Source organism: Oncorhynchus nerka, linkage group LG2, assembly GCF_034236695.1.
Source record: "Oncorhynchus nerka isolate Pitt River linkage group LG2, Oner_Uvic_2.0, whole genome shotgun sequence".
In the NCBI taxonomy this organism is placed as follows: Eukaryota; Metazoa; Chordata; class Actinopteri; order Salmoniformes; family Salmonidae; genus Oncorhynchus; species Oncorhynchus nerka.
This window is the reverse complement of record NC_088397.1, coordinates 69394099-69538277: the sequence shown is the minus strand read 5'-3', so window position 1 is coordinate 69538277 and position 144179 is coordinate 69394099. Positions and strand designations below refer to the sequence as shown.

Here is a 144179-nt window from a genome sequence, read left to right as displayed (position 1 = left end):
TGGACAGTAGCCTACACTGTCCCCATCATAAAACCAGGGGAATAGGAAACTCCTCATCAGAGGGAAGAAGAGTGCCCTGTATACTCCCTCCAAACCACTAACAGTAGGAGCCTGATTTTGTCCTGACCACATGACCTGAACAGGAGAAACTAGAGTTGTGTTCGTATACCCATACTAACATACTGTATACTACATACTTGATGAGTCTATACTATATACTATTAGTTAATTTTAGTATACTGTAAACAAATGTTATCCTTTCAGTTGAGTGTATTAGTGCTTTGCCTGTGTACAGGAAGTTGATGCTGTTGCTATGCAACTTCTTGCTAACTTGTTAGCATAACAAATTACTAGCTAGACATCTTACGACATCATTAACAATGTCGATTGATAACACACGACGACTATACCATTTAGCTAAGCTAAGAATGACATGAATAATCAAGTCACTAAACGTTGCGTAGTTAGTTTGATAGCATATAGTTAATACACTGGCAAGGTCGATGTATTAGTAGCCAACTAACATTAAATAGCTCACTAACATACAAGCAACTGCTGTAATGATATGCTATGTGGGTCGTAAGGCTAGCGTAGCTAACAAAATGTGAAAAGTCCTTACTTTATTACATTGTCATAATTAGCTAAAGCAATGAATTTATACCTGCTCCTGTCAGACTTCAGCTGCATATTTTCCACCATTTTTTCTTCAAATCTGAAAATGTTGTGAAGCCATGCCCGTTTTCTGAAGAACTGGAAAAAAAGCACAGAAATTGCTTGTATATCTTGTATTTGGTTAATTCAGCGTGACATATGGGAACTTTTGGCATACTAACTGCAGTACATTTGGAGAGTATTCCGACCCCTTGACTTTTTCCAAATGTTGTTACTTGACAGCGTTCTTCTGAAATGGTTTAAATAGTTTTTTTCCTCATCAATCTACACACAATAACCAATAATGACACATTCATTACAAATAAAAACTGAAATATAACATTTACATAAGTATTCAGACCCTTTCATCAGTACTTTGTTGAAACACCTTTTACAGTGATTACAGCCTCGAGTCTTCTTGGGTATGACACTACAAGCTTGGCACACCTGTACAGTCCTATTCTTTAACTTAGATTTTTGCTTGAGCTGGAGACGTGAATCCAACATAGCAATTATTAATTTGCAGACAAATTGGAATTAAAAGGCAGACTAAATCAGTGGAACAGATGGAACTATCCAAGCAGAAGATAAGTCGCTTTAGATAAAAGCGTCTGCTAAATGGCAAATATTAATATTATAATTACTACATCTCCTTAAAATTTTGATATTTGGTTGCATCGACTAAATATCATTACATTTGAAATCAACCAGAGTTTGAAACCCTAGGCCTATTGTCTTTTTTAACACTGAACAAAAATATAAATGCAACATGCAACAATTAAAAATATTTTACTGGGATACTGTTCATAGAAGGAAATCAGTAATTGAAAATAATTTCATTGCAGCGCCAGCTGTGCCATCAGAGTCCCTGGGTTCGCGCCCAGGCTCTGTCGTAACCGGCCGCGATCGGGAGGTCCGTGGGGCGACGCACAATTGGCCTAGCGTCGCCCGGGTTAGGGAGAGCTTGGTCGGTAGGGGTGTCCTTGTCTCATCGCGCACCAGCGACTCCTGTGGCGGGCTGGGCGCAGTGTGCGCTAGCCAAGGTGGCCAGGTGCACGGTGTTTCCTCCGGCGCATTGGTGCGGCTGGCTTCCGGGTTGGATGCGCACTGTGTTAAGAAGCAGTGCGGCTTGGTTGGGTTGTGTATCGGAGGACGCATGACTTTCAACCTTCGTCTCCCCCGAGCCCGTACGGGAGTTGTAGCGATGAGACAAGATAGTAGCGACTACAACAATTGGATACCACGAAATTGGGGAGAAAAAGGGGTACATTTTTAAAAAAAAAATATATATATATATATTAAAAAATAACTTCATTAGGCCCTCATCTCTGGATTTCATATGACGGGGCAGGGGCGCAGCCATGGGTAGACCTGGGAGGTCATTGGCCCACCCACTTTTTAATTTATTTTATTTAACCTTTATTTAACAAGGCAAGTCAGTTAAGAACAAATTATTATTTACTTTGGAGCCAGGTCCAGCAATTTGTATTTTTTTCACCTTTATTTAACCAGGTAGGCAAGTTGAGAACAAGTTCTCATTTACAATTGCGACCTGGCCAAGATAAAGCAAAGCAGTTCGACACATACAACGACACAGAGTTACACATGGAGTAAAACAAACATACAGTCAATAATACAGTATAAACAAGTCTATATACGATGTGAGCAAATGAGGTGAGATAAGGGAAGTAAAGGCAAAAAAGGCCACGGTGGCAAAGTAAATACAATATAGCAAGTAAAACACCTGGAATGGTAGATTTACAGTGGAAGAAAGTGCAAAGTAGAAATAAAAATAATGGGGTGCAAAGGAGCAAAATAAATAAATAAATAAAATAAATACAGTAGGGAAAGAGGTAGTTGTTTGGGCTAAATTATAGGTGGGCTATGTACAGGTGCAGTAATCTGTGAGCTGCTCTGACAGTTGGTGCTTAAAGCTAGTGAGGGAGATAAGTGTTTCCAGTTTCAGAGATTTTTGAAGTTCGTTCCAGTCATTGGCAGCAGAGAACTGGAAGGAGAGGCGGCCAAAGAAATAATTGGTTTTAGGGGTGACTAGAGAGATATACCTGCTGGAGCGTGTGCTACAGGTGGGAGATGCTATGGTGACCAGCGAGCTGAGATAAGGGGGGACTTTACCTAGCAGGGTCTTGTAGATGACATGGAGCCAGTGGGTTTGGCGATGAGTATGAAGCGAGGGCCAGCCAACGAGAGCGTACAGGTCGCAATGGTGTGTAGTATATGGGGCTTTGGTGACAAAACGGATTGCACTGTAATAGACTGCATCCAATTAGTTGAGTAGGGTATTGGAGGCTATTTTGTAAATGACATCGCCGAAGTCGAGGATTGGTAGGATGGTCAGTTTTACAAGGGTATATTTGGCAGCATGAGTGAAGGATGCTTTGTTGCGAAATAGGAAGCCAATTCTAGATTTAACTTTGGATTGGAGATGTTTGATATGGGTCTGGAAGGAGAGTTTACAGTCTAACCAGACACCTAAGTATTTGTAGTTGTCCACGTGTTCTAAGTCAGAGCCGTCCAGAGTAGTGATGTTGGACAGGCGGGCAGGTGCAGGTAGCGATCGGTTGAAGAGCATGCATTTAGTTTTACTTGTATTTAAGAGGAATTGGAGGCCACGGAAGGAGAGTTGTATGGTATTGAAGCTTGCCTGGAGGGTTGTTAACACAGTGTCCAAAGAATGGTGTCGTCTGCGTAGAGGTGGATCAGAGACTCACCAGCAGAAAGAGCGACATCATTGATGTATACAGAGAAGAGAGTCGGTCCAAGAATTGAACCCTGTGGCACCCCCATAGAGACTGCCAGAGGTCCAGAAAGCAGACCCTCCGATTTGACACACTGAACTCTATCAGAGAAGTTGTTGGTGAACCAGGCGAGGCAATCATTTGAGAAACCAAGGCTGTCGAGTCTGCCGATGAGGATGTGGTGATTGACAGAGTCGAAAGCCTTGGCCAGATCAATGAATACGGCTGCACAGTAATGTTTCTTATCGATGGCGGTTAAGATATCGTTTAGGACCTTGAGCGTGGCTGAGGTGCACCCATGACCAGCTCTGAAACCAGATTGCATAGCAGAGAAGGTATGATGAGATTCGAAATGGTCGGTAATCTGTTTGTTGACTTGGCTTTCGAAGACCTTAGAAAGGCATGGTAGGATAGATATAGGTCTGTAGCAGTTTGGGTCAAGAGTGTACCCCAGTTTGAAGAGGGGGATGACCGCAGCTGCTTTCCAATCTTTGGGAATCTCAGACGACACGAAAGAGAGGTTGAACAGGCTAGTATAGGGGTGGCAACAATTTCGGCAGATAATTTTAGAAAGAAAGGGTCCAGATTGTCTAGCCTGGCTGATTTGTAGGGGTCCAGATTTTGCAGCTCTTTCAGAACATCAGCTGACTGGATTTGGGAGAAGGAGAAATGGGGAAGGCTTAGGCGAGTTGCTGTGGGGGGTGCAGTGCTGTTGACCGGGGTAGGAGTAGCCAGGTGGAAAGCATGGCCAGACGTAGAAAAATGCTTATTGAAATTCTCAATTATGGTGGATTTATCAGTGGTGACAGTGTTTCCTATCTTCAGTGCAGTGGGCAGCTGGGAGGAGGTGTTCTTATTCTCCATGGACTTTACAGTGTCCCAGAACGTTTTTGAGTTAGTGTTGCAGGAAGCAAATTTCTGCTTGAAAAAGCTAGCCTTGGCTTTTCTAACTGCCTGTGTATTATGGTTTCTAGCTTCCCTGAACAGCTGCATATCACGGGGGCTGTTCGATGCTAATGCAGAACGCCATAGGATGTTTTTGTGTTGGTTAAGGGCAGTCAGGTCTGGGGAGAACCAAGGGCTATATCTGTTCCTGGTTCTAAATTTCTTGAATGGGGCATGCTTATTTAAGATGGTTAGGAAGGCATTTAAAAAAATATATATCCAGGCATCCTCTACTGACGGGATGAGATCAATATCCTTCCAGGATACCCCGGCCAGGTCGATTAGAAAGGCCTGCTCGCTGAAGTGTTTCAGGGAGCGTTTGACAGTGATGAGTGGAGGTCGTTTGACCGCTGACCCATTACGGATGCAGGCAATGAGGCAGTGATCGCTGAGATCTTGGTTGAAGACAGCAGAGGTGTATTTAGAGGGCAAATTGGTTAGGATGATATCTATGAGGGTGCCCGTGTTTAAGGCTTTGGGGAGGTACCTGGTAGGTTCATTGATAATTTGTGTGAGATTGAGGGCATCAAGCTTTGATTGTAGGATGGCTGGGGTGTTAAGCATGTTCCAGTTTAGGTCGCCTAGCAGCACGAGCTCTGAAGATAGATGGGGGGCAATCAGTTCACATATGGTGTCCAGAGCACAGCTGGGGGCAAAGGGTGGTCTATAGCAGGCGGCAACGGTGAGAGACTTGTTTTTAGAGAGGTGGATTTTTTAAAGTAGAAGTTCAAATTGTTTGGGTACAGACCTGGATAGTAGGACAGAACTCTGCAGGCTATCTTTGCAGTAGATTGCAACACCGCCCCCTTTGGCAGTTCTATCTTGTCTGAAAATGTTGTAGTTTGGGATGAAAATTTCAGAATTTTTGGTGGTCTTCCTAAGCCAGGATTCAGACACAGCTAGAACATCTGGGTTGGCAGAGTGTGCTAAAGCAGTGAATAGAACAAACTTAGGGAGGAGGCTTCTAATGTTAACATGCATGAAACCAAGGCTATTACGGTTACAGAAGTCATCAAAAGAGAGCGCCTGGGGAATAGGAGTGGAGCTAGGCACTGTAGGGCCTGGATTCAGCTCTACATCGCCAGAGGAACAGAGGAGGAGTAGGATAAGGGTACGGCTAAAAGCAATAAGAATTGGTCGTCTAGAACGTCTGGAACAGAGAGTAAAAGGAGGTTTCTGGGGGCGATAAAATAGCTTCAAGGTATAATGTACAGACAAAGGTATGGTAGGATGTGAATACAGTGGAGGTAAACCTAGGTATTGAGTGATGAAGAGAGAGATATTGTCTCTAGAAACATCATTGAAACCAGGAGATGTCATCGCATGTGTGGGTGGTGGAACTAATAGGTTGGATAAGGTATAGTGAGCAGGACTAGAGGCTCTACAGTGAAATAAGCCAATAAACACTAACCAGAACAGCAATGGACAGGCATATTGACATTAAGGAGAGGCATGCTTAGTCGAGTGATCAAAAGGGTCCAGTGAGTAGAGAGGTTGGTTGGGGTCACGGCGATTTAGACAGCTAGCCGGGCCATCGGTAGCAAGCTAGCATAGGATGGAGGTCTGTTATTAGCCACCTTGTGCGTTTCCGTCGGTAGGATTAGTGGGGTTCCGTGTGGCAGAGGGGATGAATCCAAATCACACAAAAAAAACAATAGATAGAGTTATAGAGGCCCAAGAAAAAATTAAATAAAATAAATAAATAAAATAAATTGTCCGATAGGTCTATTCAGATAGACCGATAAGACAGCTAACGGTTAGCGGACCGCAGATGGGCGTTCAGGTAACGTCGCGACGGAGGAGACAGCCGGATAACTCCTTCGGGTAGATAACGTCGGTAGTCCAGTTGTGAAGGCCCGGTGGGGCTCCGCGTTGGCAGTAAAATGGGTCCGGATAGGTGATTGTAGCCCAGGAGTGATTGATGGAACTCTTCAGCTGGCTAGCTCCGGAATAATTTATGTTTGCTCCGGAATTGACGATACACACGGATAGCAGCTAGCTAGCTGCGAGATCCAGGTATGAATGTCCAGAGTTAGCGGTTGAAATCCAGGGACATGGAGAGAAAAATAGGTCTGGTATTTTCTGTTCCGAGCCGCGCCGTACAAAACTGGCGATAGATTTTCGAGCTAAAGGATAGCTGATGACCACAAACCGTGGTTAGCTGAATTTTAACGATTAGCCAGTAAAGAAGCTAACTAGCTTCTGATTAGCTTCTGGCTAGCTTCTGGATTAGCTTCTGGCTAGCTTCTGGTTAGCTTCTATGGCGGATTACAGATTTCAGGTAAATAAGACCTTTTTTTTATAAATATAAATTGGTGAGGTGGGTTGCAGGACAGTGTTTTGAAATGAGTTTATGGAAAATAAAAAATATATATAAAATGGTATGCCCAAAAAAGTTGTGTATATATATATATATGGGACACGACAAGACGAGGACAAAAGACCTCTGAACTGCTGTACCATCTTGGAACGAAGATTGGGGAGCCAGGCCCGGGTGGCAGAGTAGCCTAGTGGTACCCTAACCCTAACTAGTAACCGGAAGGTTGCAAGTTCAAATCCTCGAGCTGACAAGGTACAAATCTGTCATTCTGCCCCTGAACAGGCAGTTAACCCACTGTTCCTAGGCCATCATTGAAAATAAGAAATTGTTCTTAACTGACTTGCCTAGTTAAATAAAGATAAAAATCAAAATGAATTTTTCACAACAAAAAGGCTTTATTACAGACACACAACAGCTCTGTTGGACATTCTTGCAGTCAGCATGCCAATTGCACGCTCCCTCAAAACTTGAGACATCTGTGGCATTGTGTTGTGTGACAAAACTGCATGTTATAGAGTAGCATTTCATTGTCCCCAGCACAAGGTGCACCTATGTAATGTTTAAGCTGTTTAATCATCTTCTTAATATGCCATACCTGTCAGGTGGATGGATTATCTTGGCAAAGGAGAAATGCTCATTAACAGGGATGTAAACAAATTTGTGCATCAAATTTCAGAGAAAAAGTTTTTTGTGCGTATGGAACATTTCTGGGATCTTCTATTTCAGCTCATGAAAAATGGGACCATCATTTTATATTTAGATTTTTGTTCAGTAATAGTTGGATTATGGGTTGAATTCAAACCATTACTAATGACTTTGCAAATTATATATAGGCCTAAATGGCATTGTTGAGGATTGATAAAGTATGGCCACATTTCATTTGCTCTGTTAAACCTACCCTTGGAATGACTTCGATAGCAACAGTGAATCTATTTTTTAGGTTTTTAGGTGAAGATCTCTGAACAATCATTCTCACAATACCACATTGGTAATAGCCCACCACAGTGGATGCGTTCTAATACTCATAAAACCTAGTGGTCAAACACGGAAATGGTTCCAATCGTCTTTCCACCGTTCATTGAATTAAATATGTGTTTGGTCTAGACTTACCTTAGTGTAACGTTTTGATGTGTAATTCTCTCAATATATTTGCCTCAATTTACTCAAAAAAATTATAAATGCTAACTAGCAACAGAGAAGACCTCAGGAAGCTCCTGCATGTCATCTCTAGCCGACACTGTCCGCTACCGTTCACCAACAAGATCAGAGACCTGTGCCCAATCCATGATGAATCCATGTGCTGTATTGAAATACATTGAATAAAGTGTTGTACTTCTTCAATCCCCTTTCTCTGTCTTAGGTACCACCTGACTACTCTTTAGCTAGCAGAGCAGTAGATCTAAACATCATTTTCTATTACGTAGCTTAGATAACTGTTTGTACAGTATGTTGACTTTGGTGTCTACTTCAGCTCTTATTGCATTTGTCAAGGATCAGCATAAGACCATTAAAAGGGAAGAAGACCACTATAAAGTCTGGCCATGTGGAGAAGTGCAGTTATAGTGAGGAACAACTTACCAGTTTGGTCAGGGCCAGCATGAAGGATAGTATATCCTGTGTCGGTGAGTGTAGCTATTAAGTTTGTGCACCTTAGCAATACAATGTGTTTATACAGCTGTCAACATTCTACAAGGAAAGAGCCTTGTAGAATGTTAAATTATACAATCATTAACCATATATAAGCGCACAAAGCAAGACCCAGATGCAGACACGGGAGGCGGATGGTTTGAATCTTGATATTTATTAAACAATCCAAAAGGGGTAGGCAAGAGAATAGTTGTGGACAGGCAAGAGGTCAAAACCAGTTCAGAGTCCATGAGGTACAGAGTGGCAGGCAGGCTCGAGGTCAGGTAGGCAGGTACGGAGTCCAGAAAACAGGCAAGGGTCAAAAACTAGGAGGACTTGCAAATGATAATAGAAGCAGGAGTACGGGAAAACCGCTGGTTGACTTGAAAAGCATACAAGACAAACTGGCAGAAGAGACACGAAACACAGGGATAAATACACCAGGGATAATAAGTGACATCTGGAGGGGGTGGAGACAATCACAAGACAGGTGAACCAGATCAGGTAGGGACACCAGATTACTGCGCATTTCAGACTGCGATGAGCAATAACTCAGCTCTAGAACGTTGTCATTGATGAGAATGAATCTAAAAATCTATTGACATTCAGAATAGACTTCGTTTAGACATCCAGACTGTACTGTAGTTGCATGACAAGAGACAAATCTTCAAAGGCACAGTATTTATTCAGAGTGGTACATGCATTCACACAGTCTTGATTTATAGAATCCTTCCAACTATGTGATTGATACAGTGCCTTGCGAAAGTATTCGGCCCCCTTGAACTTTGCGACCTTTTGCCACATTTCAGGCTTCAAACATAAAGATATAAAACTGTATTTTTTTGTGAAGAATCAACAACAAGTGGGACACAATCATGAAGTGGAACGACATTTATTGGATATTTCAAACTTTTTTAACAAATCAAAAACTGAAAAATGGGGCGTGCAAAATTATTCAGCCCCTTTACTTTCAGTGCAGCGAACTCTCTCCAGAAGTTCAGTGAGGATCTCTGAATGATCCAATGTTGACCTAAATGACTAATGATGACAAATACAATCCACCTGTGTGTAATCAAGTCTCCGTATAAATGCACCTGCACTGTGATAGTCTCAGAGGTCCGTTAAAAGCCCAGAGAGCATCATGAAGAACAAGGAACACACCAGGCAGGTCCGAGATACTGTTGTGAAGAAGTTTAAAGCCGGATTTGGATACAAAAAGATTTCCCAAGCTTTAAACATCCCAAGGAGCACTGTGCAAGCGATAATATTGAAATGGAAGGAGTATCAGACCACTGCAAATCTACCAAGACCTGGCCGTCCCTCTAAACTTTCAGCTCATACAAGGAGAAGACTGATCAGAGATGCAGCCAAGAGGCCCATGATCACTCTGGATGAACTGCAGAGATCTACAGCTGAGGTGGGAGACTCTGTCCATAGGACAACAATCAGTTGTATATTGCACAAATCTGGCCTTTATGGAAGAGTGGCAAGAAGAAAGCCATTTCTTAAAGATATCCATAAAAAGTGTCGTTTAAAGTTTGCCACAAGCCACCTGGGAGACACACTAAACATGTGGAAGAAGGTGCTCTGGTCAGATGAAACCAAAATTGAACTTTTTGGCAACAATGCAAAACATTATGTTTGGCGTAAAAGCAACACAGCTCATCACCCTGAACACACCATCCCAACTGTCAAACATGGTGGTGGCAGCATCATGGTTTGGGCCTGCTTTTCTTCAGCAGGGACAGGGAAGATGGGAAGATGGATGGAGCCAAATACAGGACCATTCTGGAAGAAAACCTGATGGAGTCTGCAATAGACCTGAGACTGGGACGGAGATTTGTCTTCCAACAAGACAATGATCCAAAACATAAAGCAAAATCTACAATGGAATGGTTCAAAAATAAACATATCCAGGTGTTAGAATGGCCAAGTCAAAGTCCAGACCTGAATCCAATCGAGAATCTGTGGAAAGAACTGAAAACTGCTGTTCACAAATGCTCTCCATCCAACCTCACTGAGCTCGAGCTGTTTTGCAAGGAGGAATGGGAAAAAATGTCAGTCTCTCGATGTGCAAAACTGATAGAGACATACCCCAAGCGACTTACAGCTGTAATCGCAGCAAAAGGTGGCGCTACAAAGTATTAACTTAAGGGGGCTGAATAATTTTGCACGCCCAATTTTTCAGTTTTTGATTTGTTAAAAAAGTTTGAAATATCCAATAAATGTCGTTCCACTTCATGATTGTGTCCCACTTGTTGTTGATTCTTCACAAAAAAATACAGTTTTATATCTTTATGTTTGAAGCCTGAAATGTGGCAAAAGGTCGCAAAGTTCAAGGGGGCCGAATACTTTCGCAAGGCACTGTATGTCAAGTCATAAAATCCGAAGTTAACAATTAAAAGTTTATAGACAAACTGCACTTGTCCTTATGTGAAAATGTCAGTTTACTAAATATTCTACAACTGTAATGTTATCAATCAAATCAAACTATTTACACTACCGTTCAAAAGTTTGGGGTCATTTAGAAATGTCCTTGTTTTTGAAAGAAAAGCTAATTTTTTGTCCATTAAAATAACATCAAATTGATCAGAAATACAGTGTAGACATTATTAATGTTGTAAATTACTATTGTAGCTGGAAACGGCAGATTTGTTATGGAATATCTACATAGCAGTACAGAGGCCCATTATCAGCAACCTTCACTCCTGTGTTCCAATGACACGTTGTGTTAATCCCGCAAAACACTAGTCTCAAGGTCAACAGTGAAGAGGTGACTCTGGGATGCTGGCCTTCTAGGCAGAGTTTCTCTGTCCAGTGTCTGTATTCTTTTGCCAATCTTTTATTTTTATTGGCCAGTCTGAAATATGGCTTTTTCTTTGCAATTCTGCCTAGAAGGCCAGCATCCAGGAGTTGCCTCTTCACTGTTGACGTTGAGACTGGTGTTTTGCGGATACTATTCAATGAAGCTGCCAGTTGAGGACTTGTGAGGCGTCTGTTTCTCAAATGAGACAGTCTAATGTACTTGTCCTCTTGCTCAGTTGTGCACTGAGGCCTCCCACTCCTCTTTCTATTCTGGTTAGGATAGGATAAAGTAATCCCTCTCACCCCCCCTCCCCCTGAAAAGATTTAGATGCACTACTGTTCCACTGGAGGTCATAAGGTGAATGCACCAATTTGTAAGTCGCTCTGGATAAGAGCGTCTGCTAAATGACTTAAATGTAAATGTAATGTAAATGGTTAGAGACAGTTTGCGCTGTTCTGTGAAGGGAGTAGTACACAGCATTGTACGAGATCTTCGGTTTCTTGGCAATTTCTTGCATGGAATAGCCTTCATTTCTCAGAACAAGAATAGACTGACGAGTTTCAGAAGAACGTTATTTGTTTCTGGCCATTTTGAGCCTGTAATTGAACCCACAAATGCTGATGCTCCAGATACTCAGCTAGTCTAAAGAATGCCAGTTTTATTGCTTCTTTAATCAGAACAACAGTTTTCAGCTGTGCAACATAATTGCAAAAAGGTTTTCTAATTATCAAATAGCTTTTTAAAATGACAAACTTGGATTAGTTAACACAACATGCCATTGGAACACAGGAGTGATGGTTACTGATAATGGGCCTCTGTACGCCTATGTAGATATTCCATAAACAATCTGCCGTTTCCAGCTACAATAATCATTTACAACATTAACAATGTCTACACTGTATTTCTGATCAATCTGATGTTATTTTAAATGGACAAAAAAAAGGATTTTCTTATAAAATAATTACATTTCTAAGTGGCCTCAAACTTTTGAACGGTGGTGTATATAGCACATTTCTTACAGCATAAACATTTCAAGGTGTTCAAAGTCATGCATTGAAAGGAATGTGGCACTTAACATCCTTCCTCTTTGCAGGTCTCTGTAGGTGACCAGGGGATTCTCTATACCATATGCAAATGCCTCCGTGGAGCTCATAAGTGTAGCCATACAGCCTATTTTGGCGGTTCACAATACAATCTGTCCTGAAAGCAACTGAAGAGGATCTTCAGTCACTAAGGAACCATTTCCGGGACAGGTTAAGTGGAATGGCATGTCTCCTTGAACCTGAGCCAGAACAACCGCCACCCTCCCTGTCATCACCAGACATTGTTAAAGTACAAGGGCACCCGGGGAATGCAGGCATCCTGGCTGGCATGGCGCTGTTGGTGGAGCAGCAACAGGCAGCAGGGATTAAACGTGTTCCAAGCATTTCATGGATGTAGCAAAGCAGTGGAACATTGAAAACACTTTACACAGAACATGATTGTAGCTGCGAGATATTTGCCTTTTGAACACCCTGCACCGCTCACCGTCTCCAAAGGTCCATCACAGTGTCCCTACAGAACAGCAGGTTTGAAAATGCCCTAGCCAAATGCTGAAGAATTGTTGGGCATTTCAAACACAGCACACCAAACGCTGCAGAGCTAGGACAACAGCAAGTTGCAAATGGGCAAAAGAATGAGTAACTCGTTCAAGATGTCACAAAAAGATGGAATTCCACACAGGAATTGGTAAAGTGTGTCCACAGAAACCAACAACCACAGAGATGCTCTGGCCCAACAGAAAACCAACTTCGCCATGCAAACCACAGCTGAATTGGAGAAACTGCAGAAGTTGTAGGCGCTGCTGGAGCCCTGAAGGTAAGCTTCTTTATCATACTATTAGTGTTATAATACGATGTGTTGTGTGTGTGTGTGTGTGTGTGTGTGTGTGTGTGTGTGTGTGTGTGTGTGTGTGTGTGTGTGTGTGTGTGTGTGTGTGTGTGTGTGTGTGAAAATATGTGTCTGCGTATAACAAGTCTCTCACAATTGACTTAAATTATTTAGAATTATATTATTTTCCACTGCAGGTACTTGACTGAACTTCTGGGAGAGAAGTACATTTCCTGCTCAGTGTTGTTGCCTGCTTTGTGCCATCTCCTTTGGGTGATGGAGAGCTCCGATGATGACCCTGCCTACGTGGAAAGTTTCAAGCAAATATTCACAACAAACTTGAAGAAATGCAAGGAAAACACCAACCTCACATGGCTGAAGATCGCCACAGCACTCGACCCAAGGTTTAAGGACCTGAAGTGCCTTCCCAGACCTGAGAGGGGTGAGGTGTGGGCTTTTGTCAGCAACTTGCTGAAGGAAGAGAGGTCTGTACAGCAACCTGATAAAGCAACAGAGTCAGAGCCACCAAATAAGAAAGCTGCCCTCTTGTTGAGTTCTTCTGAGTCTGTTGAAGAATAGGAGTCCATTGAGAAATGTGTGGAGCGTTACAAAGCAGAGCCCAGCATCTACATGGAGGACTGTCCACGACAGTGGTTGTCACAGCATGCAGGGGCACACACCAGGCTGGGCTGCATTGCACGAAGGTACTGTGCATTCGGAAAGTATTCAGACCCTTTCACTTTTTCCACATTTTGTTACGTTTCAGCCGTATTCGAAAATGGATTGAATAGTTTTTTTCCTCAATCTACACATAATACCCAATAATTTTTGGCAAATGTATTAAATATAAAAACAGAAATACCTTATTTACATACAGTTCCTGGCAATGACTTCCACATCAGCAACTTGTGGGAGGTTGTTTTCACTCTCTGGGCATATCGTACAGAAGAGAGCAGCTTTATCATCTGAAAATGTCGACATGATTTTTGTCTTTGCAACTGGTTCAGTGAAAAGAAAAAGGAGGACGACTGAAGTGTATGGTCACAGGTTTATGTTCTGTGGAATTCATGACATTGTTGGATAAGTTTATGCTCTTTGTTCTTTGCATCCATAGAGCCAGTTATTTTTTTATTATAGCCAACCCTCCTCCAATCAGTAATTGGGAGAACAATCATTTGTAATGGCTGAAGCTTTAACTGTGTGTGTGTGTGTGTGTGTGTGTGTGTGTGTGTGTGTGTGTGTGTGTGTGTGTGTGTGCATGAATGGTTGTATAGTGGGAAAAGAGTTACCTGACTAACTCTTCCTCATCTATCTCCACCCCTAATTCTTCTCACTGCGGCTCCTTCCAGTTTCCACATTTCTCTTTGACAACTTCAAGAAAATGTATGAGGGAGTAGACCTACTGGGAGCATTAGTAAGTTACAGGACTTTTGTATTGCTTAACTTGTTTATGGTGAATATGCCATTAAAAACATTCTGATATAGAATATTTTTTGTGTTTCAGTCCCTACATGCCTATAACTCAATACACTGTTTATTTAGGAACAAATTTGAAAAAATTATAAATGAGTGATTAATTGCAATTAACTACAGAATTGAATGCAATTAATCCAGTTTTTTTATTTTATTGTATGACAGCCCTAGTTATATTACATACAAGTGTTGTTCAAAGTAGCCAGCTACAGTAATGTAGTTAACCTTTATCATGGGCACAGTGGGAATATATATCTGTGATGTACAAATTATTTTGTACCCCTTGTGTCTTACTTGCTGAAGGCCCTAGTGCTTGGACCTAACATGGTTGAAAACAAGTGAACAATGAATAAATATCATACACAAACAATAGGTTATATTACATTCAAGTTTTGCTCAAAGCAGCCAACTAAAGTAATGTAGTCAACGTAAGTTAAATTTTGAGTGCATCTCCTAACAGTTTCATTCAGTAGTACAACACCATTCACATTGCATTTTATCATGGGTACAGTGGGAATTTATAAGTCTTACCCCCAGAGTGAGAGAGAGAGTACATCACTTCCAGCAGATTGCCTTGCTGAGGGTGGCGTTGATCATGCACTGCTTTTCGTGGGGTGAGCCTGATGTTCCGCATGTCACGCCTCTTGTCTAAAACATGGGGAAGAGGGGACATAAAGTCAAAATGTCTATGCATATACAAATGCATTGTTTTACTCAATATGGTATCATATGTGATGAGTTACTGACCTGTCCGTTCACGGGCTTGATCTGCTGTAGTCTCGGACCACACTGGCACAGGATGTCCATGCACCGGATTGTCTGAGGGATGCACTCCTATTGGACTGGTAATCAATGAGACATTTGGTCAGTGGTGGGTCTTTTTCAATTCTGTATCAACATCTTTATCTGGACAGATAACACAAACCCACATTGGACAATTTTATTTATTTATTTAATTTATTTCACCTTTATTTAACCAGGTAGGCTAGTTGAGAACAAGTTCTCATTTGCAACTGCGACCTGGCCAAGATAAAGCATAGCAGTGTGAACAGACAACACAGAGTTATACATGGAGTAAACAATTAACAAGTCAATAACACAGTAGAAAAAAAGGGGAGTCTATATACATTGTGTGCAAAAGGCATGAGGAGGTAGGCGAATAATTACAATTTTGCAGATTAACACTGGAGTGATAAATGATCAGATGGTCATGTACAGGTAGAGATATTGGTGTGCAAAAGAGCAGAAAAGTAAATAAATAAAAACAGTATGGGGATGAGGTAGGTAAAAATGGGTGGGCTATTTGCCGATAGACTATGTACAGCTGTAGCGATCGGTTAGCTGCTCAGATAGCAGATGTTTGAAGTTGGTGAGGGAGATAAAAGTCTCCAACTTCAGCGATTTTTGCAATTCGTTCCAGTCACAGGCAGCAGAGAACTGGAACGAAAGGCGGCCAAATGAGGTGTTGGCTTTAGGGATGATCAGTGAGATACACCTGCTGGAGCGCGTGCTACGGATGGGTGTTGCCATCGTGACCAGTGAACTGAGATAAGGCGGAGCTTTACCTAGCATGGACTTGTAGATGACCTGGAGCCAGTGGGTCTGGCGACGAATATGTAGCGAGGGCCAGCCGACTAGAGCATACAAGTCGCAGTGGTGGGTGGTATAAGGTGCTTTAGTGACAAAACGGATGGCACTGTGATAAACTGCATCCAGTTTGCTGAGTAGAGTGTTGGAAGCAATTTTGTAGATGACATCGCCGAAGTCGAGGATCGGTAGGATAGTCAGTTTTACTAGGGTAAGTTTGGCGGCGTGAGTGAAGGAGGCTTTGTTGCGGAATAGAAAGCCGACTCTTGATTTGATTTTCGATTGGAGATTTTTTATTTTACCTTTATTTTACTAGGCAAGTCAGTTAAGAACAAATTCTTATTTTCAATGACGGCCTAGGAACAGTGGGTTAACTGCCTGTTCAGGGGCAGAACGACAGATTTGTACCTTGTCAGCTTGGAACCTTGTCAGCTTGGAAGCTTGCAACCTTTCGGTTACTAGTCCAACGCTTAAATAAAGGTGAAATAAAAAAAAGTATATAGAATGGTGTCGTCTGCGTAGAGGTGGATCAGGGAATCGCCCGCAGCAAGAACGACATCATTGATATATACAGAGAAAAGAGTCGGCCCGAGAATTGAACCCTGTGGCACCCCCATAGAGACTGCCAGAGGACCGGACAGCATGCCCTCCAATTTGACACACTGAACTCTGTCTGCAAAGTAATTGGTGAACCAGGCAAGGCAGTCATCCGAAAAACCGAGGCTACTGAGTCTGCCGATAAGAATATGGTGATTGACAGAGTCGAAAGCCTTGGCAAGGTCGATGAAGACGGCTGTACAGTACTGTCTTTTATCGATGGCGGTTATGATGTCGTTTAGTACCTTGAGCGTGGCTGAGGTGCACCCGTGACCGGCTCGGAAACCAGATTGCACAGCGGTGAAGGTACGGTGGGATTCGAGATGGTCAGTGACCTGTTTGTTGACTTGGCTTTCGAAGACCTTAGATAGGCAGGGCAGGATGGATATAGGTCTGTAACAGTTTGGCTCCAGGGTGTCTCCCCCTTTGAAGAGGGGGATGACTGCGGCAGCTTTCCAATCCTTGGGGATCTCAGACGATATGAAAGAGAGGTTGAACAGGCTGGTAATAGGGGTTGCGACAATGGCGGCGGATAGTTTCAGAAATAGAGGGTCCAGATTGTCAAGCCCAGCTGATTTGTACGGGTCCAGGTTTTGCAGCTCTTTCTGAACATCTGCTATCTGGATTTCGGTAAAGGAGAACCTGGAGAGGCTTGGGCGAGTAGCTGCGGGGGGGGGAGCTGTTGGCCGAGGTTGGAGTAGCCAGGCGGAAGGCATGGCCAGCCGTTGAGAAATGTGACAAGTGGTCCCCCAACACCCAATCCTCATGCCTCATTGTTTGTTCTTGTTTCCCAGTCAACAGTCTGGATCTTCCTCTTACCTTTTCTTGGAAATACAGGGCCATTTCTCTTTCCACCGGAAAATGGAAGCTGCAGACCAAAGTGTTGTCACTGTGTTTTTGGTCCATCCATCTGAAAGACAAAAAAAAGTTACTTTTACTAGGTAGCCAAGTTGATAACTAAAATGGTGACATCTATATTAAAATACCATAACCCACAGACTATAGTAATGGTAAATAGGCTGGGCTTTGGTCTATCTGCACATCTAAAATCCTACTATGTGGATGGAACATTTCTGCTGGGATGGAGGAATTATCTGGAATGCTCAACTAGATGATCAGGACAGTGTAGGGTACTATTTGCCCAAAGAGGTAAAGTATTGTGATGAGCTATATGACTGTACTTCTGATTCTCAAGAGGAAAGTTAAAACCCTCAGCCTTAAGGTCACTGAGGAGGACCAACAGTGGTAGGGGGATCATCTGAAAGGGACTGACATGCAGCGATGGAACATAAGGATTTCGGGCACTGGCCAGCAGACCACGATTTCAACTAGCCATGGTAACATTCAGGTCCTAAATCTGTGGCATGCGATGTTTGTAAAGGCAAAATGTCACTGCTGTGACAGGCTACTTTGGCACCTTTTCTACTAGCTATTTCACTACTGTCAGGCAAGTTTGGCACATTGTCTACTAGCCCAGTCTGAAAAGTACTAGCCTCGGACTAGCTTAATTTCCATCCCTGCTGACATGTATAGCTAACTGACTTCACATATCATTTGATGTACAACAGAAGTACTTGTGGAACAAAACCGTTTATGTTTTGTATGGGAAAACATTGGGCCCACAAGTCCTATGTGATGTAGCTAGCCAGCTAGTTAATTAACGTTAGCTCACCGTTCGTGTAGTCACACATTTCCATGTGGTGACATGCTAGCTAATGTTAGCTCACCAGGGCAGGGCTATTTAGCTAACGTTTAGCTTGCTAGTTATGTTAGTTCATCGTTTGTGTAGTCAGACATTTCCCCAGACCCCACAGATGGTGACATGCTAGCTAGTCCACCACGGCAGGAATATTTAACATTAGCTAGTTAGCGCTAATCGCTAACGTTAGGCACATTCGCTACCATGTCACCTCCTTCGACTACACCACGGTGATATATGGTGCAACGTTAGCTACCAAAGTGCCTAACTAGCTAGCCCCACCAGGGAATATTTAACTAGCTATATCCCTGCCCTGGCTGGAGGGCTAACATTAGCTAGCATGTCACCACGTGAAAAAGTGTGAGCTAACAGATTATCTGGCAAGCTCACAAAGAACTTGTCAATAATAAAGGTCACAACAGTCAATATGCTAGCCTACACTGGTTCTTGTAAGGAAGGCAAAGTGCATTGTACAAGTAAGTACAGTCGGTGGATATCTAGCTTATTTTCAAAAGCATCTAGCTAACCACAGATCATTGACCGAAACAAAATAGCTTGTTAGCAGCTAGCAAACAGGGTTTAACTTGTTATTATTTATTTAACCTTTATTCAACTAGTCAAGTCAGTTAAGAACAAATTCTTATTTACAATGATGGCATACCCCTGCCAAACCCTAACCTGAACGACGCTGGGCCAATTGTGTGCCGCACTATGGGCTCCCAATCACGGCCTGTTGTGATACAGCCTGGAATCGAACCAGGGTCTGTAGTGACACCTCTAGAACATAGACGCAGTGCCTTAGACCGCTCCGCCACTCGCTAATACAGGTCAGAAAACAATCAAATGCACATGTGGTTATTGTAGTAGCGGTTACAATCCGGTACATAGCATAGAACCATCCTTGCTTCTGATTGACGGAGAGACCTAAGGTTGGGCAGTTAGCTACAAAGGGCAGGGTAATTAAAAAAATGTTAAATAAGAATACACACGAGAAATACGCAATAGTAATTATTTACACAAGAAACAAGAATCTACTTTCTAGGTTACTTGCTACTTGTTGATGAGTTTGCATCGAAAAATGTGGAAGTTTTTTCCACCCTGCCTTGAGTGATTACAGTATGTCAAATTTTGCGTCAGGATGTGCAGTTCTGTATGATAGCAACATTAATGGCTAATTAGCATTTCATTTTTAAGGGGTCATTACAGGTGAATATATTGATAAAAGTTACCTTGTCCGAGAGAGATTTGCACAGTTATGAAAACGTCATGCCAGGGTAAGCCTACACGAAACGCTAGATTTTATGGGTATTATGACTCATACAGTGGTACTCAATAGTCAGTGACAAGTATCCTAGCTATGCAGGGCTGGGCTCGGTTAAAAACATTTATGGGAGACCAAAAGGTAGCTGTAGATCGATCAATTCTCCAGTAGGAGGTGCTCAGCCTATTGTTTTTTTCTTCTAATAACGGACATAACATTGAAAATTTGGGGCCTTCTGATTGACGCAGTGGTCTAAGACACTGCATCGCAGTGCTAGCTGTGCCACTAGAGATCCTGTTTTGAGTCCAGGCTCTGTTGCAGCCGGCCGTGACCGGGAGACCCACGGGGTGGCGCACAATTGGCCCAGCATCATCCGGGTTAGGGGAGGGTTTGGTCAGCAGGGATGTTCTTGTCCCATCGCGCCCGAGCGACTCTTGTGGCGTGCCGGGCGCAATGCACGCTGACACGTTCTTCGCCAGGTGTACGGTATTTCCTCTGACACACTGGTGCGGTTAAGCAGGCATTGTGTCAAGAAGTAGTGCAGCTTGGCTGGGTTGTGTTTCGGAGGACGCACGGCTCTTGACCTTCGCCTCTCCCGAGTCCGTACGGGAGTTGCAGCGATGAGACAAGACTGTAATTGGATACCACAAAATTGGGGAGAAAAAGGGATAAAAGTATGACGTTGTTTTAAAGGTACAAATTCAACATATTTTATACAATATTTGTCTATGTTGAAATTTGGTTACCATGATGACATTATCCTGTGGTTGAAATTTCACCCTCAAAACAACAATCCGTACAGGAGCCCTGAGTTAATTCACTCACACATGCATATACACGCATGTTCATAACATGTCAGCCAAGTCGTTCTGCTATGAAGAGCACAAGCAAACACATCAAACACAAACACACGGTACAGACAGAGTGGTGGTATGTCAGACTGCACCAGCTTGCGGCTCTGTCAGCGTTGCTGATGGATGAAGTCTTACTGCTTCCCCTGGATTATCAGAGGAGTTCAACGGGAGGGGAAGGTGATCCATCAGACAGAGAGGAGAGAGGGAGTATATGAGAGAGAGGTGTGGTAGGGAGATAGAGATGGAGAGATGAGGAAGAAAGAGCAAAAGAGAAAGAGCGGAAGGAAAGGGGAAAAGAAAGGATGGAGAGAAAAAGAAAAAGCAAAACAGGAGAGAGAGGGAGATAAAGAATGAAAGAGAGCGGAGGAGGCAGGGTAGGGAAGCCGAGAGATAAACAGAGATGGAGGGCGAGATTATTTTTTCTGGTTCAGCTTTGTATGCACCCTGAGGTGAGGGAAAAGAAGGATGAAGAGGTGAAGGTATGGAACAGCTGTGCACAGAGACTGGGAAGGAAGAACCAGACGTGCACACGCACGCACGCAAATATTCACTCCCAAAGTAATCACACACACGCCGAGGGTACTCGCAGCCCGGCGCGGGCAGCGGAGACACTTGAAGATGAAACAGAGGCTCGATGGTGCAGGAGTTGAGTGGTGTGGCAGACAGGGTAATCATCATCAGATAGAGCATGTGGTTCACATCCTGTACTCACAGCACCAGGCACCAGGCAGGATCTGCATTAGTTTAGTCTGCATGGCCTGGAAATCACATCAGACCTCACTGATGCTCTTATTGTATATTTATTAATTTAGCTGTTGCTCTTATCTATTGTCAGTGCACATAAAATGATAGTATAATAGCAGATAATGGCTTAATGCGTATGATAGCTTAGGTAGAAAGGGAAATACTTTTGAGAAAAGCTTAGAAATCACTCTTGAAAGCTCAAGGGAAAACCTAGTTCCTGTTACCCAAGTCTTGACTTTAAAAGACATACACAGGGGGAAATCAACAATAAAGCATTATAGTACTTCAATCAGATTACACATTACCACATCCCAGTAACATATACACCTGCTTTTCAAAACCGTATATTACAATACAGTGAGTAAAAGTATTGGTTTACCACTTCTGACCATAAGACAATCGATATTGGAAAACAGATTTGACTGGGATGCAGAGAGAGGGAAAGTTGTCTGGGGTAATGTGTGTGTCTGTGTGGAGGTTGGAGTCATGGCATGGTAACGAGGAGGCAGAACGGATGATGACCCTCACCGACCCTGATCCAGCCTCTAGCCATAGAGAATATAGAGCTCAGTGTTGGCATGTGGTTGAGCACCATTTTGCACTTGCTAGATGCCTTGGAATGAGTCATACCTGTATGTGTGTGTGTGTATATGTGTGTATATATTCTATGAATGTGTGGTTGCTTTGGGTCATTGTACATTTCGGTGTACACCAATCCCAGCCGGACCCAGGGAGCCCTGCTAAAGCCATTGGCTGTGTTCTGATGGATGGAGAGGCTCCTGTAGATGTCTGCCTGTACCTCCCTAATATGTTTACAGGCTGTGACCGAGGATCAGGTGGCTGGGCGGGCATCGAGTTCATGAGAAAGAGAGAGAGAGACAGAGCGTCAGAGAGAATATTATGTGAGAACATGACATCTTCTATGACACTTGCATGCATTGCAATAACATTATACCACTTAACAATCAGCCCTTGTAGGTAATAATGAGATATCAGCAGGCCACTAGAGGGCACTCTGTGATTCATTTTCTATGGAGGGTCCAGTATACTATCCTCTTCTCTCTGTTTCCTAAAAATGTCTGTAATGTTTGTTTTTACAGCAGCTATTAGTAATCAAGAACTGACTAAATAACACTCCTATTATTGCTACTAATGATAATGAAACAATATGATATTATTATTAATAGTATCAATATTGTTTTTAATGCCAATATTGTCAACAGTGATAACAATGATAATTCGATATTTTATTTTATGATGAGCATTTAATTTTTGTCAAAAAAGTAGTGTATTCTAATGTACAAATCCATGGTAACATTGTATGTCTAAATATTAGGACACTTCACAAACAGATCTGCAGCCATGACCTCAACTGTTTGACCCCTTAGTAAGGTGAGGGGTCAACGGGGAACTCATTTGACCCCACTGTTTCCAAGTCACTCTTGGATAAGATCCTATCAAGACCTCTAGAACGGTTAGAAACCCTGACAGAGACCGTTACTCCATTATACTACACTACCATTCAAACGTTTGGTCTCATTTAGAAATGTCCTTGCTTTTGAAAGAAAAGCACATTTTTTGTCCAGTAAAAAAACATCAAATTGATCAGAAATACAGTGTAGACATTGTTACTGTTGTAAATGACTATTGTAGCTGGAAATGGCTGATTATTTTAATGGAATATCTACATAGGTGTACAGAGGCCCATTATCAGCAAACATCACTCCTGTGTTCCAATGGCAACTGAGCAAGAGAACATGTACATTAGAGTGTAGTTTGAGAAACAGATGCCTCACAAGTCCTCAACTGGCAGCTTCATTAAATAGTACCCTTAAAACACCAGTCTCAACATCAACAGTGAACAGGTGACTCCGGTATGCTGGCCTTCTAGGAAGAGCTGCAAAGAAAAAGCCATATCTCAGACTGGCCAATAAAAAGAAAAGATTAAGATGGGCAAAAGAACACAGGCACTGGACAGAGGAACTCTGCCTAGAAGGCCAGCATCCCGGAGTCACCTCTTCAATGTTGACGTTGAGACTGGTGTTTTGCTGGTACTATTTAATGAAGCTGCCAGTAACCTTGACCATCAAATACCAGAAACCAAGACACGTCACGATCTGTGTTTACAGTACCTGACTATGCTTGTACTTCATGGAAATTGAGAATATACATAAACCAGGATTGTGGCACCAGGTTACACAAAACCATGCATGCACCCACACACAGTCACCCAGCGCACACACACGCCCTGATCATGATGTGGGAAATTACAGGGGGATGTGTAAATACCATCCATCAAGTGAGTTCATCTATCAGATATGCAAACACACTTACAATACACACTCACACATGCACACACAGAGTGTGTACAAAGGCAGGCAGGACAGGTAGAGTGAACAACACACAGCTCAAACACGTGTTGTGTCTAACACCATTGTGAGGCATTGCACAAAGACAAATGCATGCAGAATGCACACAGACATGCAGGCAAACTCATTTTGCCAACAGAAACAAGTTCCACACACACTCCTCAAACCTCACTCATCTTCAACAAGAAGACGCCAACACACACTCATAGAGATACATGCACACAGGAGTGAAATGATTAGAGGTCAACCGATTAATCGGAATGGCCGATTAATTAGTTCCGATTTCAAGTTTTCATAACAATCGGACATTTTGGACGCCATTTTTTATTTTATTTAACTAGGCAAGTCAGTTAAGAACACATTCTTATTTTCAATTACAGCCTAGGAACGGTGGGTTAACTGCCTTTTTCAGGGGCAGAACGACAGATCTTTACTTGTCAGTTCAGGGATTCAATCTTGCAACCTTATGGTAAACTAGTCCAACACACAAACCACCTGCCTCACGAAGAGCCCGCCTGTTACGCGAATGCAGTAAGAAGCCAAGGTAAGTTGCTAGCTAGCATTAAACTTAATCAATCATAATCACCAGTTATAACTACACATGGTTGATAATATTACCAGTTTATCTAGCTTGTCCTGCGTTGCATATAATCGATGCAGTGCGCATTCGCGAAAAAGGACTCGTTGCTCCAACATGTACCTAACCATAAACACCGATGCCTCTCTTAAAATTAATACACAGAAGTGTATATTTTTAAACCTGCATATTTAGCTAAAAGAAATTCAGGTTAGCAGGCAATATTAACCAGGTGAAATTGTGTCACTTCTCTTGCGTTCATTACACGCAGAGTCAGGGTATATGCAACAGTTTGGGCCGCCTGGCTCATTGCGAACTAATTTGCCAGAATTTTACGTAATTATGACATAACATTGAAGGTTGTGCAATGTAACAGGAATATTTAGACTGATGGATGCCACCTGTTAGATAAAATACTGAACGGTTCCGTATATTTCACTGAAAGAATAAACGTCTTGTTTTCGAGATGATAGTTTCCGGATTTGACTATATTAATGACCTACTGTGTGTAGGTCATATGTAATGACCTATTTCTGTGTGTTATTATATTATATTTAAGTCTATGATTTGATAGAGCAGTCTGACTGAGCGATGGTAGGCACCAGTAGGCTCATAAGCATTCATTCAAACAGCACTTTCGTGCGTTTTGCCAGCAGCTCTGCTGTTTATGACTTCAAGCCTATCAACTCCTGAGATTAGGCTGGTGTAACGATGTGATGTGAAATGGCTAGCTAGTTAGCGGGGTGCGCGCTAACAGCGTTTCAAACATCACTCGCTCTGAGACTTGGAGTAGTTGTTCCCCTTGCTCTGCATGGGTAATGCTGCTTCGAGGGTGGCTGTTGTCGTTGCGTTCCTGGTTCGAGCCCAGGTAGGAGCGAGGAGAGGTACAGAAGCTATACTGTTACACTGACAATACTAAAGTGCCTATAAGAACATCCAATAGTCAAAGGTATCTGAAATACAAATGGTATAGAGAGAAATAGTCCTATAATTCCTATTATAACTACAACCTAAAACTTTTTACCTGGGAATATTGAAGACTCATGTTAAAAGGAACCACCAGCTTTCATATGTTATCATGTTCTGAGCAAGGAACTTAAACGTTAGCTTTCTTACATGGCACATATTGCACTTTTACTTTCTTCTCCAACACTTGGTTTTTGCATTATTTAAACCAAATTGAACATGTTTCATTATTTATTTGAGGCTAAATAGATTTTTATTGATGTATTATATTAAGTTAAAATAAGTGTTCATTCAGTTTTGTTGTAATTGTCATTATTACAAATACATTTTACAAATCGGCCGATTAATCGGTAGCGGCTTTTTTTTGTCCCCCAATAATCGGTATCAGTATCGGCGTTGAAAAATCATAATAGGTCGACTTCTAGAAATGATCCATGGTGAAATGTATGAAGCGTTTGTATTTGATATCCTTTGTTAAAGCCACATTTCCATGCAAAATACAGAATAAGCAAAAGTAGCGGTCCCCCACCCAGAAGAATAATAAAAAACCAAGGAGATAGGAACCCTCATTTTTAATGGCAAAACAAGCAGAAACCCTTCCGCTGTCAATAATATATTTTCCCCCTGTATGATAATTAGATCCTGTTCAGTCCCCCCTCGCCCCATCTGTGTGGCACATCCTCCTCTTTCTCTCTCTCTCTTTTCCTCACTTGCGCCTTCTTTTTCTCTATCCCCTACTCATCGCTCACTGTCACCTATATGCTCCCAGCCGTCCAACCTATAACCTCACTCAGGTTCAGCTGCAGTTCAGGCGTGGGAGGGGTGTGTGAGTGTGTTGTTGCGGACTGTAGGCTCTCTGCCTGCGCTGCAGATACAGGGCTGCTGCTGCCATGGCAACAGCACTAGACTGGCTGCACAGAGGAGCTGGAGTCCCGGTCTCAAATGTAACACTCCTGTCATCTCTCCCACTCCATCCTTACCACATTCTCTCCCCCTCTCTCTTTCTGTTTGTAAATGTCCCCAATTTCCTACTCTTCCTCCAGGTGTATCTCTTTCTCTCTTTCATTTTATCTTCAGCATTCTTTCTCCAGTTTGTTGAGCTCTGCAGTGAAGGGAGAACCATGACAAATATACACGCACAAGGAAACTCTATGGTAAATCATCAATACGGAAAATAAATACGTCACCCTTGAACATATGCCATTAGTGTTAAGTGTTTGTTGTTCTTTAATTACGGTTCAATTATTGTTCAATAACTGTGGACCAATGAGATGAATAAAGGTGCTAATTAAGTGCTGTAGAAGCATTTATCAAATTTCACCTAGGATTGCCACGGATAGCCAAGAAGGCCTATGAAATGGTAAGCAGATGTTGTAGACAAATATTGAATCAAGTGGGAGGTCAGCTTGTGCAATATAGCCGTGCTACGAACCTTTGAAGGAAGCTTTTAATGCAAACAGTAATTACATAAATGTCGCTAATTAAAAATCAACTGTAGCAGCGGGTTAAATCTTTGACCTGAGGTCTCAGAGGACAGGAGATAACACTGGCACACGTCAGTGATAACCAATTACCCATTAGTAACATCAAAGATCGGTGGCAGTGTTTGTATGATATGAGGGTCAAAGCTTTGCTAATTATACTTTCTCCATGTTCGATGTCATGCAAAGGACAAGGAGAGAGGGAGACGATGGTATGGCTCTAAGTAAACCGACTACCTTATACACTAGCCACTTGTGTGTATGTAATGTTACCCATTTAAATGTGTGTGCGAGTGCGTGCAGGGTTGGGTAGGTTGCTTTCTAAATGTAATCTGTTACAGTTACTAGTTACCTTTCCAAAATTGTAATCAGTAATGTAACTTTAAGATTACCCAAACTCGGTAACAGAATTACTTTCGGTTACTTTTGTATTACGTTTCCCTTAAGAGTCTTTAGAAGAAGACATATATTATCCATCAAATGCATTTGGTGTGACATCATAGTAGTCTCTGACTTGTGGTCAGGCTCGCTCAGGTAGAAGAAACTTAAACGTGCACCTTTTTTCAATGCTGAATTGAATGTCATTGAGAAAACAGAAAGGTGTCACAAAACATCCTTTCTGAATTTAAAAGTAATCCAATAAGTAATTATTTTGTTTTTCTGTATCTGTAATCTTATTACAATATTTTTGCTGGTAAAGTAACTGATTACAGGTAGTACCGTTTTTAGTAATCAGATTTCATGTAACTGATTACATGTAGACTAATCAGTTACTCCCCAACCCTGTGCAAGTGCATGATATGTGTTTATTTTTGTCAAATCCCTCGCGGTGCAGATCATAGGAGACTCTTATCACAGAGACGGAAAGGGGGGGGGCAAAATAAATTTATGCACGATGGGGCACGCGCGCAGCCGGTTTGTGTTCAGTAAAACATAAGCTATCACCTTCGTTGGTTGGTAGCACTGCGCTACTGTATAATAAGAAGGGTAGGTCGCCTATCTGCGTGGAACTACTATTCCCAGAATGCAATTGCTGGTCTATCTTTCCGGAAAACATCCGCTCAGGATGGACACACATGAACTCAAAAGGTACAGTGCAACTACAGCGACAAAATGTGCTGTTTTAAGGACATTAATGCAGCCGTTCTGTTATAAGGGGACATGTGCATTATATTATGCCTACTTTAAAATAACTCTGTGGCTAAGCAATTTAATATCCGCTGACGTTGATGGCTAACCGGGTTAGCGTTCCTATTGATAATCAAAGTACCGGGATTGTTTTATTTATCTGTCCGCAGGGTTGGAGAGGGAGATGCGGAGAATCACGAACCGGATGAGAACAACGTTTGTTCACTTACTCTGGGTCCGGGGTTGATGTTGGATGGTTCCACGGTAGCCTCTCGTTTTCTGCACGTAGAGTTGGAGCTGAACGTTCACCTTCGCCGGCTCTCGTTCAGTGAGCCCGTGCACTACATCTACAACCCGCTGGAGTATGCCTGGGAACCGCACCGCTGCTTCGTTGAGACTTACTGTCGTGGCGGACAGAGTATTCTCTTCCTGGGGATGAACCCGGGACCCTTCGGCATGGCTCAGACCGGGGTAAGGATGTGCAGGCAGGCCAAAGAGAGAGACCAACAACTCTCACTTGATAGCTACATTGTTAAGTTAGCCTACTTCAATTCAAGGCAAAAGGTTAATAGTAGCCTCCTAGAACTTTTGGTTGATAGAGGACAATATAAACGTTTATTAGCACTTTCTCATATTCACCATTGCAGAATGGAAATGTCTGGAATAAGGTGTACACATAAGTCAATATCGCCCACTCTGTTTAAATCAAAGTCAGGGTAGAATAGAGTTGTATCATTATCCACCTAATCATCAGTCCTCTGCTCTCAGGTACCCTTTGGTGAGGTAAACTATGTCCGTGATTGGCTGAAAATCACTGGGGAGGTTGGACATCCCCCTTCGGAGCACCCAAAGCGACTAATCAAAGGCCTGGCCTGCATTCAGAGCGAAGTGAGTGGCTCCCGTTTCTGGGGCTTCTTCCGCAAGCTGTGTGGTGAGCCAGATGTGTTCTTCCGCCATTTTTTTGTACATAACCTGTGCCCACTTATGTTCATGGGTACCACCGGCAAGAACTTAACACCCCCTGAGCTAGTCATTGGGGAACGTGAGGCCCTCCTGGCTCTCTGTGACATGGCACTGTGCCAGGCTGTGGCTGCCCTTGGTGTCACCATGGTGATTGGGGTTGGCAGAGTGGCAGAGCAGCGAGCGCGGCGAGCCCTCACTGCGGCAGGCATGGAGGTACGGGTGGAGGGCATCATGCACCCATCCCCCAGGAACCCGTTGGCCAATAAGGGCTGGGAGGCAGTAGCTAAGGCCAAGCTGGAGGAACTGGGTGTCCTATCCCTGCTGACCATGTGACCTCTAGCTAATCAGCCTCCATGAGCGAATACTGTATTTGCTGTATGCTGGCCTGGGGGTATAAGTTGCCCGCTGGCACAGATCTAGGGTCAGCTTTCCCTTCCCAAATCTTAACCTTCATCTTTAGGGGGAAGAACACATCACCCAGGCCCTCTCACACAGCAGTCCCTGTTGAGCAGCAGTTCCCCTCCAGAGCTCTCATGTTTATAGGCCATGCGGAGAAATACTGCATCACAATGACTCTCCTCAGATGCTGTTATATCCATTACAGAAAAGATACATTATGTCTATATGTACTTTACTGTGGTGTGTACTGCCTCACAGCATGTCGACAGGTACTCATCTCTGACCTTTGTGAGGACATTCTGTAGCATATTACCTGGAAATAGTTCCAGAGACTGTAATGAATAAATTAAAAGTTTTTAAAATGATATCATTTACAACAATTATAAGATTAAAGATTTTCAGGATTACAGTAGATACTGTATACAGGTTTAGGAGGAGCTTGCCTTAGGTCTTTTAACAGCTCTGTTGCTATAAGACTCTGGTGATGTAACTGACCAGTTAGTCTAGAATAGGTTTTAGTTTGTTCTTCAGAGTTATTTCCACTGTTAAATGACAATGTGTTGTAATTTGTTAACAAGAAAAACAAGTCATGTTGCAGTATTTTCTTCTCTGTCTCGACAGTGGTTTGCAAATTTGGAGTGAATGTGGGCTAGTTTTCTGTCCCATTGTAACAACATTGCTAAAGCAATGTTTCTCATTTGGTCAATTTAGTACATGTTCAAGCCAACCATTGTTGCTTGGCTGATGCTTTATGCATGCGCATGCCCTGTCCTTACCTGTTACTTCCTAGCAGGTCTTAACGTGTTGACATCTTATCATTACTACTAAGCAAAATTCTGACCTTCAAGGTCCTAAACCCACATTACTGCATAGCTAGGTATAAAGCCATCTCTATAATGTTTGTACTGGGACGAAGCCCCAATAGGTCATGCATAATTAGAAGAAGCCCTTGACATACATGACACTCAAATGGTCTTGCACCGTGCTGTTATACCACTCAGCTCTGCAGGAGGTTAAGCTTGTAATGGAAAAGGGCAGGTTTCCCTCCGATGATTTCTTCTCTGTCTCGACAGTGGTTTGCAAATTTGGAGTGAATGTGGGCTAGTTTTCTGTCCCTTACACAACATTCTGTACACCTCAGGCAAAATTCCACAGGTCAGGTGATCAAGCTTTCTGTGTGCCACTCTCCATTTTTAATTTAACCTTTATTTTACTAGGCAAGTCAGTTAAGAACAAATTCTTATTTTCAATGACGGCCTAGGAACAGTGGGTTAACTGCCTGTTCAGGGGCAGAACGACAGATTTGTACCTTGTCAGCTCGGGGATTTGAACTTGCAACCTTTCGGTTACTAGTCCAACGCTCTAACCACTAGGCTACCCTGCTGCGAACCTAAATCAGGTGGTCCCTTAATAAGAATGATCGTTTTAGAAATGCATGGAATTAATCTTATGCTATTGCCTTGTAATGCACTTTAGTGTGTACCTGATGTTAATGTTTAAAAAAATAAACAAATTAAACAAAAGAAATGTCCTCTCACTGTCAACTGTGTTTATTTTAGCAAACTTAACATGTGTAAATATTTGTATGAACATAAGATTCAACAACTGAGACAAACTGGACAAGTTCCACAGACATGTGACTAACAGAAATTGAATAATGTGTCCCTGAACAAAGGGGGGTCAAAATCAAAAGTAATCTGGTATGGCCACCAGCTGCATTAAGTACTGCAGTGCATCTCTTCCTCATGGACTGCACCAGATTTGCCAGTTCTAGCTGTGAGATGTTACCCCACTCTTCCACCAAGGCACCTGAAAGTTCCCAGACATTTATGGGGGGAATGGCCCTAGCCCTCACCCTCAGATCCAACAGGTCCCAGATGTGCTCAATGGGATTGAGATCTGGGCTCTTCACTGGCCATGGCAGAACACTGACATTCCTGTCTTGCAGGAAATCACGCACAGAACGAGCAGTATGGCTGGTGGCATTGTCATGCTGGTGAGTCATGTCAGGATGAGTCTGCAGGAAGGGTACCACATGAGGGAGGAGGATGTCTTCCCTGTTATGCCTACAATGACAACAAGCTCAGCCTGATGATGCTGTGACACACCGCCCCAGACCATGACGGACCCTCCACCTCCAAATTGATCCCGCTCCAGAGTACAGGCCTCGGTGTAACGCTAATTTCTTCGATGTTAAATGTGAATCCGATCATCACCCCTGGTGAGACAAAACCGTGACTCGTTAGTGAAGAGCACCTTTTGCCAGTCCTGTCTGGTCCAGCAACGGTGAGTTTGTGCCCATAGGCAACGTTGTTGCTGGTGATGTCTGGTGAGGACCTGCCTTACCACAGGCCTACAAGCCCTCAGTCCAGCCTCTCTCAGCCTATTGCAGACAGTCTGAGCACTGATGGAGGGATTGTGCGTTCCTGGTGTAACTCGGGCAGTTGTTGTTGCCATCCTGCATCTTTCTTTTGGTGTTTTTCAGAGTCAGTAGAACGGCCTCTTTATAGTGTCCTAAGTTTTCATAACTGTGACCTTAATTGCCTACAGTCTGTCTTAACGACCGTTCCACAGGTGCATGTAAATTAATTGTTTATGGTTCATTGGACAAGCATGGGAAACCGTGTTTAAACCCTTTACAATGAAGATCTGTGAAGTTATTTGGATTTTTACGAATTATCTTTGAAAGACAGGGTCCTGAAAAAGGGACTTTTCATTTTTTGCTGAGGTTAAATATTTAATTGCCACGACTTTGCTCTGGCATTATTATAATGTTTTTGTACATTAACTCATTTCCACTATGTAGCATTTCTTTTGTATTGCGTAAGGCAAGGAATGGACTGTATACTTCATTCTCATTATTATACTAAATCAGCCAGTTATTTGTATTATACGCTATGGTTTAGTGGAACATTACACAGGAGTGCTATGTAACATGCTTAGTGGAAAGTACTTCCATGAATTCTCTCTGTTCCTCTTTTAACTCTGATCACAATGGCTCCCAGTCATCAGGAGCTAGCAGGTAGAGAGGGCTGCTGCAGTACGGTGGTTTGATGTTGTTTGTCTTGATCCTGGATAATGCATAAATCCTAAAGTCACCAGCTACGGGCCTCACCATTACAGGGTGCAGATGTGTGTCTGAGAGAGAGAGGAGGGGCCGCCATCTTAAATGGGTTTGTCTGGGGGGAGCTTGATGAGGCAGGACGTGGTGTCTGTATAATGGCCATTCGCTCTCTCTCACACAAAAACTCTGACTTCAGAGCACCTGCACACTCAAAATCAAATCAAATTTTCACATGGTTAGCAGATGTTAATGCGAGTGTAGCGAAATGCTTGTGCTTCTGGTTCCGACAGTGTCGTAATATCTAACAAGTAATCTAACAATTCCCCAACAACTACCTAATAAACTCACATCTACAAGGGGTGAATGAGAATATGTACATATAAATATATGGATGAGCGATGGCCGAGCAGCATAGGCACACCCACAAGCAAAATCACACGTATTCAAATGCACACACACTATCTGAACTCTGGTCTTTGCCGTGACACATGTAGCGAGAGTCACATATTCCTTCTCACCCCCCCCCACTCTCTCTCTCACACTTCTGCAAACAAGCACAAAAGCTCCCTTGCGTTCTTTATCTCTCTCATACATGCAAACACACACACAGAATGGCGCTCCACCGCAGGGCTGAGAGCATAGCTGCAGTTCCCTAATGACTCCCATCCCTCTCTGTTCTGTGCCACATTATTAATTAGCTCAATGAGCCTTGCCAATAGGACCCGCTCTGTGGATTAGAGTCCTGCGGTACAACACGCACACTCCTCTGCAAGTACCCTCCTGTGTACTGTCATGGGCCATGGATGTGGGTCTAGGTGAAATTCAGCTGCTGTCCTGTCTCTCTGCCACAAACCCAAGCTGTGCTGCGATGAGCAAACTGCCTGGCATGATGGAGGCTGACAATAGAGGGGTTTGTTTTTGTGTCACGGTGTTCCATCCACCCATTTTGACACACAAATGTTGCTCATAGGTAAGACGAACATATTATGTACAGTGTATTCAGCATATAGTAAATGGGGTAAGACAATAACCCCTCAAGATAGTCCAGTTTGATGCTTCAATCGATTCTGATGTTCCTCAGGTGCATCATTTTCAATTTTGAGACTGATCCTTTCAATGTGTGTTTGACTTGGTATTTGTGTCTGGCTTGTTGCTTTTCAAACATGACAGTCCACTTGACTGATGATGTGTGGGTGTTTGTATGTGCATTTCAGCATCTTACGCCAAGGAACAATGGCGCAGGACATACTTCTTGGCAGCCTGACCTCCGAGTGACCCCACGTCCATGCGCGAGGAAAGGACAGGGGAGCTAACGTTAGCCGGCGTGGGCCTGTCAGAGCCATCGATTCTGTGATGAATGGAGGTGGCGGTTATTAAACCAGAATTAGAGCGAGGGTGGAAGGAGGGGGAGGCAAGGAGGAGGGGGAGAGGTGATAAATGAAGGGGCGAAATGTTCTGCAAGAGAGGATAGAGGAGGTGGGGGGGATGTTGAGGGAGGTGGATGGCACAACATCAGCATCATCCCTCTTTATTATCCTCCAGGGCCGCCCGTCATACGGAGAGAGCGAGGGCACGAGAGGGGCACACCTAACTGATAACCTCCACACTGTCCACACACACTGGAGGAAAGGGGGTTGGGGGAGTGTAGGCGGGGGTACACATTACTGATACCCCCCTTATGGAACCTTAAATTCTGCCCCCCTCTGCTTGGGCTGTTTCCTCCCCATTCCCATCACTCCGTTTGGCCTTCAGTGTTGAGATGACTGGGGTTTCTATTGGAATATTAACATTTTTAAATGTGCAGTTTTATCCAGCCTCATGTTTTTGGAAAATCTAGAAAATATAAATAGATGATTAAAAAAACGTCCTGCTTATAAGAAAAGGTTACTGTGAAATGAATTGGATAGATTCTCGTAAGATGAATGTTCTCATTAAAAAATAATTTTATGAAAATTTGAATGTATAAGTTTAATTTTCCTAACTGTTTTGCTTATCATAAGAATTGTTGTTTAAAGTCTTGTGTGACTCCCATTTTGCTTGAACTCTTCTTTTTTTCTGTGGCTGCAAAGCCCATCAATCATGGCGTGCTCTCGAGAGTGGGACGGTGCTCACGCGGTACACACAGATAAGTCATACAGGCGCAGGATATTAGTCGGATCAGCAGGGGGGAAAGAACAGTGAGGGTTCACCGTGCGGCTACGACACGGACGTACATGCACACGGTCATATGGGGGATTGATTTTTCTAGGCAAATCCATTTACCATCGGCCATTGCTGTTTTCAGTGTGTTTCGAGAAAATACGAGACGAGACAGATAAATTGTCACATTTCTGCACCATGCACTGTACTAATCACTTCCCTTCTCCTCTCTCTACCCCCTCCATCGCCCCCACTGCTCTTTTTTAGTAGTGGTTTATTTATCAATGTTTTAGTTACTGTCGATGCTAATTTCTGCCCGGGTTTGTCTTCATTACACCTCTGGAGTCGTTAGGAGAGAGCGTGCTGTTGGGTTATGTAGAGGCACCACACTGCTTCTCACTCACTTACTATGGTAATTATCTGGCTTGGTAATGGCCTACCTCCCTCTACAAATTTAAACCACCCCCCACATTTTATCAGCTACAAGTTATTTGTTTTCCAGTCTAACCCAGTTTGTCTCCTTCAGTAAATGTGGATTTTGTCGATGTTAAGGTTGGGTTGGCCTGAAAAACTAGTTCCCTCACCACCGGACCTAAACTGTCCTCAACTGTCCACATAGAGGCCAAGAGACTATTGGCTAATGCTGGTTGTGTCATCATTATGAGCAGGTGAAGGTTCAGCGGAGTCTTACCCAGAGGCTTATAGAGAAAGGGATGCTTCAGTTCTCAACCATTCTCCAGTCATTACTGAGAGGAATAGAATGTCTTGAATAAATTAGACGCTGGGCCGACTGTGTGTGTGTGTGTGTGCTTGTGTGTGTGTGTGTAGTGTACGTGTGTGTAAGGCAGCAGGTTGAAACATTTGATAGTATGGCCATTGTATGCAAAGGAAACTGCTCCACATTATCAAGGTGTATAATTGCAGTACTTTTAGAAAAAAGGGTTCCAAAAGGGTGGCTGTCCCTATAGGAGAACCCTTTATGGTTCCAGGTACAACCCTCTGTGGAAAAGGTTCTACATGGAACCCAAAATAGTTCTTCCTGGAACCAAAAGGGTTCTACCAGGAACCAAAAAGGGTTCTTCAAAGTGTGGGGACAGCCAAAGAACCCTTTTAGGTTCTAGATAGCACCTATTTTTCTAAGAGTGTATACTTGAAGATATACTGTATATTGGGAAAAAGCAGCCTTGATAAAAGCACACCAGCAGAGAAGAGTTTATTGACTAAATGTTAAGCTGGCATTATCAAAAGAAGGCAGACTTATTTATGGGGCGGGGGAAGCGGGAGAAGCTCCGTGAGTTATGTGTGAACAAGCCTTAGGACTGTATACAGCAGACAGATATCCTGCTGCCTTGTCTCAAGTCTCTATGGGTTGAGAGCAATGTGCATTGTGGTGCGGCCAGTACTCTTTGTGGTATTTCAGAGGCTGTGGTACTGGCTGTGGTAAGCGACGAAGACAGATTCTGTTCTCTGAGTTTACAGATGGTATTCCTGAAGTAGTCTGCTCCTCTTTTATTTCAGCTTAAAATTATTCATTTGTTCTGAGCAATGAGCTGTCTAGCTGCCCTGCTCAGGTGATACTTGTGATTGGGTTGATGGATGAGAAATGGCGGTGGCACGTAGATGGCAGAGGGCGAACCAATCCCTCAGTTAATTAGAAATGCTGTGATTCCACTGTGAGTGCAGCTTTTAAAAACACATTCAGATCTGAATATGAGACCTGCCTCCGCCTAATGTGACAACCTTCATATGTGTGTTGCCAGATGTTGAGGATGCTGTGAAAAAGGTACATTTTAATTCATATGAATAACTTCAAAGGCATATTCATGACTCTGGAAAATACTGTATGTCGAATCAACCTACGGTCCACCACTACATCCTTCTCATATACCTTAAGATCTGAAAATACCTTCTGGATAGGTGTAAGCAATATGGAGGTAAATTGAATAGAATAGTACTTTGTTAGTCCATCCATTACTACAATCCATTACTAAAGAAATGTGTCTCTTGATCTGCTCCTATTCTCCTTCGACAACACATATCAGCTGCAGTGGGTTTCCCCTGGAGGGTGGATGGTTAATGCGTTTCTCAAGGGCACAATGACAGTGGATGGTAGCTATCATCTGAAGCCAGTAGCGCTCTGGTTTCACCCACCTTTATCATCCGGCCCAAGATTTGAACCAGCAAACTTTCAGCTACTGGTCTGCCTCTCAGTGTTCTGGGCTTAACATCCTACCAATACCAATTAAAACCTTTCAGATCAGACAGGGACAATAAAGAAGTGTAATGGCCGGTAGGGGCTATAGGTCTTTCTATTTTTTTCTCTCTTACCGATCCATCTAAGAGCTCAACTAGGTCAACAAACAAAAAGCAATTAAGTGGGGCAGCAGCCTCCTTCAGGGAGTTGGTAATTAGAGAGCGGTGGGGACAGCTTCATTCTAAATAGGTACTAAAAGCCCCATCCATCATCTCCACTGTGAAGGCTCCCTCTCAGGTCATGTGATGCACAAACGAAAAATGCATGTGTTTATGTTCAGCGATTTAAATTGTGCTGCCACATTTGCATTGCAGAAAGGGGCAAACATATCACATTCCCTTGTGATTGGTTGGATGCAAGGCGGTGAGGTTAAGGATTCAAAGTTTATGGACTGGGCACTACCATTGTGAGCTGAAAGTGGGGAAGGTTAAACACAAAGGACACAGCATCCTTGACCTGTGCTGTTCCCCCCACCTCCAACTGCCTGCCCCTTCTCTTCCTCCATATGGTTGGGAACCTGTTAATATGGCAATATGGGGAGACTTTAACTGGTAAAGAAGAGAAGAATCCTAATTCAGTGAAGAAAAACAGTGTTAGGAACTGTTCAATCTGTTGGAGGCCATTCATGCATTCATTTGGATATTTCCATACAATTACGCATTTAATATAGCTTCTAATCAGCATCAACTTATTTGAGATACACTGAGCGAAATATCTTACTCATTTACTAAACGATCAGGCAATGGGTAGAAAAACATTTGACAAATTTACCACTTACCATTATTTGGGCAACAATTTAGAAGCTTAAAACCACTGGAACAGTGGTAAACTTGCCTGGTATTGGACGCAGGTTTATCTTGTCACTACCAGGAAGATGGTTCGGGAGGCAAAGGAAAATTGAAGGGCCAAAGTTGCCGAACATCTGTCATGACTTCCGCCGAGGTCGGTCCCTCTCCCTGTTCGGGCGGCATTCGGCGGTCGACGTCACCTGTCTTCTAGCCATCGCCGATCCACCTTTCATTTTCCATTTGTTTTGTCTTGTTTTCCACACACCTGGTTTGCATTCCCTCATTACTCATCTTGCATATAACCCTCTGTTTCCCCCCATGTCTGTGTGTGGAATTGTTATGTGTAATGTATGTGTACTCCAGGCTGGTTTGCGCTGGGTTATTATAACCTGTGTGTGTTCAGTTTTCTGAGTAACGTGTTTTGTTTGCCTCAATAAAGGGCTCAGTTTGCTACCCATTTCTGCTCTCCTGCGCCTGACTTCCCTGCAGGCAGTTACACACTCCTTTACAACATCTTTGGTCACCAAGTCTCCAAATCTACAATTAAATGCCACCTCCATTCCAATAGTCTTTTGGGAATGGTCTGTTATGAAACCAAAAATAATAAAAGCATTTGATATTTTCTGAGACACTTGGTATTTTAATTCAAATCGTGTGCTGCATATTTAATAACCACCCTAAACTCTACACCCCCAGTGGCTCTGTGACGCCCCCTTGACAACTGTGAGTCGAGGAAATGTCTGGTTGCGGCAACCAATCATATCGCCGTCTGTAACCAAGACTTAACAAAGAATTGCACTCGCCAACCAATCCGAGACCCCAGTGCAACCAGGAAGTAACCAAGAACAATGAGAACAGAGCTATAGAATTGGCTGTTGAATTGGAATTTCCTCTTCATCTCTACCATGAACATTTCATTCAACAGTAAAGTTTTTTCGGCTTACGTTATCTTTTTTTAAATCAGAAGTTTGGTTGTCTGCTGTTTTCAATTAGAATATCTAGCACTAGCAGGTAAGATCAGTGCATTAGGCACATCTAACAATTTAGCTAGCTAGTGAGCTAACTAGCTACAGTACTTGCAGTACGAGTGTATTTTGACAGATTGTCAAAATAGTCTAATGTCAGCCCCAATACTTCCACACTAAGCTAAAATCATAAAGTGTGTGATTTAATAGTAGGCCTATGTTTTGTCACACCCAGTTAGCTAATGTTAGATACTAATCCTTAACCAATTTTACTGTGTGATATTGAATAAACATGCACTTTTTTTCCCTAATGTGTTGAGATGTTAAGTAAAGGTTAGGCACTATTCATTGTTCCATCTATACATCCAATCTACACACTGATTACATTTTACATCTTATACTCACCATTACAATCTTTTCCCGTTATTTCCATAACACACATGGAGCAACACATCTTCAAAAAGTTGCCACATGGGAGCCTTGTCCTGAAAGACACCCGTTTCTACAGATGCACCATAGAGAGCATCCTGTCTTGTTACATCCCCATCTGTAAAAGCAGCTTCACCGTCCCCTGGAAGATCACAAAGGACTTCAGCCACGGCCTGTTCTCTCCGCTTCCATCTGGCAGATGGTAAGAGCATCCACCTCCAGGCCATAAGACTGTTGAAAAGCCCAGTTGTCCACCTGCACAACCTGCTGTTCACCTGCACCTTAAGAGACTGACTCTCTGTAACACTGACCCACTGACTCTCTGACTCTCTGTAACAGTATTGCTTCCGTCCCTGTCCTTGCCTCAACCTGGGCTCAAATCAGGGATCCTCTGAACACTTTTGCAACTTGTCACCCACAAAGCATCGTTAACTATCGCTCCACGAAAGCCGCGTCTCTTGCACATGCACGCATGCATGCACACTCACTCACTCACTCACTACCATCACTGCTGCTATTATTTATTACTGTTTATATGTACTGCTCACTTTATCTACATGTTGATATAACATTTCATACTACATACTGTTACTGCTAGTTTTATTCCTACTTTTGAGAGATAGCCAAATAATAGACTAAAGGAGCCTAACATTACTCCTTTATAGTCCAAGTATCTTGGATGTTCTGTTTAAAGGTGAATTGGCTCTGGAAGCCAAAAGAACCAAACACTCCATCTAAACGTGAATCGATTCTCAGTTGTGATACGGCTGACTGACTTACTTAAACAAATGCGGTTTCTGCTGACAATTGAGATGTACAAACTATGGCATAAGGGGACTACGAGCGGATAAGAGGCAGTCTGTAATTTTGATTAAGACATTAATGATCGAGCTAGGATGTACGTAGTCAATATAACTATTTGTTCAGCACTTTTGAAATGTACAGCAACAGAATTTAGAACATGGGCCGTTCTTACAGTGTTCTTCCTGTACACCCAGTCAGAAACGTAGGATAAATAAAGGGGGCATATAAGCAGACAATGGAAGCTCTTACAATATTCGATGATTACATTTCCAAAAACAGGTTATAAGCTACATGTGCACCACCAAGTCAGAACAGTAGGCGAAATTAAGTGGTGAAAATAGCCCAAATTATTAGGGTGAGGCACATGGGCTACTAACAGCTTACTACACAACATATACTTAGTATTACTTTCTTAGCTACAGTATACATATCTCCCTGGCATATTACATAGTTTATGCAGCAGCATACAGTACAATACATTTTTGGACTCACGTTGTTGTGCTGTGCTCACTTGAACAGGAAGGTGGTGCGGCGGTCCTTTGTGGGCAAATTTTGTCATCAAAGTCTGGCATTCTCTGGATTCATGGTGCTTTCAAGACAACTGGGAACTTGAATTTAAAAAAAAAGGTTGAATCATGATGACGTCAGTGATCTTCAAGTCGTAGCTCTAGAAAGAGGCCCGAGTTCCCGATTTACAATTCCCGAGTTGGATTAAAGTTCAAACGTATTTTCCCAGTCGTAGCTCGTTTTTCCCAAGTTCCCAGTTGTTTTTAACTCACTAAAGTCAGGTTTTGCAGTTCCGAGTTGTTTTGAGCGCGGCACAAATCATGCTTCATTGACAGCATGGCCAATGTGGAATGTCAATCATTTTAAACAAGGAAAAGATACCCTTAATCTTAGATTTGGGACCACACAGCCACTCAACTGAATAGCAGGCTAATGATTGCTTTGCAATGCTTGCAGTTAGCCACTGATTCCTTTCAAACCACTGATTGTTGAATTTGCGATATCCAACTTGTTGTGTAATGTTTATGGCCGATGAGCACCGATACGTTTTATTTATAATTTCACTTAATTATTTATCTTCATATGACAAGGATTAAAAAGGATTTGCCAGTAGATTGTCGACTTGATTCATGATGACAACTGCTAGCTAAGATTTTGAAAGTAAGAAAGCTACTGTAGATATAACGTGATTTGATGTCATTTTATCTTTGGCCAATGACCTTAAGCTTTCTTGGATGGGCACTTCTCATGTAACTCTATGGCAGCACCCAAGGGGTTGAAATTTTCGAGCTCTACCCTTTGACTTGGTGGAGATGTAGTGTCCCCATGATTGACAGAACACTGAGCCAGTCACGGCGCAATGCTCCATATTTTCTGCTGGCTTGCCCCACCACCACAGAAAGCACTTCTTAAATGTTTTTATTTGCTCTGCCCCACCTGCCCTGAATGACGGGTCGCCACTGGCAAACACATGCTGTAACATGGAGATATGGCCCTGTGGTAAGACTAACCCCATAAAGATGTGTATCAATTTAACCTTTTGTTTTTTATTTTGTATTTGAAAGATAAGGTCCTTATGCTTACAAAACCGTACTGCAAGCGGTGCATGTTAATGTTCAGACCGAACTTCGGGGCTCTTAACAACTTCCCGTACAGAATACGCCTTCGTCCAATGACTCTTACGTGTAATGGAATTGAACTGAGAGTTTATGACCTCCACACCTGTGCCTGGCTGGGTCTCTGTCTGTGACCTCCACACCTGTGCCCGACTGGGCCTCTGTCCATTCTCCACATCTATGCTTGGCTGTCCTTCAGTCAGCTCCTTGTCCTCTGTTCCTTACGGGCTGGGCATTCTGATTGGAGCCACCAATCAGTCTCTCTCCATTTTAAGGTAATTATACAAAATTGTAATTATTTGTGTTCAATTGTTTGTCCCTCTGTGGTGTTTATGACCTCCACACCTGTCCCCGGCTGATCCTCTATTTTTCAAGCTTATACAGCATCATTTTTCATTGATGTATTAGTCAACAGTATTCTCCCCTTCCTCTTAATTTACTCTGAACACAAAACCCCTTAGCTGAATGCTGTAATTACATTCTGATCAGTTAATGTCAGTCTTTGAATGCGCCATTGTATAAACTATTTAATTTTCCTGAGTGTGTGCTGTGCACTGATTAAAAAACAAATTAGAGTACATTTGTCATTCTCACATCTTCCTCCAATTATGTTGTCTTCAATTACTTCCTTGATTTACAATCAAAATAACTTAGCCAACATTACGTTTTCGATGGGATCATGGTATTACATTTATAGATCAAGCCCTTTCTCTAAAACTGGGATAAACAAGATTTAACTCCTGCGGTGTTTAGGCCTACTAAATGTACCCTTCTTCATAGCTCAGTATTTGAATTGTTTATTTCATAGTCTTTTTTTGCTCATCTTTATCAAGGGTGCCAATTATTTTTACCTGACTGTATGTAGCCTGGGTATGTATGTATACAAGTATAGCACAGGTGAGAGGAGAGCATACGGTTCTTTCCGCCTCACTAGAACAACATGGAATACACGTCTCTGCATCCTTTCTATGGTAATATTTTGCAGGGAAACTATGTATGTTATATCATTCAATAAATGGGAACCTCACTCAACCAAATATCTATCTACTTTTACTCTGATAAGCCAATTTTATGTGGAAGCGTCATGAACCGCGCCAAGGACAGCGGTCATTAGTAGTGTTCAACAGCTCTGTTCTCATTGGCCAATTAATGGTAACGTCTTGGTAGCGGTGCGGTCTCTGTTTGGTTGGTGAGGGCAATTCTTCGTAACTTCTTGGTAGGATCAGGGATATGATTGGTTTTCGCTACCAGAAATGTCCTCGACTGACTCTCTAACCGCCAGTACAATATTGTACCGAAATACCATCAATTTTCTAATATGTAAGAGATGGTACTGTGACTGTGCTGGAGTGATGTGACGGTTGTGTTGAGTTTATAATGGGCCTATGTAGCCTATTTTTATTTTTTTATTTTACGTTTATTTAATAATATGTGACCAAAAAACTTGAGTTATTGTAGGCTACAGCTTGGGTCATCTATTTTGAAACCTCCCAAAATAAAAGCGTTTGATGTATTTTTGAAAGATTTTTCTTCAAACCGTGTGCAGCCGATTTCAAAACTTCCCTAACATTGACAAAATAACGTGTAGTTGAAAAGATGGGCATGTTTTAAGGCGAATGGTCGTATTTGAAACTACTTGTGTAGAACGTCAGCGGCTCCGTGGCGCAATGGATAGCGCATTGGACTTCTAGGTTAAAGATCGTAGTGATTCAAAGGTTGTGGGTTCGAGTCCCACCGGAGTCGACTTTTTTTAATCTGTTGATAGTGAAACATGAGTATAGACTGACAATGGAACATGAGCATTTGCGAATACGCAAAATGTGTTTAACCTCAACTATAATAATAGCCAGAATATTCACCTCCATTGATAAGCCAAAAGGCTCTATCTACACACAAGGTAGCATAATCTATCGCCGAAATTAAAAGAAGATTCACCAAAAATGGCATACTTTTATTAACGTCAGATGTCGGGTAGCTGTCATAGTCAATAACCAAATAGGCGACCCTTTACTATCCATACAATCTTGAAACATGTTAAAATACTGTGCTGGCAAAAGTTGCTTGCGAACTGCTTGTTGCTCTCGACGTGCTCGTTCAAGATTACGCAGCCTGAAGGCCTGCGTAACAGTGCACGTGGCGTAGTGGGTGTGGACTCGGAGTTGGCGGCTGGTGCTGGAAAGGCTTCCAGGCATACAGTGTCGGAACAGAGAAGTGCAACGAAAACCCATCATTCACCATGAAACATAGAACTTCTTTAGTAGGTTGATGAAAAAACACACCATCAACAGAATAATTCCGCTATGAACAGCAGACATTGAACACACGCAATGATGCCCCCAATTTCGGATAGAATCTCCATAAATAGAAAGCATTGGCTGGATAGCCTATATCCCACTAGGAATTCCCAGTGTAGTTCATCCAGTATTACGTTTAACAGAGGTTTACTACTGAGTAGTATCAATACCAGAACATAAACAGGTATGCCGTCATGTATTAACAAATACTGACCGCATTGTTCTTGAGGTGACATTTGGTTATATTCTTATTTCCTATTGAATTTTGTGGTTATAACAAGGCAAAACACTTAAATACGGATTAGGCAATTATGCGTTTGAATGCTGATATTTTATACTGCAGAGACGTTAACTTCTGGCAGAGAGAAGCTGCATGTTTGCGTTCAATCAGACTGAAAACAATGTTTCACTCTCCCACAGACTTGCAACATCAGCTCGCTCTAGAATGAAGCCTCTGTACGCTGGCTGTGGTCTCACAACTAAACATAGGCTATTATATTTTACTAAAATCCGTCCCACTCCATTTAGTATGATATGTTACTTTACATTAGGTAGTATTATATGCTACAATATGGTAGACAAAGAACGAGAGTTTGAATAGCCCAGTATTATGGGCCCTTTGTTTCTGCATAGGCTGTTCAGATGGAAAGAATCATTCATTTGAATTTGTCGTCTATACGAATCAGGCATGCAGGCCTGTTATATCTACTATGTTACACAACATTGAGGATAAATTGTAAGGGAGCTCTCTTACCTTTATTTCGGCAGCCTTGTGTTATGACGGCCACGTTAAAATAACGGATCTCTCCAAGTTGATATTTTGAAGTGCCCTCCCTAAACGATAAATACAAAGTATAGACCTATATCATCCATGATCTTAATGTAACCGGGTGCTCATTATTCTTCTATTTCGCTAACATCGATTGTTTCAGACCCAAGCTCATGGTTCTGTAAATAACGGGACCAGCCCTTGTACAAAGTGATTTGTCCATTAACAAACTAAAGTTCGAGTCAATTCATTAAAAGTATATTGATATGTGTCCCTGCACTTAATGCCAAGGAAAACCAGGTGAACTAAGGCTAATAAAATGAATATGAATAATATACCTGCTCATATTAATTACACATTACAACAACATACAATTGTCATGATAATAATATAGTTTAATTTATAAACGTTATTTTATGAATATGTTAATAATAATCATCTTTATGATTTATCATGTTTTCAATCTTATACAAAAATAAATGAACACCCTGAATTTCAAAGTCAGTAAAAAAAAGGGACACGCATCATTGTTAAATGTGCATGTTCCTATTCTACAAAAAAACATAACTTATTCAACTTCACGCCAGGCCGATTTCAATTTGCAGTATATCCTGTGACAGATAAGTGGAGTTGGAGTGGTTTGTTGGTAATCGATTGAAAGAATTTTTTGAATATTTAGTGTTGCCTCTCCAACCCGGTGACCGAGTCAGCCCAAGGCGAGTCAGGGGTTAAAAGGTCGAAGTTGAAATGGGGAGCAAGTTCCAATCACCCAAGGAAAGCAATGTAGTCGAGGAGTAAGTGAAGAGCTGTAAACATCAGTAAACATGCAATTTGATGTTTCTAGTGAAAGTGAATTTGCAACGAGTGAAAAAAATAATCTTTGAAATGGTCTGTAAAACTGTTAATAACATAATCCCCACTTTTGCCTGAATTTAATCTAATTCATTCCGATGCAGCAGAAACCTATGTTCTTACATTTGTCTTTTCTTAACGTTTTTTTTAAACGTGCAGGCTATACTTCAGCGTTCTGATATCGTTGTTTTGCCCTTTAATTGTTTATTTTTCAAGCAATATCTGACAAATGTTAGCCACTTTCAGATTCTGAACGTACCAGATGTCTCCCCACTCACTACCGTTCTCACTTTTCTCCCATGTTTCCCCCAAAACATGTCAGCATAATGCGGAAATCAATAGTGACTAGTCAATTGTTGTTTTCCACCATAATCCACATTTTTATGGCCGACATTAACTTGCCAGCAGTCATTTACCGTGTTTACCTTCATTTAAGAGACGGAAAAATATTGCACGGTTGCACAAATTAATATAGATCTAGCCCAACTTTAAAACATGCTTTGTTGGCTGCACTTAAACCTCGAAAGTAGTTAATTTTGAATTGAATTAGGCTAATTGCTTTTTTCCTTTAATCATGATGCTCACTGAATTCTGTAGCAGAAGGACTGCTGATAAAAGTGATGAAACCTACCGAGAAATGATCGGAAATTAATTTCAAGACCAGAACTTGCTGTGTCAATTTTTTTTTTATTTTTTTTATTTCACCTTTATTTAACCAGGTAAGCAAGTTGAGAACAAGTTCTCATTTACAATTGCGACCTGGCCAAGATAAAGCAAAGCAGTTCGACACATACAACTACACAGAGTTACACATGGAGTAAAACAAACATACAGTCAATAATACAGTAAAAAAAAAAAAAAAAAAAAAGTCTATATACAATGTGAGCAAATTAGGTGAGAAGGGAGGTAAAGGCAAAAAAGGCCATGGTGGCAAAGTAAATACAATATAGCAAGTAAAACACTGGAATGGTAGTATTGCAATGGAAGAATGTGCAAAGTAGAAATAAAAATAATGGGGTGCAAAGGAGCAAAATAAATAAATAAATTAAATACAGTTGGGAAAGAGGTAGTTGTTTGGGCTAAATTATAGGTGGGCTATGTACAGGTGCAGTAATCTGTAAGATGCTCTGACAGTTGGTGCTTAAAGCTAGTGAGGGAGATAAGTGTTTCCAATTTAAGAGATTTTTGTAGTTCGTTCCAGTCATTGGCAGCAGAGAACTGGAAGGAGAGGCGGCCAAAGAAAGAATTGGTTTTGGGGGTGACTAGAGAGATATACCTGCTGGAGCGTGTGCTTAAATGTGTAATTAAATGTAGCCTACTTCTTTGTAGGCAGTTATAGAACTGGCTACAAAGATGATGTGTTATCCTTTTTGGTGTGTTATTAAAGTGGGATAATTTTTGTTTTTTTGAATGGCCAGTTTCATAATTACGTTATTTAGATGTTAGTCATTATATAGGCTCTGAGATTGTAAGGAGTTGATATGCTAATTTTACCAAATTATATCTCTCAAGTTGCACTAGCCTAATATATTTTATTATTTTCTCACAGAACCGCCTGTAGGCCTACTCACGTACATGTAGGCATATTTATTACCAGAACGTCGAGGTCAGTAATCAGACAATAATCATCGTATGCCATTCTGCATGCATTTCGATTGCATTGAACTTGTACAGTGTCGAACACATTTTTCCATGGGATTTAATTGAAAGGGTTTACCATGTAGCCTATTATCCTGTCCAAGTATTGTGCCAATAGCTTATCTGCTTAGCTGCTTAGCTAGTTTAGCTGCTTTTAGATCTTTTTCAAGATGTTACTCGCAAGACATCTGTAATAGAGAACACATTGGGAATATGAAGGAAACGCCTATATCTTTGTTCAGCTTGAAATTAACATTTCCATTGTATCGAAATGTATTATAAAGGATCGTTTAAATGAATGTTTAACTTCTTGGGCTTAATGAAACCACCATAACCCATCATGCGACCTACATAGATGCTTCACAAACTATGTATAAGAAAAGTGATGATGGGTGATATAAAACGTCCATACATCTTGTGCTTGGCCAAATGTGGCATAACCATTTTGACACCCTTTACCTAATGTTACATTTGCTTTTGAGTGCTTTGAAGGTGTACATCCTTATTTAGCCTACATAATGAAATCTGTATTCTAATAATTCCTTGCTGACTGACGACCAAAGTTGTTGAAATGTTAATGTTACTGGCCTGTTACTGCGCTTTCTATTAGCCTACATGGGGATCAAGTCCCCCCTCTTATTTATTATGATCTAAAAGGTACAACTGACCCTAGATCAGCACTCCGAGATGCTTTATGAAAATTGACCCAGCTCGTGAAACTGCAGTCATAGCCCACTGAGGTTTGGTATGATGGAGGCGGAGGCAAGTGAGCAACATCACTCAGAGGTGCTCTGATGGTAGATCTTCCAGGGCTCTGATAAATGATAGGATTGGCCCGTGCACACAGAGCCATCTCTCTTTCTAAGTCCATCTCGCTCTTCTTTATCTTCTCCTTTTTTTCTTTCCCTCTATCACCTGTGGTCTCTTTTTTTCTCTCAATTGTCTCTCCAACTCTTTATTTTATCTCCCCTTTCTTTGCTACCTCAACCTCACGCTTTATCTCTTCCTCCATCCATTTATTCTGTCCATTGTGACCCCTATCTCTCTCTACTATAGCTCTTACGATTTTCTCTAAATTCATTTCTAAAATGTAATGTCATTTATAGGCTATTGAAGAACATATTTTTACAACACCAAGCCTTCAAATTTTATCACTGTTTAGACAAACATGTCACACTACTTGAAAGCATGTACCTCGGTCCTCTCTCTTTATATATTTTGGCTCCTGAGTGGCGCAGCGATCTAAGGCACTGCACCTCAGTGCTAAAGACCTCCCTACAAACCCTGGTTCAATTTCACGCTGTATCACAACCGGCCGTGATTAGGAGTCACAATTGGCCCAGCGTCTTCCATCATTGTAATTAAGACTGTTCTTAACTGACTTGCCTAGTTAAATAAAATACAAATATACCTCTGCCAATTGTTTCTTGAAGACCTTTACAATGACCCTTAAACCATCTTAGAACTGGGTTTAGCCTGTAGTTGGACAACATGGCTCCAAAATGTGATTTCTATCGAGATTGCTCTGACCAAGTGTCTTATTACAGCAGCTCATTTGATAGTAATGGGGCACAGTTGACCCAATTAGTTAGCCTATACGAGACCACTATGTTAGAGAACTTAGAGCACGTACGTGTGTAACTCGAATTTTCACACATTAGGCTACCCATTGACGTCAATGCATGATTTAGAGCTCCTCGTTTAAAATATACTTTTAAACATAAAAAACAACCAGAGCTGTTGGTTTCTTATCACCTCCATAGGTTTACCTGAAACAGGCTGGCCTGTGAAGCGCCTGACTTCAATCACAACCTCAGCCTACATTTCAGAAGGTTTAAAAAAAAAAAAATGTTATTATTATTTTTCTCCTACATTTCAGAAGTAATTTGATCCACCGACCTGTGATGACGTAGCCTGCTTAGATGGGTCCCTAGGTTTGTCCTTGCAATGGCACCCTACCATAGTTGAGGATCGAATCGATTTTTAAATTTTTAATTTAACCTTCATTTAACTAGGCAAGTCAGTTAAAGAATAAATTATTTTTTACAATGACGGCCTAAGTTAGTAAAAACTTTTGTGGAAGTTTTTCATGATCTGGAAAACAACAGGATTCAACTTTGTATTTGCTCTGTTAGAATATATAATATTGAAAGGAAGTATATCATCTCGGAAAAATCCATTTGCCGAATAACTGAGGTGATCTAAAGCCATTTATAATCCATAGTGGACCAGTGACTTCATTATGGACTAATGATAATTGCGCAAGCTGCATGATGCGGGTGGGCTCGAATGGTAAGGAAAAGGAAGATCAAAATTATATTTTGGTGGGGTTTATATTTTTTTGTGAGGTGCACATTCATAAAACATTTAAAATATACCCTGCACATCTAGGATTTATACCATTTATGTTTTCAAAGTTAGTTTTGAGAACCATTCGAATGTGCCTTGTGCCACTGTGCCATTTACTGTATATTGCAGTACAAGACTCGGCACATATTTATTATGTCATGCTTGCCAACAATATTTCTTAGTTAACATTTCTAATATAGGTCTACCTTTCCAAACTGTAATCACAAAAATAAAGAACATTTTATCGGAGGAAAAAACAGCAATCAAAATCTCAGTTTTTACTGAAAACACTAGATCCATCCTCAAATCGAAGGAGACCTAGCAACACAATTACATGAAGGTAGCTATATTAACAAACTAATTAGCAAAAGAGATTAAACATTCTCAGTTTTGCAGAACGTTGTCAACACGTTTTGATAATAGGAATTCCTGACTTCCATACATTCTAACAGAAACCTTGAAAATTCATCATGAGCACACATTTCTGTAGCCTAAATCTGAAATTGGATTAATTTGGTAATACGTGGACAGATTAATGTGGTCAATTGTAGCTGTTGTTCGTTTGCTATGTCGTTTAGAGACAAATTAAAACAAAAAATAGAGATAAAGCATGCTACTACTATGCTTAACCTTTAAAAAATCATCTCAAAATATATGGTTAATCATTATTTGTCTTCTTAGGTTTTGAGAAACTTGTTTTTTTTCTGAATGTTTGATCTTTTTCAAATAATATGTCATGCTCCGACAGGATGGATGCATTTATAACAGTCATTCATTTGTAAATATCCAGCACAGTCTATTCATACTCATAATAATTCACAAATATACAGAGCTTCTTTATGTAAGCCACTTACCTTAATTATGTCTGTCTTCACTCACATAGAGCAGGTATCAGGCGTTGTAGTAGGCTAGAGACAGGGGCATTCGGTATATGCCATTGACACTTGAGTGTTTCTAATGTGTCTATTCACTAGCATCAGTGTTAATTGATCTCTGAATTTGTACTTGGGAAAGTTAGATTTTGGGTTGAAATGACATGGAAACAATATGGATTCAACAAGTTTTTGTCCAGTCGGAAAGCTTAGAATTCAACCAACAATGTATGAAGAAATAATGTATCTTATATATACATATCTTTTGTCACCATTCTTCCTTTAGTTTTCTTTGGCTACTGTTAGTTTTTCATCAAGGCAGTACCACAGTATACTCTCATTATTGATTGATGTGATTGGGTGATATGGAAAATGGTAGCTAGATAAAGATGGATAGAGAACGTGTGCAAATAGAGATAAGTCTTCATAATAAACAGATCAGGGTCTGTTTCCGACTATGATTGATAGCTGAATTGCTGTAACCCTTTGATGTGTGTGTTTTCCGAAGGGATCAAGTGCAAGAGCAACTCTGGAAGATGTGGTTCAGTTGTGGAGCGGCCTGGATGGTGAAAAATGATCAGGCAAGTGTAAATGAATTGCCATGCCTGTGCTCCTCTTCATCCAGCTGTGTTGTCTCCTCTGTAAACTTATTTGAGTGTGTTAGCATTTGTGTTCTGCTTGTGGTCAAATCCTGTGTGTTTGACTGCTAGAGAGAATACAATAAATATCTGTAGAGAACCCAATTAAGATACAGTATGTAGCCTACTTAATTTTTAAAATATATTCTTATATATAACACTTGATCCCTATTCCTGATTACCATTGCAGAAACGGAAATTAATCATCAATAAACATGATTAAAATGTGTTTACTGCTTGGAAAATTGTTATTGTAGAATTACAATCATTATCAATATCCTCATCGCCATTATCATCATCATCTTCATCATCATCACCCCTACTCCCATTGTCACCATCATGGGATATGGTCTGTTTGCATTGAGTGTCTGGAGGCTGTTTCATGCAGATTTGATATACATTTGCAAATGATCAGCAATATGCAGTGTGCATGGGTACAACACTGAGACATATCCCTGGTCCCAGCTGGGCGGGCTAATGGTATCCTACAGGCTGGGATCAATAGCTCACTCCTTACATTTGCATAATAAGCAGATATGTCTGTGTGACAGCTCCTGGGGTCGTCCAGGGTTCACCTGCCTCCCCGCTACTGTTTCTCCCACCCGGAGCTCGATTAATACATCTACGGGTAGCTTTTTTTTAACCGTCTGAATATTAATTTACTCACAGTCGATAGTGGAGCTGCCTCACAGAGACACACAGGAAACAGCATGTATTTGTAATAGCCTGCATCTGGAGTAGGGGACAAAAAAGTGTCCTTCCTTCCTCATCCTTCCCTTTCTGTTTAATTAACTCAGCACTGCATACTTCTAAAACTGACCTGCATCTGGAGTAGGGGACAAAAAAGTGTCCTTCCTTCCTCATCCTTCCCTTTCTGTTTAATTAACTCAGCACTGCATACCTCTAAAACTGACCTGCATCTGGAGTAGGGGACAAAAAAGTGTCCTTCCTTCCTCATCCTTCCCTTTCTGTTTAATTAACTCAGCACTGCATACCTCTAAAACTGACCTGCATCTGGAGTAGGGGACAAAAAGTGTCCTTCCTTCCTCATCCTTCCCTTTCTGTTTAATTAACTCAGCACTGCATACCTCTAAAACTGACCTGCATCTTGAGTAGGGGACAAAAAGTGTCCTTCCTTCCTCATCCTTCCCTTTCTGTTTAATTAACTCAGCACTGCATACCTCTAAAACTGACCTGCATCTGGAGTAGGGGACAAAAAGTGTCCTTCCTTCCTCATCCTTCCCTTTCTGTTTAATTAACTCAGCACTGCATACCTCTAAAACTGACCTGCATCTCGAGTAGGGGACAAAAAGTGTCCTTCCTTCCTCATCCTTCCCTTTCTGTTTAATTAACTCAGCACTGCATACCTCTAAAACTGACCTGCATCTTGCCAACATACACAACTCCCTAGGTTGGAGGATAATACCTTTTTTTTTTTTACTCGTTTTCAGCTCATTGTAATTCATGAAATAATTAATTACTAGTCATTAACTTTGTTTAAAATTGGATCATAAATGTGCATGATGTCTCAGTGATTCCATGCACCTCATCCAGCAGTCCATAGCCTACTCATGCAGTTGAGTTTACTGGGAAATTGGTGTTCCCGTTTTTGGTTTATCTTCTTTGATAGCCTTTTCCCTTGTCTGTCTAATAAACATATAAGATCATATAAGTCTGGTGTCTTGATAAACCTGCTAAGTGCATTGGTGAGCCTTGGCGCAGTGGTGAACTATGGGTCTTGGTGAGCCTGTTCAACCTTGGCACTCAGGTGAAGTGACCCATAGGTCAAGTGATAATACTGTCATGTAATGAATCAATGCATGCTGAAACCCCTTCAAACACTGTGGAGACAAGCACAGCCAGACAACTGAACCAAACACCCTAACTGCTTGGTGAGCTGATACAAGTAGTAGCATTTCGAAGCAGTGGACACGCCTCTCTGACTCTGACCTCAACATTTTCTCTCTCTCTCTCTCTCTCTCTCTCTCTCTCTCTCTCTCACACACAAATATTTTAGAGTTCAGGTTAAAACGTGTTAACCCATTGTCTTTAAAGGTCTTGAACAGTTTCTTAACAATTTGTTATCCTTCCTCTTGACTGTGTTCTTGTACCTTCTACACATAATAACATGATTTTACTGTAGCGGTTGTTCTCTCCTCTCAAACATTAGGGGAGGATGGAATTCAGTGATTTCTGAATTACAGTGTTGAAATATAAAATCATGTTTGACACATTACGTTGTATGTAAAGTGAATCCCTGAATTCAGGCCCTCAGAAAACATCAGGTCATAGGTTCATGTGTTTTCCTGTGTTTGCTACATGAAGAGTTATAACCACGTCCCGGGCCTTCATCTGCATCATATCTGCCCACCTCATGATGAACTACATACCAATCACCTTGGTATTTAAGAAGGAACGATCACATGGGGAGGTCAGGGCTGTTATGTACTGAACCCCACTTGACAGGGATGCATCTCCCCATAGCGCATTACCTCCTCACTACCCCTGACAATGCCTTAGGTAATTATGCAGCGCCTGGTGGCCTCTCATTTTACCGCAGAGGAGCGGAAGGCGTTGTTATTTGTTCATCTCTCGACACTGGAAGCGCCGGAGGGATGAATTGGTGCTGGCAGATGACTGTCACCGCCAGGAGAGGAGAGAGGAGAGGTCAGTGAGCACCGCTGAAGTTGAGCTAGTGCTGCCGTGGCTGTTGCCTGGGCTGTGGAGAGAGGATGATTGGTGCAAGCTTGCTTCATTCAAACATGCCAACCTGTGTGAGAGTATGGAGTGGTGCTGAGAGAGTGGGAGAGAGAGCAAGAGGGAGAGAGGGATCTTTTACTCCATCTAAATGGACAGTGCCGTGGACAACACCTGCCTGGAAGCATAGTATGGTGCTGAGTGAGAGTGAGCCATGTCATAATCTAACACACTGACAGGGATTTCATATCACTAGTTAAAATCCAAGGGATATTTTATCGAGGCATTGATTTCAAGAATAAATTCAGCTACTTGAATCAGAGAAAAAAAAAAAATTATTTAGAGGATATTCCAAATGATTCTCTATTACCAAACACACACTCTTAGAAAGGAAGGTTCTGGATATAACCAAAAACAGTTCTATGCCTGCTTCATATGACACCCCTAAACCCAAAATTGGCTCCATATAGAATCCTATATTAAACCCAAGGAACCAATTTTGGTTCAGTGAAGAATAACCCCTGGGGTTCTGATCAAATAACCATACAAAAGGGTTCTACATAGAACCTTCAGGGGTGCCATATATGAAGCAAACAATATAACCTTTTTGGATATATCCAGAACCGTTTTTCTAAGTGTATGGCATCTTACAATTTATTTTTATTGATTTAGGTGACAGTTTTATTAACAATGACAATCAAGTGACCCTTAAGTTGTGTGTTTGGAGTTGTTGTTTGTGTTTACCCGTAGCCTCCTCGTACCTCTTTGCTTTAAATGGCACCAATCACCTGCTTAACTGGAGTGCAGTTAAATCCTCATTGATTTTGATAATGTGCTGCTTTAGTATGACAGTAACAGTTGTAAGCAATACAGGGAGTCAACTTACCCAGATTGATGGTCCCTTGGTGAGTTACGAGTTACGACCCATTTACCTTACTGATGCCTCTGTCCCCAACACCATTATAATAAAGCAGACAAATAAATAAGAGCTGTAAAGGTGACAAAGGAAAGGGGATATTTAACATTCCCCAGTGAACAGGCTCTGGTGGATGTCTCACCAAGCCAGAGAATATCTGACCAAGAGAATGTGTTGCTCTCAGGGACATTTAAAAAAAACTTTGATGTAACTGTTGGTTTTCAGTATGAGTAAAAATAAGTGAAAATGTTTCTTGATATTTCCAATTTGATACTACTAGGATATATAAACTGTCTGTGTCTTTGAAAGAAAAGCAATTTTTTTTGTCCATTAAAATAACATCAAATTGATCAGAAATACAATGTTGTAAATGACTATTGTAGCTGGAAACGGCTGATTTTAAAGAAAAAATGTAATATCTACATAGGAGTACAGAGGCCCATGATCAGCAACCATCACTCCTGTGTTCCAATGGCACATAGTTTTAGCTAATCAAAGTTTATAATTTTAAAAGGTTAATTGATCATTAGAAAACCCTTTTGAAATTATGTTAGCACAGCTGAAAACTGTTGTTCTGATTTTTTTAACTAGGCAAGTCAGTGAAGAACAAATTCATATTTTCAATGACAGGCTAGGAACAGTGGGTTAACTGCCTGTTCAGGGGCAGAACAACAGATTTGTACCTTGTCAGTTCAGTGGTTTGAACTTGCAACCTTCTGGTTACTAGTCCAATGCTCTAACCACCAGGCTACCACAGATTAAAGAAGCAATACAACTGGCATTCTTTAGACTAGTTGAGGTTCTGGAGCATCAGCATTTGTGGGTTCGATTACAGGCTCAAAATGGCAAGAAACAAAGAACTTTCTTCTGAAACTTGTCAGTCTATTCTTGTTCTGAGAAATGAAGGCTATTTCATGCGAGAAATTGCCAAGAAACTGAAGATCTCATACAACGCTGTGTACTACTCCCTTAACAGAAGAGCGCCAATTGGCTCTAACCAGAATAGAAAGGGGAGTGGGAGGCCCCGGTGCACTACTGAACAAGAGGATAAGTACATTAGAGTGTCTAGTTTGAGCAACTGATGCCTCACAAGTCCTCAACTGGAAGCTTCATTAAATAGTACCCGCAAAACACCAGTCTCAACGTCAACAGTGAAGAGGCGAGGCTGGCCTTCTAGGCAGAGTTCCTCTGTCCAGTCTCTGTGTTCTTTTGCCCATCTTAATCCTTTCCTTTTATTGGCCAGTCTGAGATATGGCTTTTTCTTTGCAACTCTGCCTAGATCAGCCGTTTCCCTGCTCCAATAGCTATTTACAACATTAACAATGTCTTCACTGTATTCCTGATCAATTTGATGCTATTTTAATGGACAAAAAATGTGCTTTTCTTTAAAAAACAAGGACATTTCTAAGTGAACCCAAACTTTTGAATGGTAGTGTATATATAAAGTTGAATTCGGAAGTTTACATACACTTAGGTTGGAGTCATTAAAACTAATTTTTCAACAACTCCACAAATTTCCTGTTAACAAACTGGAGTTCTGGCAAGTAGATTATTTCACTTAGAATTCACTGTATCACAATTCCAGTTGGTCAGAAGTTTACATACACTAAGTTGACTGTGCCTTTAAACAGCTTGGAAAATTCCAGAAAATGATGTCATGGCTATAGAAGCTTCTGATAGGCTAATTGAAATAATTTGAGTCAATTGCAGGTGTACCTGTGGATGTATTTCAAGGCCGACATTCCAACTCAGTGTCTCTTTGCTTGACATTATGGGAAAATCAAAAGAAATCAGCCAAGACCTCAGAAAAAAATTGTAGACCTCCACAAGTCTGGTTCGTCCTTGGGGTCAATTTCCAAACTTCCGAAGGTACCACGTTCATCTGTACAAACAATAGTACGCAAGTATTAACACCATGGGACCGCTCAGCCGTCATACCGCTCAGGAAGGAGACGCGTTCTGTCTCCTAGAGATGAACGTACTTTGGTGTGAAAAGTGCAAATCAATCCCAACAACAGCAAAGGACCTAAAATCAAATCAAATCAAAATGTATTTGTCACATACACATGGTTAGCAGATATTAATGCGAGTGTAGCGAAATACTTGTGTTTCTAGTTCCGACAGTGCAGTAATATCCAACGAGTAATCTAACCTAACAATTTCACAACAACTACCTTATACACACAAGTGTAAAGGAATGAATAAGAATATGTACATCAAAAAATATATGAATGAGTGATGGTATAGAACGGCATGGGCAAGATGCAGTAGATGATATAGAGTACAGTATATACATATAAGATGAGTAATCTAGTGTATGTAAACATATGAAAGTGGCATTGTTTAAAGTGGCTAGTGATACATTTATTACGTCAAGATGGCAAGATGCAGTAGATGGTATAGAGTACAGTACCTTGGGAAGATGCTGGAGGAAACAGGTACAAAAGTATCTATATCCACAGTAAAACAAGTCCTATGTCGACATAACCTGAAAGGCCGCTCAGCAAGGAAGAAGCCACTGCTCCAAAACCGCCATAAAAAATCCAGACTAGGGGTTGCCACTGCACATGGGAACAAAGATCGTACTTTTTGGAGAAATATCCTTTGGTCTGATGAAACAAAAATAGAACTGTTTGACCATAATGACCATCGTTATGTTTATGTTATGTTATGGTCCTTTGCTGTTGTTCTGGGATTGATTTGCACTTTTCGCAACAAAGTACATTCATCTTAAGGACGTTCATCTTCCTTCCTGAGCGATAAAGAAGCTTCTAAAGCCATGACCTAATTTTCTGGAATTTTTCAATCTGTTTGAAGGCACAGTCAAGTTAGTGTATGTAAACTTCTGACCCACTGGAATTGTGATACAGTGAGTTATAAGTGAAATAATCTGTCTGTAAACAATTGTTGGAAAAATTACTTGTGTCATGCACTAAGTAGATGTCCTAACCGACTTGCCAAAACTCTAGTTTGTTAACAAGAAATTTGCGGAGTGGTTGAAAAACGAGTTTTAATGACTCCAACCTAAGTGTATGTAAACTTCCGACTTTTAATTTTTAAATTTTTTATTTTACCTTTATTTAACCAGGTAGGCTAGTTGAGAACAAGTTCTCATTTACAACTGTGACCTGGCCAAGATAAAGCATAGCAGTGTGAACAGGCAGCAACACAGAGTTACACATGGAGTAAACAATAAACAAGTCAATAACACAGTAGGAAAAAAAATTACATAAAAAATAAATAAATAAAAGTCTATATACATTGTGTGCAAAAGGCATGAGGAGGTAGGCGAATAATTACAATTCAGCAGATTAACACGTGATAAATGATAAATGATCAGATGGTCATGTGATAAATGATAAATGATAAATGATCAGATGGTCATGTGATAAATGATAAATGATCAGATGGTCATGTGCAGGTAGAGATGCTGGTGTATGTGTGTGTGTGTGTGTGTGTGTGTGTGTGTGTGTGTGTGTGTGTGTGTGTGTGTGTGTGTGTGTGTGTGTGTGTGTGTGTGTGTGTGTTTGTCAAGTGCACACAAGGAGATTGAATTTCAAGGGGATTCTTTTGCAAGACACTACTTGATTTAATGTCAACATATTCCATGTAAACAGCTGTTGTTCAATCACAGAGAGATTTCCACATCTTTTGAAGGCTCTTGACAACATCTGGGAGGCATAAAATAGAGCTAATGATAATATGTATACGCCTTCAGAAGTCACACACCCACACAGACACACAGTATTATTAAATCACTAAGTGTATTCACACTCTACATTTCTTAACCACAGCATTACTTGATGCAGGGAAGAATAGAAAAACGGAAGAACAAAGTGAGAAGTTTGAACAGCAGGCTTGGTTGGACCACCAGAGGCAATAACAAATAAACACAATCAAAAACAGGCAAGCAGAGAAACCACTTGTTTGTTGTGGGTCATTGAGTCTTTCCTCCAGCATTGCTGCCAGTACTTGGAGTTCCTCCTTTGAGTAATAGCCGTGGGATTTGGAGCCATGTGTCGCCGAAATGCTCTCTCATCTACATCTGTTCCCACATTTACATAATTTCAATCTGAGTGTGATTAGACCAAAATGTCATTATTCAGCAATGACGTGGGCCGCCAGCATGACCCCTTCAGGTAATGTAACACAGAACATAGGGTAAGCTGTTTCCCTGGTGTCTGGATGAGGCTTCTGGAGTCATTGGGTTATGCTGTTTGCTCCATCTTGTAACTCCAGTACTGCAGTGCAGGGCCTTCAGGGGAATACTAAATGATGAAGGGAAAAACAAACATAATTGTCATTCACAATAGTAGGCTAGTTTTAATTTCTTTTTTACTATAGGGTTATGAAAAACCTTCAATGAATAATAATGAGTAATTTCAACACAATTTCTAGAATTCTCTATTCGCTAAGACCTCAATTGAAGTTCTCAAGTTCCATATGTGAAATCTGCATAAAGAGAGGGTCTCCATGTGTTGGGTTCTTGTAGATTGAGTTGCATTAATTGTGCTGGTGTATTTCTCCCCCTCCTCTTGTTCTCCTGTGGCTGTGATTAATAGTCATATGACAGTAATAACAGAATTAGAATGGCAGAGCGCGAGGCGTGTAGCACAGAGTTGGCATTTGCTACTGTCACAAACAGGGGCCATTGGCAGGCCAACTTAACCATTAAGCCCACTGCTCTGACTTTGTGGGTGACAGATGATAATGCAGTGGCATCTTTACAATAACAGCATCCGCGTACACAGCATACAGCCAGCAACTGCAAACACCATCAGAGAAGCAGACAGAGAGACAGATAGGGCGGGTGGGAGGGAGGCTGGGAGGGAGGTTGAGGGGAAAAGGAACAGAAAAAGAGAGGGGTAGGAAGAATGAGAGAGAGTAATATGGATGAGAAAAAAAGAAACACTTCAAATATCAAATACACTTCACTGTAATTTTTTGATAATAATTATTTACATATTCTGAGAAATGTTATTATTATAATCTGTAGTCATTATTTGGCAAAAACCTTTTCACCTCAAAGCGTAACAGACTAAGCTAGGAAGAAAACAGAAGGACAAAGCAGGATTTGATTGCAATGCAGAGATAATGTTACTATGCACTGATGCAGGAGCTAACATTGTGTTCTATAGGGAGGAGGTCAGAGACCTGGCAGTGTGGTGCAAAGACAACAACCTATTCCTCAATGTCAGCAAGACAAAGGTGCTAATCGTGGACTACAGGAAACTGAGGGCTGAGTGCGCCCCCATTCACATCGACGGTCTGTAGTGGAGCGGGTCGAGAGCTCAAGTTCCTCAGTGTCCACATCACTAAGGATCTATCATGGTCCACACAACACAGTCGTAAAGAGGGCACGACAACACCTCTTCCCCGTCAGGAGACTGAAGAAATGTGGCATGGGCCCTCAGATCCTATAAAAGTTCTACAGCTGCACCATTGAGAGCATCTTTTAAAAATATATATATTTTACCCCCTTTTTCTCCCCAATTTCGTACTATCTTGTCTCATCGCTACAACTCCCGTACCGGCTCGGGAGAGACGAAGATTGAAAGTCATGTGTCCTCTGATACACAACCCAACCAAGCTGCACTGCTTCTTTACACAGCGCGCATCCAACCCGGAAACCAGCCACACCAATGTGTCGGAGGAAACACTGTGCACCTGGCAACCCTGGCTAGCGTGCACTGCGCCCGGCCCGCCACAGGAGTCGCTGGTGAGCGATGAGACAAGGATATCCCTACCGGCCAAGCCCTCCCTAACCCGGACGACGCTATGACAATTGTGCGTCGCCCCACGGACCTCCAGGTCGCGGCCGGTTACGACAGAGCCTGGACGTGAACCCAGGGTCTCTGGTGGCACAGCTGGCGCTGCAGTACATTCTCCCTTAGAGAATCATATCAAGGTGGAGCCCAAGAGCCAGGTTCCTCACAGCATCCATCCCTGTGGCCGTCCAAGAGGAACAGGTGAACTAGGCTCATCTGCTGTCTTTGTCATTGAACAGGATCCACCTCACTTTGCCTCTCAGGTGACATTCCTAGGGAGATAGAAAGCAGGGGAGAAAAACACATAGGGTTGAGGTTACATATACAAAACCAGAAATTATGGACTATCAGTCAATTTTGGTGACATGATGCAACGCAATGCTTCGCACACAATTTCTGTAAAAATTGTATTACAGAAGAAAATAACATTTGTATTTTCAGACATTTTCACATTTTACAAAGCATTCTAGTTAGGTTATTTAGAAATACTTTTTTCCATCCAGGGCCTTGAACCAACACCACAGTTAGAGGACAAGCTACCCTGCTTTGCCACTTTCATACAACTATTGTGTACATATTTGGGAGACTTCATGCCCCATATAGCTTGCCTTCCACCCCCTGAGTCACAATGTTAGGTAAATGGAAACACCTATAGACCCCACACTGAAGAAAACGCCTGAAGCCTCCACACTGAAGAGAATGTCTGTAGCCTCCACACTGAAGAGAATGTCTGTAGCCTCCACACTGAATATAATGTCTGTAGGTAGTCTCCACACTGAAGAGAATGTCTGTAGCCTCCACACTGAAGAGAATGCCTGTAGCCTCCACACTGAAGAGAATGCCTGTAGCCTCCACACTGAAGAGAATGCCTGTATCCTCCACACTGAAAAGAATGTCTGTAGCCTCCACACTGAAGAGAATGAATGTATCCTCCACACTGAAGAGAATGTCTGTAGCCTCCACACTGAAGAGAATGCCTGTAGCCTCCACACGGAAGAGAATGTCTGTATCCTCCACACTGAAGAGAATGCCTGTATCCTCCACACTGAAGAGAATGCCTGTAGCCTCCAAACTGAAGAGAATGTCTGTAGCCTCCACACTGAAGAGAATGTCTGTAGCCTCCACACTGAAGAGAATGTATGTAGCCTCCACACTGAAGAGAATGTCTGTATCCTCCACACTGAAGATAATGTCTGTATCCTCCACACTGATGAGAATGCCTGTAGCCTCCACACTGAAAAGAATGTCTGTATCCTCCACACTGAAGATAATGTCTGTATCCTCTACACTGATGAGAATGTCTGTAGCCTCCACACTGAAGAGAATGTCTGTAGCCTCCAGACTGAAGAGACTGTCTGTAGCCTCCACACTGAAGAGAATGTCTGTAGCCTCCACACTGAAGAGAATGTCTGTATCCTCCACACTAATGAGAATGCCTGTATCCTCCACACTGAAGATCATGTCTGTATCCTCCACACTGATGAGAATGTCTGTAGCCTCCACACTGAGGAGAATGTCTGTAGCCTCCACACTGAAGAGAATGTCTGTATCCTCCACACTGAAGAGAATGCCTGTAGCCTCCACACTGAAGAGAATGTCTGTAGCCTCCACACTGAAGAGAATGCCTGTAGCCTCCACACTGAAGAGAATGTCTGTAGGTAGCCTCCACACTGAAGAGAATGCCTGTAGCCTCCACACTGAAGAGAATGCCTGTAGCCTCCACACTGAAGAGAATGTCTGTAGGTAGCCTCCACACTGAAGAGAATGCCTGTAGCCTCCACAATGAAGATAATGCCTGTAGCCTCCACACTGAAGAGAATGCCTGTATCCTCCACACGGAAGAGAATGTCTGTATCATCCACACTGAAGAGAATGCCTGTAGCCTCCATACTGAAGAGAATGCCTGTAGCCTCCACACTGAAAATAATGTCTGTAGCCTCCACACTGAAGAGAATGCCTGTAGCCTACACGCGGAAGAGAATGTCTGTAACCTCCACACTGAAGAGAATGCCTGTATCCTCCACACTGAAGAGAATGCCTGTATCCTCCACACTGAAGAGAATGCCTGTAGCCTCCAAACTGAAGAGAATGTCTGTAGCCTCCACACTGAAGAGAATGTCTGTAGCCTCCACACTGAAGAGAATGTCTGTAGCCTCCACACTGAAGAGAATGTCTGTATCCTCCACAGTGAAGATAATGTCTGTATCCTCCACACTGATGAGAATGCCTGTAGCCTCCACACTGAAGAGAATGTCTGTATCCTCCACACTGAAGAGAATGTCTGTATCCTCCACACTGACGATAATGTCTGTATCCTCCACACTGATGAGAATGTCTGTAGCCTCCACACTGAAGATAATGTCTGTATCCTCCACACTGAAGAGAATGCCTGTAGCCCCCACACTGAAGAGAATGTCTGTAGCCTCCATACTGAAGAGACTGTCTGTAGCCTCCACACTGAAGAGAATGTCTGTAGCCTCCAAGCTGAAGAGAATGTCTGTAGCCTCCACACTGAAGAGAATGTCTGTATCCTCCACACTGAAGATAATGTCTGTATCCTCCACACTGACGAGAATGCCTGTAGCCTCCACACTGAAGAGAATGTCTGTATCCTCCACACTGAAGAGAATGTCTGTATCCTCCACACTGAAGAGAATGCCTGTATCCTCCACACTGAAGAGAATGCCTGTAGCCTCCAAACTGAAGAGAATGTCTGTAGCCTCCACACTGAAGAGAATGTCTGTAGCCTCCACACTGAAGAGAATGTCTGTATCCTCCACACTGAAGATAATGTCTGTATCCTCCACACTGATGAGAATGCCTGTAGCCTCCACACTGAAGAGAATGTCTGTATCCTCCACACTGAAGAGAATGTCTGTATCCTCCACACTGAAGATAATGTCTGTATCCTCCACACTGAAGAGAATGCCTGTAGCCTCCACACTGAAGAGAATGTCTGTATCCTCCACACTGAAGAGAATGCCTGTAGCCCCCACACTGAAGATAATGTCTGTAGCCTCCATACTGAAGAGACTGTCTGTAGCCTCCACACTGAAGAGAATGTCTGTAGCCTCCAAGCTGAAGAGAATGTCTGTAGCCTCCACACTGAAGAGAATGTCTGTATCCTCCACACTGAAGATAATGTCTGTATCCTCCACACTGACGAGAATGCCTGTAGCCTCCACACTGAAGAGAATGTCTGTATCCTCCACACTGAAGAGAATGTCTGTAGCCTCCACACTGAAGAGAATGCCTGTAGCCTCCACACTGAAGAGAATGTCTGTAGCCTCCACACTGAAGAGAATGCCTGTAGCCTCCACACTGAATATAATGTCTGTAGGTAGTCTTCACACTGAAGAGAATGTCTGTAGCCTCCACACTGAAGATAATGTCTGTATCCTCTACACTGATGAGAATGTCTGTAGCCTCCAGACTGAAGAGAATGTCTATATCCTCCACACTGAAGAGAATGCCTGTAGCCTCCAAACTGAAGATAATGTCTGTAGCCTCCACACTGAAGAGAATGTCTGTAGCCTCCACACTGAAGAGAATGTCTGTATCCTCCACACTGAAGATAATGTCTGTATCCTCCACACTGATGAGAATGCCTGTAGCCTCCACACTGAAGAGAATGTCTGTATCCTCCACACTGAAGAGAATGTCTGTATCCTCCACACTGAAGATAATGTCTGTATCCTCCACACTGAAGAGAATGCCTGTAGCCTCCACACTGAAGAGAATGTCTGTATCCTCCACACTGAAGAGAATGCCTGTAGCCCCCACACTGAAGATAATGTCTGTAGCCTCCATACTGAAGAGACTGTCTGTAGCCTCCACACTGAAGAGAATGTCTGTAGCCTCCAAGCTGAAGAGAATGTCTGTAGCCTCCACACTGAAGAGAATGTCTGTATCCTCCACACTGAAGATAATGTCTGTATCCTCCACACTGACGAGAATGCCTGTAGCCTCCACACTGAAGAGAATGTCTGTATCCTCCACACTGAAGAGAATGTCTGTATCCTCCACACTGAAGATAATGTCTGTATCCTCCACACTGAAGAGAATGTCTGTAGCCTCCACACTGAAGAGAATGCCTGTAGCCTCCACACTGAAGAGAATGTCTGTAGCCTCCACACTGAAGAGAATGCCTGTAGCCTCCACACTGAATATAATGTCTGTAGCCTTCACACTGAAGAGAATGTCTGTAGCCTCCACACTGAAGAGAATGTCTGTATCCTCCACACTGAAGAGAATGCCTGTATCCTCCACACTGAAAAGAATGTCTGTAGCCTCCACACTGAAGAGAATGCCTGTATCCTCCACACTGAAGAGAATGTCTGTAGCCTCCACACTGAAGAGAATGCCTGTAGCCTCCACACTGAAGAGAATGCCTGTAGCCTCCACACTGAAGATCATGTCTGTATCCTCCACACTGATGAGAATGCCTGTAGCCTCCACACTGAAGAGAATGCCTGTATCCTCCACACTGAAGAGAATGTCTGTATCATCCACACTGAAGAGAATGCCTGTAGCCTCCACACTGAAGAGAATGCCTGTAGCCTCCACACTGAAAATAATGTCTGTAGCCTCCACACTGAAGAGAATGCCTGTAGCCTCCACACGGAAGAGAATGTCTGTATCCTCCACACTGAAGATAATGCCTGTATCCTCCACACTGAAGAGAATGCCTGTAGCCTCCAAACTGAAGAGAATGTCTGTCGCCTCCACACCGAAGAGAATGTCTGTAGCCTCCACACTGAAGATAATGTCTGTATCCTCCACACTGATGAGAATGCCTGTAGCCTCCACACTGAAGAGAATGTCTGTATCCTCCACACTGAAGATAATGTCTGTATCCTCTACACTGATGAGAATGTCTGTAACCTTCACACTGAAGAGAATGTCTGTATCCTCCACACTGAAGAGAATGCCTGTATCCTCCACACTGAAGAGAATGCCTGTAGCCTCCAAACTGAAGAGAATGTCTGTAGCCTCCACACTGAAGAGAATGTCTGTAGCCTCCACACTGAAGAGAATGTCTGTATCCTCCACACTGAAGATAATGTCTGTATCCTCCACACTGATGAGAATGGCTGTAGCCTCCACACTGAAGAGAATGTCTGTATCCTCCACACTGAAGAGAATGTCTGTAGCCTCCACACTGAAGAGAATGTCTGTATCCTCCACACTGAAGAGAATGCCTGTAGCCTCCACACTGAAGAGAATGTATGTAGCCTCCACACTGAAGAGAATGTCTGTATCCTCCACACTGATGAGAATGCCTGTATCCTCCACACTGAAGATCATGTCTGTATCCTCCACACTGATGAGAATGTCTGTAGCCTCCACACTGAAGAGAATGTCTGTAGCCTCCACACTGAAGAGAATGTCTGTAGGTAGCCTCCACACTGAAGAGAATGCATGTAGCCTCCACACTGAAGAGAATGTCTGTAGCCTCCAGACTGAAGAGACTGTCTGTAGCCTCCACACTGAAGAGAATGTCTGTAGCCTCCACACTGAGGAGAATGTCTGTAGCCTCCACACTGAAGAGAATGTCTGTATCCTCCACACTGAAGAGAATGCCTGTAGCCTCCACACTGAAGAGAATGTCTGTAGCCTCCACACTGAAGAGAATGCCTGTAGCCTCCACACTGAAGAGAATGTCTGTAGCCTCCACACTGAAGAGAATGTCTGTAGGTAGCCTCCACACTGAAGAGAATGCCTGTAGCCTCCACACTGAAGATAATGCCTGTAGCCTCCACACTGAAGAGATTGTCTGTAGCCTCCACACTGAAGAGAATGCCTGTAGCCTCCACACTGAAGAGAATGTCTGTAGCCTCCACACTGAAGAGAATGTCTGTAACCTCCACACTGAAGAGAATGCCTGTATCCTCTACACTGAAGAGAATGTCTGTAGCCTCCACACTGAAGAGAATGTCTGTAGCCTCCACACTGAAGAGAATGTCTGTATCCTCCACACTGAAGATAATGTCTGTATCCTCCACACTGACGAGAATGCCTGTAGCCTCCACACTGAAGAGAATGTCTGTATCCTCCACACTGAAGAGAATGTCTGTATCCTCCACACTGAAGATAATGTCTGTATCCTCCACACTGAAGAGAATGTCTGTAGCCTCCACACTGAAGAGAATGCCTGTAGCCTCCACACTGAAGAGAATGTCTGTAGCCTCCACACTGAAGAGAATGCCTGTAGCCTCCACACTGAATATAATGTCTGTAGGTAGTCTTCACACTGAAGAGAATGTCTGTAGCCTCCACACTGAAGAGAATGTCTGTATCCTCCACACTGAAGAGAATGCCTGTATCCTCCACACTGAAAAGAATGTCTGTAGCCTCCACACTGAAGAGAATGTCTGTATCCTCCACACTGAAGAGAATGTCTGTAGCCTCCACACTGAAGAGAATGCCTGTAGCCTCCACACTGAAGAGAATGCCTGTAGCCTCCACACTGAAGATCATGTCTGTATCCTCCACACTGATGAGAATGCCTGTAGCCTCCACACTGAAGAGAATGCCTGTATCCTCCACACTGAAGAGAATGTCTGTATCATCCACACTGAAGATAATGCCTGTAGCCTCCACACTGAAGAGAATGCCTGTAGCCTCCACACTGAAAATAATGTCTGTAGCCTCCACACTGAAGAGAATGCCTGTAGCCTCCACACGGAAGAGAATGTCTGTATCCTCCACACTGAAGAGAATGCCTGTATCCTCCACACTGAAGAGAATGCCTGTAGCCTCCAAACTGAAGAGAATGTCTGTCGCCTCCACACCGAAGAGAATGTCTGTAGCCTCCACACTGAAGATAATGTCTGTATCCTCCACACTGATGAGAATGCCTGTAGCCTCCACACTGAAGAGAATGTCTGTATCCTCCACACTGAAGATAATGTCTGTATCCTCTACACTGATGAGAATGTCTGTAGCCTTCACACTGAAGAGAATGTCTGTATCCTCCACACTGAAGAGAATGCCTGTATCCTCCACACTGAAGAGAATGCCTGTAGCCTCCAAACTGAAGAGAATGTCTGTAGCCTCCACACTGAAGAGAATGTCTGTAGCCTCCACACTGAAGAGAATGTCTGTATCCTCCACACTGAAGATAATGTCTGTATCCTCCACACTGATGAGAATGGCTGTAGCCTCCACACTGAAGATAATGTCTGTATCCTCCACACTGAAGAGAATGTCTGTAGCCTCCACACTGAAGAGAATGTCTGTATCCTCCACACTGAAGAGAATGCCTGTAGCCTCCACACTGAAGAGAAATGTAGCCTCCACACTGAAGAGAATGTCTGTATCCTCCACACTGATGAGAATGCCTGTATCCTCCACACTGAAGATCATGTCTGTATCCTCCACACTGATGAGAATGTCTGTAGCCTCCACACTGAAGAGAATGTCTGTAGCCTCCACACTGAAGAGAATGTCTGTAGGTAGCCTCCACACTGAAGAGAATGCCTGTAGCCTCCACACTGAAGAGAATGTCTGTAGCCTCCACACTGAAGAGAATGTCTGTAGCCTCCACACTGAAGAGAATGTCTGTAGCCTCCACACTGAAGAGAATGTCTGTAGCCTCCACACTGAAGAGAATGTCTGTATCCTCCACACTGAAGAGAATGCCTGTAGCCTCCACACTGAAGAGAATGTCTGTAGCCTCCACACTGAAGAGAATGTCTGTAGCCTCCACACTGAAGAGAATGTCTGTAGCCTCCACACTGAAGAGAATGTCTGTAGGTAGCCTCCACACTGAAGAGAATGCCTGTAGCCTCCACACTGAAGATAATGCCTGTAGCCTCCACACTGAAGAGATTGTCTGTAGCCTCCACACTGAAGAGAATGCCTGTAGCCTCCACACTGAAGAGAATGTCTGTAGCCTCCACACTGAAGAGAATGTCTGTAGCCTCCACACTGAAGAGAATGCCTGTAGCCTCCACACTGAATATAATGTCTGTAGGTAGTCTCCACACTGAAGAGAATGTCTGTAGCCTCCACACTGAAGAGAATGCCTATAGCCTCCACACTGAAGAGAATGCCTGTATCCTCCACACTGAAAATAATATCTGTAGCCTCCACACTGAAGAGAATGTATGTAGCCACCACACTGAAGAGAATGCCTGTAGCCTCCACACTGAAGAGAATGCCTGTAGCCTCCACACTGAAGAGAATGCCTGTATCCTCCAGACGGAAGAGAATGTCTGTATCATCCTCACTGAAGAGAATGCCTGTAGCCTCCATACTGAAGAGAATGCCTGTAGCCTCCACACTGAAAATAATGTCTGTAGCCTCCACACTGAAGAGAATGTCTGTAGCCTCCACACTGAAGAGAATGTCTGTAGCCTCCACACTGAAGAGAATGTCTGTATCCTCCACAGTGAAGATAATGTCTGTATCCTCCACACTGATGAGAATGCCTGTAGCCTCCACACTGAAGAGAATGTCTGTATCCTCCACACTGAAGAGAATGTCTGTATCCTCCACACTGACGATAATGTCTGTATCCTCCACACTGATGAGAATGTCTGTAGCCTCCACACTGAAGAGAATGTCTGTATCCTCCACACTGAAGAGAATGCCTGTAGCCTCCACACTGAAGAGAATGTCTGTAGCCTCCATACTGAAGAGAATGTCTGTAGCCTCCACACTGAAGAGAATGTCTGTAGCCTCCACACTGAAGAGAATGTCTGTAGCCTCCACACTGAAGAGAATGTCTGTATCCTCCACACTGAAGATAATGTCTGTATCCTCCACACTGACGAGAATGCCTGTAGCCTCCACACTGAAGAGAATGTCTGTATCCTCCACACTGAAGATAATGTCTGTATCCTCCACACTGATGAGAATGCCTGTATCCTCCACACTGAAGATCATGTCTGTATCCTCCACACTGATGAGAATGTCTGTAGCCTCCACACCTGAAGAGAATGTCTGTAGAAGAGAATGTCTGTAGCCTCCACACTGAAGAGAATGTCTGTATCTCCACACTGAAGAGAATGCCTGTAGCCTCCACACTGAAGAGAATGTCTGTAGCCTCCACACTGAAGAGAATGCCTGTAGCCTCCACACTGAAGAGAATGTCTGTAGGTAGCCTCCACACTGAAGAGAATGCCTGTAGCCTCCACACTGAAGAGAGTGCCTGTAGCCTCCACACTGAAGAGAATGTCTGTAGTCTCCACACTGAAGAGAATGCCTGTAGCCTCCACACTGAAGAGAATGTCTGTAACCTCCACACTGAAGAGAATGCCTGTAGCCTCCACACTGAAGAGAATGCCTGTAGCCTCCACACTGAAGAGAATGCCTGTAGCCTCCACACTGAAGATCATGTCTGTATCCTCCACACTGATGAGAATGCCTGTAGCCTCCACACTGAAGAGAATGCCTGTATCCTCCACACTGAAGAGAATGCCTGTATCCTCCACACTGAAGAGAATGCCTGTAGCCTCCAAACTGAAGAGAATGTCTGTAGCCTCCACACTGAAGAGAATGTCTGTCGCCTCCACACTGAAGAGAATGTCTGTAGCCTCCACACTGAAGAGAATGTCTGTATCCTCCACACTGAAGATAATGTCTGTATCCTCCACACTGATGAGAATGCCTGTAGCCTCCACACTGAAGAGAATGTCTGTATCCTCCACACTGAAGATAATGTCTGTATCCTCACACTGATGAGAATGTCTGTAGCCTCCACACTGAAGAGAATAGCCTCCACACTGAAGAGAATGTCTGTAGCCTCCACACTGAAGAGAATGTCTGTATCCTCCACACTGAAGATATTGTCTGTATCCTCCACACTGAAGAGAATGGCTGTAGCCTCCACACTGAAGAGAATGTCTGTATCCTCCACACTGAAGAGAATGTCTGTAGCCTCCACACTGAAGAGAATGTCTGTATCCTCCACACTGAAGAGAATGCCTGTAGCCTCCACACTGAAGAGAATGTCTGTAGCCTCCACACTGAAGAGAATGTCTGTAGCCTCCACACTGAAGAGAATGTCTGTATCCTCCACACTGAAGATAATGTCTGTATCCTCCACACTGATGAGAATGCCTGTAGCCTCCACACTGAAGAGAATGTCTGTATCCTCCACACTGAAGAGAATGTCTGTATCCTCCACACTGAAGATAATGTCTGTATCCTCCACACTGATGAGAATGCCTGTATCCTCCACACTGAAGAGAATGCCTGTAGCCTCCACACTGAAGAGAATGCCTGTAGCCTCCACACGGAAGAGAATGTCTGTATCCTCCACACTGATGAGAATGCCTGTATCCTCCACACTGAAGAGAATGTCTGTATCCTCCACACTGAAGATAATATCTGTATCCTCTACACTGATGAGAATGTCTGTAGCCTCCACACTGAAGAGAATGTCTGTAGCCTCCACACTGAAGAGACTGTCTGTATCCTCCACACTGAAGATATTGTCTGTATCCTCCACACTGATGAGAATGGCTGTAGCCTCCACACTGAAGAGAATGTCTGTATCCTCCACACTGAAGAGAATGTCTGTAGCCTCCACACTGAAGAGAATGTCTGTATCCTCCACACTGAAGAGAATGCCTGTAGCCTCCACACTGAAGAGAATGTCTGTAGCCTCCACACTGAAGAGAATGTCTGTAGCCTCCACACTGAAGAGAATGTCTGTATCCTCCACACTGAAGATAATGTCTGTATCCTCCACACTGACGAGAATGCCTGTAGCCTCCACACTGAAGAGAATGTCTGTATCCTCCACACTGAAGAGAATGTCTGTATCCTCCACACTGATGAGAATGCCTGTATCCTCCACACTGAAGATCATGTCTGTATCCTCCACACTGATGAGAATGTCTGTAGCCTCCACACTGAAGAGAATGTCTGTAGCCTCCACACTGAAGAGAATGTCTGTAGGTAGCCTCCACACTGAAGAGAATGCCTGTAGCCTCCACACTGAAGAGAATGTCTGTAGCCTCCAGACTGAAGAGACTGTCTGTAGCCTCCACACTGAAGAGAATGTCTGTAGCCTCCACACTGAGGAGAATGTCTGTAGCCTCCACACTGAAGAGAATGTCTGTATCCTCCACACTGAAGAGAATGCCTGTAGCCTCCACACTGAAGAGAATGTCTGTAGCCTCCACACTGAAGAGAATGCCTGTAGCCTCCACACTGAAGAGAATGCCTGTATCCTCCACACTGAAGAGAATGTCTGTAGGTAGCCTCCACACTGATGAGAATGCCTGTAGCCTCCACACTGAAGAGAATGCCTGTAGCCTCCACACTGAAGATAATGCCTGTAGCCTCCACACTGAAGAGAATGTCTGTAGCCTCCACACTGAAGAGAATGTCTGTAGCCTCCACACTGAAGAGAATGCCTGTAGCCTCCACACTGAAGAGAATGTCTGTAGCCTCCACACTGAAGAGAATGTCTGTAACCTCCACACTGAAGAGAATGCCTGTATCCTCTACACTGAAGAGAATGTCTGTAGCCTCCACACTGAAGAGAATGTCTGTAGCCTCCACACTGAAGAGAATGCCTGTAGCCTCCACACTGAATATAATGTCTGTAGGTAGTCTCCACACTGAAGAGAATGTCTGTAGCCTCCACACTGAAGAGAATGCCTGTAGCCTCCACACTGAAGAGAATGCCTGTATCCTCCACACTGAAAAGAATATCTGTAGCCTCCACACTGAAGAGAATGTATGTAGCCACCACACTGAAGAGAATGCCTGTAGCCTCCACACTGAAGAGAATGCCTGTAGCCTCCACACTGAAGAGAATGCCTGTATCCTCCAGACGGAAGAGAATGTCTGTATCATCCTCACTGAAGAGAATGCCTGTAGCCTCCATACTGAAGAGAATGCCTGTAGCCTCCACACTGAAAATAATGTCTGTAGCCTCCACACTGAAGAGAATGTCTGTAGCCTCCACACTGAAGAGAATGTCTGTAGCCTCCACACTGAAGAGAATGTCTGTATCCTCCACACTGAAGATAATGTCTGTATCCTCCACACTGATGAGAATGCCTGTAGCCTCCACACTGAAGAGAATGTCTGTATCCTCCACACTGAAGAGAATGTCTGTATCCTCCACACTGAAGATAATGTCTGTATCCTCTACACTGATGAGAATGTCTGTAGCCTCCACACTGAAGAGAATGTCTGTATCCTCCACACTGAAGAGAATGCCTGTAGCCTCCACACTGAAGAGAATGTCTGTAGCCTCCATACTGAAGAGAATGTCTGTAGCCTCCACACTGAAGAGAATGTCTGTAGCCTCCACACTGAAGAGAATGTCTGTAGCCTCCACACTGAAGATAATGTCTGTATCCTCCACACTGAAGATAATGTCTGTATCCTCCACACTGAAGAGAATGCCTGTAGCCTCCACACTGAAGAGAATGTCTGTATCCTCCACACTGAAGATAATGTCTGTATCCTCCACACTGATGAGAATGCCTGTATCCTCCACACTGAAGATCATGTCTGTATCCTCCACACTGATGAGAATGTCTGTAGCCTCCACACTGAAGAGAATGTCTGTAGCCTCCACACTGAAGAGAATGTCTGTATCCTCCACACTGAAGAGAATGCCTGTAGCCTCCACACTGAAGAGAATGTCTGTAGCCTCCACACTGAAGAGAATGCCTGTAGCCTCCACACTGAAGAGAATGTCTGTAGGTAGCCTCCACACTGAAGAGAATGCCTGTAGCCTCCACACTGAAGAGAGTGCCTGTAGCCTCCACACTGAAGAGAATGTCTGTAGCCTCCACACTGAAGAGAATGCCTGTAGCCTCCACACTGAAGAGAATGTCTGTAACCTCCACACTGAAGAGAATGCCTGTATCCTCCACACTGAAGAGAATGCCTGTAGCCTCCAAACTGAAGAGAATGTCTGTAGCCTCCACACTGAAGAGAATGTCTGTAGCCTCCACACTGAAGAGAATGTCTGTAGCCTCCACACTGAAGAGACTGTCTGTATCCTCCACACTGAAGATAATGTCTGTATCCTCCACACTGATGAGAATGCCTGTAGCCTCCACACTGAAGAGAATGTCTGTATCCTCCACACTGAAGAGAATGTCTGTATCCTCCACACTGAAGAGAATGTCTGTATCCTCCACACTGAAGAGAATGTCTGTAGCCTCCACACTGAAGAGAATGTCTGTATCCTCCACACTGAAGAGAATGCCTGTAGCCTCCACACTGAAGAGAATGTCTGTAGCCTCCACACTGAAGAGAATGTCTGTAGCCTCCAAGCTGAAGAGAATGTCTGTAGCCTCCACACTGAAGAGAATGTCTGTATCCTCCACACTGAAGATAATGTCTGTATCCTCCACACTGAAGAGAATGCCTGTAGCCTCCACACTGAAGAGAATGTCTGTATCCTCCACACTGAAGAGAATGTCTGTATCCTCCACACTGAAGATAATGTCTGTATCCTCCACACTGATGAGAATGCCTGTATCCTCCACACTGAAGATCATGTCTGAATCCTCCACACTGATGAGAATGTCTGTAGCCTCCACACTGAAGAGAATGTCTGTAGCCTCCACACTGAAGAGAATGTCTGTAGCCTCCACACTGAAGAGAATGCCTGTATTCTCCACACTGAAGAGAATGTCTGTAGGTAGCCTCCACACTGAAGAGAATGCCTGTAGCCTCCACACTGAAGAGAATGCCTGTAGCCTCCACACTGAAGAGAATGTCTGTAGCCTCCACACTGAAGAGAATGCCTGTAGCCTCCACACTGAAGAGAATGTCTGTAGCCTCCACACTGAAGAGAATGCCTGTAGCCTCCACACTGAATATAATGTCTGTAGGTAGTCTCCACACTGAAGAGAATGTCTGTAGCCTCCACACTGAAGAGAATGCCTGTAGCCTCCACACTGAAGAGAATGTCTGTAGCCTCCACACTGAAGAGAATGCCTGTATCCTCCACACTGAAGAGAATGTCTGTAGCCTCCACACTGAAGAGAATGCCTGTAGCCTCCACACTGAAGAGAATGCCTGTAGCCTCCACACTGAAGATCATGTCTGTATCCTCCACACTGATGAGAATGCCTGTAGCCTCCACACTGAAGAGAATGCCTGTATCCTCCACACTGAAGAGAATGCCTGTAGCCTCCACACTGAAGAGAATGCCTGTAGCCTCCAAACTGAAGAGAATGTCTGTAGCCTCCACACTGAAGAGAATGTCTGTAGCCTCCACACTGAAGAGAATGTCTGTAGCCTCCACACTGAAGAGAATGTCTGTATCCTCCACACTGAAGATAATGTCTGTATCCTCCACACTGAAGAGAATGCCTGTAGCCTCCACACTGAAGAGAATGTCTGTATCCTCCACACTGAAGATAATGTCTGTATCCTCCTACACTGATGAGAATGTCTGTAGCCTCCACACTGAAGAGAATGTCTGTAGCCTCCACACTGAAGAGAATGTCTGTAGCCTCCACACTGAAGAGATGTCTGTAGCCTCCACACTGAAGAGATGTCTATCCTCCACACTGAAGATATCCTCCACACTGATGAGAATGATGGCTGTAGCCTCCACACTGAAGAGAATGTCTGTATCCTCCACACTGAAGAGAATGTCTGTAGCCTCCACACTGAAGAGAATGTCTGTAGCCTCCACACTGAAGAGAATGCCTGTAGCCTCCACACTGAAGAGAATGTCTGTAGCCTCCACACTGAAGAGAATGTCTGTAGCCTCCACACTGAAGAGAATGTCTGTATCCTCCACACTGAAGATAATGTCTGTATCCTCCACACTGACGAGAATGCCTGTAGCCTCCACACTGAAGAGAATGTCTGTATCCTCCACACTGAAGAGAATGTCTGTATCCTCCACACTGAAGATAATGTCTGTATCCTCCACACTGATGAGAATGCCTGTATCCTCCACACTGAAGATCATGTCTGTATCCTCCACACTGATGAGAATGCCTGTAGCCTCCACACTGAAGAGAATGCCTGTATCCTCCACACTGAAGAGAATGTCTGTATCATCCACACTGAAGAGAATGCCTGTAGCCTCCACACTGAAGAGAATGCCTGTAGCCTCCACACTGAAAATAATGTCTGTAGCCTCCACACTGAAGAGAATGCCTGTAGCCTCCACACGGAAGAGAATGTCTGTATCCTCCACACTGATGAGAATGCCTGTATCCTCCACACTGAAGAGAATGTCTGTATCCTCTACACTGATGAGAATGTCTGTAGCCTCCACACTGAAGAGAATGTCTGTAGCCTCCACACTGAAGAGACTGTCTGTATCCTCCACACTGAAGATATTGTCTGTATCCTCCACACTGATGAGAATGGCTGTAGCCTCCACACTGAAGAGAATGTCTGTATCCTCCACACTGAAGAGAATGTCTGTAGCCTCCACACTGAAGAGAATGTCTGTATCCTCCACACTGAAGAGAATGCCTGTAGCCTCCACACTGAAGAGAATGTCTGTAGCCTCCACACTGAAGAGAATGTCTGTAGCCTCCACACTGAAGAGAATGTCTGTATCCTCCACACTGAAGATAATGTCTGTATCCTCCACACTGACGAGAATGCCTGTAGCCTCCACACTGAAGAGAATGTCTGTATCCTCCACACTGAAGAGAATGTCTGTATCCTCCACACTGAAGATAATGTCTGTATCCTCCACACTGATGAGAATGCCTGTATCCTCCACACTGAAGATCATGTCTGTATCCTCCACACTGATGAGAATGTCTGTAGCCTCCACACTGAAGAGAATGTCTGTAGCCTCCACACTGAAGTGATTGTCTGTAGCCTCCACACTGAAGAGAATGCCTGTATTCTCCACACTGAAGAGAATGTCTGTAGGTAGCCTCCACACTGAAGAGAATGCCTGTAGCCTCCACACTGAAGAGAATGCCTGTAGCCTCCACACTGAAGAGAATGTCTGTAGCCTCCACACTGAAGAGAATGCCTGTAGCCTCCACACTGAATATAATGTCTGTAGGTAGTCTTCACACTGAAGAGAATGTCTGTAGCCTCCACACTGAAGAGAATGCCTGTAGCCTCCACACTGAAGAGAATGCCTGTATCCTCCACACTGAAAAGAATGTCTGTAGCCTCCACACTGAAGAGAATGTCTGTAGCCTCCACACTGAAGAGAATGCCTGTAGCCTCCACACTGAATATAATGTCTGTAGGTAGTCTTCACACTGAAGAGAATGTCTGTAGCCTCCACACTGAAGAGAATGTCTGTAGCCTCCACACTGAAGAGAATGCCTGTAGCCTCCACACTGAATATAATGTCTGTAGGTAGTCTTCACACTGAAGAGAATGTCTGTAGCCTCCACACTGAAGAGAATGCCTGTATCCTCCACACTGAAAAGAATGTCTGTAGCCTCCACACTGAAGAGAATGCCTGTATCCTCCACACTGAAGAGAATGTCTGTAGCCTCCACACTGAAGAGAATGCCTGTAGCCTCCACACTGAAGAGAATGCCTGTAGCCTCCACACTGAAGATCATGTCTGTATCCTCCACACTGATGAGAATGCCTGTAGCCTCCACACTGAAGAGAATGCCTGTATCCTCCACACTGAAGAGAATGCCTGTATCCTCCACACTGAAGAGAATGCCTGTAGCCTCCAAACTGAAGAGAATGTCTGTAGCCTCCACACTGAAGAGAATGTCTGTAGCCTCCACACTGAAGAGAATGTCTGTAGCCTCCACACTGAAGAGAATGTCTGTATCCTCCACACTGAAGATAATGTCTGTATCCTCCACACTGATGAGAATGCCTGTAGCCTCCACACTGAAGAGAATGTCTGTAGCCTCCACACTGAAGAGAATGTCTGTAGCCTCCACACTGAAGAGAATGTCTGTATCCTCCACACTGAAGAGAATGTCTGTATCCTCCACACTGAAGAGAATGCCTGTAGCCTCCACACTGAAGAGAATGTCTGTATCCTCCACACTGAAGAGAATGTCTGTATCCTCCACACTGAAGAGAATGTCTGTATCCTCCACACTGATGAGAATGCCTGTATCCTCCACACTGAAGATCATGTCTGTATCCTCCACACTGATGAGAATGCCTGTAGCCTCCACACTGAAGAGAATGCCTGTATCCTCCACACTGAAGAGAATGTCTGTATCATCCACACTGAAGAGAATGCCTGTAGCCTCCACACTGAAGAGAATGCCTGTAGCCTCCACACTGAAAATAATGTCTGTAGCCTCCACACTGAAGAGAATGCCTGTAGCCTCCACACGGAAGAGAATGTCTGTATCCTCCACACTGATGAGAATGCCTGTATCCTCCACACTGAAGAGAATGTCTGTATCCTCCACACTGAAGATAATGTCTGTATCCTCTACACTGATGAGAATGTCTGTAGCCTCCACACTGAAGAGAATGTCTGTAGCCTCCACACTGAAGAGCCTGTCTGTATCCTCCACACTGAAGATATTGTCTGTATCCTCCACACTGATGAGAATGGCTGTAGCCTCCACACTGAAGAGAATGTCTGTATCCTCCACACTGAAGAGAATGTCTGTAGCCTCCACACTGAAGAGAATGTCTGTATCCTCCACACTGAAGAGAATGTCTGTAGCCTCCACACTGAAGAGAATGTCTGTATCCTCCACACTGAAGAAAATGTCTGTATCCTCCACACTGACGAGAATGCCTGTAGCCTCCACACTGAAGAGAATGTCTGTATCCTCCACACTGAAGAGAATGTCTGTATCCTCCACACTGAAGATAATGTCTGTATCCTCCACACTGATGAGAATGCCTGTATCCTCCACACTGAAGATCATGTCTGTATCCTCCACACTGATGAGAATGTCTGTAGCCTCCACACTGAAGAGAATGTCTGTAGCCTCCACACTGAAGAGAATGTCTGTAGCCTCCACACTGAAGAGAATGCCTGTAGCCTCCACACTGAAGAGAATGTCTGTAGCCTCCACACTGAAGAGAATGCCTGTAGCCTCCACACTGAAGAGAATGCCTGTAGCCTCCACACTGAAGAGAATGTCTGTAGCCTCCACACTGAAGAGAATGCCTGTAGCCTCCACACTGAAGATAATGTCTGTAGGTAGCCTCACACTGAAGAGAATGTCTGTAGCCTCCACACTGAAGAGAATGCCTGTAGCCTCCACACTGAAGAGAATGCCTGTATCCTCCACACTGAAAAGAATGTCTGTAGCTTCCACACTGAAGAGAATGTCTGTAGCCTCCACACTGAAGAGAATGCCTGTAGCCTCCACACTGAATATAATGTCTGTAGGTAGTCTTCACACTGAAGAGAATGTCTGTAGCCTCCACACTGAAGAGAATGCCTGTAGCCTCCACACTGAAGAGAATGCCTGTATCCTCCACACTGAAAAGAATGTCTGTAGCCTCCACACTGAAGAGAATGCCTGTATCCTCCACACTGAAGAGAATGTCTGTAGCCTCCACACTGAAGAGAATGCCTGTAGCCTCCACACTGAAGAGAATGCCTGTAGCCTCCACACTGAAGAGAATGTCTGTAGCCTCCACACTGAAGAGAATGTCTGTCGCCTCCACACTGAAGAGAATGTCTGTAGCCTCCACACTGAAGAGAATGTCTGTATCCTCCACACTGAAGATAATATCTGTATCCTCCACACTGATGAGAATGCCTGTAACCTCCACACTGAAGAGAATGTCTGTATCCTCCACACTGAAGATCATGTCTGTATCCTCCACACTGATGAGAATGTCTGTAGCCTCCACACTGAAGAGAATGCCTGTAGCCTCCACACTGAAGAGAGTGCCTGTAGTCTTCACACTGAAGAGAATGTCTGTAGCCTCCACACTGAAGAGAATGCCTGTAGCCTCCACACTGAAGAGAATGCCTGTATCCTCCACACTGAAAAGAATGTCTGTAGCCTCCACACTGAAGAGAATGTCTGTAGCCTCCACACTGAAGAGAATGCCTGTAGCCTCCACACTGAATATAATGTCTGTAGGTAGTCTTCACACTGAAGAGAATGTCTGTAGCCTCCACACTGAAGAGAATGTCTGTAGCCTCCACACTGAAGAGAATGCCTGTAGCCTCCACACTGAATATAATGTCTGTAGGTAGTCTCCACACTGAAGAGAATGTCTGTAGCCTCCACACTGAAGAGAATGCCTGTATCCTCCACACTGAAAAGAATGTCTGTAGCCTCCACACTGAAGAGAATGCCTGTATCCTCCACACTGAAGAGAATGTCTGTAGCCTCCACACTGAAGAGAATGCCTGTAGCCTCCACACTGAAGAGAATGCCTGTAGCCTCCACACTGAAGATCATGTCTGTATCCTCCACACTGATGAGAATGCCTGTAGCCTCCACACTGAAGAGAATGCCTGTATCCTCCACACTGAAGAGAATGCCTGTATCCTCCACACTGAAGAGAATGCCTGTAGCCTCCAAACTGAAGAGAATGTCTGTAGCCTCCACACTGAAGAGAATGTCTGTCGCCTCCACACTGAAGAGAATGTCTGTAGCCTCCACACTGAAGAGAATGTCTGTATCCTCCACACTGAAGATAATGTCTGTATCCTCCACACTGATGAGAATGCCTGTAGCCTCCACACTGAAGAGAATGTCTGTATCCTCCACACTGAAGATAATGTCTGTATCCTCTACACTGATGAGAATGTCTGTAGCCTCCACACTGAAGAGAATGTCTGTAGCCTCCACACTGAAGAGAATGTCTGTAGCCTCCACACTGAAGAGACTGTCTGTATCCTCCACACTGAAGATATTGTCTGTATCCTCCACACTGATGAGAATGGCTGTAGCCTCCACACTGAAGAGAATGTCTGTATCCTCCACACTGAAGAGAATGTCTGTAGCCTCCACACTGAAGAGAATGTCTGTATCCTCCACACTGAAGAGAATGCCTGTAGCCTCCACACTGAAGAGAATGTCTGTAGCCTCCACACTGAAGAGAATGTCTGTAGCCTCCACACTGAAGAGAATGTCTGTATCCTCCACACTGAAGATAATGTCTGTATCCTCCACACTGACGAGAATGCCTGTAGCCTCCACACTGAAGAGAATGTCTGTAGCCTCCACACTGAAGAGAATGCCTGTAGCCTCCACACTGAAGAGAATGTCTGTAACCTCCACACTGATGAGAATGCCTGTATCCTCCACACTGAAGAGAATGCCTGTAGCCTCCAAACTGAAGAGAATGTCTGTAGCCTCCACACTGAAGAGAATGCCTGTATCCTCCACACTGAAAAGAATGTCTGTAGCCTCCACACTGAAGAGAATGCCTGTATCCTCCACACTGAAGAGAATGTCTGTAGCCTCCACACTGAAGAGAATGCCTGTAGCCTCCACACTGAAGAGAATGCCTGTATCCTCCACACTGAAGAGAATGTCTGTATCATCCACACTGAAGAGAATGCCTGTAGCCTCCACACTGAAAATAATGTCTGTAGCCTCCACACTGAAGAGAATGCCTGTAGCCTCCACACGGAAGAGAATGTCTGTAGCCTCCACACTGAAGAGAATGTCTGTATCCTCCACACTGAAGAGAATGTCTGTAGCCTCCACACTGAAGAGACTGTCTGTATCCTCCACACTGAAGATATTGTCTGTATCCTCCACACTGATGAGAATGGCTGTAGCCTCCACACTGAAGAGAATGTCTGTATCCTCCACACTGAAGAGAATGTCTGTAGCCTCCACACTGAAGAGAATGTCTGTATCCTCCACACTGAAGAGAATGCCTGTAGCCTCCACACTGAAGAGAATGTCTGTAGCCTCCACACTGAAGAGAATGTCTGTAGCCTCCACACTGAAGAGAATGTCTGTATCCTCCACACTGAAGATAATGTCTGTATCCTCCACACTGATGAGAATGCCTGTAGCCTCCACACTGAAGAGAATGTCTGTAGCCTCCACACTGAAGAGAATGCCTGTAGCCTCCACACTGAAGAGAATGTCTGTAACCTCCACACTGATGAGAATGCCTGTATCCTCCACACTGAAGAGAATGCCTGTAGCCTCCAAACTGAAGAGAATGTCTGTAGCCTCCACACTGAAGAGAATGTATGTATCCTCCACACTGAAGAGAATGTCTGTAGCCTCCACACTGAAGAGAATGCCTGTAGCCTCCACACTGAAGAGAATGCCTGTATCCTCCACACTGAAGAGAATGTCTGTATCATCCACACTGAAGAGAATGCCTGTAGCCTCCACACTGAAGAGAATGCCTGTAGCCTCCACACGGAAGAGAATGTCTGTATCCTCTACACTGATGAGAATGTCTGTAGCCTCCACACTGAAGAGAATGTCTGTAGCCTCCACACTGAAGAGACTGTCTGTATCCTCCACACTGAAGATATTGTCTGTATCCTCCACACTGATGAGAATGGCTGTAGCCTCCACACTGAAGAGAATGTCTGTATCCTCCACACTGAAGAGAATGTCTGTAGCCTCCACACTGAAGAGAATGTCTGTATCCTCCACACTGAAGAGAATGCCTGTAGCCTCCACACTGAAGAGAATGTCTGTAGCCTCCACACTGAAGAGAATGTCTGTAGCCTCCACACTGAAGAGAATGTCTGTATCCTCCACACTGAAGATAATGTCTGTATCCTCCACACTGACGAGAATGCCTGTAGCCTCCACACTGAAGAGAATGTCTGTATCCTCCACACTGAAGAGAATGTCTGTATCCTCCACACTGAAGATAATGTCTGTATCCTCCACACTGATGAGAATGCCTGTATCCTCCACACTGAAGATCATGTCTGTATCCTCCACACTGATGAGAATGTCTGTAGCCTCCACACTGAAGAGAATGTCTGTAGCCTCCACACTGAAGAGAATGTCTGTAGCCTCCACACTGAAGAGAATGCCTGTATTCTCCACACTGAAGAGAATGTCTGTAGGTAGCCTCCACACTGAAGAGAATGCCTGTAGCCTCCACACTGAAGAGAATGCCTGTAGCCTCCACACTGAAGAGAATGTCTGTAGCCTCCACACTGAAGAGAATGCCTGTAGCCTCCACACTGAATATAATGTCTGTAGGTAGTCTTCACACTGAAGAGAATGTCTGTAGCCTCCACACTGAAGAGAATGCCTGTAGCCTCCACACTGAAGAGAATGCCTGTATCCTCCACACTGAAAAGAATGTCTGTAGCCTCCACACTGAAGAGAATGTCTGTAGCCTCCACACTGAAGAGAATGCCTGTAGCCTCCACACTGAATATAATGTCTGTAGGTAGTCTTCACACTGAAGAGAATGTCTGTAGCCTCCACACTGAAGAGAATGCCTGTAGCCTCCACACTGAAGAGAATGCCTGTATCCTCCACACTGAAGAGAATGTCTGTAGCCTCCACACTGAAGAGAATGTCTGTATCCTCCACACTGAAGAGAATGTCTGTAGCCTCCACACTGAAGAGAATGCCTGTAGCCTCCACACTGAAGAGAATGCCTGTAGCCTCCACACTGAAGAGAATGTCTGTAGCCTCCACACTGAAGAGAATGTCTGTCGCCTCCACACTGAAGAGAATGTCTGTAGCCTCCACACTGAAGAGAATGTCTGTATCCTCCACACTGAAGATAATATCTGTATCCTCCACACTGATGAGAATGCCTGTAACCTCCACACTGAAGAGATATCCTCCACACTGAAAATCATGTCTGTATCCTCCACACTGATGAGAATGTCTGTAGCCTCCACACTGAAGAGAATGCCTGTAGCCTCCACACTGAAGAGAGTGCCTGTAGCCTCCACACTGAAGAGAATGTCTGTAGCCTCCACACTGAAGAGAATGCCTGTATCCTCCACACTGAAGAGAATGTCTGTAGCCTCCACACTGAAGAGAATGCCTGTATCCTCCACACTGAAGAGAATGCCTGTAGCCTCCACACTGAAGAGACTGTCTGTAGCCTCCACACTGAAGAGAATGTCTGTAGCCTCCACACTGAAGAGAATGTATGTATCCTCCACACTGAAGATAATGTCTGTATCCTCCACACTGATGAGAATGCCTGTAGCCTCCACACTGAAGAGAATGTCTGTATCCTCCACACTGAAGAGAATGTCTGTATCCTCCACACTGAAGATAATGTCTGTATCCTCTACACTGATGAGAATGTCTGTAGCCTCCAGACTGAAGAGAATGTCTGTATCCTCCACACTGAAGAGAATGCCTGTAGCCTCCAAACTGAAGAGAATGTCTGTAGCCTCCACACTGAAGAGAATGTCTGTAGCCTCCACACTGAAGAGAATGTCTGTATCCTCCACACTGATGAGATCGCCTGTATCCTCCACACTGAAGATCATGTCTGTAGCCTCCACACTGAAGAGAATGTCTGTAGCCTCCACACTGAAGAGAATAGCCTCCACACTGTCTGTAGCCTCCACACTGAAGAGAATGTCTGTCGCCTCCACACTGAAGAGAATGTCTGTAGCCTCCACACTGAAGAGAATGTCTGTATCCTCCACACTGAAGATAATATCTGTATCCTCCACACTGATGAGAATGCCTGTAACCTCCACACTGAAGAGAATGTCTGTATCCTCCACACTGAAGATCATGTCTGTATCCTCCACACTGATGAGAATGTCTGTAGCCTCCACACTGAAGAGAATGCCTGTAGCCTCCACACTGAAGAGAGTGCCTGTAGCCTCCACACTGAAGAGAATGTCTGTAGCCTCCACACTGAAGAGAATGCCTGTAGCCTCCACACTGAAGAGAATGTCTGTAACCTCCACACTGAAGAGAATGCCTGTATCCTCCACACTGAAGAGAATGCCTGTAGCCTCCAAACTGAAGAGAATGTCTGTAGCCTCCACACTGAAGAGAATGTCTGTAGCCTCCACACTGAAGAGAATGTCTGTAGCCTCCACACTGAAGAGAATGTCTGTATCCTCCACACTGAAGATAATGTCTGTATCCTCCACACTGATGAGAATGCCTGTAGCCTCCACACTGAAGAGAATGTCTGTATCCTCCACACTGAAGAGAATGTCTGTATCCTCCACACTGAAGATAATGTCTGTATCCTCCACACTGATGAGAATGTCTGTAGCCTCCACACTGAAGAGAATGTCTGTATCCTCCACACTGAAGAGAATGCCTGTAGCCCCCACACTGAAGAGAATGCCTGTAGCCTCCAAACTGAAGAGAATGTCTGTAGCCTCCACACTGAAGAGAATGTCTGTAGCCTCCACACTGAAGAGAATGTCTGTATCCTCCACACTGAAGATAATGTCTGTATCCTCCACACTGATGAGAATGTCTGTAGCCTCCACACTGAAGAGAATGTCTGTATCCTCCACACTGAAGAGAATGCCTGTAGCCCCCACACTGAAGAGAATGTCTGTAGCCTCCACACTGAAGAGAATGTCTGTAGCCTCCACACTGAAGAGAATGCCTGTAGCCTCCACACTGAATATAATGTCTGTAGGTAGTCTTCACACTGAAGAGAATGTATGTAGCCTCCACACTGAAGAGAATACCTGTATCCTCCACACTGAAAAGAATGTCTGTAGCCTCCACACTGAAGAGAATGCCTGTATCCTCCACACTGAAGAGAATGTCTGTATCATCCACACTGAAGAGAATGCCTGTAGCCTCCACACTGAAGAGAATGCCTGTAGCCTCCACACTGAAAATAATGTCTGTAACCTCCACACTGAAGAGAATGCCTGTAGCCTCCACACGGAAGAGATTGTCTGTATCGTCCACACTGAAGAGAATGCCTGTATCCTCCACACTGAAGAGAATGCCTGTAGCCTCCAAACTGAAGAGAATGTCTGTAGCCTCCACACTGAAGAGAATGTCTGTCGCCTCCACACTGAAGAGAATGTCTGTAGCCTCCACACTGAAGAGAATGTCTGTATCCTCCACACTGAAGATAATGTCTGTATCCTCCACACTGATGAGAATGCCTGTAGCCTCCACACTGAAGAGAATGTCTGTATCCTCCACACTGAAGATCATGTCTGTATCCTCCACACTGATGAGAATGTCTGTAGCCTCCACACTGAAGAGAATGTCTGTAGCCTCCACACTGAAGAGAATGTCTGTAGCCTCCACACTGAAGAGAATGTCTGTAGCCTACACACTGAAGAGAATGCCTGTATTCTCCACACTGAAGAGAATGTCTGTAGGTAGCCTCCACACTGAAGAGAATGCCTGTAGCCTCCACACTGAATATAATGTCTGTAGGTAGTCTTCACACTGAAGAGAATGTCTGTAGCCTCCACACTGAAGAGAATGCCTGTAGCCTCCACACTGAAGAGAATGTCTGTAGCCTCCACACTGAAGAGAATGTCTGTAGCCTCCACACTGAAGAGAATGCCTGTAGCCTCCACACTGAAGAGAATGCCTGTAGCCTCCACACTGAAGAGAATGCCTGTAGCCTCCACACTGAAGAGAATGCCTGTATCCTCCACACTGAAGAGAATGTCTGTATCATCCACACTGAAGAGAATGCCTGTAGCCTCCACACTGAAAATAATGTCTGTAGCCTCCACACTGAAGAGAATGCCTGTAGCCTCCACACGGAAGAGAATGTCTGTATCCTCCACACTGAAGAGAATGCCGTTATCCTCCACACTGAAGAGAATGCCTGTAGCCTCCAAACTGAAGAGAATGTCTGTAGCCTCCACACTGAAGAGAATGTCTGTCGCCTCCACACTGAAGAGAATGTCTGTAGCCTCCACACTGAAGAGAATGTCTGTATCCTCCACACTGAAGATAATGTCTGTATCCTCCACACTGATGAGAATGCCTGTAGCCTCCACACTGAAGAGAATGTCTGTATCCTCCACACATGTCTGTATCCTCTACACTGATGAGAATGTCTGTAGCCTCCACACTGAAGAGAATGTCTGTATCCTCCACACTGAAGAGAATGCCTGTATCCTCCACACTGAAGAGAATGCCTGTAGCCTCCAAACTGAAGAGAATGTCTGTAGCCTCCACACTGAAGAGAATGTCTGTAGCCTCCACACTGAAGATAATGTCTGTATCCTCCACACTGAAGATAATGTCTGTATCCTCTACACTGATGAGAATGGCTGTAGCCTCCACACTGAAGAGAATGTCTGTATCCTCCACACTGAAGAGAATGTCTGTACCTCCACACTGAAGAGAATGTCTGTATCCTCCACACTGAAGAGAATGCCTGTAGCCTCCACACTGAAGAGAATGTCTGAAAATAATATCCTCCACACTGAAGAGAATGCCTGTAGCCTCCAAACTGAAGAGAATGTCTGTAGCCTCCACACTGAAGAGAATGTCTGTAGCCTCCACACTGAAGAGAATGTCTGTAGCCTCCACACTGAAGAGAATGTCTGTATCCTCCACACTGAAGAGAATGTCTGTATCCTCCACACTGATGAGAATGCCTGTAGCCTCCACACTGAAGAGAATGTCTGTAGCCTCCACACTGAAGAGAATGCCTGTAGCCCCCACACTGAAGAGAATGTCTGTAGCCTCCATACTGAAGAGACTGTCTGTAGCCTCCACACTGAAGAGAATGTCTGTAGCCTCCAAGCTGAAGAGAATGTCTGTAGCCTCCACACTGAAGAGAATGTCTGTATCCTCCACACTGAAGAGAATGTCTGTATCCTCCACACTGAAGAGAATGCCTGTAGCCTCCACACTGAAGAGAATGTCTGTATCCTCCACACTGAAGAGAATGTCTGTATCCTCCACACTGAAGATAATGTCTGTATCCTCCACACTGATGAGAATGCCTGTATCCTCCACACTGAAGATCATGTCTGTATCCTCCACACTGATGAGAATGTCTGTAGCCTCCACACTGAAGAGAATGTCTGTAGCCTCCACACTGAAGAGAATGCCTGTAGCCTCCACACTGAAGAGAATGTCTGTAGGTAGCCTCCACACTGAAGAGAATGCCTGTAGCCTCCACACTGAAGAGAATGCCTGTAGCCTCCACACTGAAGAGAATGCCTGTAGCCTCCACACTGAAGAGAATGTCTGTAGCCTCCACACTGAAGAGAATGCCTGTAGCCTCCACACTGAAGAGAATGTCTGTAGCCTCCACACTGAAGAGAATGCCTGTAGCCTCCAAACTGAATATAATGTCTGTAGGTAGTCTTCACACTGAAGAGAATGTCTGTAGCCTCCACACTGAAGAGAATGCCTGTAGCCTCCACACTGAAGAGAATGCCTGTATCCTCCACACTGAAAAGAATGTCTGTAGCCTCCACACTGAAGAGAATGTCTGTAGCCTCCAGCCTCCACACTGAAGAGAATGCCTGTAGCCTCCACACTGAAGAGAATGTCTCTGTAGTCTCCACACTGAAGAGAATGTCTGTAGCCTCCACACTGAAGAGAATGCCTGTAGCATCCACACTGACGAGAATGCCTGTATCCTCCACACTGATGAGAATGCCTGTAGCCTCCACACTGAAGAGAATGTCTGTATCCTCCACACTGAAGAGAATGTCTGTATCCTCCACACTGAAGATAATGTCTGTATCCTCCACACTGATGAGAATGTCTGTAGCCTCCACACTGAAGAGAATGTCTGTATCCTCCACACTGAAGAGAATGCCTGTAGCCCCCACACTGAAGAGAATGTCTGTAGCCTCCATACTGAAGAGACTGTCTGTAGCCTCCACACTGAAGAGAATGTCTGTAGCCTCCAAGCTGAAGAGAATGTCTGTAGCCTCCACACTGAAGAGAATGTCTGTATCCTCCACACTGAAGATAATGTCTGTATCCTCCACACTGACGAGAATGCCTGTAGCCTCCACACTGAAGAGAATGTCTGTATCCTCCACACTGAAGAGAATGTCTGTATCCTCCACACTGAAGATTATGTCTGTATCCTCCACACTGATGAGAATGCCTGTATCCTCCACACTGAAGATCATGTCTGTATCCTCCACACTGATGAGAATGTCTGTAGCCTCCACACTGAAGAGAATGTCTGTAGCCTCCACACTGAAGAGAATGCCTGTATTCTCCACACTGAAGAGAATGTCTGTAGGTAGCCTCCACACTGAAGAGAATGCCTGTAGCCTCCACACTGAAGAGAATGCCTGTAGCCTCCACACTGAAGAGAATGTCTGTAGCCTCCACACTGAAGAGAATGCCTGTAGCCTCCACACTGAAGATAATGTCTGTAGCCTCCACACTGAAGAGAATGCCTGTAGCCTCCAAACTGAATATAATGTCTGTAGGTAGTCTCCACACTGAAGAGAATGTCTGTAGCCTCCACACTGAAGAGAATGCCTGTAGCCTCCACACTGAAGAGAATGCCTGTATCCTCCACACTGAAAAGAATGTCTGTAGCCTCCACACTGAAGAGAATGTCTGTAGCCTCCACACTGAAGAGAATGCCTGTAGCCTCCACACTAAATATAATGTCTGTAGGTAGTCTTCACACTGAAGAGAATGTCTGTAGCCTCCACACTGAAGATAATGTCTGTATCCTCTACACTGATGAGAATGTCTGTAGCCTCCACACTGAAGAGAATGTCTGTAGCCTCCACACTGAAGAGAATGCCTGTATCCTCCACACTGAAGATCATGTCTGTATCCTCCACACTGATGAGAATGTCTGTAGCCTCCACACTGAAGAGAATGTCTGTAGCCTCCACACTGAAGAGAATGCCTGTATTCTCCACACTGAAGAGAATGTCTGTAGGTAGCCTCCACACTGAAGAGAATGCCTGTAGCCTCCACACTGAAGAGAATGCCTGTAGCCTCCACACTGAAGAGAATGTCTGTAGCCTCCACACTGAAGAGAATGCCTGTAGCCTCCACACTGAAGATAATGTCTGTAGCCTCCACACTGAAGAGAATGCCTGTAGCCTCCAAACTGAATATAATGTCTGTAGGTAGTCTTCACACTGAAGAGAATGTCTGTAGCCTCCACACTGAAGAGAATGCCTGTAGCCTCCACACTGAAGAGAATGCCTGTATCCTCCACACTGAAAAGAATGTCTGTAGCCTCCACACTGAAGAGAATGTCTGTAGCCTCCACACTGAAGAGAATGCCTGTAGCCTCCACACTAAATATAATGTCTGTAGGTAGTCTTCACACTGAAGAGAATGTCTGTAGCCTCCACACTGAAGAGAATGCCTGTAGCATCCACACTGACGAGAATGCCTGTATCCTCCACACTGAAAAGAATGTCTGTAGCCTCCACACTGAAGAGAATGTCTGTATCCTCCACACTGAAGAGAATGTCTGTAGCCTCCACACTGAAGAGAATGCCTGTAGCCTCCACACTGAAGAGAATGCCTGTAGCCTCCACACTGAAGATCATGTCTGTATCCTCCACACTGATGAGAATGCATGTAGCCTCCACACTGAAGAGAATGCCTGTATCCTCCACACTGAAGAGAATGTCTGTATCATCCACACTGAAGAGAATGCCTGTAGCCTCCACACTGAAGAGAATGCCTGTAGCCTCCACACTGAAAATAATGTCTGTCGTCTCCACACTGAAGAGAATGTCTGTAGCCTCCACACTGAAGAGAATGTCTGTATCCTCCACACTGAAGATAATGTCTGTATCCTCCACACTGATGAGAATGCCTGTAGCCTCCACACTGAAGAGAATGTCTGTATCCTCCACACTGAAGATAATGTCTGTATCCTCTACACTGATGAGAATGTCTGTAGCCTCCACACTGAAGAGAATGTCTGTATCCTCCACACTGAAGAGAATGCCTGTAGCCTCCAAACTGAAGAGAATGTCTGTAGCCTCCACACTGAAGAGAATGTCTGTAGCCTCCACACTGAAGAGAATGTCTGTATCCTCCACACTGAAGATAATGTCTGTATCCTCCACACTGATGAGAATGCCTGTAGCCTCCACACTGAAGAGAATGTCTGTATCCTCCACACTGAAGAGAATGTCTGTATCCTCCACACTGAAAATAATGTCTGTATCCTCCACACTGATGAGAATGTCTGTAGCCTCCACACTGAAGAGAATGTCTGTATCCTCCACACTGAAGAGAATGCCTGTAGCCCCCACACTGAAGAGAATGTCTGTAGCCTCCATACTGAAGAGACTGTCTGTAGCCTCCACACTGAAGAGAATGTCTGTAGCCTCCAACTGAAGAGAATGTCTGTAGCCTCCACACTGAAGAGAATGTCTGTATCCTCCACACTGAAGAGAATGTCTGTATCCTCCACACTGAAGAGAATGCCTGTAGCCTCCACACTGAAGAGAATGTCTGTATCCTCCACACTGAAGAGAATGTCTGTATCCTCCACACTGAAGAGAATGTCTGTATCCTCCACACTGATGAGAATGCATGTGTATCCTCCACACTGAAGAATGTCTGTATCCTCCACACTGATGAGAATGTCTGTAGCCTCCACACTGAAGAGAATGTCTGTAGCCTCCACACTGAAGAGAATATTCTCCACACTGAAGAGAATGTCTGTAGGTAGCCTCCACACTGAAGAGAATGCCTGTAGCCTCCACACTGAAGAGAATGCCTGTAGCCTCCACACTGAAGAGAATGTCTGTAGCCTCCACACTGAAGAGAATGCCTGTAGCCTCCACACTGAAGAGAATGCCTGTAGCCTCCACACTGAAGAGAATGTCTGTAGCCTCCACACTGAAGAGAATGCCTGTAGCCTCCAAACTGAATAGAATGTCCTGTAGTCTCCACACTGAAGAGAATGTCTGTAGCCTCCACACTGAAGAGAATGCCTGTAGCCTCCACACTGAAGAGAATGCCTGTATCCTCCACACTGAAGAGAATGTCTGTAGCCTCCACACTGAAGAGAATGTCTGTAGCCTCCACACTGAAGAGAATGCCTGTAGCCTCCACACTGAAGTAGGTAGTCTTCACACTGAAGAGAATGTCTGTAGCCTCCACACTGAAGAGAATGCCTGTAGCATCCACACTGACGAGAATGCCTGTATCCTCCACACTGATGAGAATGCCTGTAGCCTCCACACTGAAGAGAATGTCTGTATCCTCCACACTGAAGAGAATGTCTGTATCCTCCACACTGAAGATAATGTCTGTATCCTCCACACTGATGAGAATGTCTGTAGCCTCCACACTGAAGAGAATGTCTGTATCCTCCACACTGAAGAGAATGCCTGTAGCCTCCACACTGAAGAGAATGTCTGTAGCCTCCACACTGAAGAGACTGTCTGTAGCCTCCACACTGAAGAGAATGTCTGTAGCCTCCACACTGAAGAGAATGTCTGTAGCCTCCACACTGAAGAGAATGTCTGTATCCTCCACACTGAAGATAATGTCTGTATCCTCCACACTGATGAGAATGCCTGTAGCCTCCACACTGAAGAGAATGTCTGTATCCTCCACACTGAAGAGAATGTCTGTATCCTCCACACTGAAGATCATGTCTGTATCCTCCCACTGATGAGAATGCCTGTATCCTCCACACTGAGAATGTCTGTATCCTCCACACTGAAGAGAATGTCTGTAGCCTCCACACTGAAGAGAATGTCTGTAGCCTCCACACTGAAGAGAATGCCTGTAGCCTCCACACTGAAGAGAATGTCTGTAGGTAGCCTCCACACTGAAGAGAATGCCTGTAGCCTCCACACTGAAGAGAATGCCTGTAGCCTCCACACTGAAGAGAATGTCTGTAGCCTCCACACTGAAGAGAATGCCTGTAGCCTCCACACTGAAGAGAATGTCTGTAGCCTCCACACTGAAGAGAATGCCTGTAGCCTCCACACTGAATATAATGTCTGTAGGTAGTCTCCACACTGAAGAGAATGTCTGTAGCCTCCACACTGAAGAGAATGCCTGTAGCCTCCACACTGAAGAGAATGCCTGTATCCTCCACACTGAAGAGAATGTCTGTAGCCTCCACACTGAAGAGAATGTCTGTAGCCTCCACACTGAAGAGAATGCCTGTAGCCTCCACACTAAATATAATGTCTGTAGGTAGCCTCCACACTGAAGAGAATGTCTGTAGCCTCCACACTGAAGATAATGTCTGTATCCTCTACACTGATGAGAATGTCTGTAGCCTCCACACTGAAGAGAATGTCTGTAGCCTCCACACTGAAGAGAATGTCTGTATCCTCCACACTGAAGATAATGTCTGTATCCTCCACACTGATGAGAATGTCTGTAGCCTCCACACTGAAGAGAATGTCTGTAGCCTCCACACTGAAGAGAATGCCTGTAGCCTCCACACTGAAGAGAATGTCTGTAGGTAGCCTCCACACTGAAGAGAAGCCTCCACACTGAAGAGAATGCCTGTAGCCTCCACACTGAAGAGAATGTCTGTAGCCTCCACACTGAAGAGAATGCCTGTAGCCTCCACACTGAAGATAATGTCTGTAGCCTCCACACTGAAGAGAATGCCTGTAGCCTCCAAACTGAATATAATGTCTGTAGGTAGTCTTCACACTGAAGAGAATGTCTGTAGCCTCCACACTGAAGAGAATGCCTGTAGCCTCCACACTGAAGAGAATGCCTGTATCCTCCACACTGAAAAGAATGTCTGTAGCCTCCACACTGAAGAGAATGTCTGTAGCCTCCACACTGAAGAGAATGCCTGTAGCCTCCACACTGAATATAATGTCTGTAGGTAGTCTCCACACTGAAGAGAATGTCTGTAGCCTCCACACTGAAGAGAATGCCTGTAGCCTCCACACTGAAGATAATGCCTGTATCCTCCACACTGAAAGATCATGTCTGTAGCCTCCACACTGAAGAGAATGTCTGTATCCTCCACACTGAAGAGAATGTCTGTAGCCTCCACACTGAAGAGAATGCCTGTAGCCTCCACACTGAAGAGAATGCCTGTAGCCTCCCACTGAAGATCATGTCTGTATCCTCCACACTGAGAGAAATGCCTCCACACTGAAGAGAATGCCTGTATCCTCCACACTGAAGAGAATGTCTGTATCCTCCACACTGAAGAGAATGCCTGTAGCCTCCACACTGAAGAGAATGCCTGTAGCCTCCACACTGAATATAATGTCTGTAGGTAGTCTCCACACTGAAGAGAATGTCTGTAGCCTCCACACTGAAGAGAATGCCTGTAGCCTCCACACTGAAGATAATGTCTGTATCCTCCACACTGATGAGAATGCCTGTAGCCTCCACACTGAAGAGAATGTCTGTATCCTCCACACTGAAGATAATGTCTGTATCCTCTACACTGATGAGAATGTCTGTAGCCTCCACACTGAAGAGAATGTCTGTATCCTCCACACTGAAGAGAATGCCTGTATCCTCCACACTGAAGAGAATGCCTGTAGCCTCCAAACTGAAGAGAATGTCTGTAGCCTCCACACTGAAGAGAATGTCTGTAGCCTCCACACTGAAGAGAATGTCTGTATCCTCCACACTGAAGATAATGTCTGTATCCTCCACACTGATGAGAATGGCTGTAGCCTCCACACTGAAGAGAATGTCTGTATCCTCCACACTGAAGAGAATGTCTGTAGCCTCCACACTGAAGAGAATGTCTCTATCCTCCACACTGAAGAGAATGCCTGTAGCCTCCACACTGAAGAGAATGTCTGTAGCCTCCACACTGAAGAGAATGTCTGTAGCCTCCACACTGAAGAGAATGTCTGTATCCTCCACACTGAAGATAATGTCTGTATCCTCCACACTGAGAAGAATGCCTAGCCTCCACACTGAAGAGAATGTCTGTATCCTCCACACTGAAGAGAATGTCTGTATCCTCCACACTGAAGATAATGTCTGTATCCTCCACACTGAAGAGAATGCCTGTAGCCTCCACACTGAAGAGAATGTCTGTATCCTCCACACTGAAGAGAATGTCTGTATCCTCCACACTGAAGATAATGTCTGTATCCTCCACACTGATGAGAATGCCTGTATCCTCCACACTGAAGATCATGTCTGTATCCTCCACACTGATGAGAATGTCTGTAGCCTCCACACTGAAGAGAATGTCTGTAGCCTCCACACTGAAGAGAATGTCTGTAGCCTCCACACTGAAGATAATGTCTGTATCCTCCACACTGATGAGAATGCCTGTAGCCTCCACACTGAAGAGAATGTCTGTATCCTCCACACTGAAGATAATGTCTGTATCCTCTACACTGATGAGAATGTCTGTAGCCTCCACACTGAAGAGAATGTCTGTATCCTCCACACTGAAGAGAATGCCTGTATCCTCCACACTGAAGAGAATGCCTGTAGCCTCCAAACTGAAGAGAATGTCTGTAGCCTCCACACTGAAGAGAATGTCTGTAGCCTCCACACTGAAGAGAATGTCTGTATCCTCCACACTGAAGATAATGTCTGTATCCTCCACACTGATGAGAATGGCTGTAGCCTCCACACTGAAGAGAATGTCTGTATCCTCCACACTGAAGAGAATGTCTGTAGCATCCACACTGAAGAGAATGTCTGTATCCTCCACACTGAAGAGAATGCCTGTAGCCTCCACACTGAAGAGAATGTCTGTAGCCTCCACACTGAAGAGAATGTCTGTATCCTCCACACTGAAGAGAATGTCTGTATCCTCCACACTGATGAGAATGGCTGTAGCCTCCACACTGAAGAGAATGTATGTATCCTCCACACTGAAGAGAATGTCTGTAGCCTCCACACTGAAGAGAATGTCTGTATCCTCCACACTGAAGAGAATGTCTGTAGCCTCCACACTGAAGAGAATGTCTGTAGCCTCCACACTGAAGAGAATGTCTGTATCCTCCACACTGAAGATAATGTCTGTATCCTCCACACTGATGAGAATGTCTGTAGCCTCCACACTGAAGAGAATGTCTGTATCCTCCACACTGAAGAGAATGCCTGTAGCCTCCACACTGAAGAGAATGTCTGTAGCCTCCACACTGAAGAGAATGTCTGTAGCCTCCACACTGAAGAGAATGCCTGTAGCCTCCACACTGAATATAATGTCTGTAGGTAGTCTCCACACTGAAGAGAATGTCTGTAGCCTCCACACTGAAGAGAATACCTGTATCCTCCACACTGAAAAGAATGTCTGTAGCCTCCACACTGAAGAGAATGCCTGTATCCTCCACACTGAAGAGAATGTCTGTATCCTCCACACTGAAGAGAATGCCTGTAGCCTCCACACTGAAGAGAATGTCTGTAGCCTCCACACTGAAGATAATGTCTGTAACCTCCACACTGAAGAGAATGCCTGTAGCCTCCACACTGAAGAGAATGTCTGTATCCTCCACACTGAAGAGAATGCCTGTATCCTCCACTGAAGAGAACTAGCCTCCAAACTGAAGAGAATGTCTGTAGCCTCCACACTGAAGAGAATGTCTGTCGCCTCCACACTGAAGAGAATGTCTGTAGCCTCCACACTGAAGAGAATGTCTGTATCCTCCACACTGAAGATAATGTCTGTATCCTCCACACTGATGAGAATGCCTGTAGCCTCCACACTGAAGAGAATGTCTGTATCCTCCACACTGAAGATCATGTCTGTATCCTCCACACTGATGAGAATGTCTGTAGCCTCCACACTGAAGAGAATGTCTGTAGCCTCCACACTGAAGAGAATGTCTGTAGCCTCCACACTGAAGAGAATGTCTGTAGCCTCCACACTGAAGAGAATGCCTGTATTCTCCACACTGAAGAGAATGTCTGTAGGTAGCCTCCACACTGAAGAGAATGCCTGTAGCCTCCACACTGAATATAATGTCTGTAGGTAGTCTTCACACTGAAGAGAATGTCTGTAGCCTCCACACTGAAGAGAATGCCTGTAGCCTCCACACTGAAGAGAATGCCTGTATCCTCCACACTGAAAAGAATGTCTGTAGCCTCCACACTGAAGAGAATGCCTGTATCCTCCACACTGAAGAGAATGTCTGTAGCCTCCACACTGAAGAGAATGCCTGTAGCCTCCACACTGAAGAGAATGCCTGTATCCTCCACACTGAAGAGAATGTCTGTATCATCCACACTGAAGAGAATGCCTGTAGCCTCCACACTGAAAATAATGTCTGTAGCCTCCACACTGAAGAGAATGCCTGTAGCCTCCACACGGAAGAGAATGTCTGTATCCTCCACACTGAAGAGAATGCCGTTATCCTCCACACTGAAGAGAATGCCTGTAGCCTCCAAACTGAAGAGAATGTCTGTAGCCTCCACACACTGCCTCCACACTGAAGAGAATGTCTGTAGCCTCCACACTGAAGAGAATGTCTGTATCCTCCACACTGAAGATAATGTCTGTATCCTCCACACTGATGAGAATGCCTGTAGCCTCCACACTGAAGAGAATGTCTGTATCCTCCACACTGAAGAGAATGTCTGTATCCTCCACACTGAAGAGAATGTCTGTAGCCTCCACACTGAAGAGAATGTCTGTAGCCTCCACACTGAAGAGAATGTCTGTATCCTCCACACTGAAGATAATGTCTGTATCCTCCACACTGACGAGAATGCCTGTAGCCTCCACACTGAAGAGAATGTCTGTATCCTCCACACTGAAGAGAATGTCTGTATCCTCCACACTGAAGATAATGTCTGTATCCTCCACACTGACGAGAATGCCTGTAGCCTCCACACTGAAGAGAATGTCTGTATCCTCCACACTGAAGAGAATGTCTGTATCCTCCACACTGAAGATAATGTCTGTATCCTCCACACTGATGAGAATGCCTGTATCCTCCACACTGAAGATCATGTCTGTATCCTCCACACTGATGAGAATGTCTGTAGCCTCCACACTGAAGAGAATGTCTGTAGCCTCCACACTGAAGAGAATGTCTGTAGCCTCCACACTGAAGATAATGTCTGTATCCTCCACACTGATGAGAATGCCTGTAGCCTCCACACTGAAGAGAATGTCTGTATCCTCCACACTGAAGATAATGTCTGTATCCTCTCTGAGAATGTCTGTAGCCTCCACACTGAAGAGAATGTCTGTATCCTCCACACTGAAGAGAATGCCTGTATCCTCCACACTGAAGAGAATGCCTGTAGCCTCCAAACTGAAGAGAATGTCTGTAGCCTCCACACTGAAGAGAATGTCTGTAGCCTCCACACTGAAGAGAATGTCTGTATCCTCCACACTGAAGATAATGTCTGTATCCTCCACACTGATGAGAATGTCTGTAGCCTCCACACTGAAGAGAATGTCTGTATCCTCCACACTGAAGAGAATGTCTGTAGCCTCCACACTGAAGAGAATGTCTGTATCCTCCACACTGAAGAGAATGCCTGTAGCCTCCACACTGAAGAGAATGTCTGTAGCCTCCACACTGAAGAGAATGTCTGTAGCCTCCACACTGAAGAGAATGTCTGTATCCTCCACACTGATGAGAATGGCTGTAGCCTCCACACTGAAGAGAATGTCTGTATCCTCCACACTGAAGAGAATGTCTGTAGCCTCCACACTGAAGAGAATGTCTGTATCCTCCACACTGAAGAGAATGTGTAGCCTCCACACTGTAGCCTCCACACTGAAGAGAATGTCTGTAGCCTCCACACTGAAGAGAATGTATGTATCCTCCACACTGAAGATAATGTCTGTATCCTCCACACTGATGAGAATGTCTGTAGCCTCCACACTGAAGAGAATGTCTGTAGCCTCCACACTGAAGAGAATGCCTGTAGCCTCCACACTGAAGAGAATGTCTGTAGCCTCCACACTGAAGAGAATGTCTGTAGCCTCCACACTGAAGAGAATGCCTGTAGCCTCCACACTGAAGAGAATGTCTGTAGCCTCCACACTGAAGAGAAATGAGAATGCCTGTAGCCTCCACACTGAAGAGAATGCCTGTAGCCTCCACACTGAAGAGAATGTCTGTATCCTCCACACTGAAGAGAATGTCTGTATCCTCCACACTGAAGAGAATGTCTGTAGCCTCCACACTGAAGAGAATGCCTGTAGCCTCCACACTGAAGAGAATGTCTGTAGCCTCCACACTGAAGAGAATGCCTGTAGCCTCCACACTGAAGAGAATGTCTGTATCCTCCACACTGAAGAGAATGCCTGTATCCTCCACACTGAAGAGAATGCCTGTAGCCTCCACACTGAAGAGAATGTCTGTAGCCTCCACACTGAAGAGAATGTCTGTAGCCTCCACACTGAAGAGAATGTCTGTAGCCTCCACACTGAAGAGAATGTCTGTATCCTCCACACTGAAGAGAATGTCTGTATCCTCCACACTGATGAGAATGCCTGTAGCCTCCACACTGAAGAGAATGTCTGTATCCTCCACACTGAAGATCATGTCTGTATCCTCCACACTGAAGAGAATGTCTGTAGCCTCCACACTGAAGAGAATGTCTGTAGCCTCCACACTGAAGAGAATGTCTGTAGCCTCCACACTGAAGAGTAGCCTCCACACTGAAGAGAATGCCTGTAGCCTCCACACTGAAGAGAATGTCTGTAGCCTCCACACTGAAGAGAATGCCTGTAGCCTCCACACTGAAGAGAATGTCTGTAGTCTCCACACTGAAGAGAATGTCTGTAGCCTCCACACTGAAGAGAATGCCTGTAGCCTCCACACTGAAGAGAATGCCTGTATCCTCCACACTGAAGAGAATGTCTGTAGCCTCCACACTGAAGAGAATGCCTGTATCCTCCACACTGAAGAGAATGTCTGTAGCCTCCACACTGAAGAGAATGTCTGTAGCCTCCACACTGAAGAGAATGTCTGTATCCTCCACACTGAAGAGAATGTCTGTATCCTCCACACTGAAGAGAATGTCTGTAGCCTCCACACTGAAGAGAATGCCTGTAGCCTCCACACTGAAGAGAATGTCTGTATCCTCCACACTGAAGAGAATGCCTGTAGCCTCCACACTGAAGAGAATGCCTGTAGCCTCCACACTGAAGAGAATGTCTGCCTCCACACTGAAGAGAATGTCTGTAGCCTCCACACTGAAGAGAATGTCTGTAGCCTCCACACTGAAGAGAATGTCTGTATCCTCCACACTGAAGATAATGTCTGTAGCCTCCACACTGAAGAGAATGCCTGTAGCCTCCACACTGAAGAGAATGTCTGTATCCTCCACACTGAAGATAATGTCTGTATCCTCTACACTGATGAGAATGTCTGTAGCCTCCACACTGAAGAGAATGTCTGTATCCTCCACACTGAAGAGAATGCCTGTATCCTCCACACTGAAGAGAATGCCTGTAGCCTCCACACTGAAGAGAATGTCTGTAGCCTCCACACTGAAGAGAATAGCCTCCACACTGAAGATAATGTCTGTATCCTCCACACTGAAGAGAATGTCTGTATCCTCCACACTGAAGAGAATGTCTGTAGCCTCCACACTGAAGAGAATGTCTGTATCCTCCACACTGAAGAGAAACCCTCCACACTGAAGAGAATGTCTGTATCCTCCACACTGAAGAGAATGCCTGTAGCCTCCACACTGAAGAGAATGCCTGTAGCCTCCACACTGAAGAGAATGTCTGTAGCCTCCACACTGAAGAGAATGCCTGTAGCCTCCACACTGAAGAGAATGTCTGTAGCCTCCACACTGAGAGAATGTCTGTAGCCTCCACACTGAAGAGAATGTCTGTAGCCTCCACACTGAAGAGAATGTCTGTATCCTCCACACTGAAGATAATGTCTGTATCCTCCACACTGATGAGAATGTCTGTAGCCTCCACACTGAAGAGAATGTCTGTATCCTCCACACTGAAGAGAATGTCTGTATCCTCCACACTGAAGATAATGTCTGTATCCTCTACACTGAAGAGAATGTCTGTAGCCTCCACACTGAAGAGAATGTCTGTATCCTCCACACTGAAGAGAATGCCTGTAGCCTCCACACTGAAGAGAATGTCTGTAGCCTCCACTGAAGAGACTGTCTGTAGCCTCCACACTGAAGAGAATGTCTGTAGCCTCCACTGAAGAGAATGTCTGTAGCCTCCACACTGAAGAGAATGTCTGTAGCCTCCACACTGAAGATAATGTCTGTATCCTCCACACTGAAGAGAATGCCTGTAGCCTCCACACTGAAGAGAATGTCTGTAGCCTCCACACTGAAGAGAATGTCTGTAGCCTCCACACTGAAGAGAATGTCTGTAGCCTCCACACTGAAGAGAATGTCTGTAGCCTCCACACTGAAGAGAATGTCTGTAGCCTCCACACTGAAGAGAATGCCTGTAGCCTCCACACTGAAGAGAATGTCTGTAGCCTCCACACTGAAGAGAATGTCTGTAGCCTCCACACTGAAGAGAATGCCTGTAGCCTCCACACTGAAGAGAATGTCTGTAGCCTCCAGACTGAAGAGACTGTCTGTAGCCTCCACACTGAAGAGAATGTCTGTAGCCTCCACACTGAAGAGAATGCCTGTAGCCTCCACACTGAAGAGAATGTCTGTAGCCTCCACACTGAAGAGAATGTCTGTAGCCTCCACACTGAAGAGAATGTCTGTAGCCTCCACACTGATGAGAATGTCTGTAGCCTCCACACTGAAGAGAATGTCTGTAGCCTCCAAGCTGAAGAGAATGTCTGTAGCCTCCACACTGAAGAGAATGTCTGTATCCTCCACACTGAAGAGAATCCTCCACACTGAAGAGAATGCCTGTAGCCTCCACACTGAAGAGAATGTCTGTAACCTCCTCACTGAAGAGAATGCCTGTATCCTCTACACTGAAGAGAATGTCTGTAGCCTCCACACTGAAGAGAATGTCTGTATCCTCCACACTGAAGAGAATGTCTGTAGATAATGGGATACTCTCTTAGTCCCTAAAGTGGTTTGAAGGATGTTTTGTTGATATAAAGTGCAAAAATAATAATTATTCAATTCTACTCAGGGATGTTTTCTGGCTTTGCATAACCATAGACCTTGAAAAACTTAAATTGCATTTATTTCACATTTGCCAGAAAAATAAACACAATATAGTTCCCTGTCTTACATTTGGATGGGAATGGTGGAATGGTGTGTTTACAGATATCCCTCTACAATATTTAGTTTAGTAATGGCCTGAGACATCAGTCATACATAGTCAAACATCTGCCCCATTACAATAATGCAAATGTAATAAAACACAATATAAACAGAAGGAAATATTCCTTTACCCATAGAGGTCCTCATACAGTCATAAAGAGGCAATGACAGTCATTAATATAGAAAATAAGACTCGGCTACAGTTGAAGTCGGAAGTTTACATACACTTAGGTTGGAGTCATTAAAACTCGTTTTTCAACCACTCCACAAATTTCTTGTTAACAAACTAGAGTTTTGGCAAGTCAGTTAGGACATCTACTTTGTGCATGAAACAAGTATTTTTTTACAGACAGATTATTTCACTTATAATTCACTGTATCACAATTCCAGTGGGTCAGAAATTTACATACACTAAGTTGACTGTGCCTTTAAACAGCTTGGAACATTCCAGAAGATTATGTCATGGCTTTAGAAGTTTCTGATAGGGTAATTGACATAATTTGAGACAATTGGAGGTGTATCTGTGGATGTATTTCAAGGCCTACTTTAAAACTCAGTTTCTTTTTGCTTGACATCATGGAAAAATTCAAATAAATCAGCCAAGACCTCAGAAAGAAAATTGTAGACCTCCACAAGTTTGGTTCATCCTTGGGAGCAATTTCCAAATGCTGGAAGGTACTACATTCATCTGTACAAACAATAGTATGCAAGTATAAACACCATGGGACCACGCAGCCGTCATACCGCTCAGGAAGGAAATGCGTTCTGTCTCCTAGAGATGAACTTACTTTGGTGCGAAAAGTGCAAATCAATCCCAGAACAACAGCAAAGGACCTTGTGAAGATGCTGGAGGAAACAGGTACAAAAGTATCTAAATCCACAGTAAATCAAGTCCTATATCGATATAACCTGAAAGCCCGCTCAGCAAGGAAGAAGCCAATGCTTGGTTTGCAACTGTACATGGGGACAAAGATCGTACTTTTTCGAGAAATGTCCTCTGGTCCGATGAAACAAAAATAGAACTGTTTGTCCATAATGACCATCATTATGTTTGGAGGAAAAAAGGGGAGGCTTGCAAGCCGAAGAACAACATCCCAACCGTGAAGCATGGGGGTGGCAGCATCATGTTGTGGGGGTGCTTTGCTGCTCCCAGGGATGAACCAGACTTGTGGAGGTCTACAATTTTTTTGGAGGTCTTGGCTGATTTATTTTGATTTCCCCATGATGTCAAGCAAAGTGGCACTGAGTTTGAAAGTAGGCCTTGAAATACATCTACAGGTACCCCTCCAATTGACTCAAATGATGTCAATTAGCCTAAGTGTATTTAAACTTCTGACTTCTACTGTACATATTTTGCTGTGATTTGTATTATTGTTGTAATCAGTAGACCTAATTTGGATTTCTAACGTTTTGTCAAGTTGCCAAGATAGAGCAGGTGAGTAAGTACATGCTGGGCAGGTTTATTTAAACTAGGAAAGCAATACCAGCAAGTTCGTCAAACAATAACAACAGCCCTGACAATAGGCCTACATTGCACCAAATTAAATTACAGGTAAGGGCTAAATAGTTCAATGGAGAAGTATGCAGAAGCAATATGCAAATGAATTCTAAAAATTTCCCACAAGTATTTTCTGCCTAGACAAAAGAGAGGCAAGTTTGACAGCAATTTCCCAAGTTTGACAGCAATTTCCCATGTTAAATAATCTTCATAACTGATAACTGTGCCATGGACACCATAAAAGACAAGCCTGAACAAAGTCATTTTCTTGGCATTTTGCCTAACATTGAGCTTATCAGAACTCAAATGTCAAATTATTATAATTCTATGCAAAACTGTGCCTTCTCAAAGCCTTCGGACATTTTGCAAAAGTTTATAAATATATCATATTGTTAAAGTGAACACTTGGATTTCTTAAAGAAATCTTGCAATTATTTAAACCGCAATCTCTTCATTCAGTAGCAAAACTACTCTGCCATATCACTTTCAATTCTGCTTGACCACACTGACAAAAAACTATAAATGTATTATTATTCATAATATTATTATTACTTATAGAGTATGACACCATTACACTAACATTTTAATTTAATTTAATTTTCTATTTTGTTTTTCTCTTTCTTCAGAGAGCTAAACTAGCTCAAGCCTTTCCTGTCCTTTCATGCACAAGCAGCCTGCAGCTCCTCGTGAACTCTGTGTGAACTGGGATGGCGACAATAAATCATTTTTTACTCTCCTCTCTCCCATCACTCGCGCCTGCCGTTAGCTCACCCTGTCAAACCATTATAATGTCTAGTCCTGCCTTTGAGCTGGTCTAGGGGACATCGAGAAGAAATATCAATAAAAAAGGAATTAGAAAAAAACTGCAATTAAATTTTGAAGAGGATTTGAATCAAAAAAGTCAAACTGGCTGTGTGCTGCTGGTAACTATAGGCATGTAGTCAATAAGACAAAATACTCACATGTTACAATACGTTTATTATTCATTTCTTTAGTGAATTTATCAGGCAGATAGTGACTTATGAACTATACAAACAATCAATAAGACGTTTTGATTCAGCCCCAGGCAAACGCAGTCACTCTCCTTGGGGTCAAATGGTATGATAGTCTATATAGGGTACAGACTGACCTGAGGGTGAGAGCAGGCAAGAGGCGAGCTGGGGAGACCATGCATAGAACCATGCATACAAATGGCGCTGTCTCGGTGCAGTCAGGGTAAGATTTATGACTCCATCGCATTCTATTGCTGTAAACAACGGCGAGTAAAATAAAAAAGTTTGAGTTGGCCGACGGTTGAGGAGACCAATTGTTGTGTTGGACCAATAATTATAGACCGTTTCGCAGGATGGCAAATCCTTGTTTCAAGACAGCACAGGTTTTAAATTATAATAAAAAAAATGTATGTAGGCTAATTAGTTATCTAATTTAAATTGGGCGTTTAGGTCATTTGAAATTTTCACCCACAATTATCTTCACAACATATCAGCACTTTTATACAGGTGGAAGAGTGGGACTGTTTTAATTTGACAAGGTATTATCCACACTTAACCCAGATAAGCATTATAAATGGCCTCATTAACAGTTATTACATGACTATTATCTCGTCCCGAATATAGGTTTAGAGTTTATTGTGATAGCTAAAAGGTCCTACATTGTCCTATACCAGTATATGACCTAAATATGACCTAAATATGACCTAAATTGTTATATTTGTGTGTGATATGAAGGAATATTATGATCATTTGTTGAAAGTTAATTAGAGGACTATTAGACTATAGACAAATATAAGCTATCATTGTATATGTGTACAGTGGTGTAAAGTACTTATTAAGAAAAAATACTTTTAAGTACAACTTAAGTCGTTTTTTGGGATATCTGTACTTTACGTGACTATTTATATTTTTAGCAACTTTTACTTTTACATTTAAAATAATGTACTCTTTACTCCTTACATTTTCCCTGAAACCCAAAAGTACTCATTACATTTGGAATGCTTAGCAGGACAGGAAAATTGTCTAATTTATGCACTTATCAAGAGAACCTCGCTGGTCATCCCTACTGTCATCCCTACTCACTAAACACAAATGCTTCGTTTGTGAATTTTGTCTGAGCGTTGAACAGTGCCCATGGCTATCTGTAAATTTAAAAAACAAGAAAATCGTGTTGTCTGGTTTGCTTAATATAAGAAATGTTAAATTATTCATAATTGTACTTTTGATACTTAAGTACATTTAAAAACAAATACTTTTAGACTTTTACTCAAATAGTATTTTACTGGGTGACTTCATTTTATTTGAAAGGTATCTTTACTTTTACTTATGAAAATTGTATGAAAATTGGGCACTTTTTCCACCACTGTGTGTGTGTGTGTGTGTGTGTGTGTGTGTGTGTGTGTGTGTGTGTGTGTGTGTGTGTGTGTGTGTGTGTGTGTGTGTGTGTGTGTGTGTGTGTGTGTGTGTTACCCAGATAAACTTAGTTGATAGACATTAGCATAACCTGCTAGCCCTACTGTCCCATCTAATGATGAGGTCATAGCAACTGCTGGAGCCTTGAACACACACCATCTTCATTCAATCTCTTGACAAGACAGAATAATCACTGGTGATGAAACAGTCATGACTGTTTGTGTGGGGAAAGCTTTATGTATCAGAGCACGGGCCTACTGTTGATTACTGTTGACACCCATACATCTGAAGTGGAAATATCTTATGAGTGACATTTTCCTTTGACATGTTTCACACTGCATCTGTGACCGGATAGGATGAATAGGCTGACTGACCTCACTGTATTGCTCATTCACATAGAGATTTCCTATTTGATATTCTCCTCCTCCTCAAATAGTCAAATGTTTTGTCCATTGGACTAGATGGGACTGGGTATTATTCTCCACCAATGGGCCTGGAGGGAGAGTCAAACAAGACTTTATTTGTCAAGGCATAACTGTGGATCCTCCTAATAAGCCGTATTAAATTGGAATTAAGGTTCAGGAAGCACAACCTCCACCCTCATGTAAACAATCCTTTTTTGAATATAATGGTATACCCATAAACCTACCCACAAGCAAAGTTGTAGTGTAAAGTGTGAGTTAGACACATGTGGACAGAGGATCCATTGAGGGAATACCAACGACCAGCGGCTACCATGCGACTGAATTTCCTTATGTTTGGCATTCCATTGAGTCCTCAAACTAAAACAATTAAGAAATGGACCTAAATAAAATTCCACCAAAGTGTTTAACTAGCCTACAGGCATATAATCTTAAGGACAACTGACATGGAAAGATATTGAAGATAGGCCAAGTAGTTTGTTTTGCAATAGTATCCTATTTGTCATCCATCACATGACTTAAAACGGGCTTTTGGCGAATAACTTACAATTTTGTAAACTTGAAAGTAGCACGTAATATAAATCTGTCATTCTCTTAGACCACATATTTTCCGAGAGAACATGTTGACACAGCCACCAGATTATTTGACTTGCAAAACTTCCTTAAAAGTGTGTATGTGATTTGTGAGGGGACTTGAAAATACTAGCCACCTTTCGCAAAAATGATTCCTTACACTGTGAAGTACATCGGATAACACATGATAATATACAAATAGTTTTGTTTCATGTAGGCTAAATAATAATTTTTCATCACATCACGTGTGATGGGTTACAGGGAGAGGTCCGAAACGACACACGCACGCACAAGCACACACACAAATAAAAATAAACACACACACACGCACGCGCGCGTACGCATCCGGGGAGAGGGGAACAGCTGCTGTGCTTCGGAGTTTGAATAAGGAAGCGGCTAGATTTATAACACATCACCATTGAGAGTGCCTCCCTTTTTGTTCAATAGCCAGACGACCTCTCTTTCAACCCTGGGCTCCTATACTACCGCCATGATGCACATAATACTCTCTCTCCTGCACAATGAAACCATCGGCGAACTCCCAATAGAGATGGAATCAGCTAAGCTACCAATGTAAAATATAAATGGTAAACTATTTATAGAAAAAAACAATTCTAATAACTTGCTCATTTGATAAAGTTAACACAAAAAGGCTGTGTAAATTAGGAAGCCATTGGCTGCAGCTGTAAGCCTATATATCTTCCCACATAGCCTGGCCTATTCCAAAACCATTCCATGTCTTGTGGAAGAGTTCCGCATTTTTGAGGGACATGAGAGCAAAACTTGCCATAAATCAGAATGAGAAGGAGGAATGCTGGAAAGACACTGCACAGTTCCAAAACAGCCCAGGGGGTGGGGACTCCTCCAGGCATGCAGCGACACAGAAAGCTGTATATAAACCCACTGAATTACACAAAGCAGAATGTTTTCAGTAATTTTATGGTTAAACCAATTGGCCTAGAGCTAATTGCAAGTTTGATCGCACTTTTCTCAGCCTATTAAAACGGCCTTAGGCCTATAGACACAAAACTATCAAGGGTGCTTGCCAACATGAGGCTGTCTGAATTGAAGACGGATATATTGTTAAGATATGACAATATCACGTCATAAAGACCCCTATTGGGAAATTTAGGCTTAAGAAATAATGGTTTATTTCTAGCCCCTAGCCTACACAAGGATTTTTATAGGCTACCAAATTACACGAAATACTACATACTACTAAATCCATTTAAACTTAAAAGTTAAAAACATATTGTTTATAGGCATAGGCTAAATCCTTTTACAAAAAGACAAAGTTCGATCCAATCCTTCATCACTCCTCGCATCATATCTGAATGAAGGATTCGTTGACCTGAGAGCAAATGTCTGTCCGTGTGCCATGCCCATTGCACCTGCATAATAGCCTAGTTTGGTGCCAATACAGCCAGTGGTCCATAACCCATACCACAGCGCTGAGGGGGTCTCTGCTGCACCTCTTCTCCTCCCTCTCCTCTAAAGTGTCCATCCCTGTCTCAAGTAGGGTCATGACCCTTTTCGTTGCCAGACACGAACTAACAAGTAAACATGTCATTCATTGGGTGTTTAAATATTTATAATTGCTCGCAAACAGCAGAAAAATCCAGAGACTTGACCCTAACCGCCAGAAACATGCAGTCCTCACACCACCTATGTTCACTTACCAAAGATGCAAAAACAAAAAAAGGCTCATTCATAGTGGATATATTTGGTACGCTAAAATGCTCGGATTTATATTTGGTAGGCTAACGCCTGTACTGAGAGGATGACACATTGAGATAAATATTGAATTATAAAAACACAATTTAAAGCTAGGCTACTAGCTGTACTATGTATCATTTGACCAAAAGTAATAAAAAACGATTTAATGCTAAATATACTGTGTACAAAACATTAGGAACACCTACTTTTGCCATGACATAAACTGACTAGGTGAATCCAGGTGAAAGCTATGATCCATTATTGATGTCACTTGTTAAATTAACTTCAGTCAGTGTAGATGAAGGGGAGGAGACAGGTTAAAGAAGGTTTTTTAAGCCTTGAGACATGGAATGTGTATGTGTGCCATTCAGTGGGTAAATGGACAAGAACAAAGTTTCAAGTGCCTTTGAACTGGGTATGGTATTAGGTGCCAGACGCACCGGTTTGAGTGTGTCAAGAACTGCAACTGCTGCTAGGTTTTTCACGCTCAACAGTTTCCCGTGTGTATCAAGAACGGTCGACCACCCATGGACATCCAGCCAACTTGACACAACTGTGGGAAGAATTGAGTCAACATGGGCCAGAATCCCTGTGGAACGCTTTCGACACGTTGTAGATTCTATGCCCCAACAAATTGAGGCTGTTCTGAGGGCAAAAGGGTGTGCAATACAATATTAGGAAGGTGTTCCTAATGTTTTGTACACTCAGTGTATATACCTAAAAATACACTTCAGTAATTTAGCAAACACTTTTATCTAAAATGTCTTACAATAGTGCTTAGAAACATTTTGGTATGGGTGGCCCCAGTGGGAATCGAACCCACGATGCTGACGTTGCAGCACAGGACCAATTTCTCCCCATAAATCGTGTATGTTTTTATACAGGCCTATTCGTTTTTTTTGTGTGTTAAATAGCCTCAGGTGTATTACATGTTAATAATCGTAAACGAAGCTTTGTTATAGGCTATTCATTTCAGACATTACTCACGCATTTACGGTATTACGGCATAATGAGATTTTAGGCTTCATATTTGTAGTTAGAGGTCACAGATAGGTTACAACATCAGAACAATTAACAAATCACATCACACACACTCTCCATGGGTCAAATAACGTAGAACAAACATCCACAATCAAGGCAACCCCATGAAGACATACACACAAGTTACAAGTCGAAGTTACAAGTCGAGGGACCTTGACCGGTCATGTCAGGCCGTTGAAAAGGTCGAGCATCTCGGACTGGAATTAAGCTAATGGCACAGAAAACGTGTCCCCCGCCTGAACCCGTCTTTTATACCGTCCGCCTGAAAAAAAAATCAATACGATTGCCCTTTTCAGCCGCGCTATAGGGCGACAGAGTGGTAGGCTATAGAAAACAGATCACTGGGAGGCAGCGATTTTGGTATGCATACACCTTCATTTCTCACCGGTGTCCGGGAGTATAATGGCAGCCAGAACGGTGGGTGGATCTGGAGGGGTTCCACTCTCCCCGAAAGTCATGGCCAAGTGAAACTCAGTAAGGCCCATGTCGCTTTGTTCTATAAGAAAGAGCTGAGAGATCCATGCTAAGATAGGAACATGTATATTAGAGGAATATTCCACTCAAAAACTGCAAAACTCATCATACTTCATCATCACCTTTTCTGTATTTTGACAGTTCTATATTTTGAAAACGTAATTACTGACATGCAAAACATTTTGGGAATGTATCAACAGTGGACTAATGAAACAAATACCAAACGATATTGAGTGGTATTTTGCTTTAAGACTTAAGAATATCAAGGCTTACAACTTCAGTCTATATGGTGATGCTCACTAGCAGTATTTGGGCCTCAGGCAATTAACGCCACAATCTGTAGACATCTAGTTTCTTATTAACTCATACACATATTATAACAAAACAGTTATGATTTTGTTGTCATATCAGACTTTGTAAACAGTTTTGAAAAGTATTTTTGCTTGGAATGTCATCCCCTTGAGCACTACAGATAACCTATAGAAGATATCAAGTGTTATTTGCATGTGAAAATGGCTTGGAATACAACTCATGCAAATTGTAGATTGAAAGTGAATCTGTAGGCTACGAAGCTGCAGTGTGTTTTATAACGCTGCTAATATCAGTCTAACCTATACATTTTTAAATCACTTTAGATTGAAGAGACATACTAGCTGGTTTGATTTGAGGTACGACTGTGTGTGCATTAATATTTTTTTAAATAGAATAACTAGACGAATTCAGTGTTTTCTACAATTAAAATATTTGTAATTGTTTTCCACAATTAAAAATGTGTCTTGAAATAACATAATACAATATACACATATTTTAAAAGTTATAGCCAATTTGTTGAGGCTTTCATAGGTCTAGTTATGTTTAATAGTCCATATGCGCAAAACAGTTGCACGTAGGCTTATGGAAATGCGCACACAGGCCCATAACATTGTTGGTAGCCTGCTTGGAACACGTCACCTGTGCTCGTATGAATCAAACTTTGTTTGCAAACACATTCTATGTCATTAGTTTAAGTTTTAACTAAGCATAATGTGCATTTGAATTTGGGGAAAACATGTTCAACCTTTTGGTGAACTCTGAAAGGGCTATTCATGTGAGATGACTCGGAAAACCCTCTGCCCCTCTTACTCATAGAATAATGGAACTACTCTAAGGGAAGTTATCAATCAGTTATTCCGATGACATATAGGCCAAGACCTACCACTTTAAGGTCCGAGCACTTCTTCGTTTGCAATGGGGACTCTCAAGGGTTCCCCATCTCTTACATTAATACATTTTCAAAACATGGTGTAGGTCACATGTAAATAGAATATAGGTTTTTATGCTGAATACGTAAATAAAGATGACTCAAATGTATTCTAAACTACTCGACACGGTTTTATTGAATACTACGATTATCACAAAAACACTAAACTTATTATGTTGCATTTTACAATGATCAATTAAAATAGATCTAAATCACAAAATGTAATCACAAAACACACTACCCTCACTGACTTTGCTTGATAAGAGGTTGTGCTGAAAAATAAATCACAACATTTCACTGATTCACATGTATTGAAAAATAAAAACTGTCACCTCTGAGATTAATAGTCTAAATAAATAGATTACCCTAACATTATTTTTCAGAGAATAAATAAAACGATTGTGTTTGTATAAGTCTACTGACAGCTACGTATTCTGCCACAGGCAAATACTTTGATAATGTCTATTATTATTCGTCAGAACAACTTACTAAAAAATAACAAAAAATGATATAATAAATAAATAAACCCTGATAACCGTAATAATCCGTTGGCACAGTATCTGCAGTAATCCATGCTATATAACATGCATACTTGAATAACTGTGGACTGAGAAGAAAAACCCGTTTACGCACAAGAACACTATAGGAACAATTATATATATATATAAAAAGAAAATATTTTTTTTGTTAAATAAATAATCCGTTGTTTTTTCATCCTCTTTGTCAGATACTATTTTGTGTCTATAACCTTGTAATATCCTGGTCTCGTTCGACTACGGACACTCGAGAGAGTTCCTGGGAAGCTGGCATGGTGTTGGAGCCCACAGCACGCGGGAGAGTGCTGGCTGTTGTGGACGCTGTGTTGGACCCGGAGGTCGCGCTAGTGTTGGATGAGGAGGAAGATCTCACTTTCGTGTTGGGTAGCCTATGGTCTTTTTTCCACTTCATTCTTCGGTTCTGAAACCAAATTTTAATCTGGCGCTCGGAGAGAACCAGGGTGTGGGCGATCTCGATGCGTCTTCGCCGAGTTAGGTAGCGGTTATAGTGGAACTCCTTCTCCAATTCTAAGACCTGCTGGCGAGTGTAAGCAGTCCTGGACCGCTTTGCGTCTGCTCCATTGTAATTGGGATTCGCTGAGAGGTTTGTAGAGGTCAGTAGAAGATAGGAGAAAGGGAAAGGAAAAGAAGGAGAAATAGGAGGGAAGCGAGATTGGCGTGAATTGAAATATGAAAAGAAATAGCGATGTGAATGGAGAATGAAATCACTATTATCTAATCCCCAATCAAATATTTCACAGTCAGGGACTCGACTCGTGGGCTCTATAATGGGTAACACTTTCTCCACTGCGAGAGAGCAGCTGAATTATTTATTCTACATTATATATTTTAAAAAATCCTTAGCCCTCATTTCCTCGCTCACTTTCTCCTCCCTCTGACACATACATAACAGAAAAAGCCACATGGCAATACAACTGTCCAGACTAGTGCCTCCGCTATAAAATTTATGGCGGGTGTAATTGCCAATGCTGACTCGTAAATCTACATCATATGTGCCATTTCAAAGGGGCTGCTCTCTCAACGTACGTAGCACGAGCCGGTTATAGGCCAGGCAATATAGGTAAAATAAGGGTGGAAGAGAGGAAGAGAGAGCACGAGAGGTAGGGAGAGCGAGTAAAGAGAATAACAACACAGATTGCCTACCGATACTGACGTGGATTTTCTTCATCCATGGGTACACTACAGGCTGCTTAGCCAAGGCAGAGCTGGTGGGTTGCTCCGGGGCGGCTTGGATGCAGGCAGCCGGCGCAATCGGTGGGGTGGTAGGGGATGTGGGTAACAGTGGCAAGGGTTCACATGGAGATGTATGTGCCTTCCCCGCAAGCAGATTCCCCGAGTGTGTGAGCCCATGGCCGGTCTGGGGCTCGGGCTCGGGGATGCTTACACAGTTATACGGGCGCTCCTGGTAGGTCACTCGCGGAGGATACAACTCCTGGTGGGGATGCTGGTAGCCGGTGTCTCTCGTGCGGCTGTAGTATTCAGGGCTGTGTTCTGGGATGTAGCTATTTTGTGAATATTCCTCGCAAGGAGGAAATTTCGGATCGATGTAGCTAGAGTCCATCAAATACGAGCTCATGATCATTAATTTCTGGAGTGAAAAATAATTTTTCTACCTTTGTCGTTTTTCTGGTCCATAAAGCCCTCCTACTAGCAAGCGACCCTGTAAAGTTACTTTAACCACGTGACAAAGCAGTCCAATGGCAGCTGGCGATGTTGTTACCGGATAAGGAACCAAACATTTATTCGAATATTTTTGTAGCCTTTGTGTGAGAGTGTTTTCTCCAGGCAAGGCCTCGGCTCTTCGACCAAGATCAGTATGAAATGATTGAATAGGGCAGATAGTGGCGAAGATCCGTTGGAGGCTATGTGAGGAAACAGACAGTCATATATACACACATCTCAGGCAGGGACTGAGGAGAGCAAAGGTATCCTGACATGACTCGGAAAAATATACACCAAAACAAACAGAACAAAGTAACAATGGCATAAATTGGTGTGAACTTTGCGGTTAAGTACAGATACACCACTCTCTTCTTAAACCATGGTAGCAGAATGCATTCAGAATCACACCCTAACAATGGTATAAGATAACAGATATCTGAAGAAAAGGAGGATTTAGGGAAAACAGGACAACATTCTTCCGATAACACACGTCTAATTAATTGGGCCGTATTGATCATTGACAAGCCAATCGTTTGGAGACCATTACGCACAGGGTCAATTCAACCATTCTAAACCAATGTAGATGATGCTACGACCAGTACAATGCTACTAATATGATGATAGAATACTTCTAATGCTAATGTTCACGATATGAATAGGCCAATAATTACACTAATATGCTTAGTAGGCTATTAGGCTATTACTATCCTATTGTAGGCTTGTTATAACAACAACAATATTGCCATTGTAATTTTTAATATTGTGTAAACCGAAGAATAGAATATAGCATTAGGTCGTGGTATTGCTGGTAAATTAAGGAGTAGTTGCAGCTGTAGTTGTAATGGATTAGCAGTTATGGTTGTATAGTGACCCTATGAGTGATAATGGCCTGGCGAATTACAGACGAAGTCCCCTTCATGATCTATATCAGAGAGACTGAGAGCTGAACCTCCAGGTTAACTGTCTACTTCCTAAATAACAGGCATCATTGCCGTGTCAGTTTTTATTGAATAAAAATAAAAACGACACATAAAAGTTAGAATGGCTTATTTATTAGAACCCCCCATGTTGTTTGAGTTTTATTAGGCTGTAAATGCGGTAAATCAATCGCTTCAAATGATTCCCGCTCGCACGCGCGCTTTATGGTTTCCTAGAACATTCTCTCTCCAGGTTTCTATCTCGCTCCGTCTCTCCCACTCTCTCTCTTTGCGGCCCCACCTTCCCTCTCCTTCTCCATCTTCCAAATGTTAAGACGTTTGCTTACATCCATTGAAGAATTATCAGATGTTCTTGATTGGCTACTACGTTCTATCTGACACAGAGGTATTGAAATCGCCCATATATTCCCGTAGAGGCGAATTTGCGGTTGTTAATTGTAAAACACAAATTCGGTTCTACAGGGTGCATATAGACGACTTGAACTGCATTCCAATGCTGCAAGCTGTGATTGTGAAAACTGGAAATAACTGTTAATAAATCCCACTCAGAATAATAAGTAGGCCAATGTCATGCGGGCATATTTTAGAGATAGCACGTATTCAGCTCGTAGAAACTTTCTCACAGCCTAGCGTATAGGTTATGAAGCGTCAATACACATAACACACCACATAGTGGCCTATATCTTGAATATGTTATAGGCTATTCATTAATGGGTGCACATGATGGTAAAGTGTTAATAATGATATAGAATTGAACATTTCTGTCATCATAGTGTCAGCTAAACATGATGCACACAACAATAAAAAAACATTTGAGAAATGTCCGCAACACACTGTGAGACGCGGTAAGTGTCTATTAGACCCATAAATTACTAAGCAGAGTCAAGACTTAAATCTTTCATTACACAAAATGTATGCCTTTAGCTGAATGACCTATGTTTGGCCTCCACCTAGAATGTATAGGCTACACAAAGGAACTTCGAGAAGTAGCCAAAACACACAACAAACAAGTGAATATGCATGCGCAAAAGTCAAATGTATAATCAAATGTCATTCAACATGTCCCTGAATATAACCTTGCGGGTACCCCTTCCTAATCATAAATATTCAGTTTGGAAAAACGGAGGACACAAAGGGGCCACGTGACAGTAGAGATGAAAAATAACTTTCTATTATCCCCGAGGTATATTGTGTTCTTCATTACCATACTGACCGTTGGGTAACCCGAGTGTGGCGCGCTGAACGTACTCAATAGACAGACTATGCCTATGCAAGATATCAAAAGTGAACTCCCCAGAAAAAATACATTGAATATAAGCTACAATGAAAAAATATAAACCTCAAGAGCAATAACAATATTAATATGAAGAATTACAGTAATCAACATTTTCAAAAAATAAGTAATATGCCGTCGTCTATATGTGTTTATTTAATATTTGATAACCTTAGTCTGCTTGATACGAATAGGCTAAGAGTCCCGTGACTTGAAGTTACTTCCAATAGGCTTATGGGGGGGAAAGACTATCGTTTTTATTTCCCATCCCCCACAGTCCTCTTTCTCTCTCACCCTCTCTCGCTGAAGGCTCATTTTAATATTAGTTAGACAGATTGACTGGTGTTTCACCTCTTGCATTTGACTCGTTCCAATAGTTCACTGCCAAGGAGTTATTGATGAAGAATCACCAATGAAATGAGTCTCCACACAAATGCCATTTAGATCTGTTACCTCGTTCAATAACTGAGTATAGGTAGAGATGGAAAAATTAACCCCTTGAGTAAACTAATCTTAAATCGTGTTAGATTTGGCAAAATGACGTTCCTTGAATCTATATGGGCTCTGTTGCAATATGTACGCTACTTCAACTCAACGCATGCTTTTGGAAAAAATCAGCACTACTCTGTCTGCATCCTCCACAGTACCCCCGGGTAGGGTAATGTGCGGGGCAGGGACTATACATTTATCTATTTATCTAAAACGTTGTGACTTGCTGGTGATACCCACTTGAAAGACACTTTCAATTTATTGCAGTAATAGATCAACGACATGCCATATTATTCAATCAAACAGACAAGTTGACTGAGCAGTCCTTCACCTGTTGCCATAGCTTTCAGTGATAGAAAAAAAACAATAAGGTAACCAACAAAGACATTTGCAGGTAATTGGCGTATTATGGTTTATAAATCCCAGGGCAAGGTTTTGGAATGTATTTTCAGTTCTCGTCGATGCCGGTTGATCAAGTTGGAAGACTAAGGTACTTTCAAAGTCAGGATGTCACAGCTCCCTGCAATAGTTTTGATTCACAGTAATCATACGTTTGGTGTGGGATCAGCAATGTAATAATTTCAGAAGTGGGTTCTGTAGCCAGGCATTTGAAGTACATACAACATTGATATATACTCTTAATTGTTTCCGCATTAAGATTCTGAAAATGTGGATAACAGGATTTTGTCATTTAGTTCCCTAATGGAATGATAACTAAATAATATCCTAGTTATATGTGTTGCAAATTTTGAATGATCATATTTCAAACTAAATAGATACACTCTGCCTTTTTTCAATCATCAGAGTTCCTGCTTGCCTGAAATTCCAGGATCTTTCTCTCAAAGTAGCGAGATAATTACTTCCAAAAAAAGGCCGTCCTACGGGGGAGGCATTCTTTCTAGTCATAGGCCATTTTCCTTCCAGTTGAATGGTCGCTATCAAGATCCGATATCAATTTGCTTTAGCTCCCACAAATAGCAATGGAATAGCTAGGCCTACCAGATCTCATCAAACGTGACCCAACTCAGGCCTGATGTTGTATTATTATTATCATTACATAGCCTACTATTCAATCAGCATATGTTTAAGGCTTATGTTACCAGGTTATCACCTTCCAGTCAATTGATAACCCTAATTAATCAGGTACATTTGAGAGAGAGAGAGAGAGAGAGAGAGAGAGAGAGAGAGAGAGAGAGAGAGAGAGAGAGAGAGAGAGAGAGAGAGAGTTAAGGAGACCAACAGTGATTATGGCCATGAAGACTGAGGCTGAGTGCTATGATCAAGTAAACATCAAGCCAGCAGTTTTTTTCTTACATTTTACAACACTATAGCTAACATCCCCAATATGAACACAAAGGTTACACTTCTGTGAAACCTCATAAAACACTCAACATCGCCTTTTAGAATCAAGATTATTCCAAATGTATAGCGGTGGCCTGTAGCGGTGGCCTGTAGGGGTGGCCTGTAGCGGTGGACTTTTTTAAGACCTATTATAATATTGAATATCACAGGTGCCAGTCCAATGTAATGTCAATGAGGCCATGAGTTGCAGCAGTCTGGTTAGAGCTGTCAATCGGACATGACGTCACGTGACCCAATCGTGACCTAATTAAACTAAGTTATATCTTGAGCCGTACACCGGCTCTGACTCTGACTGTATCTGTCATGTAACATTTTAATTCCAGAAATATTTAAATTCTTGCTGATATTCAATTAATTCATAAATTAGCTCTTAGGAACATGTGTCTACATTTCTTAGGCTACTGGTGAAGCCTAATCTATGTTAAACAATTAAACAAATCACCATTTGTGAAAACTGTCTATTGAACTAAAAGCAAGCCGCCATCTAACGTAAAACACAAGGAAACCACGAAGCCAACACAGCTGGAACTTTTTAAAGTTCAATTGAGAGGTCCGGAAAATGAGTTACACAATCTGTTCCTGTGTTCAGTATAGGAGTCTCTAATGAATGAATGGGGTTCACGCGATACTGGCAGGCATCACAGGGTTTAATGGTCCAACCTGCTGTTATCTTCGCTAAAACAATTTGAGAGGGAATAATTGTTATCTCTGAGTCGCCTGCTCAGCCAAGTCACACCAGATCCAGTGCTGTATTCGACATTCGCCCAGGAGGAGATTCCTTTAATACCGGCCACTAGGGGCAATGGTGAGAGCTATTACCATCAAGTATGCTTGCTTCTTGCTTGGGCGTTGTGGATGGGGATGGCCGTAGGCCTACTCTTCTACTGAAGTCAATAGTTCATTTGAAGTATTAAATATTTCCAAAAATTGTCAGCGGCAAAATTCACATTCACATTCGAACCATTATCATACACATTTTAAACACATTTTGGGTTGGATTATTCAGTACAATAATATAGGCCTAATAGTCTACAGTCGACATATGAGCTATTGTCTCATACCAGAAGGTGAAAATAAATTATAACTAGCACAAATTTTGGAGTCCTGGCATCCCCCCTACAATTAACTAACAATTGATAGCCTACAATTGCCATGCTTTCATGTTTAATTTAATTGTGTTCTATGTTCAAGTTGCCTATGTATAAATGCAGTATAAATGCTGATTGCTGAATCAAAGCTGATTGACTGCCGGATCAACAAAAACATTGCAATGTTGAAGTCTAATTATGTAATGACAACCACACATATACGCACATGTCAGGAGAACACAGGGGGCTTCCGATATGCTACACGCTACACTAACTGAAGGAAACGCACATGGCCTATACTGAACTGTTAACGCCCATAGCATCACATCTATATCACAAGCAACTAGTCTACCTTTAAAGGTATTCTGAGTTTAGAGAAAATGCCAACATGTCAAGAGCCTAATTGAGAACCATTAGCGACAGACCACCAAGGCATTTCTCAGGCTAACATTAAATTACAGCATTCATTTAATCTTAGCTGGGTGTTACAAGAGGCAGGTGTCTATTTCATTATAAAGCAAGATAAACAAGATTATTAACTTACTGCATCGTCTGGGAACAATTTTCCGGAGTCGAACGATGTGAGTGCAGAGCATTGGGGGCTAGATAATCCTCATTAAACGCCTCATACCTCTCCGACCACTCAGATAAGAGGACCCAACAGCTGCGATTCACGACAGTTAAGATTATATATGATGTAAATATATTGAGGGCTGGTTTGTCAGCTCTCCCAAACCATAAAATGTACTTTAATGACATCACGTGTTCTCCGTGAGCCACTCAGGGTCAGCGCCCTAGGGCCTTCAGCATACACAACCTCCAAAAGTTTAAAAGTTTTTTTTAAAGACAGACGGAAACAAAAAAGTATCCAATACCAAATCAACCCTACTCCATGCGGTAAGCTTGCAACTGACATATCCGAGAGGGATGTCAGACGCAGGACGTCCTGGGGAACTATAACCACAATAACATAGCGGTGAGTAATGTTTTTTTCCTTCTCTCTCTCTCACGTGGAAGCAGGGGTTTTGACGTGTAAATAATGTTTGGAAAATACTGTACCAAGAAATCGCAGAGGACTGCGTAGCTAGACAAGAGTTTTCCCTCTAGTCTAGTATAATGAAAAGGCTACTTCAAAAGTGAAAGGGCATGAAGAGGGTGGGTGGGGTTGTCCAGCACTGTTACCTGTCTGTGTTGATATGGAGGAGACAGTAAGGTTGATGCTGTGTGATGACGGCTCCAAGAGTTCCTCTTAAGGGGATTTACTTGGTTTCATACTGCTCCCGGTGTAGGACACATTCAATGACATCATGGAAGCAAAGCATGTAGGTACTATTCCAGGAACGACATGGTAGTTGACCCTAAAAGTTTAACCAAACTAGAATTAACTTTGAACAGAGGTTTTGAAAATGATCGATGCATCGGTTTCAACTTTACAAGTTACGTTTAGTGGACGTTTCCATCCAAAGTGGCTCCTTAAATGTGTGTTGGGTAGAAATTTCTGTCAGAAACATAGATATGGACAACATGTGGAAGAACTGTTTGGACCTGTTTTGAGTACCGGTGGTCGTGTGAACTGATTATTACGGATAAATTATCGTTTCTGGTACAAGGTTTCCGCTGATGGATCATTCAAAACGACTAAAGAAAACATTATCACGTAAGTTTGTTAGGCCTAGATATTGTGTTGAATGTTTCTGGAAATAGCCTAGGAGTAGAACGTATTTTAAAAGTACTTCAAAAGTTCACAACTGCAGCTTGGGATTTTGATTAAAAGTGTACTTTTCCTTGGGAAAATGATGTTCATTTCATCAACCTTGGGTGATTCATTTATTATTTTATCTAAGTGAACAGAATGGCTACACTCAATGGAAATAGCGTTTTCTTATGTATTCAGATTCAAGAGTCGTGCTGAATGTGCATCTGTTTAGTTAAACCATTGTCGTTGTTTGAGAGGTGTTAGGGAGAGCAGTAAAGTTTTATGATGCGCCAGGGCCATAAAGCTTTACAGGCATCCGTCTGTACTGTACTGTAAATAATTACTGAGGAAGTGGAGGCTGACAGAGAACCGGGATCAAAACCCGAGACCACGTTGAGAATTGCTAAGGGCCAAATAGTAAAAAAGCAGGCACTTCTTGGAGTAATCAAACGACTACTGAATTGGCTGCACAAAATTCAAGTAGGCCTATAGCCTTCTACTTCCCCAGCACAGCCCGTTTTCCCCGTGACATCGTCAAAAGACAGTGGTATGAAGCACATGTTCACCCATCTTTATTTCATTATTTAAAACACAAACATTAACGAATGCCTTTCTTCTCAAGATTTCAGTCCACTTCAAAGACAACACTTCATTCAGCTATCTAAACAAGGTGAGCAATTTAAAATAGAGGCTCTACCATGGTGCTAACTGTTCTAGATTAATTAATAGGCCATTAAATAATTCAAGTGCATTTTGTTCCAGAGGATCAACCCCCATTCTACCACTGAATAGATGTATATTTCCACAAAGTGAAACAGGGATTTGACAAGAAAATGTGAACTGTAATATGTGAAGTCGTTTTACCTACAAGGCCTTCAAAGTTTGAGAAAAGGTTAACATAACACTGTTTTGTAGCAGACGTTGGAAATGAGGGTGAGAAGGAAATTGTTTAATTGTAAGCTACTCATTGTTGACATGAGCCTCCTGCCTCATGACAACATTTATGTGAACTCAACATCTCACCTTAGTTGGTGGCCTGTTCTGTGTTCTTCACTTTCAAACATTGGGCAAATGAATGTATATTTTTCCATGTTCCAAAATAATGGGACATTTGCAGGAAATGTAGGATGACCAGAACACTGGTCCATGTATTGCCCAATTCTCAGCAGAAATCCTCTATTACATGCATTGTTCGTGATTTACAATATATATTCTAAATTGTTAATAATGATTTGTCACAACTGTAATGCTGAGGCTAAAATAACTCATCCCATGATCATACTTGGCACATTGAGTCAGATCTTAGTCAACAATCAAGCCACATTCCCCCAAATATGAATCTTCCGCCGACTGGCAAGTTATGTATTCCAATATACCTTTCATATGAGGAAACCATTCACAGTATAGATGTTAACTACGAAATGTATAGTAAGGTTTAATGTTTTATCGAAACTATTTAGATTGTACGAGTATCTCGCTGTTCTCACGACACTATTGCCAAAATCAACAATTTTACGTGGAATATTTCAAATACAATATCGTCATTGAGAATGATATAGTCCCCGCAATTGACTAAAATGTGTCTGTTACATTTTAAGATCCCTGGATGTTTAAACGGGCCTGATAAAAAAAAAAAAACACAAACAGAACAAAAATGTACAATAAGTTTGAAGAGTAGGCTAACTACAATGAATTTACCTTTCGTGGTTGTGTTTTATATAAATTCATAGAAAACTCACACGGAGAAAACAATGTTGATAGTACAGCAGGAATATACGATAATATCAATAACTTTCAACTTGAAATGAATTTAAGGAAAAAGAGGGGAAGGGATGAAACGTTAAACTTATTAAAGTAATATTTTCTATAATTAATCTATTTCAAGCGTTTACATTCTCATAATGTTCTATAGGACTCTGTTGAACAAGTTCATATTCCAAGGTATAAAATAAAACAGTACAATATTCAAACAACATGACAGATATATTACATCATCAGATCCATAATCGAAGAATGTTCATTATTATCACACTGAAACATCGCATCACAAAAGTCACGGTTTGGAAACGGGTAGTGATGAGAGTCTTTGAATGTCATCTCAAACAGAAACGTTGATATCGTTTGAAAAGGCCCCCTTGTTTTAGATGGACTCTTTCATTTTAAGCTTTGAGTCCTTCTTCCACTTCATTCGTCGGTTCTGGAACCAGATTTTGATTTGCCTCTCATTCAGACAGAGCGTATGCGCGATCTCGATGCGCCTACGACGCGTCAGATACCGGTTGAAATGGAATTCTTTCTCCAACTCCAGAGTTTGGTAGCGTGTGTAACTCGTCCTTGACCTTTTGCCGTCAGCCTCTGTGGTGTAATTGAGAGAAAATGTGTGACCGCACTGGAAATGTGAATATTCATATAAAAACAGAGTAAACATTATCACTTAAAATATATCTTAACTTGTCAATGGACATGCAATGACTTGTAGTTTACCAATAGATACGAATGAATAGCAAAACACAGCCTGTAAGTCACTATTCTGTGACTATATCCCCATGTCAATAGATTACTTTAAAGTTTTAAAGTTACTGTATGGCCTAATGAACGTAAGGATAGCTGGATGGCTGGATGGCTGGATAAATGATCATCAATATAGAGCTGTATGAGTTACCAAAATGTGTCCATTCGGGTTTACTCAATGAAACTACAGTGATTGTATCACTATTAGGCCTATGACTAATAATAGTATTGTTATTATAATGCAAATTTGTTTTTTTAACAATAACTAAAACAAGGGCAAGAGTCATCACAGTTACATAAATATCCTTTCCCCCTCTAAAGTAGCATACGTGCCCTGTTGTATAACAAACAATAACTTGCCACGGCCAGTAGCCTATATACATATTTTATTACATTAGAAACGTTCAGTTAAAGCGTATACAGTGAAATCCACAATCTCACTCTTCAGTTCAAATATCCTCGAAAATAAGGATCATGTTTATCATACTACGTTGTTTTGGTTCTAAATATAGAACGCACACATTGTTTGTTGAGGGTTTGCAGAGACTTGTGTCTCCCTTATCCAATTACCCTGTCATAAATTTGGACGCAGATCGCCTCTTCGTTGTAACAGGACAGTTTTACGAGCAATTGATGCCTTTGTCATACAATTTATGACTGCGAGTTTTATTATTTACGAATACGACCTATAAAACTCATAGAAGAAAAACTGTGAATGGACTCAAGAGGGTAAAGAAGATAGAACACATGGAGGAGAGAGGGTGAGAGGGACACTCTCCCTTCTGTAGGAAATAAAGCGAAAAGAAACAACAAACTTTACCGTGACCCATGTGTAGTTTAGTCATCCAGGGATATATTTGCGGTTGCTGCTCGCTGGTTTGTGGCTGAGTCGAATGGTTTGCTAGTGTTACTGGCTGGACGGGTTGCAAAGTTCCGACTTTGATCTCTCCTGTTTGTGTCTTGCGGATGGGAATTTCGCTCAAATCTGAGTTCGTCACCGGTTTTCGACGATACAGTCCCAGATTTAGAGATCCCTGGCCGCTTGTCTGATCGTTCATGAGGTGTCTCTGGGTAGCGTCTCCTGTGGAAGACTCTGGCGGTGGTGTAAGGTCGCCAGGATTGCCACGCAGCACAGTGTTCATCTCTCCCATGCCAATGGAACTCGAGGACCGTGGGGACGCAAATGACCCGCGGTGATCATGCCCTCCATAACCACTGTAGCCGGACACGTTGAGGTCAGGGTTAGATCCGTAGCCATGGTTGTGCAACGCGAAAGCTGACGCATCGTGAGTTTGCTTAAACAACGAGTTGGCTACGTAAGAGCTCATTTCAAGAGAAAACGCTAAGGAAACGAAATGGAAGCATTTATACGGACTAAATTATTGCATTAAAGTTTTGACGTAACACGATAATTGTAAAATATGTACAGATAGCAGTTATAACGGTGTGGTATTGTTATTGCGTTTGCGTTTGATTTGTAGCTCTTTTGAAGTTCATGGGGTTTTATCCTAAAAATGACAACGATTTATAGGTGGGGTATTTTTTTATTTTTTTTAATCCATTGCCCAAATATGGGACGTCTAAAAAGAATCACGTGCTCGTATCGGCCAGTCATAAATTTGGCTAGATTACACTTGGATGTTATTAATGGCAATAGGAGAAACGCCTGATATCCGGGCATCGAGGACCCTGATGGGGCACTGGCGGAGCAGGGCTGGACGGAAGGCCGAGAGCGTCACCTGGTGCCAGGGACAGATAAGAGCATAAAACACACAAGGGCGTGTAGGGCACCCTCTCCTTCTCCTCTCTGCCACACTATGTCTTGATCTACCTGGCAACAACCACACAGTTATGCGCATCGAGGCATAGAATATTGTTATTTCGTAGGATAGAACTGCATTGATGGCTAATTGATTACCGCCATAATCAACAATAGTAAAATTGCTCTATAGGTTTGAAATCAGCCTTAAAAGTGTAACGTAGAGCAGGTAATCGGTCTCCAAACAATACAAGGTCAACCTCCTTTATAATATAATTGTCAGGCTACATAATGTCTGACCACAGTTTTAAGCAATTGTCAGTAGGGTTTCTTTAATTGTTTTAAACTGCTAATAATAATAATGATATAAGGCTAAACAATCCATTGCTATGGCATATGACTTGGGCCTTCTGTTATGCAGTCACCGTACTAGCAATACTTGAGCTTCCTTTTTTTGGTCGCTATACTGTAAGTTCGCATTTTTTTCACTGTGGCTATATGTTTTATATTGAATTGTATCTGGAATTGTTTTCTAAATGGCTTGACTGATCATAGCAACAAGTTTCTACATATGGCAGGTTTGGCAGAAATCGAAAGAGTCGTGCATACGTTTGAGTAATTGTATAGCATACAACGACTCTTAGAATGATAATGCCAATATTATGATAATGCCAACATAATAATTCTCATAAGAGTAAATGAAACCCAAAGTTCTCTTTATTGATGTTGCATCACGGGTTTATCTGAAAAGACAAAGACAAACAGAGTGTCCTCCGTAAACAACGGTAACATTGCCTGGCAATGTTTTTAAATGGCTTGTGTGTGACTAAGAAGGCCTTTTAGTATTATGCTTGGTATTACGTTACATATAGGCCTACCTAATAACACGAATTACAACCTTAAACCATACAGTGGAAGATGAAATGGAAGTCTACTCAGACTAGAAAATTAGACAGGCCTCACAGACATCGAATTGTGTGTGATTTGCGTTTCCTCTCCAGTCCCCATCCACATTTTCCAATATTTCTGTAGCTATTTGAAATGACTAGCCTATTCAAAGATTTCACTGCATGGCTTTGAAAAAATGTGGATAAATGTAATTGCTTTAACATCTCAATGAGCCCTACCACAGAGAGCCACAGACAAATATCAGAGAGCCACAGAACATTCATTTATTTTAAGTGACAAAGCTTTGAATTAAAAAAAGAAAGGCAAAAAAACATGAAAGGGTAGCTGGCTTTAGGTCTATTATATGACGAATAAAAAACTTGAACAATGACATGTGTACACATTTAACCTGGAGGGCTATAATGCTGCTGTTTGAGAACGAGACTAACTTGGTATGGTGGGCGCAAAGACATGGACAACTTTTTTATTAACAGTTTTATTAAATATGACTTGACGTAAATGTCATACATCACTGTTATTGTTTAATTTTAGATTTTCAGCTAACGCTACAATCTAAGCTACATCGGTCAGTTATTATTTGACCACATACTCAATGTAGGCTACTGGTACATATCTAAACATAAATAAAAGTAGGCCTACTTACTACAAAAAAAGTTGCGGGTTGCACACAAATGCTCTCACAGGGCTAAGGCATGTATAACAGATACACACACACATATATATATATATATATACAAACGTATAAACGATTTAGGTAGTGTGGGTCGTTATTATTCAGAATAGTTTTTTCGTACAACAGAACAGCAAAACCAAAAAAACATCAATAAGTTACACAAGTGGATGTAACGCTTGAAGTTTAATTCACATATTCTTTTGACAATTCTTTTTGGAAAAACATATTCGTCATAGGTGTACAGACATCTGAGAACCATGTGTTTTGCATCGTTGTCAAACAACATTTATGAAAATACAATAATGAACCTTCGCGTTACACACAGTCTGTGTAGGCTATATGAGAGAATGTCAAGTAAAGGAAAGAAATTCACCGTGAAAAGTTCATATCAATACAGAAATTTTAAAAAGGCAAACATTGACGTCTGAAGATATCTTGCATCCACATTGCATTTAACGCAGCCATATCTTTGAATACACTAGTGTTTTTTATTGTGCTAAAACATAGTTGATAGGTACTTGCTAGGTAGTTAAGTTATTCTCACATCACGGCGGATTGATGCATATAGTAGGCTAGGATATGAAGTCGTTCATTCTTTCTTCTCTTCTGTCGCCTCTTCTGTGTCCTCTTTTCCTGTGTCTTGACTTACCCCTGCCGAACCACTTTCGGCGAGAGTGGACGTTAGATTGCTTTCCTTTTTCCATTTCATCCGGCGATTCTGGAACCAGATTTTTATCTGACGTTCGGAGAGACATAGTGCGTTGGCGATTTCGATACGCCTGCGTCTCGTCAAGTAGCGGTTGAAATGGAATTCCTTTTCGAGTTCTAGAGTTTGGTATCGGGAGTAAATTTGGCGTCCTCTTCGCCTGTCAGAACCGTATCCAACTCCTGAATGGAAACACAATTTGGAATTATCATAATCAATATTCTTTTACGTAGGATATGCAATGTCACTAGCCGAACACACGCGCACACATAATCACAAAAAAAACACGGAAAGAATCTATGTCTAGGATATAGCCTAATTGTGTCAGTTCTTACATGCTAGCCTATGTTTTGCAATTATCTAAATAATCAACAACAGTGGTGGTGCATACTGACGCAACACACATACACTTCGCTATCAGGGGAACCCAGTCCACTGAGTGATATTTGAAGAGATTATAGGTTATTCGTTTTACAATACCGTGAACTCTTTAATATGGGTGACAAAGGGATTAGCTTAAAATATATAAACTATTTTGTTTTGAGGGACATGGGGATGAACTGTGACTGAGACTTTTTCCTACGAAGATAAAATGCCTTTATTGCATGCGACAGGGTGCTGCTGTAGTAATGGTTTATGGGGTGATAAAAAGTAGCTTCCCCAGTCGTAAAACGGACCAGCTCGTTTAATTCATCTCTAGGAGTTTGTAATAGGCCTACTCACCGCTATGAGAGTTCATCCGTTGCATCCACGGGTAGATCTGAATGTTCCCCTTTTGTTCCTGTGAGCCGTTCCTGCCTTGATCAGACGGGTAATCCTGCGCGAGCGAGCTTTGTGAACCTTGTCCCAAACTGCTCTGCCTACAGCTGGGTAGCACGTCCTTGTCTTGGTAAAACACGTTGGATCCATACTCGTACGGTCCCCTGGTCGAGCCGAATACAACGTTGTCTTGGGGAGAATAGAAAGGCGAGGAATATATCCGGTTTTGGGCTACAGCGGTTCCGTAGGAGGAGAAGTGTCGAACTGGGTCATAGGTAGTTGAGTTTAGGGCCACGTTTGGTAAAACCTCTTGACCACCAGCTAAATGGCATGAGAGCGACGGGTTTGCGAAATACGAATTCATACCTCCCTCTCTCCCTTGCTCCCTCTCTTTCCCTTTCCCTCCCTCCCTTTCAATATCAGCTCTCTTTTTATTCTCTCCCTCTCTCACACTCATTAAGTCACTCTCTTTTTTTCACTGTCAGTCTATATTTTAATACAGGCACGCTGTATGATTTCTTTATAATGTATTTCTGGACGCCAATAAAGACACAAGACACCGCCGAATGTTGTCGCTAAAGCCTCACTCTAGGATGGACAAGATGACAATGTCAGCTGACCAAATTTGCTCCAATAAAAATCAGGGAGTATAGGGACTGAGGGAGAAAAAGTAACTTAATTTAAAAAAATTCTCAGTCAAAACTACTCTCGCATATGCGCGCGCACACACACGCCATCGTAAACTAACACGTGCACACAGGCGCGTGCACACACACGCATAAGGAATACATACATATGGAGCATTTACGCGCACGCACGTACACACACGCACACGCACACGCACACACACACACGTGTCCTCTTGCCAATCTGCTCCTGCAACGCATATTCTTTGTTGTACAGTACTATCCCATAGCAACATAATAACACTCCTGTTCACAAAGGTATAAAGAAGATTCAGTGTGTGGATGAATTAAATCAGATGGGCCATTAGCAATAAACATTCACAATAATGATTTAGCCTAAATGTGGAATTTAATTATTGAGAGAAATAGATGCCATCGCCTGACAAGCATGCTCTATTTAAATTATTTGACTTGAGTCCAGTCTCTTGTAATAAAAAAAAAAAAGATTGGACCTTAAAGAAGAACGGGAGTTGTGTTTCTATACCCCTCGCGGTTGAGAAAATATGATTAGGGTTTATAACCGCAATACAGTGTGATCGAATTATTCAGTTCGAAAAAGCTTGACAATATTGCCCTCTTAAGTCGATGAATATGTTTTTATTCGGTGTGGGTTACATAGTTTCTAAACGGATTAAAAAACATGATTTATGTTGAAAAAAAGAGGATTAGGCGGGCCTAATCCAATTGTTAAAATAGAGTCAAGAAAACGTGTTTGGGTGACTTTTAATTATATTATTTACAATAACAACAAATAGATAGATAGGGAATGCTTTAGCCTAATATGAATGGACTGAATGTTGATGTACTGATAATATGATGGCCCATAACACAATGATCTAATACTTCCACATAGGAAGTATTGCGTTAATCCAGTTTGACATAAAATAAATCCTAACACAGGCTTTGTTTGAAGGCTACAGGCTGGCAGGATAACTGAACACACACACTCACACACCTCACACACACACACACACACACACACACACACACACACACACACACACACACACACACACGCACGCACACACACACGCGCGCGCGCACACACGCACACCTATTTTCTCATTAGAGTTGGTATGACACGAAAATGGAAAGGGTTCACTACTGCTTACGGTAAGAGAGGCGTCCTCTTATTGCTAATGCTACCCATAAAAATAAGTTATGTATATATTGTTGTGGATAGACGGGCATGTATTTTGGGGCTTCTCCATCAAAAAGCGAACAGGTCTAGGCTACATTTGATAGCGTGTGAGGTTGCCCGATATAGGCAACGTTTTAAAATAATTAGATTAGACCTGGTGCACAAAATTCGAGAAACCTATTCGAAGAGGTAAGAAAAGTCTTATATAGGGACAAGAGGCTTTTAGCTGCCTTACCCCTTTATTCAGTAATTATTCTTTCGGCAGAAAGAGGGGGGTTTATGGCAGTTTTAGAGCGAAAGAATGTCTTAACGCCTGTGTAAAGCCGCAGAAGTCATAAAACCAGACAAATGACGGTTTCTAGTCTATACTCTTCTCCTGCATGCACTGTGTGTATCCACGTGTGGGAAATCCTCGCCCATACAAATAAATTAAATGCACTAGTGAATGGAAGGCTTTAGCGTTAGAACATGGAAAGAAAATACACTTTAATTAAAGACATTTAGTGGTGCCTTTAAAAAACGTGTATTACTACAAAGAAGGCTACAGGCCTAAACCTTACAGCATAAAATGCAACAGCAAGAGAGCAACATTTATTGATAGGCTAAGTTACAGTATTGCAGTGCAACATTAGCAGGTTGTAACTGTAATATGTTGATAATTTCTTGATGGCTAAGCCAGTGTGGAGATGGAAAATATGAATCATTGTCGGAATAGGTCTATTGTAGGACAATGCAATACAAAATAAAGAATGAAAAACGAATATAGCTAACATCTTGATTTTCAAATATCCACTAAACATATTTAATATGTGTTTCAAATGTGTCTGTTGCGTTTTGTCTTGGCCTCGGTATCAAAATCAAAATATTAGACTTCCACACAAACAACGTAGGTCTATCTAACGTTATTTGTAAGACATTTTACATTTACATTTAAGTCATTTAGCAGACGCTCTTATCCAGAGCGACTTACAAGTTGGCAGACAAGACAAGACATTGGTAGACAATTCTTCTTGGAGTAACATGGGAAAGATAAAACCGACTTTTATGGCAAGTTTGATGATTTCGATTGATATCCACATAGCCTAATCAATCCTACTCTGCCTTCCAAATAAAAGTTCAGCACTCAGTTTAATCGAACTAATGAGCTCGCGGGTCTGGCAGAAGTTGTCGGATACAAACGTGGTGTTCCCCAAACAGCCTTTGATCTCTAAATCCGAACGCCTTTAAAGGGCTATTGCTTTAATGCGGGCCATATGACAAACGCAGCAGTTGGAATGCAGTGGGATGTTATCGGTGAGCCTTTCTGTAAATTGAATAGAGAACGTATCTCTGTAGGGCTAGTTTGTCATGCACCTTTAGATAATTAATACATGTGTTAATTGAGCCCCCTCCTCATACACACAATATTAGATTATACACAACCTATATCTATCTCTTTAATAGTGCTTCTCTCTTCCTCGCGTAAAACACATCCTTGTTGCAAGGCTGATGCGCTATCTGTGAAGGAAACGTGAATTGGGTTGGGGGAGAGGTAGAGAGTGGTTTTTATTGTACAATGGAAGTGGAAGTGTATGGGGAAGTGTTTTATTGCACCCTTTGTGGAAGACAGTCTGGCATTTGCACGCAAAAACAACTTTGGAGGTCTTGAGGTCTGCAACTAAAACGGACTAAAACCATGTCGTCCTGATAATGTTAAAATGGTGTTCTATGGCAGACACAGCAAGTCTAACAAAGCCTTAGAAGCATACAAGAGTAGCACAATTATGCATTCTAAAACAAACTATTGCAACTCTAACTCTGTCTTATGCGCCAGTAGCACGGAGATAATAGGTTAGTAAATAACTATACTACACTAATAATACAAATGATGGTATCAGGGTTATGGGTTATCAATATTACTGGTTTAAGATGAGATATTATATAAAACCATCATAAATTACAATATTATCTTATATGGGCAAAACAACCCTAAACGTACGCTATTTAAAATAAATTAAGAAAAGCAGCTGTCCAAAATGATCACATAACTTGGCTACAATAGTCTCTCTCACATTATAACGATAAGGCTTTTGTTTCAATGCACTTTCATATTATTATTATAGAACATAATTATTCAGAATATTTCTAACATTTGAATAAAGCACAATAGCAGAATGTGCAACCATCTCTAAATAATTTGAAACACTTTTTTTGTAGTTTCAAAGATTTGTATCACCAAATAAATCAACATATCGAAGACCTACCCCTGTAAGTATAAAGCTTTTAAAAGTGACTTTACCCTATGCCATTCTCTAAAACCCTCATCAGTTTTTACAGCAAAACAAATGAACATTAAACTGATATGAAAACAACCACAGTATAGAAAGAGTGCGTCTAGAGAAAATCAATGGCTTTTCTAGTAGGCCCGTGCATTTTAGGTGCAGCGTTTTGGGTTCAACCAAATATTACGCACAGGTTCTGTCTAGACACCCACAATGTTATCGTGGCATGAAATTTGCTGACTCGAATAAATATATACTTTTGTTGTACTTGATTTTCATTTTTCATATTGAGCTTGAGTAGCTAGAATGTTTATGTTTATGAAATGTTGTAGTCTAGTAGGCTATTCACACGTAGGCTATAGGCCTACACATATGTTGTCTATGATTAAATTCACTATAGGCCAGGCATGCATGCCAACCTTTTGTGATGATAGATGTTCACTTATAGGCCTACAAAGAGTTTCCTCACTTGTTGACTATGCATCCATAAAATGTAAATCCCAAACAAAGCCAAGCGACACCTGGCTCTCACTGTAGAGAACTGGGAAAGCAGCAACAACAGAAGCTATAATAATAATAATAATAATAATAATAATAATAATAATAATAATAATAATAATACATCTTCAATAGAAATAAGTCTACAACCCTCAATGTTGGCGAGGAATGGCACTTTAGTACGGTAAAGCCAGTGGGTTGTTGGTTGCTGCAGTGTAGTCACACGGTTTTTGCCACGTGTCATATAGGTTCCTAACAGTGAATCTTTACAATAGACCATACTATGACACAAAATATATATGGAGCATTACGAACAAAACCGCGTGCAGCTTACTGTGGGCTACCCAAACAACATAATGTTGTTATTTTGTCCCATATTGTGTCAAAACTACCATCTAATTAGATAAAACCAAGGTGACTGAACACACCCTACTGACATAGACCTACTGTGTGTTTGTATGTTCTCGCATTATCGATCACACAGTAGTATTGGCAGTGACAGGATTTTGAGGTGCTGCGATCTAACACTAGATGGCAGTGTTGACTGTAATACATATTAGGTGTGGGGAAAAGAGGAAATCAAAGTTTGAGCCTGAATTTGTAGGCTATTGCCAAATGCTGTGCATGACAATCACACGTTTGATTTTATATTGCTGTGATGCGTTATTGACTTACGTGTCGAACACACCGACAGTGATATTGCATTTTGTTACACCAGAATTACATGAATTTCCAATGAAAAGCTGCGTTTGCCTTGCAGCATTGCGTTGCAGAGGAAGTTGCAGTGCGTTCGGTGTGGTGCATACATTGGATTTATCGAACGATGTGTCAAAACTGACAGAAATGGTAGCAGAAAGTGAATTTTTAAAACTTTTGTGGCATACATATCCAGACGATGCTGCATACTATTTTGCACACTACACTGTCGGTGTGTTCGAAGCGTGAGGCTATCCATTGTGTAACTAAATAAAGTGTTTTGCGTTGGTGATCCATGATTATGAAGTGTGTATTTATATATATGTATGTTATCGAAGGCCTACCCCTGTACATTATACACAATACACATTAGTGTACCGGCTGCTATGTAGATTATACACATTATACATTAGTATACCAGTTCAATAAAGAAAACGAACAATGTTATGATGATGACACCACCACAACCGTCAGCACAACCAACCATCAATAGTAACTTTGTTTTGCCTGCTCATGTTGCAATATGGTTCAGATAAGTAACTAACTGAACAATGGGTCTTTGATTTACACATGTGGAGCAGCTTGATCTACCTATATAATATCATTGTAAGGTTTATAAGAAAGGCTACAGCTTGTCCCATCGCAATACATTGTCACACAGAGACATCGGTCCTAAACATTAAAGCCAAAATAATAACCTAGGCCTGGTAGTAAGGCAGGGTTAGTAATGAAATAGATGTTCCTTTTTTTAACATCGAATGCTTGACTGCAGACTAACTGAGAAAACCCAATTCCTGAATCAGACCAGGGTATCATAATGTATCACACTGGATATTTAATGTACATACAATTCAAGAGTTAAATAAATGAAATAGCTCAAATTTTATCGGAACCATTACATTAAATCATGCCAGGCATCAATGCACCAACCAGCAAGCTCTATACCCCACAGGTACCAGTTACTTTTTATGGTCTGGTACAAGAAGCGTTGCCACAAGCTAGTCCTAGTGATGCACACAGGCCCTCTTGCCTATTTCTGTCAGAATCAAAATGATTGCTCACGTGGTTTACAACGAGCTACTACTAATATCATGAATAGTTCCCCAGTCCCACTTGTAGATTAATTGCAGAATATATAGCTTGGTGTGTAGCTTATTACTAAACAATAATACATACACTATACCTTTATTTTGTGTTGATGTTTACACAAACAGATCTAATGACGTTACAATAGTTATACCTATATCAGGGGAAAACAATATGTCCATAGACCATAGACCTACAGTGTCAATACAAGTATACATTAGATGCATGATTTGGTCAACTGCATTTTCCCCCCATTAAGCAAAAATACATCCGAAGGCCACAGACCATTCGATTCATTTTAAACCAATAAGGAACGCAGAAACCCAAACTTACCTACGTTCTCCTTGCTGCTACAATGACGTACATCCACTGGTCCAGCAGCTACAAGCGCTGGAGGGAAACCAAGCAGACCGAGGAACCCAACTTGTTAATATCCAATATGTCGCTTGTATTCTGTTCAACGCTGTAAAACGAAATTAAAGGTATTCAGGTTCTGAAGTATCACAATCCACAACCTGGATCCGAGTAATCTACTCAGGTTCCACTTCTGATTTAACAGCGATGATCGCGCAAATGGAATAGAGAGAGAGAGAGAGAGAGAGAGAGAGTGAGGGGGAGCACTGGATAGGGACGGAGAGACACAAAGCGAGAGAGGGAGGGGAGAAGGAGTAGCAGTCAAATGGAATGGCAAACATGTAGGTGTGCTGCAAAATAAAACACATTTCTGTATAGAACGCGAAAAATGCTGTCGCTTAAACGGCCAGGTCGTGTACCGATTGAGAAAGATAGTAATCAGGGGAAGACAACAGTATAAAGTTCATGTTCATGGAGAGAGAGTCACATGTCAAGTTACAGACAATCCAATTTCCGATTCAGTCGTAAAGTTTTATAACTCAGTTGTAACTTTCCCACTAAACAATCAGGAATGCGCTGCGCCTCCTTCCTGCCTGGCCGAACCATTCTCTATATCTTTCATTTTGCATAAGGACACTTCACTATCTATGGAATAAGCTCAACAACTCCAGAAACCCACGTCTCATTCAGTATGTGTCGATGTCTAGTTAATTTTGTTATTTTTTCCATACTGATGTGCCTCCCTTTACGCAATTGTAGAGTCCTATATGCCAACTTACATTTCCATCGATAAATATAGTTCTGTTTTTCTTTGCTTCTGCATCTGAAAACATCAGTCACATAGCCTACATTTTAGTCAGGGCGTAATACAGCAATTACACGGCGGATGTATCCAGCAGATGCACCAACCACTCCTCCACATGCGCAGTCATGCGGGTAAACATATCGTCACCAAACATGTGCACGCGCATGCTGTACCTTCATCCCAGGTCAGCAGCAGCAGCTTATTCTGTACATGATGGAAATCAGCTATGAAATATATATAAAAAACATGTTTTAGACCTTTGTTTACATGAAAACATATATTTCCAAGACAGAGACACATTCATGTTATCAATTGATTAGATGACAGGATGAGATTGTCTAACTCTGCCAATAGAAATAGCCTAATTGATTTGATTCTAATCCTATTGAGTACATTGTCAGATGGTCTGTATACCATTTTAAAATATTCTGATGACAGCATAGTTTGCTTATTAATGTGAGACTGCCCTGGTATTCATTCCTGCCTTCCTTCTCTACATGTTTGTTGGCTATGTGAGCACATTGTAATAGGCTATGATATGCTCGTAATGGTCTAATGCAGCTGTTCAATACTTGCTGTTACTGGCAGAGAGGTTTGGAACTATCTTTCTTATTGGTCTCACTCATTTACAGCATGGTGATGTCACCATGGAAGGCCAAAACTCCATCCCACCAAAACAGGCTGAAATTTCAGGCGGTCTTTTCAAACAGCTCTAAAACATGAAACACACCGAGAATCTCACTGTCGATAAACAGCCGATCGGTACTTATCACAGTGGGAGGATGTTCCTTCTCTTGCTAGAACAAAAGCAGTACTTGCTACTTGCAGACACGTTAGTGATGAACCAACACAATGCTTGTCAGTGACCACCAGCCAATTGGAGAGCCCGAACCCCTACAAAAAAAGGATAAAAGAGGGCATTTTCTCCATACATCCACGGATGAGCCAGTCACACTTCATATGCAATGTAGGCTATGGGATGGTAGCTAGCTAAGTGCACAGACACAATGTACACAACACTAAATACTTCCTACAAGCTAGTGAACCACTGTAGCTAGTATTGACATTATAATTAAATCACAATGGATTAGCTAGTTTCCATGAAACAGCTGCCTGTGTTAGGTGCCAAGTTAGCGCAGTGTCCTTAGCTAGCTAGCTAGTTATGTTGTGCTAGTGAATATGTTAACGTTTGCTAGCTAGCTAAACATTTGTCTATGGGCTGGCGCTGGCAGTATGGGATTATGGCAAGTGAATTACATTGTTTGTTTCTCTTCTTGCTAGGTAGTTAACTAGCTGTGGCCATCTGGCTAGTATCAACAAAGGCTTTTTAAAAAATAGAAACATTAAAGCAGATAGCTTGGAATCTAGACCATAAGCAATACACATGGATATGCATTAACAAACAACGCTACTGCCTCCTAGTGGTTTGGACTATTTTAACAAATGGCTGATGACTTCCAAGATCTTTGCTGTGTGAAAACAAAAGAGATTGACTGCTAACACTCTGTTCAGAGGTGCTAAGTACTGTTGGCAGGTAAATGTTTAACAATCCTATATTTATAAAACAGGAAAATCATGTTTTTGACTGCACTGTGAGGGAGGATCATGTTGCACCATGGATTGAAAAATAAACTCATCCACTATAGAAATTAACAGTTTTATTCTGCATATTGTTAACATTTTACTGTGGTGTAGTCTTAAACAAATCAAACCAAATGTTATTTGTCACATGCGCTGAATACAACAGGTGTAGACCTTACAGTGAAATGCATACTTACAAACCCTTAACCAACAATGTTTTAAGTTTTAAGAAGAAAAAAGTAGAAAACAGAAAATAAAAGTAACAAATAATTAAACAGCAGCAGTAAAATAACAATAGCGAGGCTATATACAGGGGTACCGGTACAGAGTCAATGTGGAGGCTATATACAGGGGTACAGAGTCAATGTGCAGGGGGTACCAGTACAGAGTCAATGTGGAGGCTATATACAGGGGTACAGAGTCAATGTGGAGGTTATATACAGGGGGTACCGGTACAGAGTCAATGTGGAGGCTATATACAGGGGTACAGAGTCAATGTGCAGGGGGTACCAGTACAGAGTCAATGTGGAGGCTATATACAGGGGTACAGAGTCAATGTGGAGGCTATATACAGGGGGTACCAGTACAGAGTCAATGTGGAGGCTATATACAGGGGTACAGAGTCAATGTGGAGGCTATATACAGGGGTACAGAGTCAATGTGCAGGGGAACCGGTACAGAGTCAATGTGCAGGGGAACCGGTACAGAGTCAATGTGCGGGGGCACCAGTTAGTCGAGGTAATTGAGGTAATATGTACATGTAGGTAGTTACAGTGACTATGCATAGATATTTAACAGAGAGTAGCAGCAGCGTAAAAGTGGGGTCTGGGTAGCCCTTTGATTAGCTGTTCAGTAGTCTTATGGCTTGAGGGTAAAAGCTGTTAAGAAACCTTTTTTTCGGTACCGTTTGCCGTGCGCTAGCAGAGTGAAAAGTCTATGACTAGGGTGGCTGGAGTCTTGAACAAAAATCTACTTTGAAACAAAAGTATACACCTCACACACATAATTATGGGCTTAAAAAGAAGAAGACACCTGTACCATGTCAGATATAGTATATGTATATATTTTTTGTATGCATACACATCACAGAAGACTGAAAAAAAAACTTTGACGTCGTCTGTTTAATTATTTTAGTTTTTTATTAATTTTTCAATTATGAAAAATATTAATAACATTCCACAAATGAGGCCACAAGGTCATTTGACTGCAAGACAGGGCTACCTGTTATTATTAAGCGATGTAATGAGGGTGATCACTTGACTACAACGGAATAAAGGTGCATGCCAACTTCACATGATGCATATTCCTCTTTCTACTAAAATATAATTGAGGATTGCATTTTAGTTTTTGGGAAAAAATGTCCGCCATAATGGAGATCATTCTCGGTGTGCACAATTAATTAGCAATAGGCCATCATTGTTTACACTTAACACAATACTTAACACAATAATGGATAGCCTATACCTAGAGAGTTGAGCCTCGATTTATTTTTCAATTCTATGAATTATTTACATTGTAGCGTGTAAGCCTACTACATTTCCTTTTAAGATTTCTAGCAATTGAATATGTAGCCTATACACAGTACACTTTAAATTAGTCGGTAAAATACATTAAAGTTGGGCTGTCAAATAAACAAAGTTTTTAAAGAACAAATATGAGACTGAATTGTTCATATGGCTGTGTATTAGGTTTTCCTCTTTAAAAACAACTGGTCAAAGAAGAGAAAACCAGACAATCCTATTGTTTGTGGAGGCCTACACTGAAAGCACCAGTATACTAGTGCAGGGGTATTCAACTCTTACACTATGAGTTCCGGAGCCTGCTGGTTTTCTGTTCTACCTGATAATTAATTTCACCCACCTGGTGTCCCAGGTCTAAATCGTTCCGTGATTAGAGGGGAACAATGAAAAAATGCAGTGGAACTGGCTTCGAGGTCCAAAGTTGAGCTTGAGGGCTATAGTGTGTCAGAACACAGAGACACTGTCGAGTTTATTTGCCGTCCATAAAGTTAACAGGTGGTTACGACCTTATTACGGAAGTGGTCTCCCTTCATGACAATATAAAGTACAAAGGGAGACGGGTAGACAATGCTCACAGACAATTGTCACTCTACAGAAAACTTCCGGAATTTCGGCAGTAAATAGCATATAGAATAGGCTAAATCTAGCCGGAGACATTCAAGTCAAGTGAGTTTTACTAGGGTGCCCCAGTGTAGGTAAGAAGGCATCTGAACATCTGACTGTGGCGGCATTGATTGACAAGGTGAGTTTTATTCGGTAAATGTACATGTTAAGGATATTTTTTTGAATTTGACCTTGATTTAACTAGACAAGTCAGTTAAGAATAAATTCTTATTTACAATGAAGGCCTACGACGGCCAAAACCTAACGACACTGGGCCAATTGTGCGCTGCCCTATGGGACTCTCAATTACGGCCGGTTGTGATACAGCCTACAATCGAACCAGGGTCTGTAGTGACGCCTCTAGCGCTGATATGCAGTGGCTTAGACCGCTGCGCCACTCGGGATATATTTAACGTAGATTTCTCATTGTACAAGCTGTTCTTGAGTTGTTTTTAGTCGTGTTACGTAGACCTAATGCAGGCTATATGTGGCATTTTTTATTTTAATCCAAGAGATGGTTTAAAAGAATATATTGAGTCTAGGCTAGGTGGTGTTAAATATGCATAGGATATGCACCATATTCCAATTGCCACACTGCGCTGGTTACGAATATATTTGGTCACCTTATTTTAAGGGTTAGCCTCCATAAAATAACAAATCCCTGAAAGGTTTCGGGAAAATGTTAGACAAGACCGATAGGACTCAAATGACTTAACATTTAAACATGAACATTTCTTATTTCCTGTAACCTGCAGACTGCAATAGGTCTATGTGCATATGATTTCTAACATCGCCTACTCTATGATTTGATTGAATTTAAGTAACCTAGAGTAACACATCGCAAACATCTTGTACAGTGCCTTCAGAAAGTATGCATACCTCTTGACTTATTCGACATTTTGTTGTGTTACAGCTTGAATTCGAAATGGATTAAATAAATACAATTCTCAACCATCCACACACAATACCCCATAATGACAAATTGAAAACATGTTTTTGTCAAAAATGTATTGAAAATGAAAAACAGAAATATCTAATTCTATAAGTATTCCCACCCCTGATTCAATCATTTGTAGAAGCACATTTGGCAGTGATTATAGCTGTGAGTCTTTTTGAGTAAGTGTCTACCAGCTTTCCACACCTGGATTGTGTAACATTTGCTCATTATTCTTTTCAACATTCTTCAATCTCTGTCAAATTGGTTGTTGATCATTGCTAGACAACCAGAGCTGACAAGGTAAACATCTGTTGTTCTGCCCCTGAACAAGGCAGTTAACCCACTGTTCCTAAGCCGTCATTGAAAATATGAATTTGTTCTTAACTGACTTGCCTAGTTAAATAAAGGTAAAATAAATATTTAAAAAATTCCAGTAGAATTAAGTCAAAACTGTGATTCAAGAATATTCACTATCTTCTTGGTCAGCAACTCCAGTGTAGATGTGGCCTTGTGTTTTAGGTTATTTTCCTGTTGAAAGGTGAATTAATCTCCCAGTGTCTGGTGGAAAGCAGACTGAACCAGGTTTTTCTTTACAATTTTATTTGTGATTGCTCCATTCTGTTTTTTTAACCGGAAAAACTTCCCCGTCCTTAATAATTACAAGCATACCCATAACATGATGCAGCCACCACTATTCTCGAAAATATGTAAAGTGATACTCAGTAATGTGTTGTATTGGATTTGCCCCAAACATAATGTTTTTTATTCAAGACAAAAAATGTATTACTTTGCCATATTTTATGCAGTATTACTTTAGTGCCTTGCTGCAAATATGATGGATGTTTTGGAATATTTGTATTCTTCTTTTCACTCTGTCAGTTAGGTAAGTATCGTGGAGTAACTACAATGTTGTTGATCCATTCTCAGTTTTCTCCTGCCACAGCCCTTAAACTCTGTAACTTTTTTAAAAGTCACCATTGGCCTCCTGGTGAAATCCCTGAGCGGTTTCCTTCCCCTGGCAACTGAGTTCGGAAGAACGCCTGTATTAATAAACCAAGTGCAATAACTTCACCATGCTCAAAGGGATATTCAATGTCTGTATTTATTTTATTTATACACATTGACCACTAGATGCCCTTGTTTGCGAATCATTGGAAAGCCTCCCTGGTGTTTGTGGTTAAATCTGAGTTTGAAAATCACTACTCAACTGAGGGACCTAACAGATAATTGTATGTGTTGGGTACTGAGATGAGGTAGTCATTAACAAATCATGTTAAACACTTGTATTGCACACCGAGTGAGTCCATGCAACTTATTATGTGACTTGTTAAGAAATGTTTTACTCCTGAACTCATTTAGACTTAGTATGAGAACTTATTGACTCATGATATTTCAACTTTTTATTTGTAATTCATTTGTAAAATTTTCGAAAACATAATTCCACTTTGACATGATGGGGTATTGTGTGTAGGCCAGTAAAACAATTATATTTAATCAATTCAGGCTGTGACATAACAAAATATGGAAAAAGTCAAGGGTGTGAATACTGAAGGCACGGTAGGCCGTCATAGTAAATAAGAATTTGCTCTTAACTGACTTGCCTAGTTAAATAAAGGTAAAATAAATATAATAAATGAAGTACTCAAATGGATATCGCATAATTACGTGCACTCGAAGTGTAGGCCTACGAAATAGTTTAGGTAAGGGGGATCTTCTACATCATAAAACCACTCTGCTTATTGGTAAAATAATTCCTTATATACATGATATTGGGCTGGGATATTCCCTTTATCAAATATAAACTACGTTGCAAGCGTTTGTGTCTCAAAACTAAAAATGTTTATGAACCACTATCAATACAGGCGTATCCATTCCCTCATCCATTGGTCTGACTGAAAACAAGTCATGATAAAAAATATTTTCTATAATGTCATTTTGTTTGCGTGTAAGATATTGTGATTAAATGTTCTTAGAATTCATTGATGTTATTAGGTAAACATCATAAAATTACAAAACAGCCATAATTAGATGTTTAGATTGTCTACCTAATTTGTGTGTGTGTGTGTGTGTGTGTGTGTGTGTGTGTGTGTGTGTGTGTGTGTGTGGTCGTGTGTGGTCTATTGTATCACGAATGAGGAAGGGAAATTCAGATTTTTTCCATTTATTTGAACATGTTCATGCCAATCAAGTGTGTGTGCACTCGCAACCAACATACCCTCCTTTAACTTTAAACATAAGAAATCAAGCTGATTTATACAACAAGAAATACGAAGACATACAGAGGTCATATTCAGTGCAATAAAAAACGAGTCTATTGCATCAGCACAATATTGTAGGTTAATGATATTTAAACGCTGAAGTACAATTCTTTGTTCAATTATAACATATTGGTTAAATAAATGTGCATTACTTAAGGCAGTTTAAGTTGTTGGGACACCAATTGTTGTTACACCGTTCTTTAGCTGACTAGGTAGTATGGCGCAGAGACATTTGTTTGGAAGATCAATATAGGTCCTACTATACCGCCACAAGTAACACCATAAGTATCGTGCAATATAATCTGTTATAGGCCTATCATTGCACTGGCTTGTCCCTTCAGTGAGAATGTATAGATCAACATTGCTAATGACAAAACCGTTTTCTTGGTAGATTTTACCACCACCTCTAAGTTAATCTAGATCTACTAGGTAGTAAAGAGTTCCCGGTCTATTTAAAACGAATATAGGCTAACAATCACATAAAAATAACTTATTGCTGCCTTCTAGAATCTTACATTTTCCAGAATTAGATCAAGAATCAAGAAATATTCTACATATGTCGAATGTCCGATTTGTTTTGATATCGGATTGAATAGGCCCGGGACCATTTGCGATCAAAAGAACAGACAGCGCTCACAATGTTTACAAAATATAGGCTACATTACAATACACAATAGTAGGCCTATATTTGTGAAAATAATAGGCGTATAGATTGAAATTTGAGACACAACAACATGAAATATCCCTTACTGGCCGAACGATCTTAACCACTGGGCCAACTGCCACCCTTTTTCCCCCACCCTTGGAACTGGCAGTTATGAATAAAATAAAACTCCGATCATCCCAATACACACACACAAACCCACATAAAAAATAGTCGAGGAAAAAAAAGTACAAAGAATTTGTATTAACAATGAACCCTTCTCCTCGAATGACAACATTGATGGAACATTTAAACATTTCCAGGCATCCTATCCTCTTGTGCATTCTGTGATATGGACATATGCGTAACAAAATTATTTGCAAGTGCTTCAGGTCTTTATTTTATGAGAACCTTTGCAGCGTTTGGAGACTGTATAAGTTAAACATTATTAGTAGTTATTATCCTCATAGAGAGAGCCATTTGCTGTAATCCAGAACAGTTATTTTTCTCTCATCTTGTTGACTCAGTAAAACGGTTGTGATAAAATGTGATCTCCTTCTCCCGGGACCATCTTTCAACTTTTAAGCCATATAACCATAAAAAGAAAGAGCAATAAAAATCACTCTTTCGCCTCCTCTTCCACTCCCGTTTCCTTTTTGTCTCCCTCTTCTCCTTCACCATCACCATTGCCTTCATCATCGCCCTCTCCCTCACCATCACCATCACCATTACCCTCGTTGTCTGTCTCTACTCTTTGACACGGAAATTGGTCCTTGATGTTCTCCTTTTTCCACTTCATCCGTCGGTTTTGGAACCAAATCTTCACCTGCCTCTCCGTCAGCCCTAAAGCGTGAGACACCTCGATCCGACGTTTACGGGTGAGGTAAGGGTTGAATAGAAATTCCTTCTCCAACTCCAGTGTTTGGTATCGACTGTAGGTCTGTCGGCCACTCCGTCTTCCGGGGGCTATAGAATGGAAATAGAACATACAATTAAGCAGGAATTGTTGCAAGACTGTGTCTGGTTCACTATTGTTTTTGAAATACAAGATAAATTGTTTGAGATTGTGTGTGTGTGTGTGTGTGTGTGTGTGTGTGTGTGTGTGTGTGTGTGTGTGTGTGTGTGTGTGTGTGTGTGTGTGTGTGTGTGTGTGTGTGTGTGTGTTTGACTATACATACCCTCTACCCTTGGATAGCTGTCCGGATGTGTGTGAAGATAAACGCCATGCCAAGTGCTTCTGGTGAACTTTCACTGAATTCGTTTTTACCGTTGTTATTAATCTCTGCTTATTTTCTCATCTACTAGCGATCAACTGAGCCGCCATTAATGGCACAGTACGGACGCAGATCTACTGGTATTTATACGCCTGTAATCAAAGTAGCTAAGATCTGATGAGAGCGAATCATTGTGCCACGGTTAAGTGACGAAGTTCTACTGAGTGATAAGTGAAGCTCCGAAAACGTTATCATATGTTACCGGATGTAGGCTACATGCCATGAAACTACAACAAAATAACCACACAAGAAGCCTAACTGTAGCCTACTCTTATAACGTTACAGCCTATATAATTGCACTAATTCACATGTAAACAAGTAGCCTACTAACCGTGCGGTCTCATCCATGGAAACATGAGACTAGGAGACTGGTTTTGATTTAGGTGGCCTTGTCCTTCTCCGATGTTAGTGCCATTTGACGATTTACAGTATGGGTATAGCGCCACGCTTGCCTCTTGTTGGGTACCATAAAGCGTTTGTTTTGGAAGGGCTTCGTATCCATACAATGTAGTGCCATCTCCATGACAAGCCAAGGCGCATTGATTCTGCTGGTAGCCTGGTGTGGAGATCGCCGGCGTCCTATGGTGAAAGAAGGCTTGGACGTGATGGGGCGGGTGCTGAAATCCCATCGCCGCCGCTCCCGCACCGTACACCAGCGTGTGTCTCCGGGTGACGCCTTGAGGGAACCTGCAGTCGTAGTAAGTTGGTTCCAACGTTTCACTGCCTTTGCACTTGGAAAAGAGAGGGTTCACGAAATAGGAGCTCATGTTACAGTTTACAATGTTACAGTGGAAGAACTTAGTTTACGACAATTCCAAGTATTGCCTTAGTTTTGTTCCAAACCCCACAACATACAACGAACGACGTTCACATCATAGAGACAGGTTTAAGGAATAAGATAATAAAGCCTGTTTCCTTATCCACCTCTCCCTTGTTAAAACACTGCCCTGCTACCAAAGGAAGTCCTTTGGTTTTTATTGGCTTTTTCCTTTTGGAGCTTCAAATCAGCTTCTTATGTCGTGCATGGTTGATGCTAAAGCGGCTAGCCCCTCCGACACACAGTCACTAGCGTTTCATTTTTACCCCCCCCCCCCCCCCCCCTTCACGACATCGACCCCTCCTCTCTCACCACCAACCTTCAACCCCCTCCCATTCTCATTGAGAACTCGGACGTCTAAAACCATGAAACAGGCAAGCAGGAAGGGACTGTGCATTTTGCTTTACAATACAATAACATTTTGAATATTTTATGTAGCTTAGACTCTGTGTCAACTATCATTTTGTTTAGTCTTATACACATTGTCTATTTGAAAGAGTAGTG

At 42.4% G+C, this 144179-nt stretch overlaps 6 protein-coding genes and 1 non-coding gene across 11 annotated transcripts; 2 read left to right on the top strand and 5 right to left on the bottom strand.

Annotated features, from left to right (window-relative positions):
* The first annotated feature begins 27605 nt into the window (after nt 1-27605).
* On the top strand, nt 27606-30602 carry smug1 (single-strand-selective monofunctional uracil-DNA glycosylase 1). Its single transcript, XM_029687836.2, has 3 exons — nt 27606-27670; nt 27880-28180; nt 28478-30602. Exons 1-3 carry the CDS (start codon nt 27606-27608, stop codon nt 29003-29005), a joined length of 894 nt encoding a protein of 297 aa, XP_029543696.1. The 3' UTR covers nt 29006-30602.
* A 12187-nt stretch (nt 30603-42789) lies between these two features.
* Nucleotides 42790-42879, top strand: trnar-ucu (transfer RNA arginine (anticodon UCU)). The gene is given in 2 exon segments: nt 42790-42826; nt 42844-42879. It is a non-coding gene; the product is annotated as a tRNA-Arg (tRNA).
* A 10617-nt stretch (nt 42880-53496) lies between these two features.
* Nucleotides 53497-134137, bottom strand: LOC115146054 (uncharacterized). Of its 5 annotated transcripts, XR_010458843.1 has the most exons (3): nt 134017-134137; nt 133217-133346; nt 53497-60201 (listed from the first exon to the last, which is right to left on the bottom strand). XR_010458843.1 is itself a non-coding variant. In XM_065001903.1 (2 exons), the coding sequence occupies exons 1-2, from the start codon at nt 61388-61390 to the stop codon at nt 60189-60191; spliced, it is 825 nt and encodes a 274-aa protein (XP_064857975.1). In that variant the 5' UTR covers nt 61391-61398; the 3' UTR covers nt 53497-60188. The 5 variants fall into 5 exon arrangements, 1 of the variants encoding a protein (XP_064857975.1); XR_010458842.1 differs by lacking the exon at nt 134017-134137 and having other exon boundaries at nt 133217-133662; XR_003866087.2 differs by lacking the exons at nt 133217-133346; nt 134017-134137 and having other exon boundaries at nt 53497-58429; nt 58580-61398.
* Nucleotides 110260-113651, bottom strand: LOC115140713 (homeobox protein Hox-C4a-like). Its single transcript, XM_029679043.1, has 2 exons — nt 111834-113651; nt 110260-111266 (listed from the first exon to the last, which is right to left on the bottom strand). Exons 1-2 carry the CDS (start codon nt 112270-112272, stop codon nt 110875-110877), a joined length of 831 nt encoding a protein of 276 aa, XP_029534903.1. The 5' UTR covers nt 112273-113651; the 3' UTR covers nt 110260-110874.
* Nucleotides 119755-123209, bottom strand: LOC115140726 (homeobox protein Hox-C5-like). The gene is made up of 2 exons (XM_029679047.2): nt 122530-123209; nt 119755-121553 (listed from the first exon to the last, which is right to left on the bottom strand). The coding sequence occupies exons 1-2, from the start codon at nt 123035-123037 to the stop codon at nt 121339-121341; spliced, it is 723 nt and encodes a 240-aa protein (XP_029534907.1). The 5' UTR covers nt 123038-123209; the 3' UTR covers nt 119755-121338.
* Nucleotides 125215-126912, bottom strand: LOC115140742 (homeobox protein Hox-C6-like). Its single transcript, XM_029679049.2, has 2 exons — nt 126480-126912; nt 125215-125938 (listed from the first exon to the last, which is right to left on the bottom strand). The coding sequence occupies exons 1-2, from the start codon at nt 126877-126879 to the stop codon at nt 125640-125642; spliced, it is 699 nt and encodes a 232-aa protein (XP_029534909.1). The 5' UTR covers nt 126880-126912; the 3' UTR covers nt 125215-125639.
* Nucleotides 134138-140499: 6362 nt separating the features above from the next.
* LOC115140699 (homeobox protein Hox-C8a-like) lies at nt 140500-143919 on the bottom strand. Its single transcript, XM_029679031.2, has 2 exons — nt 143190-143919; nt 140500-142550 (listed from the first exon to the last, which is right to left on the bottom strand). The coding sequence occupies exons 1-2, from the start codon at nt 143623-143625 to the stop codon at nt 142204-142206; spliced, it is 783 nt and encodes a 260-aa protein (XP_029534891.1). The 5' UTR covers nt 143626-143919; the 3' UTR covers nt 140500-142203.
* Nucleotides 143920-144179: the final 260 nt, after the last annotated feature.

Excerpts from the sequence above, each read along its gene's own strand:
- LOC115140726 (XM_029679047.2), bottom strand. The coding sequence starts at position 123,037 with ATGAGCTCTTACGTAGCCAACTCGTTGTTTAAGCAAACTCACGATGCG. Across the intron at positions 121,554-122,529 it reads TAAACTACACATGGGTCACG|AGGCTGACGGCAAAAGGTCA; the intron begins GTAAAGTTTGTT and ends ATTACACCACAG.
- LOC115140713 (XM_029679043.1), bottom strand. The coding sequence starts at position 112,272 with ATGATCATGAGCTCGTATTTGATGGACTCTAGCTACATCGATCCGAAA. Across the intron at positions 111,267-111,833 it reads GAAAATCCACGTCAGTATCG|CGAATCCCAATTACAATGGA; the intron begins GTAGGCAATCTG and ends CAAACCTCTCAG.
- smug1 (XM_029687836.2), top strand. The coding sequence starts at position 27,606 with ATGCAATTGCTGGTCTATCTTTCCGGAAAACATCCGCTCAGGATGGAC. Across the intron at positions 27,671-27,879 it reads GACACACATGAACTCAAAAG|GGTTGGAGAGGGAGATGCGG; the intron begins GTACAGTGCAAC and ends ATCTGTCCGCAG. Across the intron at positions 28,181-28,477 it reads TCGGCATGGCTCAGACCGGG|GTACCCTTTGGTGAGGTAAA; the intron begins GTAAGGATGTGC and ends CTCTGCTCTCAG.
- LOC115146054 (XM_065001903.1), bottom strand. The coding sequence starts at position 61,390 with ATGATCTTCAGTGTGGAGGATACAGGCATTCTCATTAGTGTGGAGGAT.
- LOC115140699 (XM_029679031.2), bottom strand. The coding sequence starts at position 143,625 with ATGAGCTCCTATTTCGTGAACCCTCTCTTTTCCAAGTGCAAAGGCAGT. Across the intron at positions 142,551-143,189 it reads TCCATGGATGAGACCGCACG|CCCCCGGAAGACGGAGTGGC; the intron begins GTTAGTAGGCTA and ends TCCATTCTATAG.
- LOC115140742 (XM_029679049.2), bottom strand. The coding sequence starts at position 126,879 with ATGAATTCGTATTTCGCAAACCCGTCGCTCTCATGCCATTTAGCTGGT. Across the intron at positions 125,939-126,479 it reads ACGGATGAACTCTCATAGCG|GAGTTGGATACGGTTCTGAC; the intron begins GTGAGTAGGCCT and ends GTTTCCATTCAG.